General features: G+C 39.1%; 4 protein-coding genes across 5 annotated transcripts in view; 1 reads left to right on the forward strand and 3 right to left on the reverse strand.

Moving 5' to 3' along the window:
- Nucleotides 1–7,627: 7,627 nt before the first annotated feature.
- On the reverse strand, nucleotides 7,628–8,276 carry LOC134220545 (uncharacterized). The gene is made up of 2 exons (XM_062699629.1): nucleotides 7,987–8,276; nucleotides 7,628–7,918 (listed from the first exon to the last, which is right to left on the reverse strand). The coding sequence occupies exons 1-2, from the start codon at nucleotides 8,147–8,149 to the stop codon at nucleotides 7,650–7,652; spliced, it is 432 nt and encodes a 143-aa protein (XP_062555613.1). The 5' UTR covers nucleotides 8,150–8,276; the 3' UTR covers nucleotides 7,628–7,649.
- Nucleotides 8,277–14,323: 6,047 nt separating this feature from the next.
- On the reverse strand, nucleotides 14,324–33,779 carry LOC134221219 (uncharacterized). Its single transcript, XM_062700417.1, has 2 exons — nucleotides 33,364–33,779; nucleotides 14,324–14,505 (listed from the first exon to the last, which is right to left on the reverse strand). Exons 1-2 carry the CDS (start codon nucleotides 33,776–33,778, stop codon nucleotides 14,465–14,467), a joined length of 456 nt encoding a protein of 151 aa, XP_062556401.1. The 5' UTR covers nucleotide 33,779; the 3' UTR covers nucleotides 14,324–14,464.
- On the forward strand, nucleotides 21,945–87,473 carry LOC134221220 (dynein light chain 1, cytoplasmic). Of its 2 annotated transcripts, none has more exons than XM_062700419.1 (3): nucleotides 21,945–22,068; nucleotides 48,292–48,457; nucleotides 86,712–87,473. In XM_062700419.1, the coding sequence occupies exons 1-3, from the start codon at nucleotides 22,013–22,015 to the stop codon at nucleotides 86,871–86,873; spliced, it is 384 nt and encodes a 127-aa protein (XP_062556403.1). In that variant the 5' UTR covers nucleotides 21,945–22,012; the 3' UTR covers nucleotides 86,874–87,473. The 2 variants fall into 2 exon arrangements, with proteins under 2 accessions (XP_062556403.1, XP_062556404.1); XM_062700420.1 differs by lacking the exon at nucleotides 21,945–22,068 and adding an exon at nucleotides 36,731–37,055.
- Nucleotides 87,474–99,469: 11,996 nt separating this feature from the next.
- Nucleotides 99,470–144,179, reverse strand: part of LOC134226287 (putative metabolite transport protein HI_1104) — a 50,861-nt gene continuing 6,151 nt past the window's right edge. Inside the window, exons 2-4 of the mRNA XM_062706959.1 lie at nucleotides 102,924–103,184; nucleotides 100,314–101,215; nucleotides 99,470–100,235 (exon numbers count right to left, since the gene is read on the reverse strand). Coding sequence (XP_062562943.1) covers nucleotides 99,835–100,235; nucleotides 100,314–101,215; nucleotides 102,924–103,150 — 1,530 coding nt within the window. The 5' untranslated portion in view covers nucleotides 103,151–103,184 and the 3' untranslated portion in view covers nucleotides 99,470–99,834. The remainder of the gene's footprint in view (nucleotides 100,236–100,313; nucleotides 101,216–102,923; nucleotides 103,185–144,179) is intronic.

Below are 144,179 nucleotides of genomic sequence, written 5' to 3' on the forward strand. Positions count from 1 at the left end.
ACGTGATTAGCCTGCCTTGTTTTTGTATGCCGTGGAGTGTGACAAGGTATATGTTGGAGAATAAAATGAACAGTAGGCGTTCAGATCGAACGGTAATGTAAGCAATCATATACTTATGTCAATTGAATAAAATTTTCACTTCTGCTTCTACCACTGCAACAAGTAGTTCGTTTTACTGCCATTCCAATAGGTTATTGGCCCAGTAATAGAAAAAGATTGTAGAAGCAAAATGCCAAACGAAGCTGCTGAACAAAATGCGGTTCCACAGCAAATCCAGAACCTTTCAAGTCTCCCTTCAATCGAGCGGTTGAGTGGCCGTGAGAACTGGCCCACTTGGAAGTTCGCTGTGGAAACTTATCTTGAGCTGGAAGAGCTGTGGGAAGTTGTGAAGCCGACTCCAAATGCGGATGGAACTCTACCGGCGGTTGACGCGAAGAAGTGCAGAAGAGCACGAGCGAAGATTATTCTTCTTTTGGATCCGGTAAACTACGTACATGTTAAGGACGCGAAAACAGCCCGTGAGGTTTGGGCGAAGCTTGAAGCAGCATTTGAAGACTCCGGTCTGACTCGTCGGGTAGCGCTGCTCAGGAAGCACGTCCCTTTCGTTGTGTGGAAATATGGAAGCGTATGTGACGGAAATCATTTCCACCGCACAACATCTTCGAGGCGTTGGGTTCGAGATTTCGGAAGAGTGGATTGGATCTCTTTTGCTTGATGGCCTTCCGGAGGAGTATAAGCCGATGATCATGGCGTTGGAGAACTCCGGCACCCCTATCACCGGCGATAGCATCAAGACGAAGCTACTCCAGGAAGTACAGTTCTCCTCGGAAAAAACGGGCCATCTCAACGTTCGAAGTCTGAAACAATTGAAGAACGGTCTTGTCAGAGGAGTAAAGTTCAAGGAATCAGAAATCAGCAATTGTACGGTGTGTACTATGGGTGGGCAAACCCGTCTCCCATTTCCTAAAAACGGACATCGGGCTACTGGACCATTGGAGCTTGTTCACACGGATATATGCGGACCAATGGAAGAACCCTCATTGGGTGGAAGCCGGTATTATGTGTCGTTTGTCGACGATTGGACAAGGTGCAAAAAAATGCAAAATCTACAACAGAAGTTTTACACGCGTTCGACCAGTTCCGTGCCTTAGCTGAAAATCAGACCGGTTTCAAGCAAAAAGTACTTCGAAGTGACAACGGTAAGGAATACTGTAACCATTTATTTCAAAACCGTATGGCCGAAGCTGGAATAATCCATCAAAAATCAACCGAATATACTCCGGAGCAAAATGGATTGGCGGAGCGAGTCAACCGAACCGTCGTTGAACGAGCGAGATGTATGCTGTTTGAGGCGAAACTACCGAAATCTTTCTGGGCGGAAGCGGTAGCAGCTGCAACGTACGTAATCAATAGATCCCCTTGGAAAGGTCATGAATTGACACCACAAGAAGTCTGGTCTGGACGCAAGCCTGATCTATCACACATGCGAACGAATTTTTGGCACGAAGGCACTGGCACATATTCCCAAGCAAAAGTGGAGGAAGTGGGATGTAAAATCGAAGGAGTGTATTCTAGTTAGTTTTGATGACCAGAGCAAAGCCTATCGACTTTTTGATCCGTTGAAGAAGGACGTATTCAAAGCCGTGATGTAATTTTCGTAAGCGAGTCGTGTCGTAACAATACGTTGGTACATCCAGTAGCTGCGAGGAGTAATTCGAATCGAGTGAGAACGTTTGTGAGTTTGGATTTTGAAAACAATTTAGCCGAATCAAATAATCAAGATGTCCCAATTCAGCAAATTCGTGAAGACTATGAAGAATCTTTCGACGATGAGCTATCTGGATCAGATGAAGAATTCTTTTCGCAAGTATAAACAAGCGCAGGCGTAATTCCAATGGTGTCAATGGTGACGTGACAATTATGGCGCTCCCACCGCAACAATCTTCTAATGCACCGGAGTCCCAGGTGTTGAGGCGCAGTGGTCGGGAGCGCGCGATTCCAGGCAAGTACCATGATTTTGTATTTCCGAGCAAACACTTTTCGTATCCACATTCTCAACAGTCTGACCCGCGACAAGGGCTGAAGGCTAGCAAACGTTCAATGAGGAAATCCAGCGATCCCCAAACACGCAATGAAGCGTTGCGGAGTGTCAACGCCGTTCGATGGCAAACCGCCATGGATGAAGAGTATCAGACGCTGATGGCAAGCAACACGTGGGAATTGGTACAGCTTCCTATGGACAAGAAAGCCATTGGCTGTAAATGGCTCTTCAAAACCAAGCATGACGAGAAAGGCAACGTAGCTCGGTACAAAGCAAGAATTGTCGCACAAGGGTTTTCACAACGATACGGGACTGACTATGATGAGGTCTTTGCACCAGTAGCAAAGCAGGTGACGTTTCGTTCCTTACTGACCGTTGCCAGTCGAAGGAATTCCATCGTAAGACACGTCGACGTTAAAACTGCATATTTAAACGGTGTACTGGAAGAAGCCGTATATATGCGTCAGACAGAGGGTTATCATATCGGTGACGAGAGGACAGTCTGCCGATTGAGGAGGAGCCTGTACGGTCTGAAACAATCAGCGCGCGTATGGAATCGAAAAGTCGATACTGTTTTCAAAGCCATGGGGTTCCAGCCAACAGAATCGGATCCGTGTTTGTACGTACGACGTGAAAATGGTTCTGCTGCGTACATTTTAGTCTACGTCGACGACATGATCATTGTAACTCAGATAATGGAGGAATTCTAAACTATTCTGAAAACTTTTCAAGAACATTTCACGGTGGCGGATGATCTTGGAGATATTCGTCATTTCCTTGGTATGGAGATCGAGAATAGCCCATCCGGATACAAGCTAAATCAGGAAACGTACATTCGAAGGTTGACAGAACGTTTTGGTATGGAACTAGCGAAACCGGCAAAGATACCACTTGACCCCGGCTACCTACAGAAGGAGGAGGAGATGGATTAGCTACCTAACAACCATGACTGCATGAGCTTGATTGGAGGTCTCCTGTACGTAGCTGTACACACGCGACCAGATATCGCCGTCAGCACATCGATTTTGGAACAAAAATCAAGCTTCCCAAATTCGCATGACTGGACTGAAGCCAAGCGAGTATTACGATATTTGTACACCACCAGCAACAACAAGCTACAGTTAGGTACTTCAAATGAAGGATTGCAGATGTTCGTCGATGCAGATTGGGCTGGTGATTCTCACGACAGGAAGTCAAACTCTGGTGTACTCATTATGCTCGGAGGAGGATTAATTTCCTGGGGCTCACGAAAGCAATCATGCGTTGCACTCGACTGAAGCGGAGTTCAAGGCGCTCGCTGAAGGCTGCCAAGAGTTAGTTTGGACGAAACGATTAATTGATGAGATCGGTGACGGTGAAGTAACTGATGTTCCCATTCCAGTATTTGAAGATAATCAGAGCTGTATCAAGCTGGTTGGAGGAGATCGCATCGAACGACGCAGCAAACACATTGAAACAAAATTCTTCTTCGTTCGGGACCTAAAAGAAAAGCAGATCATCAGAATGCTGTATTGCCCGACCGAAACAATGTTGGCCGATTTGATGACGAAACCACTTCAACGAGGTCGTTTGGAAAAACTAAAGGAAGCAATAGGAATTCGTCCGGATCTGCCCGAGGAGAAGTGTTGGAGAATAAAATGAACAGTAGGCGTTCAGATCGAACGGTAATCTAAGCAATCATATACTTATGTCAATTGAATACAATTTTCACTTCTACTTCTACCACTGCAACAAGTATGTAGTTCGTTTTACTGCCATTCCAATAGTATATATACACGCTGGCGTATGTAGCAATTATTGGATGCATAACCTGCGCCAAGACCTGCGCTGCTACAACTTGCAGTGATATTTTTAGTTTTAAAAACTTGTAAGAAGTATTCTATGCACAGCGAGTTCGACTCCATTTTGCGAGACAGAATACGGACCGGGGAGAATGGTCCAATCATATTCTCCAAGGTGAAATTTTTGCAAAATATTTGTCCTGGACAAACGAGTTTCTTGTAGGGCTGATTGATGTTGATTGATTGATGTTTGTTCGCAAACAACTGAAGTTCATTGTACCGTTCCTGTACTCCGTTAACGTTCCATTGCAGGGCAACGAACGTGTTGTCTTCTTGTATTTGTCTTCTACCGTCGTTATTTTGTCTCGATGAGTGAGTTGGAGGAATTTCTGAAACGTGATGTGCATCAGTTCAATAAATATAATCCAATCGTACAGTCTTCGTTTATTATTCGTACGCTTCGTTTATCATGTTATTTATTACTAAATAATCTGATTGCCGGGGAGTTATGGATTTTCTCCCAAATTCAAGCCTGCACGGTGGGCCTGGCCGTTTTAATACTTGTGTCATATTTATGATATGCTGCAAATATTAATGCAGACAAGAAAATGCTCGGAAACACAACCGACATTTCCAGGATGCTTTTCAATACTGGCTGTGCATGTGCTAAGACAAGACAAGACAAGACATATAAACGATACAACATATTGACTTGCATTTTGTTTTTCTGCGATTGAAAACCACGATGATCAGCCAAGTTTATTTTGGAGTTTTCAAAGGAAATTATCGGTTTCTCAAAATCAACATGTTCATCTTCGTCTCGTGTAAATATACCATATTGCGAGCATTACCATTGCGCAATATTCCATTCTGCGTTTTGTATCATTCCGCAGTTGAAATTATTTTGCAGTGAATCGTTTTGCTGCCAATACACGAGCAAATAATTATTTTGCAGTGAATCGTTTTGCTGCCAAATACACGAGCAAATTCTAGTATTCAAAGAAGGCAAAATAACACATTTGGCCTTATACCGGGCAAATGCGAGCAGTTATAGAAGGCAAAATAACACATTTTGCCTTATAACAGGCAAACACGTGCATCACGAAACGGTACACCATATAATTGTTGATACAGTCAATCCTCCATGAGTCGATAATAAAGGGACCATCGGCTCAGGGAAATATCGAGAAGTGGGATATATAATCCTTGAAAAGCTTCCCGAGCAACAAAAGTCAGCCAAAAATGATGCAGCAACTTGTTTGTGACCAAATCTGGCCACAGATGAATTGCAGTAATCTATGTGAAACATGTGCTGCTAGGGTTTTTCAAGGGACCATCGCAGAAATCCATAACATATTTTATAATATGGCATAACTCGCTTCCATGACTCGATATCGAGTCATAGAACATCGTCTCTTGAAGGGTTCACTTTATATCCCGCTGAAGATTATTCACTTCAATACTTTATCATTTTCATTTCCTATAATTCACCCTTCTTTGAAACGCGAGCAGTTCTTTGTTTATTTCAATGGAATTTTTGAACTGACCATTTCTTGAAAGCCTTGATAGCAAAACTTTTATTCACTTTTTCTGTAATTTACCCTTCTTTTTGCATATGAATTGTTGCAAACGGCAATTAATTTGGAACCGTATATAAATTATGCCAAATGGCCTTTATGCCAAACGGCCCTCAATTTGACACCGCATACAAATTATGCCAAATGGTCCTTATGCCAAATGGCCTTCAATTTGACACCGCGTACATATTATGCCAAATGGTCATTATGCCAAACGGCCCTTATGCCAAATTAACATTATGCCAAACGGCATTATGCCATATGGCATTATGCCAAACGGGGTACCGCCTGTTTAGAACAATGTACCTTCGGTTAAAAATATAGGACCACTCAAGTGTGGGTTCTTAAAAAATTATAAAGTTAAAAAAGTTTCAGACAAATTAGTCAAATGACATGCAGATGACCTTTTACAACACTAGGCACAAGCAAACGAAGAAAAGAGGAATTTTGGATCGCGAAATGGCAGAAACGTTTTTAACCGAAAAAAATATCTAACCAACCAAGGTAGTAATTGAGCTATGACAAAGAACTAGGTTATAAAATGGTTGGAATAAGCAGCCTGGAGCACTGGGGGTCACTATGGACCAGAAGTGGATGCAATAGAAGGTCAGAAAGATGAAGAGCCTCTCTATCGCTCAACCGAGTGGACAGAGTTGATAATAACCAGCATGATGACGTGTGACTACCAGCATGCTTTAGCTCAATGCCGGCGTTCCCAGGTGCGAATTGCAATGCGTTTGATCCGGACAATAACGCCCTTGGAGAGCAATATAAAGTGTCGTTCCCCAAATTGGATAATCCGCGTTGTCAGGTCAACAGATGGTCTATCAATTAAAAATAAAACCGCGATTTTCAACATTTCAAGGAACAGCGATTTTCGCGACTGGAAGAGTACATCCGCGAAATTTGCGAAAAACGCTAAAATCGCAACTGTTGTAACAGCCCTGCAATTGTTACGGTAGTGTTAAAACAATTCTGGATAAAATAGCATCGAACCCAATTATAAAGTTTTACGATGAAGGTAAGATATGATTTAGATACTGTGTTGCTAATCGCAGGCCTGGTAGCGAGTCACTTTTCAGTGACTTGGTCACTATTTTGAGTCTAGTCTATTTTTCGTAAAATGGTCATTTTTGCATTGCCTATTGTATAAAAATTCATTTGTACCTACTATTATTATCAGCCAAATCACATGTATATCGGGTAGGGGAAGATCCATAAAGTACGTCACGCAAAAATTGGCGATTTTCGACCCCCCTCCCCCCTTTGTCACACTTTTTGTATTAAACCTCTAAATTGCTTGTATGAGTCGTCACGCTGCTTGTTAAACCCCCCCCCCCCTAGGAGCGTGAGGTACTTTATGGATGGCCCCTAGCAATATATTACATTTAGAAAATATGCACCAAAGAAGTTCCAAGTGTGTTGTGAAAATCGTGGCGTTATTTCCGATTCATGTCAACTATGATCTTTTTCTTCACGAATGGAATTTATTAAAATGCGAAAGGCTGACCTCGAACATAGAGTACAGAATTGAGGAGTATTGGAACCAGAACCACGTCTGTTGGTGAGCGTTTATACCCTCCGGTAACAAACATACTGAACACCCTTAGTTTCATCACATGACAATGAGGTTTGATGTTTCTCAACGTCACACTAAGGAGTATTTCAGTTCATCCACCGCTTCCATTCCCATTTTTTTGTCTTTATTATCGAGACTTTCAGCCCAAGGCTGGCTCGTCTCGTAGGCCATTCCCATTTAATTTCACCGCTTGAATTATAATTTTACAGATAGGTATTTCAACCACAACAGTAAGATCGTGTTCAGTGTTTCGTACTTGACTCTTTAGCTCATTTATCCCAGCGTCCCATTAATAGGGCAGCTCTTGAACGTTCAGCGGGCTTTGTTTAACCTCTGGGTTAATCACCAATTTTTTTTCTTGGGTCCTACTGTTAAGGCCCCCTGCAATACAGCGGAACGGCAGATTTGACAGTTAGCCCATATATTTTGTGTCAAATTTTCCATTTCCGTCACCGTTCCGCTGAATGGCGTTTGGGGCTTTAGTTTGCACAATAACAATATTTAACCAGGATGGAACTGTGACATTTTTTAGGCAGCCGACACTCTTCGGACTTTGGTTTCAAAAATCGTCAATTCTCGACTAACTTGTTTTATTTGATTGTTTCACATTCCATTCCTATTTCTCAATGCTGTCTGTCTTGTCAGACGGCTGGGACCAATTATGATCCTACTTACCTTTGAAACATCTTTTTCTGTAACCTTGTACATACTTTAAAATGCATAACCCCAAAGTACAAGATTTTTCGCATAGTTAGCTTGAATGCAGCAAGACGCTGTGCTTCCAGACGCCGTTTGGCAGCAATTAGCCTACGATTTTCTTCTCTCAGTTTGCGCAGTTTTGCCTTCAGGATCCGACATTTGGTACGCTCTATCGCCAGCAACCGTTTAAGGCGTTTCACTTCCCTCGCCAATCGAGCATACTTTGAACTAGTGCAACGGTCTGCAAAGTTGTAACATATTTTCTTAAAGACTAGAAATCAAGCATCAGTGTCCAATAATGGAGCTCACCTGTTGGCTTCCGGATAGGGAGTGGTGGTACGGGCTGCATCGGATCTGGTAGGTGTGGCCTGACATGCTCGTATTCTTCGATGAGGTATTCCACTTCGGTAAAATCCGTAATATTATCTGCGCTGGTGTTTGATTCGGTAACTTTGCAGTAATCGTGATCCATACTGAAGATTAAACGTGATTAAACTGGAGAGGAAAACAACACAAAAACAATAATAAAATTCCTTTTTTGCAAGGCTGGAGTCTCCATGCGACTGCAGTAGGCCTTTTCACGAGACGTTTGAAAACAGCTGATTTTACCGTCAATTGACAGTTCTTCTATGAAAGTGACAGCGTCGGATTTGAACGCACGCTCGTCTGGCTCAACTCAAATTTGGGTCAGTTTAACTCAAAATCGGAAAAACTGGCTCAAGACAAAATTGAGTTCATGGCCTTGAACTCAATTTTGAGTCATGGTGTCAGATATTTTATTTTGAGTTATATTGCGCTTTTTGCACTTTATAAGAGTTTTGCGAGATTTTTTTCTCACAGTTATCTTTTTCTCACACTCAATACACTCAAAAAAGTTTGATTTTCCGTGTATAATATTTTTGTGTGAGTGCTCAATCTGAAAACAAACAGACGTCAAATCATGGCGGGAATCGATTTAGTGTACACGCTTACATGTGACTAACGAGTAATGGGTTATTATTGGGTAAATTACAGTAACAAAAATCGATCAACCCGAAATGAGAGTGCGTGTGAGAAAAAGAAGCGGGCAAATCACAATCTACACATAACTCTTCAAATTGGTGAAATCGGCAATATCAACTTAATTTCATAAAATCGCATATTTCGGCACCAACATTTCAAAAGGGCGTAACTGATTTTGTAAACAAAAGCTTCTCACGTCGCTGGTGGGTTAATTTGAGCCCACCAACGCAATCTAATACCACTGATGGAAGCACCGAATCCTCTTCTTTCATTTAATGGTGCTGGATTGCGTGGGTGAGCACAAATTAGCCCACCAGAGACGTGAAAAGCTCTTGTTTACAAAAGCAGTTTCGCCCTTTTGAAATGTTGTTGCCGATTTGTGAAATTGTGTTTGTCAAACCAAAAAAGCCATTTTTATTATTTTATTAGAGAATAGAAAAATAAAAATGAAAAACGTTTCATTCACATGTTTATCACAGTTAATGCATACTACACTGAAATCAAATCTCCATTATGTTTTATGTGCGGTAATCATATAGACCGAGCCGGTGACAAGCGCGGTGTCATCATCATCAATAGACATAGACCGCTGTCATCATTGAAACGCAGTATGAAAAAAATATAGCCCGGGACATCCTGGCTACGATCTGGCGATGGGCTAAACAATAGGATGTCAATAGCCTGATATAGACACGATTCGGCTGGCATTAGCTCCATCTTATGTGCACCATTTGAATTTTATTGGTGAACATTGATATTTGCAAACTGAATTCATACAATATAATAGTAATTTATTTATACTTTACTTGATCTGACAATGAATTTTATGTGCAGTGACACATAGCTGATAAATATTATTACCGGCAGATAAAATATAAATGCGCACAATGAAAAGTTTATTTTGTCAGATATCAAAATGGCTGCCTGGAGCCGGCTCGAAAAAACGGTCGACCCGTGATTATAAATACAAGGTAAGCTGGATAGTTGCATCATTAATAATATCTTATCATGGCCTTTCGCCTTCATTTTTTATCATTGAATTTCTTCAACAGAAGTGTATCTACCTAGGTAATCTTCAAAACGTTGAATGCCATTCAGGACCAGCTAAACGATACACGAGAAAGCCTTATGAGCCAAACACAATTGATACGTTTGCGTGCGTTTTGACAGTTTTCCCATGAGAAAACTGTCAAAACGCACGCAAACGTATCAATTGTGTTTAACCCATTATTCAAATGGTTAACCAGGTGGCGAACATTTTCCCTTGCTTCGTATGCGCATCGGAGGCAGATCGGATTCCAATTTCATTGCTTTATCCGGCGGAGATCTGTTGCCGGGAACATCCTTCGGACTTGTCTGGGAATCGTCTTCCAGTTTCAACGCAATGTACAGATGCCCAAGGCAGCTCCTCACAGCAACAGTGCCACACCTTGAAGTGCATCAAAATGTTTCTCGGATCGGACAACTGCACCGTTCTGAAGGCCGTGCGTAAGTTTTGTTCAAGTTTAGCAAAGTTTATAGACGAATCCAAGTAAAAATAAGAAGAAGACACACGACGGTGTTAACTTTGACAGATTCTACAGCACAGCATAGGAAGATCATTTTAAAATGCTTATAATAAATTCTAGACAAAATGTAATTAAAATCTGATTGAAGTATGATACGGAAAAAAATCCGAACTGTATGATAGATTCGTTTTTGGAAAATATTCAAAAAATTGAGATAAGCTTCCGAATATGTAATCCAGAACTTTTTCCGTATCCTACATCAATCAGTTTTTAATTACAATTTGTCTAGAATTTATTATAAGCATTTTAAAATGATCTTCCTATGCTGTGCTGTAGGATCTGTCAAAGTTAACACCGTCGAGTGTCTTCTTCTTATTTTTACTTGGATTCGTCTATAAATACAATGGTTTTGTTAACCGCATTTCTATACACAATCGATGTTGCTGGCATCAAACCCTAGATTTTTTTTCGCATTCTTATTTTTTATCCAGAATTATGTTTAAACCATTAAATAAATGTAATATGAGTAATAGCAAATTTATGTTTTTTTTATTCGCGAAATAAAAATCAATAAACGAAATCCATCTAGATAATAAAAGGAAGGCATTTATATAATATCTGTAGCCGCACATAAAATATATTGGAAGGATCATTTATTTTATATGAATATTGCATATATAATTAAAAGGGTAAATAATTTCTAGTTTTATGTGCAGAACTAATAAATATCATTTGCAAAGCTTGATTGCAAAAATACATGTGCATTGCACATAAAATTTAGATGGATAATCAGCTCAGTGTAGAAATACTACATTAATTACAAATTATAATAATTTCGAATGAAATTCGTCAAGCAGCTTTCAGGGTTTTAAGGTTCCAGTCCTGCATTGTCACGCCCAGGAAACCATTAAGCACTTTAATAAGCCGTATTCATACCATATAACAGCTTTTCATATATGTTTTTAAAATGCTTATTGGCAGTATAAGCCTCAAGCAGCAGAAGAAGCCGTATATCGGTATAAAAAGCTTAGATGTAAAGCTAATCAGCTCTGTAGATATACAAGCCAAATAAGAGAACCTTCTACCATCCATGACGTTTGGGTGAAATCATAAACAATAACGCCCATAATTTTATAAGCTGTCTCTTTCACTCGCATTTGAAACAGATAGTTTTGAAAATCAGCTATGTACAATAACAATGTTATTGATAATGTTTATCATTTACGTATAGGAAATGCATGATTCTTGTTTCAGGAGCTTTGGATTTGTTTTATATTTAGCTTATATTAATCGCCACCTGAAAGGCTCGCTGAAGGGAACTTTCAAATAGGCTTTATTTGAAAAGTGTAGTGTGGTTCATTATATTCAATAGTAAATAAGTCGTACACGAATTGCACTTTTTTTTAACATTTCCCTCGCCATTGACATGGAAGCAGATAGAATCGTTGAGGCGAATAGAATCCTTAGGGCCGATGCCCACGTAGCGTTTTTTCAACGCTGCGTGCACGTGGCGTTGAAAAAACGCAGGTGTGCATCGGTGCGGCGACGCTGCGTTACCGCTTTTTCCCGATGCACACATGCGTCCTTTTAACGCCGTGTGCACGCAGCGTTGAAAAGACGCTACGTGGGCATCGGGCCTTATGTTGATTAACCCTTCCCAGCAATAGATCCACTCAGTTTGGAGATGGGTCAGATGGCACGGCTACAGTGACGTCGTCAGTGTCGTCAAGTGTCAGAATTGGAACAGAATCGTCTGTCAGTTCCATACATATGCGCGTTCCAAACAAGCAGGAGACCTGTCAAAAGTGGCACATGGCGTTACTCTTCTTATAGGACTCTAGGCACGGCGACCAACTAAAACTAAATCCATCGTCCAAACACAAGTTCAAGACCGGATTTTAATAACAAAATAACAAAAAGATCCATCGAGTCCACCCAACGGGAAGAAAAAGATAGAACGTATCAGAATGCAAATAAATATTTTTCGTTTCATTTTTTTTCGTTCAATTTCCAACTCGTCTAAATATTTTGACACTTACGCATAGGCATGGAAAATAGTAGGGGCAAGCACTATATTGGCTAAATAATTCGCCAAAAGCGGCTTTTGAGCAGCACTCAAGCTCAATTTAGATCTTATTAGCACTGTTACCATATCTTTAAGGTGACTATAGAACTGAATTAAAGCCTTTTTTACGGCTTAGTGGTTACTAGGGCGGTTTCGCGCCGAATATCTTGCAAGCCTGTACCAGTCTTGGTCGACGTCCTCCAGTAACACTGGATTTTTCCAATTAAGTCGTCCAGTCCAGAAACTTCCTTTAAATTTGTTTAATCGCCTGGTTCCGGAAAGTTCCGAAATAACTCTATACAAATCAGAATCAGAAAAAGTCCGTATTTTAACTTTATTAATGAATGAAACATGTCAGAAACTTACCCTGTAAGCAGAGATGACTGCTTCTAGCCATCATTCCAAATTAATAACTGTGGAAATGCTAATAGAACACAAAGTTGACATGCAGGCCAATTTCCAGTTGGAATGTAGAGCCATTGAAGAAGAAGCCTATATATTCTCAATCCAGTTGAAAACCGGAATTGGGGGATTTTTCTCACAATCGGTACGTTAAACCTAACTTCGGAAGTGGTGCGCTGTTTTCGTATCGGGAAGCGCTATTCAGCGCACCACTTCCGAAGTTAGGTTTAACGTACGGATTGTGAGAAAAATCCAACTTCGCTAGCACCCAATTTCGGGTTTCAACTGGATTGAGAATAGTTAATTGAACTGAAGCTGAACCTGCAGAAAATAATAATGAAAAATATGAAAAACATAAAAGACTGTGGCTAAACTTACGTACTTTCAATTACTATATTTTTCCACTAAAGATTTTCACCATTATGAAGCGTTTGGAATGCGAATTCGTCATTTTTTTCTTGGTGAACTCAGTTTTTCAATTTAGCCTTTTTATATTATTTTGAGTGACAGTTACTCAAATTCATAAATCTCAATCTCAAACGCTGAGTAGTTTGACGTCTCAGAAGAAGTTATGAATTTGAGTTAAATCGACCCAAATTTGAGTTCAGCCGGACGAGCGTGCGGTTTGCTCAGTGGTTGTAAACAACAGAGACGATGGTATTATATAGAGACACGCGGAGAGAATAAAAGCAATTCTGGCTTCACGGCCAGCAGACAAAAAATTGTGTGCCATCGGCAACATTAAAAAATGTGAGAACTTGAAGTGACTCTCAGTGTGAGCAGTTATTTCGTTTGCTCCAACTACATATTTTCTCTTGTTTAGCACCATTTCCTTATATTCAACAGTAAATATGATTAAATACCATATATAAATTTGCTATGAGAACTCTGAAAACATCTTCATTCACTGAACTTTTCAAACTTTTTTATAATTTCTATAATGTTGATTACAATACCTATCTTGCATTTAGTACCGATTGGTAATGTTTGTTTACTTTGCTCGTTTGGTACCGCGTTTGACGGTTCGTTTGGTACTTTCGGCTTCACTGTTTGCGGGTCTCTATCTAAAAATAACGTCTATGGTAAACAAGTGCAGCCCCGGCAGTGTCACATGAAAAAGCCTGTTGTCAGGTTCTCTCCACACGCGAAGTTCCCTCAATAAGCCTTTTCATGTGACTGCCGAGGCTGCACTTGTTTACAACCGCTGAACAGGCCTGCAAGTCCGAAGCTGTCACTTTCATAGAAGAACTGTCAGTTGACGATAAAATCAGCTGATTTTAAACGTCTCGTGAAAAGGCCTATTGACGAAGTTCGACAATAACGATGTGGCACCATGGGCCTTTTCACGAGACGTTTAAAAACAGCTGATTTTATCGTCAATTGACAGTTCTTCTATGAAAGTGACAGCTTCGGACTTGCAGGCCTGTTCAGCGGTTGTAAACAAGTGCAGTCTCGGCAGTGTCATATGAAAAGGCCTATTGGTGGCACACTCAACCAATTATGCACGTATATTTCACCTGAAACTTCAGGTAGACTTCCGAAATCTCTGAACAGATACTTGAGCACATCGGCGAGTATGCGTGTACTCCTGATGAAGTTGAGAGATTTGCAGTTCCACGAACCGAGTTTCCAATCGCCAGTCCCTTTTCGTCGCAGTGGTCTTCACCGATCGTTCCGGTCCGTACTCTTGTTGATTGTTCGTTGTTTATGTCTTTTTAAAGGCTGGCTTGCAGGGCCTGACATCAAACCCCCTGAATTTCCGGAGGACCATTCCTCCTTATTCCCGATGGACCATGGTGCACAGTTTCACTTAGAGTCCCTCGCTGGCACTCGGACGATGATCAGCCGCCCCTAGCATGGAGAACAGACGCTGTTGTGAGCCGATCCTGACATGGAGAACAGACGCTCAGTAAGATTTGCACCTCCGGAGAGGAGCAACCCCCCCCTCCCTGTTAGCATACGACTATAGTTCCCACCAGGGTTGGTTACCCGATCTTCCCTAAGGTTGCTCGTATCCCGTCCAGCACCATGGGTAGGTAGGGATAGGAGTAAAAGGCTAAGGACCGCGAGATGGGGTCTATTTAATTCCTTCGGGTACGCGAAGTACCAATGGTATGCTTTACCCAGCATTTGCCGTGCTCGGTCTCTTATACCAACGATTTAATTTGCCTCTTCTTTTCATGCATTCATTGTGATCACCATTTAATTGAAAGAGAAACTAGCAACTACGAAATGTACAATCATGGTTATTAAAAATGCAATATTTGTCCTGAAAATCGAAGAAAATTTAACAATATATGTGATGATCCTGTCCGGAAGGTCCAGATTTTTGGAAATGTGCATCGGTTTTTCAACATTATCATCGGCATTTCTCCTATTTGTCCTACCCACTACTTGGAACGTGGATGCGCCTCTGCAACCATCTATTAATGGATTTTAATAACTCAGCTGAATATTATTTGCCAATCTCTTGCCTATGTCTCATTTTTTTTACAGAATGAGCATTCTTTTTGCTAGACAATAGTCACTCAATATTACTCTCTTGTTTTTAAACGTTCTCAACTAAAGACAACTGCATGTTTTTGAGTATGCACTTTACTGTAAACCTAAGAGTGTGTTAGTGTTGTGGTTGTGCTTAAAAAGTACATTTGAATGTTCAGACGAGCATCGATATCATATCATATGATGATCTCGCAGTTTTGTATCCTTAATTTCTAATACCACTCGTCTAGTGGCAGTAAAATATTCTTAGACGTGAAGCTACCCGAAACATTGCATCATTAATCAATAGTAAGGATTTTTCGTTACAAGAAAATAATCGAGTGGAAGAAAGTGAGTTTCTCTGTTGAAATAAATTTATTAGGTTTTATCTGAGGACCTCACTGCATATAAACTGCAAAGACAAAGTGAATGAATGGATGTGTAATGAAAGTCATAAGATTGTTCCAGTAAATTTTAATCTGACAACCAAAAATACAATTTTGAAAATGGGTTGGTTGAAAAAATACGACGATTTTCGTGAACAGTTTCAGAAGGATGAAGTGTCACTGTACTGACAAAACACGTAGGGTATGCAACCGGGAAAAAGGGGACGTAATGAGAGTTTCATATAAATTTATTATGGAACCGACTACTGAGAGCCACGGTTGAAGAAATGTTCATTGCATGCAGTCTCGCATGCAGCCATCATGCAGCATCTATTGATGTGCGAGGAACACCATATGAAATTTACACTAACAGGAACCGTAAGGGAGGAGGTCTGACACGCGGTTTGTATCCATCTCCCAAGGAGCAATTTTATAGAAGAGAGTTTATTCTTGTTGCTCCTATGTTTTTATGTATATATAGGTATATATCTTTGACATTCAGAATACGTTATGTGTTTGTCGGTCGAATGTCCTTGCCAGACGGTAGTTTTGTGTTGCGGAATTTCGCGAGGAAACACATTCCGTAAGCGTGTGTTGTCATAACAAAAAATAATTTTGTTAGATCCGTTGCTCTCATTATTTACCTTTTTCTCTAGCTCTCATAAAATTCTCCCACTAGTAGTTGTTGACTTGATATGGAGGATATCGTCATGGATCTCACGTTGCTTCAATGAGGCTGTAAACTGTGCTATGATTTTTCGTATTTTTGAGATTTTTATTAAAACATTTTTATTAAATAGAGGCAATAAGCTCTATTTATTGACACAAAAAATAAGCAGAACAATTTCATGACTCAAAGATTTAAAATCTTCGAACTTTTAGTTTAAAGTTAAATTCTAATACTGAAACAGTGAGATCAGTTTTAATACAATAAGCTATGGAAAGGGGGCCCTCCTTAGCCGTGCGGTAAGACGCGCGGCTACAAAGCAAGACCATGCTGAGGGTGGCTGGAAATTGTCTCGACTTCCCTGGGCATAAAAGTATCATCGTGCTAGCCTCATGATATACAAATGCAAAAATGGTAACCTGGCTTAGAAACCTCGCATTTAATAACTGTGGAAGTGCTTAATGAACATTAAGCTGCGAGGCGGCTCTGTCCCAGTGTGGGGATGTAATGCCAATAAGAAGAAGAAGAAGCTATGGAAAGATGCATGAGTTGCACGTTTGGCAGATGTCTTGAAGTCAAAACATTTGTTCTCGAGGTATCTCGAGGCACTTGGTGATCGTTTATTGATTGACCACGTGTCAGGAGCCAAACTGTACATCGAACAAGATGTGCTGTGATGTGCGCAGATTTAAGAAGCCGGTGCTGAATCACCTTTTTTACGGCTTTAGATAACTATGAAAGAATGCTGACGATAGGATGATAGCTTTTTAGAGAGGAAATATCCCTCCCGAATGGGGTTGAATTTTGCTGACTTCCAGGGCGATGGAAAGTAGCTGAGGCGGAGATGCTCGAAGAACTACGCACTCATGTTCTTGATCCTAAGGTTCAATTTAGGAAACCATTGGTACTTCTGTTTTTGGTACCTGGTTTTTTGGTAGTATACCCGAATTCAGCGCTCGTTATGGGCGATTGGTTCATACGCAGTTAGTGCTAATAATCGGCAATTAACTTCTCCTGGCGAAAGCTTGCAATTAGTTAAGATACATCGAGCCTTTTGTGTGTGTATGGCTTCCTTATGTCGAAAAATAGCTTGTCGATATTTCCGAAGTTGTGTTATCATGAATAAAACGAAATAAAAACAAAAACATTGTACGCCATATTGAATGTATGGTGGGTAGGTGTATTAGCCTTTCTCTTCAGTCCCCTGATATATATCGTTGGTTTTTGTGAGAACTCTAAATCCTTCGACGGCCCTTCTTAGCCTAGCGGTAAGATGCGCGGCTATAAGACCATGCTGAGGATGGGTGGATTCCCGGTGCCGGTCTAGACAATTTTTGGTTTGGAGGTTGTCTCGAATTCTCTGGGCATATAGAGGTATCATCGTGTTAGCCTCATGATAAATATACGAATGTAAAAATGGTCTCTCAGCTTAGAAACCTCGCGATAAATAATTGTGGATGTGCTGAATAAACACTAAGCAACTTACGAACTTACGAAACTGAGCTTTGAGCTTTATTATTATTATTATTATTATAGAGTTTTGGCACTTCCTCAGCAAGCGTGCTGGGTATTTTCACCTACCCCGGGCAATCTGAATGCCAAAGGGGATTAGGCTCTGTGGATCTCATTCGCCGGTTGACTTAAAATCCTATAATAAACGTTTGCACCGGATGTATTAGTTATGGTGGTTCAGGAATCTTCTTACGATGCTGCAAGTTCCAAGAACCACTGTCTTTTGGATGCTATGGAGGTTATGAGATAGTTCCAGCTCTCCTAAGGATCTCAGAAGAGTTTCTGGACGATTCCGGTTGCTGAGATAACAATCGGAATTATACGCACGTCCTCCAGGTGCCACATCTGCTTCAACTCCTCCGCCAAGTCGTGGTACTTCGTTATCTTGTTGGAGAATGTTGTTTGGACATTATGGTCTAGTGGTACAGCAATGTCGATGAGGGTTACCCGCTTCATCCTTTTGTCGTAGACCACAATATCGGGCCGGTTGGCACGAATAAGGACATCCGTTATGATCTCGCGATCCCAGTACAGCTTCACGAAACTATTTTCCAGAACCGGGACAGGCACATATTTGTAGTAGGCGACAAACTGGTTAACCAAGTTGTGCTTTAAAGCAAGCTGTTGGTGCACAATCTTGGCTACTTCGTTATGACGACCGAGATAGGCTGAATCAGCTAAGGCTGAACACCCGGACACGATATGTTCGATCTTCTCTCCTACTGAATTGCACTTCCTGCAGCGGTCCTCCACGTTTTCGTGCAATATATAGTGCCGATAGTTCTTCGTCGCAATTACCCGGTCCTAGATGGCTACCATGAATCCTTCTGTTTCCGAGAAGAGCTCACCCCGCACTAGCCACGTATTCGACGCCGCTTTGTCGATATATTCCAGCTCCAGTTGATGGGGGTGCGTCCCATGTAACTCCTTCTGCTTCCACGATGCGATCATCTCGTCGACAGATTTGATGTCGCAATTCAGCTGATAGTCCTCCTGCGCCAGATGCAGGGCACTGAATCCGTGGTCAGCTTCACACACAGCGCGATAGATTTCGTGGCGGTTCTGGCTTTCCACGAAGTATCTTCGCAACTGCTGGATCTGGGAAACACATAGTGTTTGTATATCGGTGACGCCTCTTCCTCCTACTGTACGTGGCAGGGTGACTCTCTCAATGGACGATTTTGGATGGCGCATGCGATGCTTAGTGAACGCCACTCGCACTGCTCGTTCTAACGCCTCCAAGTCAGTCTTGGTCCACTTCACCACCCCGAAACTGTATGTCAACAAGGGCACAGCAAACGTGTTTATCGCCTTCACCTTGTTGCCGGCCGACAAGAGGCTCTTCAAAATACCGTTGACACGATGCAAGAACTTTTCCAGCAGCTCTTTCTTCTCTTTTTTATTATTATTATTATTATTATTATTCAGACTAAGGCCGAAGTGGCCTGTACGGTATATAAGAGTCTTCTCCATTCGGCTCGGTCCATGGCTACACGCCGCCAACCGAGGGTCCGCAAGACATCTTCCTCCTGATCGATCCACCTTGCCCGCTGCGCACCTCGCCTTCTTGTGCCCGTCGGATCGTGGTCGAGAACCATTTTCACCAGGTTACTGTCCGACATTCTGGTTTCATGCCCGGCCCACCGCAGTCGTCCGATTTTCGCGGTGTAAATGATGGATGGTTCTCCCAGCAGCTCATGCAACTCGTGGTTCATTCGCCGCCTCCATGTACCGTCCGCCATCTGCACCCCACCATAGATGGTACGCAGCACTTTCCTTTCGAAACTCCAAATGCGCGTTGGTTCTCCACGAGCATCGTCCAGGTCTCGTGTCCGTAGAGGACTACCGGTCTACCGGCAAAGTACGTACGATTTCCAGCCACTGTGCGTCTCCGAATTTCCCTGCTGGTATCATTTTCGGCAGTCACCAGTCAGCCCAAGTACACAAATTCTTCTACCACCTCGATTTCGTCACCACCGATGCAAACTCGCGGTGGGTGGCTCACATTGTCTTCTCTTGAGCCTCTTCCTATCATGTACTTCGTCTTCGACGTGTTGATGACTAGTCCGATCCGCTTAGCTTCCCACTTCAGTCTGATGTAGACTTCCTCCATCTTCTCAAAATTACGTGCCATAATATCTATGTCGTCGGCGAAGCCAAATAGCTGGACGGTCTTATTGAAAATTGTACCACTCGTGTTAATCTCTGCTCTTCGTATTACCTCTTCCAAAGCGATGTTGAATAGCAGACACGAAAGACCATCACCTTGCCGTAATCCTCTGCGGGTTTCGAAGGGACTCGAGAATGCCCCTGAAACTCGAACTACGCACATCACCCGATCCATCGTCGCTTTGATCAATCGTGTCAGTTTATCCGGAAATCCGTGTTCGTGCATTAGCTGCCATAGCTGGTCCCGATCGATTGTATCATATGCGGCTTTGAAGTCGATGAATAGATGATGTGTGGGCACGTTGCACGGAGCGTTCGCCCATAAAAACCGCCTGGTACTACCCCACGAACTGCCTTGCAATTGGTGCTAGTCGTCGGCATAAAATTTGGGAGAGTATCTTGGGAGGTGGCGTTCAGCAATGTGATTGCGCGGTAGTTGCTACAATCCAAATTATCGCCCTTTTGTAGACGGGACAGCGGCTTTCGTAGAAGGTAGCCGCTCGATGCCCGCTTTTCCACACTTTCTGTCCTGTTCAGCAAATCTCCTGCAACGCCACGACGTCGAAGTTGCGGAGATGTAATTCATCGTAGATCATCCTGTTATATTGTTCATAACACAGAGAAACAGACGTCTCACTCTACACATGTATCATCGTTCATCTTTTTAACGGTGAGTTCAATTTTTTGTAGGTGGTCGATCGGTCACCGATGGCGCTTCCATCGGTTTTGCTTGCACGGAGAAAAATATGTGGTAGAATCAACCTGATTCTGCTTCAAATCAACAATATTTTTGCATTGATTTATGAATAACAATATTTTTGGTTGATACAACCACAAATAGGGTTGAATCAACCATACGCGATAGTTGATTCAACTATCGGATATATTTGTTTCAACCATGCTTTTCAGCTGTCACTGTCAAATGTTACATCAGAAAACAACTATTTTTATGGTTGTTTTCACTTTCGAAAATGCTACGAAACTACTTTATCGACACTACGATGACATCAACAAAATAGGAAAATGTGACAGAAGCAGAATCGAACTAGTTACAAGGGGAGTAACAGTCATCCACCTTACCTCTGCTCCATACTTACTTCTTGTAGACAGAATGATTTATGTTGATCAGTTTCTACAGATTTTTCATATTACGAAATAGTTGCCAGAACAACGATATTATTATTGTTTCAATCATGCGATGCAGGATTGAAACAACAATAATGTTCAATTGAAAGAAGCAATGAATCATCGTTGAAACAACAATGTTGAAGATTGAAACAACAATATGCACGTAGTTTGGTGCAACAATCGAAATAGTTGTTTCAATCTTGCAAGATTCTTCTGCGTGTGTGTTTGACGTTTGCTCATTACCGCCACCTGGTTGCCGCTTGTCCACCTTCAGTGCTTTCAGCATTGGGGGGTAATGTTTTCGTGACGATGATTTTGATTGCATTTTGTTCTAAGTGAGACGTCTGTTTCTCTGTGTTCATAATTTATTGGTTTTCCAGGCGGCTTATTAAACCTCCTGTCTCGTCGGAGGGCCGTCGTGTCAGGGCTGTTTAGCGTCATACCTAACACCAGGACTTGGGCTTGTGCGCTTTCAGCGGCACACGGTCCCTTTGGTGGGGCTTACTTGCTGATACATGCAGCTTTTTATAGGAATTTAACAGGGCCCACTGTCAAACCCCACCACATCCTAGGCAAGCCTCACAACTCGCCGATGGCCTGGGAGGGATCGTCAAGCCCTTGGACATAGTCCCTGCTGCCCGCAAAGCTTTATCGCTTTATGGTACACGTTTAGAAATGGACTTTATGGTACACGGTTAGAAAAAAGTACATAATTTTAGGTACTTTTTTCTCTAGCATCTCCCTCCACTACGGATACACTTTTTAAACCACAGGGCCGCCATTACCGTGCGCGAACAGCTGGGTATAAACTATTTTTTGAAAAGTTTTGTTCAAGATTGTATTTTTGTCTGTTCCATGTGGTGTGAACCTCGTCATCAATGACAATGAAAGTAAAATTATTTATACATTATTTATATGATTTTTTTAATTTTTTTTTACACTTACAGTTAATGCAATTTAGCACTGCCATCATTATCCCATCAGTCACGACAGCGTCAGCCTAAAATATGAATTCATGAGCAACACTGTCAAAGCAACTTTTTCCGAGCACATCAAGATACGGATACGTTGGTAAGTAAACAGTTTATTAGATTAAGTGTTGAGAAAAACCTAAAATAAAATCTTTAAAATCATGGGTGATTCAAATCAAGTGTAAGTTGAAACACATATGCAAACATTTGTATTTTCACAGATACTCATTGAGCATTGAGTATAGCTTTAAATTTACATCAAAACATGTCTGGGAAAGTATTGTTTCATTACGCAAGGTGTGCCAAAAGAACTTCGCAAGGAACTTCGTAAATCTGTACTGGGTTCTGGGATACTTACATTGAAAGTAATTAAAAGGCAGTCAAGCTTGTAAAACAAGGTTCAGTTTATTGGCCCAGAACGTTTCTGCAGTATATCATACTCTACCACTAAAATTGGAATTGAAGTCCTGCGAAGCCCAAAGGTTGATGACCAACTACAGTGATCGTTCGCTAATTGGGGCACGACCTCACCCCAACTAGCGAATGCCGTTCGCTAATTGGGGCGCTTTGACAAGCGTCAATGTTGTTTACTTTTTGCATTGAACAAAGGAAAATTTTACGCGCCAGAAAATATCGATCCCGCCAAACACGGAAACAAAACGTCAACGCGTTTTTGACATCACATTCTGACGTTTAGCTGCTTTTTAATTGGGTTTCGCCCCAATTAGCGAACCCCCAACTAAAAAGCGCCCCAACTAGAAAAACCCCAATTAGCGAACGTTCACTGTAGTTATGTTCATAATGATTCGAAAAGCTCTTGGAGCTCAATAAGAGAGCTCTTCGCACCTTTATTTCTGATTTTCTCAAAATTGCACGCGATGAATGGTACTGGTACCGCCGCGCTTTCTGCAACCCGTTTACTTGATTCTTATGGGTGAACAGCATTGCGGTGTATCGTTTGGTGCGGCCGTACCTTTCGTTCGACAGTCATTCGCCGCGTGAAGTTTTGTGCAAGTACCCATTTGGGAACATTACAAACGCCGCGTAGTGTATCATATCCAGAAAATCTGACAATACTGGCCTAATAACCGGACACTGCCCGAGTAGATATTATTTGAAAAATGTTGGAGATGGGTGAATACTTTTCCAGACGATTTAGAAACGCTGTTAATTTCGTAAACAAGCGCTGCCAGCACTTGCCGTAGCATAAAATGTTGTAGCTTGTACATGAATTTGTAATTGATGACACTTTTTGATTATTTTGTCTATCCTTACTAAAATAAAAGTGCAGTACAAAAGTACAAAATACAATGCTTAGAGGTATTATCTATCCGGAACAAAGTTAGAACGCTTTTTATACCGACGTTGGATTTTTCTACGGATACACAGGCAACTTTCTAAAAGCAATTCAATTAAAAACGGTAAGCAGTATACGGGGTTGGACTTTTCTTATACTGTGTTTTAAGTGTAATATTACACAATAAAATTTTGAATAGAAATATTGTGTTTATTATATAATAGAAGAAAAGTCCAACCCCGTACTGCTTACCGTTTTTAATTAAATTGCTTTTAGAATTTTTGAGAAGAGTTTTAAAAACTTCTTCGTTGGTTTCCCATGGAGATTTTTTCGATTATCATCTTTCTGCTTCTTCTTCTTCTTCATGCAACATCAAAGCGCCAATCGGATGAGTGTCGCCCCCCTCGCCTGCCCAAGTAACCAAAAGTTCCGTTAGAGCTGGGTGCTACGGATAGAGCCGCTTTTCTGCTCTCAAGCGAGTAGCGGGATATTTTGAAATCAATCCTTTAAGCAGATTTATTTTGCAGTTCTCCGGCTGTCAAACATTTCCCGCTCTTCGAATTTCTCTTTCCATGCTTCATGAAGGCGCACGAGTGCGCGAGACTCTACATGACTTTACGATAGTTTACATACATTCCTGCTCCAATCAGCTGCTGAATCTCGTGAAATCTCGTAACGAGTGCTTTTTAGTTGCATTCCTACTAATTATCCACTCGAACAATAATGTGAATATATTTGTTACAAAGAATGCAAAACTCAAACTAAGTTTTTTTCCCCAAATAAAAACAATACTTCTCAATATAAGATCTAAAATGAACATAACCACAATCTTCAATGTTTGGCTCCGGCACAATAGAAAATTTTCGCTTCAGTTTGACAACCAAATCGATTTTATCCGCACCACCCAGCTTTAGAGTACGTTTTTCGCCTAAGAGCACCTCCACGGGAGTCCCCATCTGGGGCCCTATCGCTATTTCCGGGCCCTTTAGGCCCGATGCCCACGTAGCGTCTTTTAAACGCTGCGTGCACACGGCGTTAAAAGGACGCATGTGTGCATCGGGAAAAAGCAGTAACGCAGCGTCGCCGCACCGATGCACACCTGCGTTTTTTCAACGCCACGTGCACGCAGCGTTGAAAAAACGTTACGTGGGCATCGGCCCTTATAGGGACCCACTTTTACACCGGAGGTATCTAAACGGGAATGTAAAATAAGAACGCAACTCATAATTAGCCGTGAGTTTCTAAATTTAGCGCCCCATACTGGGTTGCTAAATTTCCATACAGGGTTGCTATTTTGTGAAACGTCACTTTGGTATTGATAAAAAATTGCAGAATTTTTTTTTCTTTTTCAGAACAATTTCGACGTAAATTAAATAAGCAAGGGAGCTATTATTTTTTTGGATTTAGTGCCCCAGTTCAACTTCGCGACGTAATTACAGTAATTAATCAACTATAATGAGAAGCGTTTCGCACCAGCGCCCGTTAGAGCCCGAAATATTCATAGACTTTTCGCGAATGAAAATTCTACTGTTTTAATATTTTGCAAGTTAATTCGAGGAGGTCTTCCAGGATTCCCTCAGAAAATTCCTTTTGAAATTATTCTGTATGTCCTTCAAGTAGAAGTAGCTCCTCCAGAAATCTCCAGAAAGTTTTTTGCTGTAGTTCGTTTAAAAATTGTTGTATTGGAAATTCATCTAGGATCCCTAGAAGATTTTTCCGGGAGTTCCCCAGCAATCTTTGTGTTCTTTCAAGAATCTTTAGCAGTTCTCCCAGAATAGTTTCAGGCTTTCTTCCAGATTCTTTCGGGATTTTTTTTGTATTGGAATTGCCCTATAATTTTTTTGTGATTCGTTTCAAAACATAGTTTTTTTCCGGATGCTGTTACAAATGTTTTCCTTCAAAAACTCTGGAAGAATACGCGCAGGATTTTGTCAAGAGATTCCTGTAGGAAAACTGGAAATTTCAGAAGGACTTTCTTCGACTGGAAGTATAAATTCCCGAAGGAAATTTCCAGGATGAAGGAAATCCAGAAGGAATAGTGGTGAAAAAAATTTACTATGACGGATCTCCAGTTAGCCTTGCGAGCAAAAGCGTAGAATTTCCCTCCGGAGATCTATTCTCGATTTGACCAAGGATGTTTTCGAAGGGGGCTACTTGGGCATAGTTGTTACACAAAATACATACTCAAACAATGGCGGGCACAGGAAAGCTTACAATTAATAACTGAGGAAATGCTAATAGAATACTTTCCCCAGCAGTGTTCTATAATAGAACTTCATGTTTCTCAAATTTTCAATTAAATTAAATCATCATGTTGGTGCCAAGAAAGGCGCCTTAATTGCAAAGTGGATTGATCCGTAGATAAAATGACGCATTCATAAACCAAAACAATTGGAAAATATTTGAATCTCGTGATTCAATCGTGAATCAAATCTGCAGAAAATAGAACGGAGCGTTATACCAGTTTTAATTTTTTGTCATTTGACTGGTATAAAAATGAATCTAGAACAGCTGCTGGAAAATTAATGTTTCAGATTCATATTCAAACTGACAGCCCCGTATTTGACGCCTCGCAATCAGCGCACTGTTTTTGAAATGTTTCGTAAAGATTATAATAAAACACGAATACAAATATTTACTAGATACCTCTTTCTTGTCCTGATAAGTTTAGCATCCCCTTCCGGCGTTAGTTGAGTCTTGCGTAAATTTCGGTTCTGTACTACTGTTCCGAGAACAAAAAGGCGGTTTTCTTCCGAAATCTTTTTAGCTGACGCAAACTCTCGATTGGTGCGAAATAGCTTAAAGCTGAAATTTATTGAATATCAAGTAAAGTAACAATGTGGAGAAAACATTCTACTTACAAATTTCGGTAACAGGTCGTACAATTAAATTCAAGTAGACTCTGCTTATCTTGCTACGATTATCTGTGATATTAGATTTAGGTTATGTTCAAGAAATTCTAGTCTAGTCATTTAAGGTAACTCACTGTGATACAAGTTGTGATAAATCTAGTTTTAAGTTGCACAATATTGCTCGCTACTGTAATTCAACTTTAGATCTATTTTAAATGGAAGGAGTAAGAATTATTTATTTTAAATAAAAAGAATTTTGCTCCTAAACCCACAATTCAACTCCATGCACATCTTTAGAACGGAAATAATGCCTACACGTAAAAAATTTAATGTTATATATTATTAAGATTTCTAATATTTTTTTTGCCAAAGCAGGCGCTTAATGATATGTATAAGAAAAAAATTATACATCGCATCAGTCACATACATTCCGAAACTTATACTTTTCATTAACTTATGAATGTTATTAACTTTTTGGATCATTCATTATAGGTGGCATAATGAAGAGTATAAGTATTTTCGAATGGTTTTTTGCCATAACATATAAGGTTATTTTTTTACGTGTATAATGCCGATGACATCCCACGTCATCGTTGAGGACGTCAACGTATGACGTTCCAGCCTGTTGGGCTGCGTTTACACAGTTAGGCCGGGCTCAACCGTGCTGGCAGCAACATCCTCCCCCCGTAACACTGGCCACCGGTCCCAGTTTTACTATCCGGCTCAACCTCCAACACGACTAACTTTGACACCGGTCTACGCCACAACCCCCTAGCAGTCTGTACAATAGCTTACCGAACTCGACCATCTTCTGCAGTCATGACCAAGAGGTCCGTGACTCGTCCGCGCAGCCAGCCGTTCCGTCGGGTGCCGTCAATTATTAAGACTAAATCGCCAACAATAAGGGGATTTGCTTCTCCGAAGCACTTCGTTCGCTTAGTGAGTATACACTGAACACAATCATCATCCTTATAGTAAATGATTTGTCACCCAGGCTGTCTTCAGAAAGCATCAGCTTGTTTCCATATAACGAAAATGACTATATGTTTCGCTTCCGTGTAACCGAAAGAAAATCATCTCATGAAGAGATGACTACTGTTTTGATTTGCAAAGTTTGTTCCTTTGTTTTTTGAATAGCACGTCAACCTTAAGAACATCATCTCAAGCGTGAATGAAAAATGATTCGAGCTTGCCCCACAACGATTACCATTTGCTTATTGTGTGATTTGTGAATGTCAATTGTATTGCTAGCGTGATAGTCGGTCGTCACCATTTTGGAAGTAATAGTGGAGCGGAGTGGACGCCGTGATTTTTTTTTGTCAATTTAGTGCGGCTGAATATTTGTAATGTTAGATCTATATTGTAGATCATACCGCTACTTGTACCGCAATGTTTGCGTATCGGATAACATGATTCTCAAGTTGTAAGTAAAACTACGGTCGAAGATTTTTCCATTGATTAATAAGATAAACGTTTTTTAGAACCGTGAAGATACGCAGTCAAGACCGCTTTTCTTGCGAGACATTTGTTCCGGTTGTTCCTTCAGCACCACCTAAGCCGCTGCAATTTGTTCCAGATAGCTCATGTACCACTCAGTGTTTGATAGTGGCTCTTGGATTCGGATCCTTCTCCTCGATGCTGGAACCAGAAACTGTAGGAGTTTGTCCTGGATCTTCTGAGTGTCATACTCTGGCGGCAGATCTGGTCGCCTTTGGATATTTGCTGCTGGCCTTACTTCGAAGCAAACACAAGAATCCGGAGCTGCAGCAGCTAGTGAAAAATGTGTACACGACCATGTTTCCCAAATATTATGGTGTTAGATATATTAAATGTTAATTTCTAAATAAAATGGCATGAAATCGTGAAGCAAGCGTTTTTCTGTATTTTTTAATCCCAGCAGGTATTTTTTTCAAGCAAACTTTCTTTCGAAACCTAAATATAATGCATTTATTTACCATATTTCCATCATCGTATTGTAGTCTTACGAATCATTCATATACCATTCAGCAAATCATTCAGCCATCGGATGATTTTCATTCAGATGAGTGTCATCCGATACCGCAAACAACCAAATGCAAATCTTCTGGAAATGGGATGACAATCGTTAAAGGGCAGTAGCAACACACTTGTCAGTCATTCTTGGGAGGAAGTTTTAGTTCAGTGTAGGGAGGTATTCCCGTACCCAACGTTTCCAAAACGTGTCCAGTTGATGTTGTACAGTAGACGTTCGATAACTGCAAGTCATTTAACTGCAATGCTTTTTAACTGCAATTCGATAGTTGCAACAGTTTTGCAGTTATCGGACCGCTAAATTTCAAACTGATGTCAAACTCAATGACAGCTGCATTGCGTGCATGCATGCACTTTTATTGCATCTGACGTCGATTGACAACCGTTTGACGTCAAGAATGCGTTGCAGTTATCGAACGGCATTCGTTAACTGAAAAGTAAACATTTTGCAGTTATCGAACGGCTACTGTATTTGATACCAGGAATTCTTCACCGCCAAAGCAGGATCAATGAACGTAACAGCCGGCTGACGAACTCCTGTAGAGCTACCAAGAAGGAAGTGATTCGGCGTAAGGGCTTCACTTTCAGCAGCATCAATGGGTAAGTATGTGAGTGGTCGGCTGTTGACAATACTCTCAGACTCGACAACTAATGTCTCCAATCCTTCATCATCCAATTTCCGATCGTTGTTATATGCAGCTTCCATAGCCGCTTTAATGGACCGCACCATCCTTTCCCATGCGCCACCCATGTGAGGTGCTGCTGGAGGAATGAAATTCCACCTTGTAGCTTCGTTGGTGAATGTCGCGGCCAGTTCGTTCTCCAGTTCTTCCTGTAACAAACGTTTCGCACCTTGAAAGTTGGTGCCGTTATCGGTATAGATTTCTGCCGGCGCTCCTCGGCGACAGACGAAACGGCGAATACACTTGATGCACGACGGTGTAGATAGACTATAAGCCACCTCCACATGGACGGCCCGAGTAGTGAGGCAAGTGAATAGGCAAATCCAGCGTTTAGCAGCACTCCTTCCCACTTTTACTAGCAGCGGCCCAAAGAAGTCTATGCCAGTGTAGGTAAACGGTCGACTAAATGATGACAATCGGGCCACAGGAAGCGGGGCCATTCGAGGAACTTTCGGATACGCTTTCGTGACTTTGCACCACTGACAAGCAGCCGAAACTTGCTTGACCACCGTCCTTAATCGGGGAATGTAGTATGATTGCCGAATTTCGTTCACCACCGTTTCTGAGTTTCCATGTCGACAAGCTCGATGGAAGTCGTGTACCACCAGTTTTGTTACTGGGTGCTTTCTTGGAAGAATCATCGGGAACTTGGTATCAAACGCTGCATGCGGTGCAGCTCCGATTCTCCCATCGATCCGCAGCACTCCGTGTTCATCTATCATCGGCGTTGACTGAAATTCCTGCCACTGCACTATCCGTATAATTGAGTTTTTCGCATTTCTCAGTTCGTCCTGACTAAGGAATAATAATTCTGGTTTCTCGCTGGTTCGTCTACGCCGACAATTGTCCACAAAACGATGTACGTACGCTACTGCTCCTAGGAGTCGCCTCCACTTTGAAAACCGGGTAAATTCCACAACGCCTTCCGGAGTGATCGCAGCTTAGATCACAAAGCAATTCCGCAGTTCTTCGGTAGGTTTTGTCAACGTTTTTACTTGCTCCGGCCAGTCCTTTTCTGGTAACCGCAGAAACTCAGGGCCTTTAAACCACTCGTCGGAGTCAGTAGGACAATGATTCTTTCCCCATTTTGTGGCAGCATCCGCTGGGTTTAATTTGCTAGGTACCCATCGCCAGTCAGCTGCGTCTGTGGTAGAAAGAAGTTCTCCTACTCGGCAGGCCACGTACTGCTTGTATCGACGATGATCCGACCTTAACCAGGCCAGCACTGTGGCGGAATCACTCCACAGGTATCGTTGCTTCACTTCAAGGTTGTGGTTCTCTTGTACGAAAGACATCAAGCGGCTACCCATCACCGCTGCTTGAAGCTCCAAGCGCGGAACTGAATGCGGTTTCAACTGGGCAACCTTTGTTCTTGCCGCGACTAAAGCGCATTCTGCTTTGCCTTCTACGTTGATCACACGGAAGTACGCTACTGCGGAAAATGCGGCTTCACTCGCATCGACAAAAATATGTAGTTGTAGTCGATCATACGTCTGCATATCTGCTTCCTTGAAGTAGCACCTTGGGATACGTAGGACTCTTATTTTCGGGAACAGAGCGGTCCATCTAACCCAAAGGTCAAATATATCTTCCGGTATCTTTTCGTCCCACTGAATTCCCGCTCGCCACACGTCGATACACGCTTAGAAGTCCCAGCGGATCAAATATACCCATTAAACATATCAATATTTGTCGTTTGGTTGGCCTCTCACCATCATCCAAAACACGTTGAATATCGTCCTTCACGTTCATCGAAAAGCGAAGCTCGTCATTGGTTGTTTGCCATAGGAGGCCAAGTACTCGGTCGCTGTTGTCTGTTGTGCTCAAGCAGAGATTTTACTACCCTCGAGAACTTCCTCGTTCAGCCCATGTAGGACTTCCGCACTGTTCGACAGCCAGTTTCTAAGGTGGAATCCTCCATTATGATGGATTGTTCTGACTTCGTGTGAGATCCTTTCGGCTTCTTCCCAACTTGAGAAGCTATCCAAGTAGTCGTCCACGTAGTGGTTTCTTAGGATTCCCTCCACCGCTCTTGGAAAGCGAGCGACAAACTCTTCTGCGTTTCTGTTTTTTACATACTGGGCTGACGCTGGTGAACACGTGGATCCAAAGGTCGCCACGTCCATGAGATAAATTCTGAGTGGCTCTGATGGATTGCTTCGGAATAGGAAACGTTGAGAATGACGATCCGGCTCGCGGATTAATAACTGGTGGTACATCTCTCGAATGTCCGCTGAAACTGCCACTTTGAACTGCCGAAAACGCAATAGAACTCCAGGAAGCGAAGATAACTGATCCGGGCCTTTGAGAAGCATGGAATTGAGGCATATTCCATTTACTCTGGCTGCTGCATCCCAAATAAGGCGAACTTTGCCGGGCTTCCGCGGATTCATAACCGCACCTAACGGTAAATACCACACGCATTTCGGATTAGCATGAGCGAGCTCCGTTTGTGTCGCTAGATGCGCATAACCTTTCAGCTGGTACTCCGTTATTTGGTTCTTCAGATTTGACGCTAAATCCGGATCCCGCACCATTCTACGTTCTAAACACTCAAAACTTTTTACCGCCATGTTGTAGCTATCTGGGAATTCAATATCGTCATACTTCCATAGTAGGCCGGTTTAGAACCTATTGCCTACTCGGACTGTCGTCTGCTCCAGGATTTCTTTCGCACGTGTATCTTCTACGGATTCTAGAACCACCGGAGACTTTACTCCAGCGTCTTTCATCGAAAAGTAATCCTTCACTGCGTCGTGCAACTCCTGGTAGCACATTCACAAGCGTGATAGTTTAGAGAGTGCGTGTTTCTTCTTTCGCCTCCTCCAAAGATGCACCAACCTAATCGAGTTTTCACGGCGATCGGCTCAGTTCTCTTGCCTTCTCTCACCTGCAGTGGAACAGTAAGGCTTGCGTTGCTAACGCCTATCAGTAGACGAGGAATCGCCTTCGCATAGCTGGCGACCGGCAAGCCATGTAGGTAGCTGTACTGGTGTGACACTTCAGCGAAATTGAGGTTTTGCTCTGGTAGTGTGAGCGCTTCCACGGTGCGGACATCGTTGAGCGTAAATTGTTTCTTACAGTTAACTCCTCTGATTGAAACTCGAACTTGTTTGGATTCTGATTCAATTCTGGTAACATTTCCTGTCCATTTTAGGCACAACGGTGACCTCCAACCATCAATTCCTAACAGCTTCACAAGACTGTTTTCGATCAGCGACAGATCTGAGCCATCGTCCAGAAATGCGTAGGTTTCAATGGTAGCGAGTGGCCCCGATAGTACGACAGGAATAATGCGGAAAAGAATGACCGGCTTGCTCTGCCGATGCGTATGGTTCTGTACTGTAGACAAACCTTGTACAGGTCGCCCGCTTGCGCTGGTTCGACTCGAATGCAGTAGCGGATGATGGCGGTATGGACAACCTTGGATTACGCATGGTTTCTCGTTTCTGCAGCTTCTTCTACCATGCGCGTTGAGACAGCTGCGACAAAGTCCTTCATCTTGCGCGAATTTCCAGCGGTTGTCTACGGTTATCTACGGCCGATCGAAATCCGCTTCGTCACTGTGCGTGTTCACCGTCCCTTTCATTCGTGGCCTTTGATGATCACCACTGCTTCCACCAACGCACATTGTCACCCTACTAATGGCTGTGATGACCTGAAGCATGAAGTCCCCAAATACCTTAAGGTTGGCTACCGGGTGTTGTTGCAAGTAATCTGCCCACTGCAACTTGGTGTGTACCGGCAATTTTCCCACCAGTTCCATTAACAACGTTGGATTGGACAGATGCTCCTGTTGTCCAGCGGCTTCTAGATGATCACAAAGGCTCCGAACCGCCATGCCGAAGTCGATGATCGTTTCTAATTTCTCCGCCTTCGGGGCCGGAACACTGGGCACCTTTTGCAATAAAGCACTCACTAATAACCCGGGCCGCCCATATAACAAGCGAAGTGTATCGATCACTTGAGGCACTGATTCGGGTAACAACAACCTACTTTTGACAGACGCATACGCGGACCCTTTCAAACAACGTTGGAGACGCGAAAGATTCTCGGCACTGTTGAAACCGCAAGCTAGGGTGCTGTTCATGAAACTGCTGATGAATATCGGCCAGTCAGCAGGGTCACCAGAAAAGTTAGGCAAATCCCGGGACATTATTTGGCGCGCGGCTAACTGCGAGGCGGAGGGGACGAATTGTTCAATATGACGTAGTACCGGTGGTGGGGGATGGTCCCTTGATGCGGTGCCGGATATATATGTGGCAAACGACCAACATTGTACAGCCCCGTATTCGCAGGTTCTGTCCCAGTCTGAAGTGGTAAAGGGCCAACATTCGACTGTTCCATAAGTTTGGGTACTAATCCAGGGTTAATTGGATTCATTAGTGGCTGATGGCCAACTTTCGCTCCCGTCATGGGAGGCATGGTCATTGAAGCGTTTGATGGTACCGTGGCGGAAGCTGCCAACGATCCAAATTGTCTTATAATTTGTTGGAGGGAGCTTTCTGTTTTGGATAGTAAGGGTACAGACATAACGGATTCAAGTGGCTTACCTTGAGGTGCTACGGGGGGCAATGAGGGTTTAATTTTACCTCTCGAGTCCTCCACGTGTTGCTTTCTGGACGTTTTTGGGATCGTGCCAGTATACCGCTGCTGATCCCGCACGACGACCGGGTTTGTAGAATTGAACGAATTTCCTATAGTAGTATTCGGATCGCCTGGTTTCAGAATCGGTAGAGCTGCTACACTGCCCGTCGATTTATCCATTTGCTTCGGACATATCGCGCTCGCACCCTGTTCCAGACATTGCTGTTGCCACTGTTTCACTCTGTCCATACTCGTCCTGCCGCTAACTCTACTCCGATTGCTAATGGCGTCTTCCTGATCTTCTATCACCTCCTCCATCAGCTTAAACTTCTCTTCCAGATGACGTTTCCCGAGTGCTTGCTGTTCCTTCATCTTCTGCATTTTCAACTGCAAACGTGCCGCTTTAGCAGTGGAGGTAGTGTAGCAAATGCTCAGCGGTAATCACGGCTTACACGTCCACGGCCGCTCGGCAACCGAAGGTGTCACATGAGCACATGACATATGCCACCAGGCATCACATTGGTCCAGCCCGGTGGCATCCCTATCTCACACAATAGGTTCGTTTTGCAGCCAACATTACGCGACCGTATCCCACTGACAGTTCTGTATCCTAATGAGAATCAAATGTGATGCTTGTAAACAAAACACATACTATCATGAGTTTTACACTGAGATGTTGGCTGCAAAAACATGACGTCGTGCCACCCACCTGCATTGGTCACACTGAACACAGTTGTCAGCCGATTCCGGACGGTGGCAGCAAACGCAATCCGCTGTCTTTTCCTTCTGTAATCTTTTTAGCTGACGCAAACTCTCGATTGGTGCGAAATAGCTTAAAGCTGAAATTTATTGAATATCAAGTAAAGTAACAATGTGGAGAAAACATTCTACTTACAAATTTCGGTAACAGGTCGTACAATTAAATTCAAGTAGACTCTGCTTATCTTGCTACGATTATCTGTGATATTAGATTTAGGTTATGTTTAAGAAATTCTAGTCTAGTCATTTAAGGTAACTCACTGTGATACAAGTTGTGATAAATCTAGTTTTAAGTTGTACACTGAGGATAATCCGCACATATTTATTGACGAAAATCCATAAATTTTTATTTTAAGATTTATATGTGCGCACATAACTATCCACTATCCCAGGACGAATTAGTGTAATGTATATCATGAACAGCTGCACATACATTTCATTAGCGCAAAACGATTTGTATTAGCCAAACAAATGAATCACAAGTGTGAAGATAGCTGATCATATTCTATTAGTGTACACATATGTATTACGTGCAGATTATTCTGAGTGTACAATATTGCTCGCTACTGTAATTCAACTTTAGATCTATTTTAAGGCTGTGAACCATTCCACCGATTCGTTTAACTTTTAGTTAAAATTTGACAGTTCGATGGTTATTTCGCCGTGGTTAAAAATAACCCTGCTCCGGAGCATGGTTAGATTTGACAGTTCGATAGTTAAACTTTGTTCGTGAGAAAATTGGCGCCAAATCCATTTCGTTCCGAATAACTATCAATCTGTCAAAACTCAAATGGGTCGGCTTCGGAGTAAAATTTTAACCACGATGGGAAAATAACCATCGAAGTGTCAAATTTTAACTAAAAGTTAAACGAATCGGTGGAATGGTTCACAGCCTAAATGGAAGGAGTAAGAATTATTTATTTTAAATGAAAAGAATTTTGCTCCTAAACCCACAATTCAACTCCATGCACATCTTTAGAACGGGAAATAATGCCTATAATGCCGATGACATCCCACGTCATCTTCGAAGACGTCAACGTATGACGTTCCAGCCTGTTGGGCTGCGTTTACACAGTTAGGCCGGGGTCACCCTGCTCAACCGTGCTGGCAGCAACAACTACATTATTCTCTGTTGTAGAGTCCTTGGTAGAGACTTCTTTGCTTCGTGCTGCATCTTCGGTCATTTGCACGTGCTTGAAATTGCTTCGATCAATGAACAATTTGAGTTGTTTTGTTGAACCGGGAGCGTCGACTTCCGTCCGCCGGCTGGGCTGGTTAATCGAATTCATATCCATAGACGCTAGAGGAGGCCGTAGTGGCAAGTTTTCCTTCATCTTTGTTTCGGATACGAGAAAGTCGCTGTTAGGGAATTGTCAAAACTTATCATATATACGGTATCTACCGAGGTATCTACACATGTCATGAATCACTTACTTTCTCAAACTTCAGCTTGCGAAAATCGAAGGAATTGCATTTTTTGTTAACCGTGTCCGAGAATTGATTTTATATAAATACTCTGATTTAAAGTGCCTAGAGCAAATTCTCAAAGCACTCCAATTTATAGCCTATATCAATCTTTGCTGCATTGGCTATTGGCGAACAAAAGTTGCATGAAGAAGAAGAAGCATAAAGATGATATTCGAAAAAAATTGCACGGGGAAGCATACGAAGCAAATTTTGAAACTCTTTTTAAAAATTCTAGAAGCAATTTAATTAAAAACGGTTAGTAGTGCGGGGTCGGAAATTTCTTCTACTGTTTATGAAGTGCAATATCACTAAATAAAATTTAAAATCGAAATGATGTGGTTATTATACAATATAAGAAATTTCCGACCCCCTACTGCTAACCGTTTTTAATTAAATTGCTTCTAGAATTTTTAAAAAGAGTTTCAAAAGTTTCTACCTATGCTTCCCCGTGCAATTTTTTTCGAACATCATCTTTTCTGCTTCTTCTTCTTCATGCAACATTAGACTGCCAATTGCTTGCAGCCACTTGATTCTCAGCATCGCATCTTTGGGAAACATATGCTGCGAAAGCTGCTCCTCGCTTGCTCCATTATTCTCCTTCATATAATGAAAATCAACATCACAAGACGGCACACAACACTTCATGGCGATAGATTTACTATATTTACACTAACTTTATGGTATTTAATCAAAACGAACTTGAAAACGAAAACCAAGAACTGACGGACAAATATGCTACTGGCATTATTGACACCGTGATGCGTTTTACAACATTATCACTCACTGCAGTGTTTATGTTCTATAGATTATACCGTAGTGTTAGTGCCTTCGCTCGATTGGTGGCAACAACAATTTGACAAACACCCGCCTGGACAGCCCCGAACGATTTGAATCACTGCTAATTTTACCAAGTTTTACCAAATTTTAGACTTTTTTCCCAAAACACGTCCCATTGTACAACCTGTTGCATAATAATCCGCCGGAACGTCGTGCAACATGTTTATGTCAAAAGACAAGGCGTTCGACCATCTCGCACGGAACCCTTCGATCCAGCTCGCGCTGTTTTGCGTGTTTTGCACGCGACATTCGACCGCTAGAAACCGCCTGAAAGAAACTGCCTCGCCGCTGACGAACGATCCGCAAACACAAGCGCCCCAGCAAGCCAGAGGAAAGGAAAATCAAAAGTGCCCGAGTTTTTAAGCGAAGTAGAAGCTATCCGCGTCGGTTCAAGATTTTCTCGGTGAAAATCCAATAATTTTCGCGACCAAAGTAAGCGGTGCCGTTCGTTTTTTGATTCGGGAGTGAGAAGTGTCAAATCCAGTGGAATTTCAGTGAATTTTCGAGCTACAGGCTGTAAAATTTCGGAAAGTTTTCCAGGGTCCGGTGCTAGCATCCAAAGTATAAAAGGATTAATACGTTAACAGTACTACAGGTAAGTTCGGATAACTCGGAAAGAAAAGCACTAAAATCATTTTCCTCTTGGAAACAACCGATTATTTGTTAGAGCAATTAAAATTTGAAATTTGGTTCGGAATCTAGAGGAAAAATCAAAATGTTGCTAACGTGCACTTTTGTTGGATTTCTCATAAATCGATTTCTGGTGCTCCCGGTGATGATTGTGGCTTTCGGACATGGAAAAATTGAAAACGACAAATGGAAGTGCTATTAAAAGGATGTTCCCGGTGCAGGGTTAGTACATTCAGCAGCGAGCCGTTTCCTATCCACCAACACATTCAAGGTCAATCCCGGCATAATTGGCGCTCTCTGTTTCGGGCTTTCTCGATTCGCGTTGCTGCCCGGTTCCAGCACGTTTTCATTTTTCTGCCTTCGATTGAAGAAGCGTAGCATGCTGGCTTTTGTATCCATGTGTGTATACTGTTCACTAACGAGGCTGGATACAACCAACATACCAGGGCAGGTAGCGAATTGTGTTTGTAATTTATATGCTCTCTTTCGATTTCTGGATTAGGCTGTTTCATTGAAGTTTCTCGTATTGAAAACTTGGAAGCAACACAGATTCAATAATTACCGAAAAACAATTTGTCGAGCGGGAAAACTGAAAAGAGAGTAATTCGACATTGATGTTTCATAATGCAACGTACACACCAGTCAAGCAGTTTGACGAACATTGACTCCGCCCCCAAGAAAACGCTTAAGTTGCTGCTTTGTTTGAACGTGTGTGAAGTTGTTCGAACAACCATTTGACAGTTGGCGGCTCGGTTGGAAAAAATTAAAATGGTTTGATTTTGGTTTGAGTTGTCGGGGGTGGAGTCAAGGTTCGCCGAACATGTTTGAGCATTTGTAGTGAAGTTGCACAAACCCCCATATATTTTTTGATGGTTGGTGCTCAAGTTGGCGCATCGGTCGTTCGTGTGTGATATTGTTGGTCGAATAAATTGATTGTTCGTGCCGCTGTTGATAAAACTTTATGGATGTTTGAATAAACGAGAGGTGGAGTCAATGTTGGTCGAACTGCTTGACCGTGTGTACGTTCCATAAGGGCCGAAGTCGCAAATGTAAACAAATCGAGTTTATGACATAGATCGAACCTCCTGGAAATGTACTATATGTAGCATCCCCGTAGAAAATTTGACAGCTGGAATCGACCGATTTCGTCGGGTACAATCGGCCGATTGTTGCAACCTACGCTTATGAGATTTTAACACAGGCGTGGGTCAATTAATCACCCTATTTAATATCATTCCGACGAAATAGCTTGTTTAATAGTGGAATTTCGTGCACACCAATTTAAACGAATGACGAATCAACCGATTTGATCGGTAAAAATCGGGACTACCGACTAAATATAGTGATTAATCGGCCAACACGCTAAAAATGAACTACTCAAAATTGAGTCGAATCCGACTTATTTTCATTAAAAACGGGACAACTCAAAATTTGAGTAAAAGATACTACTTCAATAAAATGATGATTGCACTTAAACTAGGAGTCTGTTTGTCGTAAAATGCACTTAGATAGATAGATAAACTTGATTCGCATCTGTCATATTAAAAATTGATGGAAGGCCAAGCTTAACTTTCGCGAAATTATCATTTTATTGAAGTAGTATCTTTTACTCAAATTTTGAGTTGTCCCGTTTTTAATGAAAATGAGTCGGATTCGACTCAATTTTGAGTAGTTCATTTTTAGCGTGAATGCCTGTGTTAAATTCCCATAAGCGACGATGCAACATTCGGCCGATTCGCACCCGATTTAGTCGGGTCAATTTTCTAAGGGGATATTAAAAATAGTACAAAATGTTGTTTTTTTGCTGTAAAAACAGAAAAATACAAAAGGGCGGTATTACATTTCCGTTGGATTTTTTTCTTGGTGTGATTGCGCCCCGTTCTCTCCATGGCAGCAAAGGGGCTAAACTGTGTTTCATTTTTGCATTACGACACTTCGTTCTTGCACCAAAAACACATGTGAGCAAAAGGGCTAAACGGTACTTTGAATACACAACGGGGCGATGCAAACAGGCGATATTGACAAATAGGTTGACAGTCGGGCGTGGAATTTGGGCGAAAAGGATGTTGTCAAAAACATTATGGCGCATTTCTGAAGGGCGCAAGCGTACACTGTTAGAAAAAAAGGACGACTATTATATTATATTTTCAAATCGAAATCAATCCAAAGTAAATTTTATTTATATGGGGCTTCAATTATTAGACGTGGATGTATTTCATGCAAACTATTAACATTTAAAATAACATCTAATTTTCGAATTACAATTGAAAACATGTCATGGAACATTGGAACCCATTTTTCTCCATTCGAGTTTATTCCCTGTCCATGGATAAGGGGCTTGACGTTGATATTTCAAGTGTCTTAAAAAGATTTTTATTTTATTTTTATTTTTGTTGTTTAATAGAGTGCTTTTTTCAAACAAAGGTTAAGTTCAACACTAAATTAAAAAAATTAAGATATTTTCCATTTTTTATATCTCCTTCACAAGAATATCGTTATTTTAATGGTAATGGTTTAAAATAAGCTCCGTAGAGAAACTTTTATCACATCTTACTTAAATAAGGTCAACAGTTATACCAAACACTTGAGGTACCATGCCTCCAAGTTAACTAATGGTTAGTGTCGCACGATCTAACAACAACTGCCTGTTGGTAAATTTGGAGGTGCCGGCAGGGCTCAGTAGGGGTCTAACTAACATAACTCTAATACTAACAAGACCCTGAAACAAACGCTTATCCAAATAGCATACATCTGTTTATACTTGTAGTAGTAGCTAACAATAATTCATTTTGTACCCGTATAGCTGAAGTAGAATTTTAGTAGTGAAAAGTAGAATTTGTAGATTTACTAATTTGGCATTGGAGATAGTGAATGTATCTATTATATCTCCTCGATAATCTTTTATTTTAGTCTCTCTAGCTGCATGGATCAACGCAAAAAACTGTTTCTCTTCCTTCTATTAGGTTAGGTAGAAAAATTAGCGGATATATAGGGGACATGACTTAGTGTTTCTCGTATTAGGACAAATTCGCTGACCTTTACCTTATAATAAAATAAATGACCGATAGTAAAATAAATGACTGAAATTTAATGATATCAAATAAATAATAAAAAACGAAAATAAATACATGACCATCGGTGGACAGAAAGACAAGAGACAGAGTTAGAATAGTTAATTGAGACCATTGCACTCACAAGATAGAGAATAACTAGTACCACTATTATTGCTACAAGACTAATAACTTGACCACTTACGGAAATGAGGATAGACCATATGATGCGTTCATCCACTATTATATTGAATATTGTATACCCTGAATCTGAATAACTGAATTTTAGACCTCATTATTTTAATAAATAATAAAGGTTTGAATATTAGAAAATGGAAAAGAACTTGACCAAAAAAAAGCAATTACGGAACAACTGGACAGAAACTTTGTATAATGATCACTATTAGACTACTGAAACTTTAACATATGACATTACTGTGACTGATAGGATACAATTAACTCGACGACGTATTGACAAACATCCGATACTCAACCGTGTTAAAATAAGGGAAGCTCTTCAATGTGTCCATTTATTACAATAGTACTTAAATTAATCTATTTTGAAACTACCCTACCAGAATGATATCATTACATCTTTATTCGAAATTGTTACTTGGAAATGGCAACAGTACCACCCGTTGTCAACATAGACTACTATTAGGTATTGAATGTCGGCTCCAAATAACTAATAATTAAATTTACATGTTAACTACTTATTCAGAAAACATCTATGTACATGTTGAGCTTCCATTATTTGTTCGGTTTATAATTGACAGACTGTAGATAGAAAGAATAATGTATCGGTATGATCACAATACAAACCCAGGCCGCAGTGACCTAGTGAGCAACATAGCTTGAGTCGTCTGCTAGTATTGTGTATCACATGGAGAGCCCAGCCGAGATACCAGTCTATTAAGACTACAACTGGTCAACTCTCGAAAAAAAAAAAAAAATTTTTTTTTCTCCATTCGAGTTTATTGCTACATTGGCCCTTATGAAACAACTGTGTCGAATTAGCCTTTTCAACCTCATAAGATTAAATAATGATTTCCCCATGTAAGATTTTTCCCATACAACTATTGTTTCGGAGGTATATGAATGAAGAATATGAGTTCCGATAGCAGCTTCAAAACTGCAATCTGATCAATATCAGTTAGTTTAGGTGTGTGTCTGTAAGAACAATATTTCACTCACATATTCGTTTTCTTCTCACTTTTTTCCTCTCCGAAACTAGTTCTTTTATGTTTTCTTCTTATGTGACCTATGTGTGGTAGTCCCATTAATGTTAAGTATTTATTCATTACCTTTAATTTCATTATGGCCCGTTTACATATGAGCTAGTTCTAGCGGACAATGCACTGTCCGACAATACTAGCGTGAAATTAGCATAATGTAAACACTATTAGCAGATGACAATTCCTGTTTACATTATGCTAATTTCGCGCTAGTATTGTCGGACAGTGCATTGTCCGCTAGAACTAGCCTATATGTAAACGGGCCATTATGATCAGCACTTACTTGTAGAAATTCAATAGCGTACTTTTTAAATTTAGCTTACGAATCACTCAACCGTACTATTGTTCTTAGGCACCTATACTGCCGTGAATCGCATAGTTGTCCCATATGAATAGGAAACCCAGCAAAGATGGGACAGATATGCGATTCACGGCAGTATAGCAAAGTTAGGGTTAAGTATTTAATAATTCAGGACAATTGCATGTGAGTTCATTTTACCTTTCTTTTCATTAACAATAAGCATAAACTAGGCCTAAGTTAAGTAGCAGATAAGTTTAGTTGTCGAATTCACTACGTTTTACTATTATATTGGAAAATATCTCGAATGCTCGTGACTATTGTTCCTTTGTTTTTCGTTCAGGTTCTGGTATCATTTCATCCTGTCAAAGTTCACCTGACGTTGACAGCTAGGGGCGGTACTGAACTCACTCACGTATATACCCACCATGACCATGACGCCCCACTCTATTACCCAATGGAACGTAAGAAAATGGTAGACCTCCCCCCTTCCCCCATAAGTGCTTACGTAATTAGTGTACGACCCCCAATTAGATAAAAGTTTCAGCGCTCTATATACGCAGTAGTGAGACTATGTAGACTTAAATAACTACTTGTGGCCAAAGTCCACCCCGTTACCGACATTCCATGCTTCGAACCCATGACCATTATCCATTTTGTAAAATTTATATAAAGCAGATGTCCACGCTGGGGGAGGGGGTATCTAAAACTAACCAAAACCTGTCCAGGTGGTATATGGACAGTAGACTGGCCCAGATTACTATGGGGAGAAAAAATGTTGTCGAATTCCACGGGGCACCCCCCAGAATTGTGTCTTTGGGTGAGAAAATCAATCTCTGAAAATTTCAGCTCAATCGCTTGTTGCATAAGCTGGCGCATTTGATTTGAAGTTTGTATGGGGATTTCAGCCAAAATGTATAGGAAAATACACCTCCGTCACTCATTCGATCTGGAAATTGGTTCTGATTGCTCGATTGACCTCAGAATTGCAAAAACGGCAGTTGGTATGCTACAGAACAATTTCACAGAACATTGCATGATAATTAAATGAACTTTTATATAATTTTCGGCTGGTTTATTAGGAGCTGATTTGTGTATTTTTGGGATTTTGATCGAATCGCATCAGCCGAAACCAATTTACAATAGTCCATCAAACATCACAATTTTGTAAATCTGGTCATTTGTGTGTAACATTGATATAAGCAATCTAGGAAAATATACGCCCGTTCCAAATGTTGGTCCACATTAATGTTAGATTATGCTAAATTGCTCCCTAAACAATTTTTTATACTTCCAAAATGTGTCGTTGGTTGATGATAGGCTGCTGAACCTATAATTGGCGCTGTAGGCATAAAGCACGCTGATAAATTTTCACACAATATTGACATGAAAAAAGTTTTTGTTAGAAAAACTTTTTTTCCTAAAATATGCCACAGGAACATTATTCCCAGAAAAGTTAGATAATTAAAATACCTATCTGCAGAAAAAATTTCATCAATTTCTGAGATGAGGTTTTTTTGTAATATTGATTTTAATTTTTAAAACTAATCAGAGTAGAAATCGGTATTTTATTTTTTGGATATTTTTCCAAAAAACTTCTGGGAATTTCACGACAGTCCGCCATACAACACTTTTTTGTAGGTCTTGTCATTTTAGAGTTACATCGATTTATAAAAAATCCATGAAAAAAATTAGGCCCTGATCAAATGTTACTCTTGACAATTTTTGAAAAACTAAGTATGCAGAGTGGCTTAGAAATACCATATCTTTATGCCCACCAAGTTTCAATCGATTCTGAGATGGTGCTGCCAAAAGATATTTTAGTTTACTAGATAAAGATTGTCGTTGTCGTCGCTGTCCGGAACATCTTTTGCTGGCGAGGATAGGGGAGATAAATGTCAAAGAAGGAAAATCCATACGATTTGACAGGTATGTACCACACATGTTTCGGACAGCAGAACAAAGGGAACCGAAGCGACCGCTGGTCGAGTTGGCGCGAAATTCGTCTATAAAGGACTTGAATGCAAATAGAAATCGTAAACTGTGAGTATCTATTCCTTTCCTTTCCACGACTTTTTGCCTTTCTCGTATACTAAGTATATACGTAAAGGCTATACGATCACTCCAAAACCAAACTTTTGATAGAAGGCTCGGAGATCCATAGTGTTATATACCATTCGACTTAGCTCGACGAATTGAGGTGATGTCTGTTTGTGTGTATGTATGTGTGTGTGTACAACCCTAGCCAAGGTCACGGGGGTTGACGGTACTGAAGATAATATTCATCTGTGTATCATATCACATTTGGAGCACTTCAGTGCGCCTCTAACGATTCACAGTGGATCGGCTGCTTTGCAGACTGAGCCCCTGATCGTATGTCCCGGCATACTTATCAGGTATAGCTCTTTACATGGAGGATCCGCTAGGGCTCATTAGCACTCTCCAAGGGGTCGGGAAATTAATCAATTTCTCGTCAACTGGAAGTAGCAAAGCCAACGCATGGCCTGGCCATAGGTAGGATAGGATAGGTTGTAATATAGATTGAAAATGAGAAGTCTACTTTGTATTTTAGAGACATTCAATTTTCAGAATGTTTTCAATTGGGAGTGGAGAACTATTTAGACTTATCAGGATTTACATCAGGTTGAAAAATTCAAAATAGTAATGTCATAGCAAACCAGAAATCAGCCAAGAAAAAACGTAGGATTAAAAAAAATAGATTGATCACAAAATGAAATAATAATATTGAACATTTTAGATTCAGTAATTAAACAGAATTTTATTTTTATTTTTGTTTCAGAAATGGTTTAGAGCAGCCAAGGTAGAAGTTTACTGTACTATTGGATAGAAAAATATTAAATTGAAAATCTGAGATAGAAGAGAGACAGAAGAAAAAAGTGGAGGTTGAGATTATAAGAGAGAAAAAGAGATTGATAAAAGGAGAAATCAGATATTGATAGATAGAAGAAGGACATAGGATTTGTAAGGCAATACTCAACAATTCTTTTGTAGTTTTATACATACTGTATCTAACAATGACTAAAACACTAATAAGACAAAGTTATAAAAGACCTTTATGTTGAAACATAACAGACAGAACACCGACAACAACACAATGACAATAACATATCTAAAATATAGAAGACAAGTAGTGTTTTACATTAATTATACAACTCACAATAATAGAAATCTCGCTTAACAATTGATTAGGGCCTACAATGAAAAGTAAACAAATTCAATTTTAACACCCTTCGATAGCATCCTCTAATAGCTACTAATAGTATAAAAATGTTCCGCATCTTCAATTAAATTACTTAGAAAAAACTAATTTTTAATTGGGCCTACATTGTGTTATTTTCAAAATATTTGTAGGTCCACCCTAAAAAACGGCCAAGCCACTCGTTTTTTTCTGTCTGGGATAAGCCTTCTCCAAACTTCGGGCCGATAACGAGATTTTTTTCCGAACCGTCATCGGCCCGACCTCGGAGAGAGAAAATTTCCCCTCCCGAAAAAAAACAAACAATAAACAAAGGGTCTATGAATGACAAGCAAATGCAGAATGACTTATCAAGAGGGCCTATCCCGGAGAAAAAAAATAAAATAGACTTAAACTTTTATTTTAACGATTTCGACACATTTTTGCATGTTTTCGATGCAATTAAGGTTATGGATGGATAAATAGTGCTGATTATGTGCTTTTAGGAGTTTATGCTGCTTAAAATATCATAAACCTGGGAAATAGGAATAGAAATTGTGATGCATTTTTTTCGAACGGCATTTTCTCAGTATTTACGTTTTGGCTGTAGGCCCTTTTCAAATGTTACGCGAGAAATGACTATCCAACGAGTAGTACATATTTTTAATGATGTTATTCATATAAATTAATGCTTCATAATCGTAAAATTCATTCATTTAGCTAGGAAATAGACGCAATGAAGCATTACCATACCATTGATAACTGAATCTTGGACCAGACTTTAAAGACTTGAATTTTAAAGAGCGGAATAGAACATGACCATTTGACTACTGAAATTTATGATATCAGAAAGTACTGTAAAGGATATGACGCCGTAATCTTGATCAACCGCCAAAATAATGGAAGCTCTCAGATTAATATGTCGATTTATTGCAATAGTACTTAAATTAATTTATTGTATATTTACGATACCATTTAAATTATTCCATGTTGAAACAAAGTCCACTAGTATGATCCCATCACATTACATCAAAGTGTTATGGCTCGGCTGCGGTGGTGGGCGCGGTGACGCGTTTTGACAGAGAATACAGAATTACTGTCAAGATGCGCCGTTGCATTAATCGCTGTAGAACGGCCTTTACTTGGAGATGGCATCAGTACCACCCGTTGTCAACATAGACTATTATTCGGTATTGAATGTCGGCTCCAAGAAAACATTAAATCAACTTTACATGTTAATTATTCGGAAAACATTCATGCGCGTGATGAGCTTTCATTATTATTATTATTTGTTTTTAAACTGACAGACTGCGGGAAGAGAATTGTATCGGTATGATCACAATACGAACCCAGACCGCAGTGACCTAGTGAGCAACATAGCTTGAGTCGTCTGCTAGTATTGTGTATTACATGGAGAGCCCAGCCGAGATACCAGTCTATTAAGACTACAACTGGTCAACTCTCGAAAAAAAAAAATGTATGTGTGTGTGTACAAAATTTTGTAGACGCACTTTTTGGTACTTAGCATTGCCCGAATTATTCGCAACAAGTTAGATTGGACTATGGGATCAGAAGTTATGGCCAAAATACTATTTTCTATGGGCAAAACAAACCACTTATATTTCATACAAAAAAACACTATAAAAAAACCACTTATATTTTATACACCGCTAGGTGGATCAATCTGTTTTTTTTTTCGAAGATTTAAATACGAAGGAATTACCTTTCACAATAGAATAGAACAAAGGTTATTTGACATAGCCAAAATTATTGAATCCGAGAGAGAAACGGGAAGTCGGGCGCAACTTGTCAAGATTAAATAGCGCATTATAGACCTAATTCGTCATAATTTTGAACGCGAGCATGGATCTTTCAGTGTATGTATAATTAGTCCTGCTAACCATATGCGTACCTCATTAAATAAACGCATGACAAAGACGATAAATCGATGATACGTCGAACGAGAGGAAAAGTGGAAACTACGTAGCACGAGCTCGTGCGACCACCGCCGCCAAAGCCAAAGGAAAAGTCTTGCTCGGCGTTTTCCCACCCACAACAGCATATAATGAACGAATTGACTTGGCAATAGCACTTTCGCTCTTTGCTTGCCTGTTGAGGAGTTGGAAAGTAACGAAGAAGTAAATTACTTTTGCATGTTCAACTTCAATTATGACGGTGATGTAGTGGTGGTGGGAACGGGGTGGGATTTTCCCCGGCGTACCTGGATTGCAAGTCTGTAAGTAAGATACGGAGGACTCAGGCCTTGGGAGAGAAACAATCGACGGTTTCTCAGTCTTCTGTTTGTTACAGTTCAGTAGGTGGTAGTTCAGCGCGAAATCGGATAGCAAACGACGAAGGAATTAGGTCATGGAAACGAGGGCGCCGGAAAAGGACAGGTCAAGGATGGAATATTCGGAACTAAAAGGTGAATGATTAAAACATTGCTGTGTTTTGAAACGATTACCCACTAACGGGTGAGGGGAATATTTGTCCTGAATCAGGTTTTATGGCCGGTATTGACTCAAGCGTGGAAATAATTTGAGCTATACAGTGTTGACCCGATTTCGTCTACACCCGATTTCATCACATTTTCGATCCGATTTTATCACGTCTCGATTTTGTCACGTTTTCAACCCGATTTTGTCACCCCCAAAAAAATTTGAAAATTTTAGTCTTTTTATTTTCGTAAATAATACCGCAAACAACAATAATTTTTATGAAATAACTCTCACCACCTGTGGTTTTTATTAATCATTTCCGAGTGCCTGTCAAGGATTTTGTGAGCCTTTTCGAAAGGAAATAACGGGTACCGTTCACGTATTTTGACTTTCCAAAACATAAAGTGGTTCATATTTGTGAAATGAGTTAAAATAATTATTTTTTATAGATTTTGTCACACTCCCTATTTTATCACCCCAAAATTTACCAGGGGGTGATAAAACCGGGATATTACTGTATTGCGGCTAACCGCAAGTCAGTATCATCTGTATATAATATGCATATACAGATGGGACTGACTAGCGGTTAACGGCAGTAAACTTCTTTAACCCTTAAATGATGCGCACTGTTGTTTTAAAACAACAAACCGAAAATGCGTTTATTGTTAATGAATTTAATGATTATTTACGTTAAAAATATTTTTGTCGACTTCTAAGAAAAATCGTCTTGCGCCTTTAAGGGTTGAATTATTGTTTAAAATATAGCTTGCTTTTATGTGCGTTTCAAGCAAATCTCACATCTGGTAACGTAAGGTATTGCAGGTTGGGGTTCCATTTCCACAGGTTAAAAAAATGGTTTGCTTAAAAAAGGCAAAAAAAAATCCTCTTTCACCATTAACAATGAAGCAATCTTAATTTGGCTGAATTATATGCCTATTGCGTAAAATACCTGTTATAACATAGTTTTTGTGTTTGTCATTTCAGGTCATCTTCTACCACTTCGTCTCCGAGTAGATCCAACAGCAAATCCCGCAACAGCAAAATGAGCGACCGTAAGGCAGTAATCAAAAATGCCGATATGGGCGAGGAGATGCAACAGGACGCCGTTGATTGTGCGACGCAGGCCCTGGAAAAGTACAACATCGAAAAGGTACGAGCACAATACTACACTTTACTAATATTAGGGGTTATATTTGTCTCGTTCAAAGCAGACGCATAATCGTGAAATTATGTAATTTTTGAATTTCATCAGTTTGTGATTTACCGCATGAATGTGAGTGGCCCATTTAAACGCGTGGTGAATTTTTGTCATTTCTCGCTTAACTTTTCAAAAGGACCTAAGTAACATTTTTTTCATGAATTAATTTGAATAGCACAATCAACAGAAAAACATGAAAGCTATTGATTGCAGAATTCAAATTAAATCATGAAAAAAATGTTACTTAGGTCCTTTTGAAAAGTTAAGCGAGATTTGCTGGGTGAATGTGTATATTTTACTGTGGTGAATTCCATATTCGTGACGCACTGGGTGATGTAAGTTCTGTTGATTACTTCTCTCCGGAACAACGTTTGCTGTTTTAACATGTGGCGCCATCTCTTTGCTTATTGCCACTTGGCAATCCGCAGCCATGTTTTTTACACAAGTTAGAGACTCGATGTTGAACGTCTGTCTGCGCCTCTCCCTTTTTGGGAATGTGAGATTGATTTCATTTCTTCTAGATCTAGATCTTTATTTAATAATATTTGAAACCTTGGAAACTCACATTATTCTGGCTCTCGGATAGTTCTTGCCTCGATCAAAGCAGATACAGAAAACGAGAAATTATCCCCGTGTTGAATCAACTGAATCTAAATGTTTATCATAGGCTCGAATCCCTCGCACAGTATTATATTCTTTTCAATCTACAAATAATATTTGAAACCTCAAAAACTCCCTGCTATATTTGAGGGGCTCTAGCTCTCGGTAAACAGATACAGCAATCGAGAAATTATCCCCGTGCTGAATCGACTGAATCCAAATGTTGATCACAGCCTCGAATCTCTCGCACAGTTATATAATCTTTATACAAGTTATTTTTAATCTACAAATAATATTCGGAACCACGGAAACTCACATTCTTCTGCTATATTTGAGGGGCTCTAGCTCTCGGATAGTTCTTGCCTCGATCAAAGCAGATACAGCAAACGAGAAATTATCCCCGTGCTGAATCGACTGAATCCAAATGTTGATCACAGCCTCGAATCTCTCGCACAGTTGTATATTCTTTATACAAGTTCTTTTCAATCTACAAATAATATTTGAAACCACGGAAACTCACATTCTTCTGCTATATTTGAGGGGCTCTAGCTCTCGGATAGTTCTTGCCTCGATCAAAGCAGATACAGCAAACGAGAAATTATCCCCGTGCTGAATCGACTGAATCCAAATGTTGATCACAGCCTCGAATCTCTCGCACAGTTGTATATTCTTTATACAAGTTCTTTTCAATCTACAAATAATATTTGAAACCACGGAAACTCACATTCTTCTGCTATATTTGAGGGGCTCTAGCTCTCGGATAGTTCTTGCCTCGATCAAAGCAGATACAGCAAACGAGAAATTATCCCCGTGCTGAATCGACTGAATCCAAATGTTGATCACAGCCTCGAATCTCTCGCACAGTTATATATTCTTTATACAAGTTCTTTTCAATCTACAAATAATATTTGGAACCACGGAAACTCACATTTTCTGCTATATTTGAGGGGCTCTAGCTCTCGGATAGTTTTTGCCTCGATCAAAGCAGATACAGCAAACGAGAAACTATCCCCGTGCTGAATCGACTGAATCCAAATGTTGATCACAGCCTCGAATCTCTCGCACAGTTGTATATTCTTTATACAAGTTCTTTTCAATCTACAAATAATATTTGAAACCACGGAAACTCACATTCTTCTGCTATATTTGAGGGGCTCTAGCTCTCGGATAGTTCTTGCCTCGATCAAAGCAGATACAGCAAACGAGAAATTATCCCCGTGCTGAATCGACTGAATCCAAATGTTGATCACAGCCTCGAATCTCTTGCACAGTTATATAATCTTTATACAAGTTATTTTTAATCTACCGTGCGCGTACCTTATTCTGCGCGGCTCCTAATTCTGCGCACTTTGATACTAAAACATTTTTTTAAATTTTCTTTACTGTTATTATTATATTTACTTACATGTCATCAAGAAGTTGGGAATTTATTGTTGTCATGAGCAGATAATAAAGCAATAAATAAGCGTTGATAACGGAAATATGAAGAAAAACAAAATCGGTAAAATCGAAAAATGTCGAAAAATGGCCTCCATTAGCAGCAGCGCTAAAACGCACGTAAACAAATTTTTCTCGAATTTGAGCAAAAAAAAAATTGGACTCATTTTTTTTAAAGCGAAGTGCAAAAGCAGATTATTTGTTGCTTCAATATGATGAAAATCGGCTTCCAGAGTGTAATCTCTATCTTATAGAAAGCATTTTATGTTGCGCAGAATATGGCACAAAATTTACTTCATGTTCCTAATTGTGCGCGCGGAATGGATAGGTATAATAAGCCTGGCTTGTCAACCCAAATTGCACGTATCAACTGTTTTGGCAAGGAAACATATTTCAAAATGCTGAAATAAAACAAGAGGAGCAAAAAAAATGCGAAGATAGGTTAGCCGGAAAGAGACAAGGGATATCTGCTACTTGGCTACAGCTCAGGTGAGCGTGTGGTAAACGTAGAGTTATCTACATAATCTAAATGTGTATATCACGTTACTAGCACGAATAATATTCACTGAAAAATCGACATAATTCTCCACTCGAAGATTTCCTAGGTCGGACTGGCATTCCTACATTTGAGAAAATAGCACTTTGGGCAACATTAGCATTTATGTAGGACTGGTCTTATTATTCGCGTTGGATTACATTTATTTCAATTCTATATAAATATCGGATTCGATCGGAATAAAAAATTGCCTTTTCATCAATGGCGAATTTAGTAAACAAGGCAAAACAGTGACTTGACCATTGACATGAATACAATAACCGATCTGCAAAGTTGTCAACGGAAAAAATGGATCGTGAAAGCAACTTGTGGTGATGGCGAGCAATCGGATAATGGACTTGAAAAATAAAATAAATAAAATCTTTGTACACATACATCATACACACATACACGCACACACAGGCATTATCTCAATTCATCACAGCCTATCACAGCTGAGTCGATTGGGTTTGGGTCTAATTCACCAGGTCTTATATAAAAGTTCGTTTTGGAGCGGACGTTTTTTCGTATACTTAGCGTACGAGAACGGTAAAACGTTGTTGTAAGATAGACTTTAGGAAACATACATGGTACTAAAAACGTGCAAAATAATGAAATATTTGTATAAATGTTCAAAACCATTTTATGAGAAAAAGTTACTCAAACTCAAACTCAAACTGAGTGTTTATTATTGTGCGCAGAATATGGGACATTTCAAAATATGTGCGCAGAATTAGGAACCATATGGCAATTCACAAATCGATTAATAATATATGTTTTTCGTCAATTTAATCAAAATTTTAATGATTCATAGTCTTCCGTGGATTATAGTTACACAACTACTACATAAAGGTATTCATAAATCATTATGGTTTCTCGATAACAACGATTTTGTTTTAAAATTTTCTTAAATGCGCAGAATATGGTACCTCCACGGTACAAATAATATTTGGAACCACGGAAACTCACATTCTTCTGCTATATTTGAGGGGCTCTAGCTCTCGGATAGTTTTTGCCTCGATCAAAGCAGATACAGTAAACGAGAAATTATCCCCGTGCTGAATCGACTGAATTTAAATGTTGATCACAGCCTCGAATCTCTCGCACAGTTATATATTCTTTATACAAGTTATTTTTAATCTACAAATAATATTTGGAACCACGGAAACTCACATTCTTCTGCTATATTTGAGGGGCTCTAGCTCTCGGATAGTTCTTGCCTCGATCAAAGCAGATACAGCAAACGAGAAATTATCCCCGTGCTGAATCGACTGAATCCAAATGTTGATCACAGCCTCGAATCTCTCGCACAGTTGTATATTCTTTATACAAGTTCTTTTCAATCTACAAATAATATTTGAAACCACGGAAACTCACATTCTTCTGCTATATTTGAGGGGCTCTAGCTCTCGGATAGTTCTTGCCTCGATCAAAGCAGATACAGCAAACGAGAAATTATCCCCGTGCTGAATCGACTGAATCCAAATGTTGATCACAGCCTCGAATCTCTCGCACAGTTATATATTCTTTATACAAGTTCTTTTCAATCTACAAATAATATTTGGAACCACGGAAACTCACATTTTCTGCTATATTTGAGGGGCTCTAGCTCTGGGATAGTTTTTGCCTCGATCAAAGCAGATACAGCAAACGAGAAATTATCCCCGTGCTGAATCGACTGAATCCAAATGTTGATCACAGCCTCGAATCTCTCGCACAGTTGTGTATATTCTTTATACAAGTTCTTTTCAATCTACAAATACCTAATATTTGAAACCACGGAAACTCACATTCTTCTGCTATATTTGAGGGGCTCTAGCTCTCGGATAGTTCTTGCCTCGATCAAAGCAGATACAGCAAACGAGAAATTATCCCCGTGCTGAATCGACTGAATCCAAATGTTGATCACAGCCTCGAATCTCTCACACAGTTATATAATCTTTAAACAAGTTATTTTTAATCTACAAATAATATTTGGAACCACGGAAAATTACATTCTTCTGCTATATTTGAGGGGCTCTAGCTTTCGGATAGTTTTTGCCTCGATCAAAGCAGATACAGTAAACGAGAAATTATCCCCGTGCTGAATCGACTGAATCCAAATGTTGATCACAGCCTCGAATCTCTCGCACAGTTATATATTCTTTATACAAGTTATTTTTCAATCTACAAAGCAAAGCATATTTGGAACCACGGAAACTCACATTTACTGCTATATTTGAGGCTCTAGCTCTCGGATAGTTCTTGCTTCGATCAAAGCAGATACAGCAAACGAGAAATTATCCCCGTGCTGAATCAACTGAATCTAAATGTTGATCACAGCCCCGAAAACAAATTGACCATAGGAAAAAAATCAAAATCACTTTTTTTTTAAACTGCTGGAATGCACTCAAATAGATGTGAATTGATGAAAATAATTAAATCTATCTCCCTAAAGTGCAATTTTGACAATTATGTCCTTTTATTGTTTCAATTTATAATACACGACAAAGGCACCAATCCATCACCGCTAGGTGGATTATTCTGTTTTTTTATATAAATATTAGAAAAATGAATAGAAAATAGTTTAATCTTCAATTCATGTTTCTCCATAACAATGAATATTTCTTACATAAACTTTGGTTCTGTTGATAAGTCTTAACATCATAGCAAAAGCAAACCAGAAATCAGCCAAGGACTAGAATTGATCATAAAATGAAACAATAATATTAAACATTTTAGATTGAGATAGGACTCAAAAGAGAAAAAAAATATTCAAAGTGCATTAAATTATCATACAGTGAAATACTATGCACTAAGAATAAATTTCTCGTTCCAATACAAAACTTTCAAATATCTCAGAAAGCAGAAAGCAGAAATACTTTAAGTGCTGACGTCAATTTTGTGTAAAATTTACCCGTAATGTTGGGTAGATACCTTTACGTGGTGTGTTACGGGGCAAGATCTACCACGGTTACATTGCCAGGTACAGGCAAATCCTGACCCAACTTATCCAACTCCGTGGTACTTATGAGGGTGCCGCTAAGTCGGTGGCCTCTCGTTAAGTAAGTACTGCATCAACACTTCCTTCCCCTCCCTAGTTACGGTGAAGATGGGCGTGGCCAGGAGTAGTAATCCTCATGCTTTTGTTGTTTTTGTTTAAGACTAGGATCAAGGACCACTCCCCTTCTTGACTTCTGATAGAATTCTAGATAAGGATCTCAAAAGTAAAACATGAGGAGTATCACTAGTGTCCAATCTACGAATTACACCGTAACAATGCTAATGCTATGACGTCAATTTTGTGTAAAATGACTCTTCTAACACCACGTAGTTTACCTAAATCCACGTAAAAACATACAGTCAAACCTCCATGAGTCGATATCGAAGGGACCATCGACTCATGGAAATATCGAGATGTGGAATAGAAAATCCTTGGAAAGCTGTTCGAAGGGACCATCACAGTAACCCAGAAAATATTTTTTAGTATGGCATAATTTGCGTCCATGAGTCGATATCGAGTCATAGAACATCGACTCATGGAGGTTTGACTGTATTACCCAAAGCAAGGTTTGATAACTTTAGTTTACCTAAAAATGGCTTTATTCAACTCAAATGTGAGTTGTTGTACTGAACAATCTCGGATGGGGCCATGCATCTTACCCTATTTTTGACAATCATGAAAAAAAAGGAAAAATTACTATTTTTTTAATAAAATTTGATGCGATATTATCATCAGTAAGTATTTTGAACTTAAATTTTGAAATGATTTATCTTTCAATCTCAATTATTGGACTAAAAACAAAATCCAAAACCGCATAAGTTTCGCAAAACATGTAAATTGAAACCCGAAAGTACAAATCGCAATAATTAAAACCTATGTCAATTCCAAAATCCGCATATAAAAACCACATAAAAAATCACTCCAATACCATGCCAATACCACGAAACCGGATTGAACCGCGGAATCAATAAATTTAAGAGAAAAGGATAATAAATTCGTTTTTCGTGTATACCTATCGCAGTAGGGTAAGGGAGGTATTTTGGACCACTTTAGGAGATGGCCGAATAATTTTTCGAATAAAAGTTAGATTTTGTAAAAATGCTTGATCAATTTCCCATGCAACACAAAAGTGGTGAATGCTAGGTAAGATTTGTAGGTAAAAATGTTGTAAATCCCACCGAAAGAACCAAACTATCAAAAATTCTGAAGATATGTTAGATTTAATTTTGGACCACCTGTTTTTATTTTGGACCACCTATTGAACATATTTTGGACCACTCGAATAATGTTGCATTGCTTGTAAAGTTATGTTACTATTAGATTAAATTAGTGATCTCCAGCATTTTCCGCGTTTTCATCTTCAAAGTCCTTGTTAAGCAAAACATATTTATAAGCACTCAAAAGCTTAGAACAATATCCACCAGCTAAGGGTATTGAAACTAATATCAATTTCAGTACCACTCGGTGCAGCATCATCAAAGCAAAACAAACGTGCGGCCCATGGCCGTGATGTATACACCTGGTCACTCCTACCCTACCATCTTTTTATGTAGTTTGCCAGATCTGTTCCATTTGCGTCATTGATAGTAGATTGGTTCTTGTCATGGAGATTACTTAACTATTTTCGTATGGAAATAATGAAAACAGTTACATGTTGGTTTATAGACATTTTTCTAGGTCTTACATCAATGAACGGTAATTTATAAATGCGGTATGAACAGTAATTTATGAATGGTTTGATGCGAGAGAAACAAATGGCTGGTGAAAACAAAAGTTTAAGAGATCTAGAACTTAAAAAGAAGGTATGTCGAAAATATGTTCAGTTCAATGAAAAATGAACCTATTTTGGACATGCCTCAGAATACTGTTTTTAAACTTACCGTGTTTTGTTCGAGATATTAAATTGCTTCAATTGAGTTTTGATAAGTCAACAACATCATTCACATGTTTTAAATCTATGTACAAATAAACTTACAGCTTTTGAAGGTTGACTTCAATTTTACAATGTCGTCTTGATTTTGGTCTAATCCAGACAGAATGGATAAATGAGTGAAAATATTCTTAATAATTGCAATATTTTGTAAGAAACAAATATAGGAGATACCTTATGGATAGTTTCTTTTTGCAATAAAATTTAAATGTTGCATGTTTTATTTAGTTTTGTGCGATATAAATGCAAAATTCAGCTAGGTGGTCCAAAATATGAGCCCGGTCCAAAATACAGCCCTTACCCTATTCTATGCACAAACTTGCAGTAAACCATAAACAAATCATTTATCGCCGCATTGACAGTGAACAGTCGGATGACTTTTGACAGCTAAATGAACCTGACAGACTATTGTCATTTTAACCTTACTAATAATACAAGTACTAATATTATTAGTTGGCGAATCACTTTTATGCAACACAAATTACAAGTACTTGTAATTTTTTTGACTTGTAACTTGTAGCTAATATTATTAGTCCGATTATGCTACAGGGCCCAGATCTTGACATTTCATGCATTTCTAAGACATTTGGCATAAAAAAAAATCGATTTCGAGATTTCCCGAATCAGGAATCGCAAAAAAATATTTTTTGAATACGAACTACAGTCAAACCTCCATGAGTCGATATTCTATGACTCGATATCGACTCATGGACGCAAATTATGCCATACTAAAAAATATTTTCTGGGTTACTGTGATGGTCCCTTCGAACAGCTTTCCAAGGATTTTCTATTCCACATCTCGATATTTCCATGAGTCGATGGTCCCTTCGATATCGACTCATGGAGGTTTGACTGTATGTCGTTCAGTATGTGCTGACCCATCTTGCCTCATTTGCAGGTTCATGTTAGAAAGACTAATTTTCGATCAAATTTATGTCAACATAGTCAATATGTACAACATTATCTACGTTACATTTGATACTTTCACCATAGTACCCAGGTAACCAATAAGCATTAAAGTAAGCACTATAGTAGCATTATACTGGCATTGCATATTCTCCATGCTGTAAATAGGCATTTCGAAAAACCTGGCTGTTCTAAATAAGCATTCTCAAAGCAATCATGAGAGGCATAGTCTTATAATAGCATTTTGAATGCACAATGTTGTTTTTCGTTAAGTGCAATGGAACAGCTACATTAGTGCCACTTTAAGGCCTGTAGTGTTCATACGTCAAACGTTTACCCGTAATGCTGGGTAGACACCTTTACGTGGTGTGTTACGGGGTAAGATCTACCACGGTTACATTGCCAGCTACAGGCAAATCCTGACCCAACGAATACCTTCCTCATTATCCAACTCCGTGGTACTTATGAGGGTGTCGCTAAGTCGGTGGCCTCTCGTTAAGTAAGTACTACATCAACACTTCCTTCCTCTCCCTAGTTACGGTGAAGATGGGCGTGGCCAGGAGTAGTAACCCTCATGCTTTTGTTATTTTTGTTTAAGACTGGAATCAAGGACCACTCCCCTTCTTGATTTCTGATAGCATTCTAGATAAGGATCTCAAAAGTAAAACATGAGTATCACTAGTGTCCAATCTACGAATTACACCGTAACAACGCTAATGCTAATGCTAATGCTAATGTAGTGTTCATACGTCAAACGTTTTCCAATATAGGAACATATAGTGGGGACTATTTGTCCAATGAACTTACATTTGAGAATAGAAATCGGTACGTGCAGAATGTTTTTTCCATTCCGACCATTGACAGGAGTACTTGTCGTTAACCTAACCCTATCACTAATTACATAGTTTAGCTACATTTTATTATTCCATTGCACTATTTTCGATGGATGCATTGTAGCAGCACTACTGTAGCTGTTTCATGGCAACTGGGTATGACGTTTGTGACGTTTGCATTCTGATTAGATTAAGCTTCAATGTTCCTAAAGGGGGCGTAGTGTTTATATTGGGCAAAATTATTCCCACTACCATCTGTCTCTTATGGGCCAGCTGGTAAGGGCGATGGCAACTACAGCGTCGGGTGGCAAGAGCGCGAATTCGAATCCCGCTCGAAGAAAGTAAAAAATTGTGTTCCATTTCAAATATGAAAATACAATAACGATATAATATGAAAAAAAAATTTTGTAAAAAAATAATTAGAAAAAAATGCCAATAAAAAAATCTTTTTTCTTTTCAGCAAAATATCTACTTTATCGATAGAGTAGGATTGAGCATTTAAGCAGCCATATATTGGTCCAAAACCTGCATTAAAATATCATTAAAGGCGACTATAGGGCTTATTGGCATTTAATGTTTTGCAGTAAAGGCACATATAATGCCACTTAAATGCTTTATATAATGCTTACTGGTTACCTGGGTACCTAACATGTTCAAATTTTACATTGTTCTACGAGATTAGGGATCGTACACTTATTACGTAAACAGTTTTTCTGAGATTTTCGACCCCCCCTCCCCCTATGTAAGATTTTTTCATAATGATTATATGGTGCATAAGAAAACGACAGACCCCCCTCCCCCCATAATTGCTTACGTAATATGTGTACGACACGTAATTGAGTATATTAAGTATGGTAGTAATTAGTACATATAGAGAAACAAATTATGTATGGTTTTCAAGATTCAAATCGAACCACCGAGTTACGAAACATCGAAAGTTTTTTTTTCCTAATTCGTTTATTTGATAGTCTCAGGCGTGTATAACACTTTACGGAGTAAGCTAAGAAAGTTCACAGCAATTATATTTTCTTGCCTCTATATGAGATATATGCTAACCTTTTAAATTTTGTGTTCAAACGTGGTCAATACCTTGCTCGATATGGCTTAATATTTATGAAGTGATCCGTTTGTAGTAAAACATTTTGATACAGAACTGGATTATGAAACCACAGCTGGGAAATCCGACAGTTAACTAGATCGTGCAATACGCAAGGTCGCCTTTCAGCTGACAGGCTCAAGCTGACAACATTGAATGCCGAGAGGGATGCGCTTATAATAAATTTAAATTATTTTTAGAACTTTCATTTCATTGCTTGCCGTAATGATGGCGCACGATGGTGGCGGTCGCAGCCCACAGCTGATGCTCAATATTGGGACCGTTGGTGATGCCATTCGTAATCGTATAGATGCATAGAGCTATATATAAATATATACTGTAGACATGGGGGCACGTACATGCATTTGGCGGTAAACAGACACCCGCACCATTTCATTTGAAAGCGGAGATTGTTGGTAGCAAAGGGGTGTGAAGAAATGCCATACTAATGTTGCTTTCTAAAAAAGGTAATACATATATTATTTACATTTCTATTTCATATTTATATTTTTATTCTATTCAGACGGAATAATGATCAAAGGATTGAAATCCTGTTTGTTATGCTTTTGATTAGTACTTCCTAATAACAAAACAACAATAGATACATATTATACTATATAATGCAATTGGGTTTTCATTGACTTTATCGGTACTATGAAAATTTGTAGGTATAGTGAAAGAATATACATTTTATTAACCGTCCAGCTGAATATAAATATACATCAACTGCGAGTAGTTGTATATGCTCGATTTGGCGAAATATACTGCTTAATGGTTACTTGGGAATATTCATTTAAATGCATTAAAATTGCTGTTTTATCTATTAATTCTTTAGAGTTCTGTTATTCCAACATGTACGAAGATTGAAGGTTATTACTGCCATGTTGTAGTGTATGTAATCGTTTTTTCGATCGTCGAACAACGGAAAGGGCGGTAGCAGGCCTGGCAACAAGTGCAGGAGATCGTGACGTTCGTTACGTTCGTCTCACTTAGATTTTGTCACAGTATCTAGTGAGTCAACCCGAATAAGGATTTGTGCACAGATGATATAGAATATAGAGTAAATAATTCTCCGCTTTCGTTCTCGTCAAGCTAAAGGATAACGATGTCTCTGCTTTTGTTAAGGCTGTATAACTTTATTTATAAACCATTGTTGGTTGGATTTTTTGACGAACCATAATATTATCGGTTGATAGTGCTAGAAATCTACTTGAACTCGACGCGAGGAGTAAAAGAGAGCGTATCCTAATTCAAGGAATAATGACAGATAGCAGCACAGAAAAGGATATTGTTTTTCCTCAGTGACGAGCACCTTCCTGTTGAGAATTATCTTCCATCAATCTTATTATAAAACCATGTTTTGTTCGAAATTTTAGAAATCTCGCTTAACATATGATTACGGGTTATAAACCAAAACCATGATTTTTGATTTTCTAGCATAAAAGATTGCTTTGTAAATGATTCTTCATGCTAGGTAAAACTCCGTTTTTGATATCTCTTAAGAAACACATTTATTGCTATTTTGAGTAAACGTCTCATGAAGTAAGTCTCATGAACATGGTTTTTAAGTCCTTTGTTTGGTGTCTTTAATTACCATGCGGAGTATTGATTTGGTATTTAACCCTTTATAAGGCAGTGGCAACTATATTGCCACCAACAAATTATATGTTTTTCTATTTATTAACAGGAGCTCTACTTATTATTTCCCATGTAGGGGCTTCATTTGCTTCCTAGTAATACCCCAGATGAATGTGAGCCATGAAAAAAATGAAATGTCAATTTGAGAACAGTTTTTTTACGAACAGATCGTAAGTTTCGAGTGGGAGAAGGATTTTCAGTTATAATTCGTTAAAAAAAACGACAAAGATATATTTTTCCCGTTGGTATTCATTATTTTGAATTTAGATTATTACGTGATTAGCGTGAAAAAAGCTTTGCCTTCCTGTATATTTGGTTTTTAGATTTTTGACGAAATTGTGTTTTTTTCCAAGGGCCCCTTGGGAACAAAAGCGCAAATTTTTTTTTTCACTTATAATGCGTTTTCCTACTAGGACTCTTCACCAAAATATAAAACGTGCCTTGATTTGACTGTTTTTACGTAAAACCTAATTTAAAAAAATCTTTTATTTATTTTTGTTGCCTGTTTTCCCGCTTGCCGGGCAGTGGCAAGTATATTGCCACCAATGTTTTCCCGCTTGCCGGGCAGTGGCAACTATATTGCCACCAATTTTTCAATGTTTCTGAACTGTTTAATGTATAACAAACATACATTTGAGTTTAATACCATGTCAACTTTGTGTCCTATTGTTGTTTTTGTTAATTTATTGCTTAGATTCGTCTGCCTTATAAAGGGTTAAGCCGTTCACTTTATATAGTTTAATTTAGAAAATCTAGCTTCAAGTTGTTTTAAAATGTATATTCTGACTAGGTTTTCAATATATAGCATAATAGAACTGCGCTGGCTAACATATCTAAACAAATCTGATGATATTACTATCTATGAGCAAACCAGACGTGTTACTAGTAATGCGAGTAAACGGCGCGATTTTTGTTTCAGTCGAAATTTTGTCAATTTCGAATGGGTTTTCAATTAATCTAAATTTACTGTTATAATATAACCATTTACGTATAGAATTGGCATATTTTTGTCAATGAAATGAGTTTCTACCTCAATCAATTAATTAAATTAGTCATAGAAACCTTGAACCTCATTTTCCTCGGTTCAGCATTGTTGGCTTTTCGGCCTTAATCATGTGTTGCTCTAGAAATGATCATATGACTACCGCTTTTGTTTCTTTCTACATGAAAGAGTTTTATAGCAACTCTTATAGAACAAGAGAAACATCATGTCTTTCTACATTATTCATAAGTTGGTAATCAACGCTAAAATTTGTTTTTGTAATTCCGGAACCAACAAATTAAATAATATTGGGGCGGTAAATTGCTTCTGCGAAGTCGTGTTTTGAAATTCACTGATTTTCTGGTTTTTTAATGTTCCTAGTTAGATTCTAGCTATATAGTTAGATTTTTCCACACAAATTTATTTTCTATTTCAGTGTAAGAAAATAAAATACCTCTTTTCCATGCCTTATTATTTATTTCAATCATGCAATGTAGTGTTTCTGATCAAGAATCCCCGGTTTTTTTTTGTGTTTTTAAATATGATATTTTTAACAGCGAATATATTTTCTTTAAACCAAATGATGGCACTCGTACTTCTGAGCAGCATATATTATATTTTATATAATAAGGAGCTTCTGTTGTTCAACTGGCCCGATCAATGAAAATTCCATCATTATTACTACTGCGTAGCGGCTTCTCTCATAACGAAACACGATGAAGATCAATTTGACAATTTCCTTAGTGTCACCGCCACATTTCGGTTACTCTGACGTCCGTGAAAAATCACTCGTTACAACGTGCCGCTTTCATAAAACTGTAAACGACACGAACGGAACGGACATGGACGGTCAACTTGGACGCACTCCATCAGGATCGTCGGCGTCCAACGTCCAGCTCATCATCACCGGCACAAAAACTGTGCGAACTATCAGCGAATGCTGCATAGTATCCGTGCTTCAAGTGCTGTGCGATGGTTCATATCTAAATGCCATGCTCCTAGTGCCGTGCCTCGCATTCATATATTTTAGGGTATGTACATTGTACGTACATATAGATCTATATCAACACGTGGCAGCAGTAGCGCTGCCGGCCCACAATAGTCGGAATTGCTGGATTTGACGACAAAAATCAATATGACCGGAGAAGTAATTAGCACAAAAGGATTTCATTAACCAGGAAGGGATAGTCTAATAGCCCATTAAGATAACGCCATTTATGATAATAAATATCATGATAAAGAGTAACTTGATGCCAATTCCTATACATTCAATTTTCTTTCTAATTTTTGACACGATAATTATCTCAAAAAATGACGTAATCTGAATAGGCTATAATAATGTTGGTAGTACAATCGGTGCTACAAAAATTAAATTCAATCTAACAGAACTATCGTTCTGTCAAATATAGAGGATTCGGGTTCCCGAGCTACTGATTTTTATCGAGAAATTCAGCGTTTCATACCGTTGTTCAGCTAGCACCATCAGCAGCCGCAGTTTTCTTGACCTTAATGGCAGACATAAATCCAACATCCGTTTTCCATTGCGCTCTTCCTTTCGTGTCGATTGGTTTTCCCGGTTTGTACAAGTGCCTGGATGAAATGGATAAGTGGTGGCAGGAAAAGCCAGAAAAAATATTTCAACTTTGATGTCATAGACTATAGTAGTGTCTGCATTCTGAATTAGGTGCTCTCATTGCCTGAATTTCTGGCTCGCTTCTTCAGTCTCTGCTCATTTATCGTTCTGGGAGTAGGTCATTCTTTAAACATGGCATATGCCTTTAAGCGTCCATTGGTGAAGGAGAATTGTTCATCAAGTTGATATAAAATGGCTTGATTCAGTTTCATTATGGTTAGCGTTTCTTTTCATTTGAGAGTCAAATTTGATTGCTAATTTAATTATTGTTTCAGTCTTTCACGTACTGCGATGTTGTATCAAAAGGATTTGGCGATACTTTGTCCTCAAACTTCTTTCTTCTCTTCTTCTTCAATGGCTCTACATTCCAACTGGAACTTGGCCTGCTTTTCAACTTAGTATTCTATTAGCATTTCCTCCTCAGTTATTGATGGAAAGCATTTCTATGCCCGCCATTGCATGAGTATGTATCTTGTACCTGAAAACATCCTAGACCGGACCGAGAATCGAACTCGTCATCTCCGGATTGGATTGGCAATCCTACGCCTTTGATCGCAAGGCTACTGGAGACCCTCAAACTACCTGTTCAAAAAAGTCAGTACGTTAAATTGATGCATGAAAACGATTTAAATAATTTCATTTTCAATAAAAACTGACAAAACACCGAAAATTTTATTTTTGTGTCGTTGCTTAAGTATGTTGAATAGAATGATCAATTTTCAGGTATAAAAGCAAAATATGTGGCTTTCATTGAGGCCATTGAATTATGGGGGGAGTCTTTCAGATTTATCTGTCTCAAATTTGGGACCGTGACCGATTGTCTGAAAATTCGACTTGCCAATAATTTTAGTGACAATTTTATTCATTGAACCATGATTTTTTTTTAAATATATTAAATATATCCCGGAAAACTATATTTGTCAACCAAGTTACTTCGTTCCACGACACTTAGTTATTAACAATCGCAATTTATTTTGACATTCATGATTATTGATTTACATTTGGTGCTTTGTGGTCGGTTGATATTCTTCCCATCTTATATTAGGCCATGCTTCTGTTTTTTGCATCGTGCGACGGCGACAGTGCGGATCATGGTGACATCGATGATACTCAACACGCATGACGAGTCGTCATTGGCGACCCTCTTCTGTTGATTGATATGCTGGTTAAATCGATTTTTAAACAGCCCTCGCAAGCCCAATGGCGGTGGACGGAGTCCTGGACAGTGGCAGTACAGGTAGAAGCTGGAATTCCAATAACACCGTTGTTGTTATCCTAACGGAACGATGAGTAGTGTAGTGGCGCTGTTCGTTTTGTCTTCTATTACTTCTATGAACTTTTTTTCTTCAAATAGGCGTTATTTTGTTCACCTGATTTTGATTTCAACAAGCGTTGTTTCGCAATTCAAGGCAAATGTCTTTCTTTTGATAAAACGAACAAGGCGAAAGTTGAAAGGAGTAAAGCAACAAGTGGGAGGCTATTGCACTGAAATAGACTCGTAATTCCTTCTGGAAATCTTCAGTATCGTGTGTCTCTTCTCTACGGCACAATCTTTTTACAGTACTATTGAGTTCGTTTTGAAAACAGAATCGAAAAATAGAATTTAAATTACATTTTTTTAATGTATTACAGTAATATCTTCTTCTTCTTCTTATTGGCATTACATCCCCACACTGGGACAGAGCCGCCTCGCAGCTTATTGTTCATTAAGCACTTCCACAGTTATTAACTGCGAGGTTTCTAAGCCAAGTTACCATTTTTGCATTCGTATATCATGAGGCTAACACGATGATACTTTTATGCCCAGGGAAGTCGAGACAATTTCCAATTCGAAAATTGCCTAGACCGGCACCGGGAATCGAACCCATCCACCCTCAGCATGGTCTTGCTTTGTAGCCGCGCGTCTTACCGCACGGCTAAGGAGGGCCCGCATTACAGTAATATCTTGATTTTATTATCCTCTGGCGAATTTTGGGGTGATAAAAAAGGAAATGTGACGATTGTATTGTATAGTCCATGTTTGCAGGTGCGACTGTATAACGGTTGAACATTAATAAATCATAGAAGTCATTCGGAAAAAAACCTGAGTTGAAATTTTATAAGAACTACGTAGTACCCTGGGTGTGGCATATTTTGGGTTTAATTAAGAGCAGTTAACTTTCCACTTAGCGCTTTGTTTCAGAAAGGAGTAAGTAGTGGAATTAAATGGAATAGTACAAACTCGTCTTATGACAAGTTTACATGGACGTTCAAAAGTGCTTTCAATGGAATACAAAGCTTGTAACGATCGATTGAAGATGGGATACAAGATTATTCATCAATAGTTTTTCTAGAACCTTGAAAAAAATTACCTACAGCATAATAGCTTAAAACTAATCGTTATAAATTGATGGATTCTGAATTTAACTCGCGTTCAATGATGATCTCTCATCTAGCACCCTTCGAACCAATGGCCGTCGTGAGAATATCACTTTAACATATCGTTAATTGCTGTTTTCTTTTATCTATTTTCATATACCTACAATTTTACTGAGGAAAAGTGGAAACCGGCCCATTGCAATTTAATGAATTTTCGCCGTCAACACCTATAATTCTTACGTGCGTTATAATAAGAATCGAAATAAGGGAGAGACAACTTAGGTTATAACATTCAATGACCTCAAGGTAAGAAAATTCTGTTGTTTTCGAAATTAGCATTAGCATTGAGCATTTCGCACAAATTCGTAGGTGGTACAAGCCAAGACTATTGTGCAACACACATTCATCCGTTACCACAGATATTGATTTGGGACTAATCGCTATCTCTTAGATGGAAGCAATGCACTCTCCAATAGTCGAGATATGTCCTGGCCACGTCCTTGCGAATGCTGAGGAAGGGGAAGGATGGTTAGTTGGACACCTACTTAAGAAAGATGCAGAGAACTCTACGACCTCTCATAGGTGCCACGGCAGGTTTTTGGATTGTTAGTGTTGAAGGTTTAACATTCGGAATCGTTCTGGTAGAACGTGAAACACAGAAAGAACTAAGATAGAAATACAAAGTAGGAAAGGGACTAGCCTGGAATTGAACCCACGACCTCCTGCTTTTAAGGCAGAAGCGGTAGCCACTAGACCACCGAGCTCGTCTAATTTTGTTCTGTTTTCGAAATCATGACATATTTGAAACTATGTGTTTGAACTCATCGATATCTTTAGACAAGCGACTTGGAATTACTAAGTAGAAGTTTTGTAAAAACTGGGGAAATGGCTTCAAACTCCTTATTATGCTTCACTTCCAACATTTTTTTTTCAAATTGATAGGAATCAGCGCCTGATGATATTGGCAGGTCAAGTATGATGAAACTTAAATCTGTTACCAAACAGTAACAATCAAAAATTCTTTATTACCCACAAATAAAATTTGGCAGCACATTGGACCTAGCATTGGACGACTTGAAATTTTGTATCAGGCATATAAAATGAACGCATTCACTTGTCATAAGACGAGTTGGTATAATCCCATTTAATTCCACCATTTACTTATCATAAGACGAGTTTGTACAATCCCATTGAATTCCACCACTTAATTGTATCTTGACATATACGTATTTCGACCTCAACAGTTAGGCCGTCTTCAGTGTCGCGTACTTGAGTCGACTTACCGAGACACTGAAGACGGCCTCACTGTTGAGGTCGAAATACGTATCTGTCAAGATACAATTAAGTGGTGGAATTCAATGGGATTGTACAAACTCGTCTTATGACAAGTGAAGACATTCCACTAAAAAGCTCAAAATTATTTTCTTAACAAAATGAACGCATTGTTTGATGGTATTGGGAATATGATTCAAACGCTACTAATAAGGAAACTATAAATTTAAAAAACTACTCCGGCACAAGACCTAACTACTGCACACAATGTTCAAGTGGCCATCATAGGCTAGTCCATTGTGGTTCTGTGTCCTAGTAGGGGGAACGTAGGGAAGGGTTCAGCCTTGCCAAACTAAGCTACCAGGTAGCTCCAACTGAACAAACTAAAAAAAAAAGAAATCTCGGGTACTTATTCAAAAGGACGTATGTGATTTTGTAAACAAAGATTCAAACGTCGATTTGTCCAATCTGATAGCACTCTCACGCAAACCATCACTACCGACAGGTATGGGAGGCCTTCTGCTAGCTGTTAGTGGTGTTGGTTTGCGTGGGAGTGCCATCAGATTGGACAAATCGACGTTTGAATCTTTGTTTACAAAATCACATACGTCCTTTTGAATAAGTACCCGAGAAATAATGTATCAATTTGTAGAATGTAGAGTAAGATGGGGCAAGATGATGGGTCACGGGGTAAGATGGATCAGTGCCATCTACATTTGAATGCAAAGATTATGCCGTTGTAAGAAGAATAATTTGATTTTACTTCATTGTCACTCGATTTGGGGATATAATTTCATTTTCATAAATAAATTTGATCAAAAATTGCACATTCTAACATGGACATGCAAATGGGCCAAGATGGGTCAGCAAATACTGAACAGATAGTTCATATTAAAAATATATATGTCCCATTGCTGATTCAATCATTTTTAAATGTTGTGAATTTGTAATTAAAAATGTATATTTCTGTCCTTTAGGAAGCAATACTCGGACGGCTTGGTATCATTAGAAATTGGAGACATTTTTTAAATGAAAGTCCAATTTTTCATCAAAAGCCTAAAAACAATATTAATTATAAAATTTAAAGGTGACCTATTTTTCCCCGCTTTCCCGAAAAAATACTTTAACTTTAATGACTGAAAATAAAATAAAAAGTAACACCCTGTATGTAAGGTTTATATTTTTCTGTTTGAAATTTTTGATGGCGTCTACGTCACTTTCTCTCAGATCACTCAGATCTCAGATAAGTTATTCTCAGATCTCAGAAGTATAGAAGCATTTCTAAAAAAAAAAATAGTTTGGCAATCTTTTTGACATTTCCAAACAACTGACATATTAATCATTTATCTTGTTTCTATCTTATTTTTGCAGGTATGCATCCAAAAAACATCTTCACAAAAGGACAGACATCATCGACAAATATAGTATGTATCCTTACACAATATGTGATCTTGATGATCTTTTTGCGGACAATTGCGTGAGATTGCAAATCCACAGATGGTGATAGATTTCATTCAATGCTCATAACAAATCGGTTGAAAATAACGTCAGAAATATTATCGCTTGATGCTGAGGAGACTCTACATTTGCCACATTAATTTTCTAAATGGACAGCTAAATTTAGTCGGTTTCGTCATTCTCCACCACACATAGTATCATCTACCATAGCATGTCAAGTGCGACTAGCCGTTCTGTAAAATGACTGGAAAATATTTTTTCTTCGCTTTCCCATGTCTGGATTTGGAACTATGTTATGTTGTGTAAATTGTCATCTGTTTTTATTTGTATGAATTATTTGGTTTAACGTGCGTTGTCCATCCCCTGTGGAGAAAAACTAGTGCAAAAAATGGAAGGATGCCCCGGAGGCAACTCAGTTTGTGGTTTACATCCAAATCGAAATATTTTTGTTAGTAGAAACACTATGGAATGGAACAAATAGAAGTAGTGGATGTGAATGTCTGTGTTTTGGAATATATGATTTTTACATACTTGATCAAAGAAATAATGTATTTAAAAATATCTTTTGTGCTAAATTTTAAAATGGTCACTTGTTAATTGATTTTAAATAGGGGAACGGTTCGGCACTTCATCCCAAAGCTCCTATTTCTATCCCATCGAAAACAATGTTTTTCATAAAGAACGTGTTTTGCAACTACTAGCGATCTAATCAATATTATTTTCATTATTATCTTATTTATTGAAAGAAGATGTATGATAATATGGGCATACCTGCACAAAGCAAGATATCAGGCCTTAATATGCGAACAAGTTCAAATTTCATTTGCCAAATACAAGAATATTATCATCTATATTAGATTCATGACGGAAAAATGAGAACACCACATTACTGCGATCGGAACAGAAAAAAATACCTTCGATCAATTGAAATGTGACTGTTCAAGCGGTGAAGAGTGGCAAACCGGTTCAGTCGGCTGTTGTGCGGTTTAATAATTTTATTTGGTATGGAATACTCAAAACTGTTGTAGGAATATCATATTCTTCCATATTACCCCACTTTACTCTCCCAAAAAATAGTTTTGGATGGGTGGCCCATAGTGCCCCAAATGGTGGCTCATATTGCCCCGTATAGTCGGGAACACATATCAAAATCAATACATTTTCAAAAGTACATTCCAACAATTTCCAAATGCATTTTTCATCATTCATCGACATAATATGAAAGGTAACACTCCCTAGTATAAGTTAACTACATTTGAACGATGATTTTTCGAGCTTTTTAGCGCTTTTCGGAATGATTTCCTTAGGTGGCCCATATTGCTCCGATCACCCCTAACAAAAAAAGGCCTGATTTAAACTGACTGCTTTTCAAAACCACGTGTAACAAACCGAATAGCATATATTGAATTCTTTAGCCACGGGCTGAACGGAAGGACGTCAAAATTGTTAAAATAACCATTAAGTAATTGTAGAATTTTGATAGATAAGGAAATGACCATGGTTTATATGATTTACTAAAACTTCAATATCTCAGTACTTGTATATGTACAGTACTGACCCGATTTTGTCACTCCCCGATTTTGTCTACCCCCGATTTTATCACGTTTTCGACCCGATTTTATCACGTCCCGATTTTGTCACGTTTTCGACCCGATTTTGTCAACCCAAAAAAATTTGTCATTCTTTTTATTTTCGTAAATAATACCAAAAACAACATTGATTTTCATGAACTAACTTTCACCGCCTGTAGTTTATTACGAACGACTTCTGAGTACCAGGGAAATATTCTGTAAGCAATTTCGACAAGAAATAACGGGTACCGTTCACGCATTTGGCCTTTCCAAAACATAAAATGATTCATATTTGTGGAATGAATAAAAAAAATGAAAATATTTTTTTTCCAATTTTGTCACATACCCTGTTTTATCACCCCAAAATTCGCCAGGGGGGTGACAAAATCGGGATATTACTGTAATAATTATGTTTTCGATCTATTTCCACGAAAACTTTCCTTATAAAAAATACTTTTTGGATAATGGTTGACAATGCACGAGAAAAAAAATTACTACGGACACGAGTTAATTTTCAGCGAAAAGTATCGAAAAAAATGAATTTTTGAGATATTCAAATGGTTCTAGAGGCCATATAATTGCATGATACCAACTGAATTACCATGCAGGTTTTCGTGAATTATGTAAGTAAATCATACTTTAGAAATTATTAAAATTCAATTTAAAGCAGCAATGTTACATAAAACTTCAGTCTGGATTTATATCATATTTGGAATCAAAAACGTTAAAATTGTTGAAATATGCTCCAAAATATTGTTGAATTTTAAAAGATAAGCAAAAAATCGTAGTTTCAAGGGTTTACTAAATCTTAATATCTCAGCCCCGTTATGATATTTTTTCGATCTGCTTTCACGAAAACTTTCCTTATAAAAATACTTTTTGAATAGTGGTTGACAATGTGCAAGAAAAACATATTTAACGGACACGAGGTAAATTTCTGCGAAAATTGTCGAAAAAAATGCATTTTTATGATATTGAATTGGTTCTAGAGGCCATATAATTGCATAATACCAACTGAATTACCATGTAGGATACACATTAAGGTCCACAAAAAATATTAAACGATTTAAAATTGAATAAAATGTGTCGAATATAGCCAATATATGACAATAAGTGCTAAAAAGAGCTTTTTTTTCCACAAAAATTGCTCTGTCGGAACCTCTAAATTATTTTTTAGAATTTTGGGTTGTTCTACAGAAATACTCCAGATGCGATTTTCTTTCATATAAGGCTTGAGCACCATGACTTTTCAAACATAATGTTTTTTTTGGGACACCCTATTGGATAGGTGAATAATGTAGTTAAATGAAATTAAATTATGTACATATCATAGTATAAATAGTGTAAGCTCCGATTGATTTCTTCAAGTCTAGTCAAGTACGAGTCACTAACGGCTTCACAGTTTAGGTCTAAATACGTATCTACAGAAAATACAAAACGTGGTGGAATTAAGTACTAAACTCGTCATATGACACTTTTCTGAAAATGTTTAAAATTCACATACCTAGTTCGACGAGATAGGAAGTATGTTTCGATCGCATAAGAAACATAGGTAAAACATATGTTACCTTGCCCCATGCTCTACCAAACTGAAAATTTTATTCTCAAATCAAGTAACAATGGCATAACCTCTGCATTAAAATGTATACTTTGCGCAAAAACTTCACTGACCCATCTTACTCCGTGTCAAATCTGGCATCACCTTACCCTGAAGAAAAAAATGCTCGGTTCAGTGTATGACTGACTCTACCGTTGCTTTTTGTACCATGTGTTAGTCATTATTATGTTGGAAAAACATTAAATAGATACTTTTATTAGTACTTTGAAGTATGTACAACATAGCTTGAAAAATCCATCCGAATGAACTCAACTTTGTGAAAACGATAACACTCAAAATCCGGGTCAGAATCATTGTCAAATCAAAGGTGTAGTTTTTATACTTTCCGATTGTATGGAACAAGTTCTGGATCTAGCAATGCTCCTCGCGCTTGTTAACAATCAGAAGCAGTTGCAATCATTTATTCAGTCAGCTTTCTGTACTCGGGATGTGTTAGTGTTTTGTGTCCTCTTCTATTATACGTTTGAAAGTTGGATTTCGATTGAACGATGCAGTACTGTCTCTCAATCTTATCCGATGCTTGATCAGTTGGCATTAATCAACCGTAAACCAGATGGGTCCTTGCGGCGCTTGATGGGTGCTACCAACCGCTACTGTTGAAAGCTTTCAGTAAAAATTGCTACCGGAGCTGTGGGGATTTCGCATGGTGAGCGTGTATTGATGGCCGTTGATTGAATTGGATGCGGTTTGTGGGTTACATTACAGAAGGATGCGATGGTTTACCCATAGTGGCACGAAGTCATCAATCATCGTTATTCCGGTGCGCGGTATGGCAGGGTTGTTTCTTATGATGTTTATGTCATGATGAATGTATCTGTCTGTATGTGATTTAATAAACGATGATTGGTAGTTTTTGGCGATGGTGTACCGTGAAGTACCCTAATTTCGCGCACTTGATCTGACAAAGTTAAAAGTTCATTAAAAAACATGTAGTGGCCATTTGGAAACATTTGCTACTGCATCACGTAGTAGAAGGATTCTAGGTTCTCAAAAAATGTTACTTGCAAATTTTGCTGCTATTTAAAAAAATTGGAGTATGAATCCGAGACCGTTGTATGCTCCTTATTTCGCGCAAGAAAATAGGATAGTTCCTAATTTCGCGCAGAAGTGTTCCTAACTTCGCTCATGTTTGGAATTGAATATCGTTATTGGTTTCATGAAATATAATCAATTAACCAATAGAAGCATGCATCCATTGTTCAAAATATGCAGATAACGGTATCAGACAGCCGTCAGTGACCCATTCTTTAGTCGAAATGGTATGTGCCTATATTTCGACCCTGGAGCTTTGCTTAGATTTTACTTTATGCATTTTAGTTGACACAAGTCATAGTTCCTAAAATATCGTTTGCTTCTGAAACATAAACCATATTTTAAGAAAAAAGGCATTGTATGAGCAATGTTTAGCTGGTGTATAAAAAAAGTTTAAATTTTCGAGACGTCATGAAAGAAAGTCTTAAATGCCGCTATCTCTTACATAGGACATCTTCAAATATGTGTTTTATTCAAGACATCTTCAATATTATATACCTACATTATCGAAAAAGCTGCTGTAGTTTTATCTTAAGTTTAGCATCATTTTACACATCGGATTTGGTAGCTATTGCAGGCACTGATCTATAAGATTTTTCAAGTCAACATTAGTCGATGTCGGTGGTTTTCCGCCTGAAAATTTGATAAAAAGCGTATGGGAATGAACTTTTCGGGTTCTATTCAGTGTAAAACTGACGAATAAACATATCCAACAGAGCATAATGGATACAAATATTTCCAAAAAGTAGCCAGTTTTGTACAGTAAAATCATTTGTTTACTTGGGTCATGTTCTTCGTCGCTGTGCTAAGGCGGTCGATGGGAGGATCAAATTGAAATACAGTCCCTTCCCGATTTTGGCAACACGACCGGATTTTAATGTTGCCAAAATGGGGATGTTGCCAAAAACGGGAAAACAATTTCATACGAAATTTCAATTTTTGTTTGTTTGCGTGATTGAAGCTAAATACTTAGAATATGTACTACAAAGTATGTGGAGTGTGTTTGAATGATGTACGTGCATCATAATTGACATGTTTGCTATATTATTCATAACTTGGAGATCGTAGTTCAAACAAAATTGAAACAAACTCAAGAATGGTAATTGAACGATATTGTAACTAAATAGCCAATTTCATAATACAATTTTAACAATAAATAATATTTAAAATTAACAATAGCGTTGGCCACGTCCTTACAAAAATTTGTGGTGATAAAAAACGTTTCTATTGTAGTCCATTAAAGTGCGGACTTCAATCGGACATCTCATATAAATTTTAGTCCACCAAAAATGCTTGTTCTTATCATAATTCACTATATAAATCAAATAGCGATCCGACGGATACAAGTCGGTGTGATTAAGAGTAAAGTTCTGTGCACAATTTTCGCTGACATTATGGAAAAAATGAACGCAAGGCATAAGACGTTCCATTTGTTTTAGAAAATGGTAACGGAAATCTGCATTCTGCATATTGATAGCGTATTCAATATAGTGTGAGTATGGGTTAACTACACTCGACTCACTAAAACCAAATTCCTTCGCACTAGTCGGTCTCCTAGCACTCAACCCAGGAATATTTCAGGCGGCAATGATTGATCCATGAGCACAATATATGGGAACTTCACAAGAGGTACTCCACTTCTAATATTTCGCCATCACAAACAAAACACTCGAGAGTAGGCATTGTGAGTGAGTATTGATCTATTGCAATCGTAGCATCCATAGCCAATGAGTGAACTGCTTCGCTCAGATGGATGCCAAACAACGAGTAGGAGCGATCGTTGCTGTGATAAATAATGAGCAACACCGTCTAACAAGCCAAGCCGTGGTGAGGTATTCATGTAAGCAACGACTTTCATTCAGTGTGCTAGAGTTCCAGACTCATAGAGGTCTTCATTAGTTTCTTTTATCAGTACACCGTAACGACGCTCATTGTTGTGTTACGAAGTGATTCGCTTCACTCAATAGGCTTTCATTGGTGAGCGTTGAAGATCATTGAACGGTAAATCATCGAACGTCCAATTTCAAAGATCTTAGGAAGCTCTTAACTTGCCCCGCGGAAGAGCATCAAGTTGGCTTAGATTAACCCGATTTTTTTCTCATGATCTGATTTTTTTCAATGCCTGGTTGAGAACCTTACGATTACATGGTACCAAACTCTCACCATTACTGTTGAACTGTTGGCGAACATGCTGGAATCAAAAGGCTCGTTTTGCAACTGGCACATCAGGAAACTGGAAAAGTGTTCTGATATTAATCGCTAGACAAATTTGCGTCAATTTTAAACAATAAGACTCTTTAAAAGAAAATGGTTATTATCTATACGGGAATGCAGCAAAAGACTGATAAAATGACAGTTTCTCGGCCGATCCCAGGTAAAGAGGCGCATAATGAGCAAAACGACTTGATGTCTATATAGCGCATTTAGAAAATCGAATGTGTTAATCACTAGCAATTAAACCTACTGAGGCTTGCTTGCTCCTGGATCACTCATGTAGTACCATTTACATTGTGATGGAAACAGTGAGCTTCGCTCAATAGGTGTTGTACTATATTCAACGGTGTGAGTCAGCTTGTCAAAGACAAAATCAGTGAGAATGCCAATGAATAGAATGAATGAATAGAATAACAATGATATTTTGTAATCCTCCAGATTTTTTAATTTTGACTGGTACCTAAAAATTAAAAAAAATAAATTATTTTATAATGCGCGAAGTTAGGGCGCGCGCGAAATTAGGGCACATCACGGTAACTTGTACTAAGAAGAGGTAGGGGAAAAGAAGGCTTGTAGACCAAATTTTATGAAATTTGGCCACAATATTCTTCGATATACAAAGAATGTTTATGCCAAATTTAAGCCTTATCAGTCATAAAAAAAACACCCTGACAATAATAGAACAAAACCTGCCAAAGCCGTCATTCCCCCTACTAACAAAAATTTGTTAGCTTAATATATTATCAATAATGATCGTCACATAGATGTTCAAACAATGCTGTACAAATCTAAACATAAGTTCCAAAATTTGAGAACCTCGTTTTACTTTAGAAGATTTGAATCCAAGGATGTTATCGATCATTTAGTAATCTGAGTTCGATCATTTAGTAGTTTGTCAATAACTCATTCCAGAGGCCTAATTTCAAAATGTATTGTATGGTGGACTTTTAGTGCGAAGGTTTTTCTACAACTCTCCTTAACAGATCGATGTTCGAATTCCACTATTAAAGGAGTTACGGTGCTAGTTGTTATACTTATACTAAATGATAACAAAATGTGCAATCATTTAGTCTAAGTTACTGCTACTAGCGCTATAGCTCCGTTATTAGTGAAATTTAAACAACGAACTGTTGGGCAGAGTTGTAGATAAACCTTTGCACTAGAAGTCCACCATACAACACATTTTGAAATTTAGGCTCTGGAATGAGTTATTAACAAACTACTAAATGATCGGAGGCAGATTACTAAATGATCGATAACATCCTTGTTTGAATCTATTATTTTAAGCTTTTACATGTGTAGTGGGTGTCCCAGTAAGTATAAGCACGATTTAAAAATAAAAACGACTTAGGTTTTTGCAAAAAAAAAAAATGTTTCGCTTTTATGTCCTTTACTATGTATTTCTACAGGAATTTTGATCAAAGGGTACTCATTAGCCTTTGTCAAAACCCAAAACATTTCAATTGGAATTTCCTGGGAATATTTTAGAGAATTCATCTCCTTGAGTATGAAAACCAGTTTATCGCAACCCGATATAAGTGCAAAAAAGAATCAGAAGCAGCGACAAGCTATGATCAAGTACTTAGTTTTCAAATACTTAGTAGTCGAGAACCATTTTCACCGGGTTATTGTCCGCCATCTGCATCCCACCATAGATGGTACGCAGCACTTTCCTTTCGAAAACTCCAAGTGCGCGTTGGTCCTCCACAAGCATCGTCCAGGTCTCGTGTCCGTAGAGAACTACCGGTCTAATGAGCTTTTTTTTAGATATTCAGTTTGGTACGGCGGCGAACTCTATTCGATCGGAGCGTCTTGCGGAGTCCAAAGTACGTACGATCCAGCCACTATGCATCTCCGAATTTCTCTGCTGGCATCATTTTCGGCAGTCACCAGTGAGCCCAAGACACAAATTCTTCTACTACCTCGATTTCATCACCACCGATGCAAACTCGAGGTGGGTGGCTCACATTGTCTTCTCTTGAACCCCTTCCTATCATGTACCTCATCTTCGACGTGTTTATGACTAGTCCGATCCGCTTAGCTTCCGTCCCTCTTCAGTCTGATGTAGGCTTCCTCCATCTTCTCAAAGTTACGTGCCATAATATCTATGTCGTCGGCGAAGCCAATAGCTGGACTGACTTATTGAAAATTGTACTATTCGTGTTAATCCCTGCTCTCCGTATTACTCCTTCCAAAGCGATGTTGAATAGCAGACACGAAAGACCATCACCTTGCCGTAACCCTCTGCGCGTTTCGAAGGGACTCGAGAATGCCCCTGAAACTCGAACTACGCACATCACCCGATCCATCGTCGCTTTGATCAACCGTATCAGTTTATCCGGAAATCCGTGTTCGTGCAAATTTATTATGAAGCACATTTCCCGAATTAGTTTATTATCGTTAGTTTGCAAAAAAATGACTCTCACAATATGCTACAGTAGTGAGTGATTTATTATTTCTCTCTGGATTCATTCCTTGTTGCTTATAAATATAAGATTGCGTAAATCTGGTTGAAAGTTTATTCTTAAGTAAAGATATCGGCACTTCTTCTTCTTCTTATTCATTCCACCTGGAACTTGGTCTGCTTTTCAACTTAGTATTCTATTAGCATTTTCTTAGTTATTAATTGAAAGCTTTTCTATGTCCACCATTGCATGAGTGGTCTTGTGTTGCAAGTACAATGGATGCCCAGGGTGTCGAGAAAGTTTCCCGAGAACATCCTAGACCGGACCGAGAATCGAACTTGCCATCTCTGGATTGGCAATCCTACGCCTTTTGCTTGCAAGGCTACTGGATATCCTATGGCTATATCGGCCCTTAGGAGTTTAAAATCTGAACATTTTTTCGAATGCACATACAGCACATTAAATAGTTATAATGTATGTTATATGGCTGTTTACATATTGCGTATTTCTCAATGTTCTCACTGTTGTTCTCTTTGCACATTCTGTACTTTGTGGAAATAAACATGAATCTCTTTAACTTCGTGCCTTGAACGTGACCTTAGATAAAATGTTAGGGCAAGCTCACACAATAATATTGATAAGTCCATGCCAGCGGCGGTGGATATACATACTCAATACCGCGATATGTTACAATTTCTCGTGTTCAGTAAGCTGTAAAAGCACTGGCGTCGCCGCTGGTGAATACACAAGCAACATCCAAGAATCGTCCTCTAGCAAAATACGACTGAATGGAAAGACAGGAAATGACAACGACCAGCACGGCAAACTGCCAGACCCGCACCCGGTAATGATGGGGGTGCAGTGGGGCAAAAAAAATACATAATGCAAAATAATGCCTGTTATGATGTGGTGTGGTGCACCAGTCAGCCTGGTACGTCAGAATGGAAGATGGGGTCAGGTCGCGGCATAGAACAAACATAACAACGAATATAGGTTTGTTTGGCTTCTATAAACAAATAAATTTAACGATTCTTCAAAGTACTGCTTGTTTGATGTATGGCGATGCAGGCTCGTGTTGAGCCAATATTGATTTCAAATATATATAATATCAATAATTCAAATGTATATAATGTCAATAATTCAAATTTTCGGAAAAGGTAATTTTTCGACTCATTTTTTGGTAATATGGTAAATTAATGTGCCATGGTTTTAATATAGTGAAGTTTCATCGATTTAAGTGAATACGAATCGTATAATCCATAATCACTGAATGCTTATGGTAAAACAGCAAGGTTCAGACATAATTTTTGTTCTTACATCAAATATTTACGCTTCATGGCTTCTGGTTAGTTGTCACATCAGTTGAACAACAAAAAGACAACTCGAACTTTTTGTCCATCATTTGTACCACAACTAGCCTGCAGCCGTAGAATATACAGGACAAAGTCACTATCGACTGACACTACTGACATAGCTAAAAGCTCTGGCGGGTGACCAACTAGCAGCGTAGTCCTCCCAGTCGTAATGTTGTATCTTACTAGGTACCCTATTCCAGTTCCAGTCGGATGGTTTGCCGACGGGATTTATTGCTAGACGATTTTCCATATCCATCCTAGTTTTCCACACGACAGAGCTCTCGAACACGCCGCATACATATGCATGGGCAGAGGAAACGGTCGGCATTGGCCCAACCGCTACTCGCTGCCGGCGGAAGTAGCATATTTCCTCGCAGTAGCTTAGTTGTGTGGGTTGTGCACATGTTATAATGCTACCCCGACAATAAGTCAGTCAAGGGCAGTCGAATCCTTAAAGGCACACGCCGTACAGTAACTTTGCAACAGGATCCATGCCACATCTTGGTATGAGCTAGCCGCTTTTTTCTCGAGTGTTGGCCATGTCGCTTTTCGTTTCAACACATTGTTGTCCATATAGAAAGGTAGGTACCTATAACAATGGAACGTTGTCAATGCATGGCGGTTTTTGACTGTGTATGATGAACCTTATCCGGTGCCATCCCATCGATCACGCGTCCTTTGGAGTGTGATGAGTGATGCGGCCAGTCACTGTACGGAGCCAATGTCATGTAAATATATGTCTGTTGTAAACATACATATGTGTGTGCACATGAAACTCTTGTCCCTTTTCTATGTAAATGAAGCATCATCAATTTTTACCGTCTCAAAGGAGGTTTTTGAATCAAAGTTGGAAGTGAGATCCTGCGGTAGGTGCTTCGTGGACACAATTGGAAAAGTGGGGTAATTGATGGAAGACGTTAAGTAGTTAGTGAAGACGCAAGTGTCGATTATCGCTAGATTTGTTCAACATTGTTCGAACTGGTGTAAAAATTAGTAGATATAATATCAATAATTTTTACTGTATGATCAAAATCCGGATTTGTTGAGAATTTGAAAGTTCTGGAATGTATAATATATGGTTATATGGTATAAAAAAACAGGCGGGCGGAATGCAATTTAATGCGATGAACACAAATCAAGTCAGCGAAAATAAGCATCGAAATTCGTGCTTTATTCCATTGATTTGAGATGAGATGAATTAGCTACAGTGAGGTGGAAAATAAAATCGCGTTCAAACGTAGCGGAAATCAACATAATTTTAACAGCCCAATCCTCGCCTATTATTGAACACCCAATAAGAATGCTGTAGTGTAGCCTGAGTTATTAGCCGATCATCATTAATGTGCTCTCTAAGGTATATTCATAATTGGTGTGCTTTTGTTTCGGTTGTATCAGGTGTAAAGCAGTGGCGTCGCGTAACCTCACTTTTTACCTGTGCACTGACCCAAAAAGTGAAAATTTTGATATTTTGACGGCCCAAATGGAAAAGAAAATTATCAGAGTCGTTTATACTAATCAAAATCTAGTTATTCTAGGCATTTCCGCAACCCAATTCCTTAAATTTAAACTCAGTGCACAGGTAGATTGAGGTTAGGGAAACGCCACTGGTGAAAAGCCATAAATTTCGTATCTTAAGCATAATACAGTAATATCACGATTTTATCACCCTGGCGAATATCGAGGTGACAAAATAGGAAATGTGATAAAATCGTAAAAAATGATTTTCGATTTTTTAATTAAATAATTTCACAAATATGAATCAGATTATGCCTTGGAAAGGCAAAATACGTGAACGGCTTCCGTTATTTCTTGCCTAAAAAGGCTTTAAAAATTCTTGGCAAGTACCTACACAGAAATGATTCAAAATAAACTAAATTGAAAAACTGTTAACAGGCGGAGAAAGTTATTTCATGAAAATCATTGTTTGCTGAAAGATTTACGAAAAAAAAGAAGGCTAAAAATTTCAAATTTTGTTTGTATTACAAAATTGTAAAAAACGTGATAAAATCAGGGATAGACAAAATCGGATCAACACTGTATAATGAATATAACAACATTGTACATGTATTTGAATGAAATAATTCTCTACCTACGTTACGATCTATAAATCTCAGATATGATAACCTCTTTAATATAGTATCTTGTATTTTTCCGTGTTCCTGTCAGTACGTTATCTTATCATTTCGTTCTGTAAAATATCCGCTTTAGCTCAGCTTAGATTTGTGAGTTGCATCTGGTCTGTTTGCGAAAGGTTGGAAATCATCGCTTTTAACATTGTTCGTTGACCTCACGAGTAGTGGGCAATATATTTTGTAGAATGCAAAACAACAGGAAATGTACACAAACGACACGTAAGATTTGCGTAACGTTATCCTATCCTTATCGTTTAGGCTTTTGGGGTATACACCCCAAGGTAACTGCGCGAGTTCATAATTTTACTTAAAAGAAGTCAAGGCTATCCTTTTCACGATTTGTTTATTGTAACGACACTAAGTAAGAAAATGACTGTTGTGCACGAGTTTTATGTTACACATGGCAAATTTAGACACTATAGATTTCATAGACGAGCGGAGACATGGTTGAGTCATTTCGGTTTTGTGTGTTTTTCCATTTTTTCACAGCGTATCACGCGAATTTGACGTCACATTCTCTGTTGCTTGGATTGCAATCGTGACGTAATGCTCGTTTGGCTACACTAAATGTCTGTTCATTTGGCTACTCCCGCCTTCGCGTTGGCTCGTCTATGGAGACTAGAATGTCTATATCAATGGTAAAGCCTCAGTAACTTAAACTAAAAAAACTAATTTATCCACCTAGCGGTGTTGGTGCATTTCTCGTGTCAAAAAAATATTAAGAAATATGAGTGAGTGTTTTTAGCGTGTTTTGCGCATGCAAATAGTGTTTTGGTCATAAATTCTGATCCCATCATCCGATCTGGCCAATTTTCAACAGCAAACAATAGGTCCCTTCCCAGGTGATAGCTATCAATGTTTATTCGCTGGGGTTGGTTTTCACTCGTTTTTCTACGCCGGTCGTTTTTACGCAACGAATTATTTCACAAATTTTGGAACATACGCGGGTTTTTACACAGATTTTCTTTAACTTTTTTCACGCGGTTTTTAAAATGATCAGGAGATAGTAAAAATTGGTTGAAGTCGTTTTTTGCGCGTTATTTGGAATTTACGCGGTATGTTTCTCCACGTAAAAACCGACTTCAGTATATCGATTTTTGGAAGTGGGCGTAAAATGCTTGACGAAACATTTGTTAACTGAATCGAATCACGAGAAGTAGCGGTGAATGGCAAATGTGAACATTCCTGCTCTGATAAGCCGTACATCCACGTAACAAAACAGCAGATTTCAAAAACCGCTGTCAAAATCACTTCAACTACAATCGATTCTGCGTAGTTTTCAGGTACCCCTGACTATAATATAAAACTGCGTAAAATAACTTCAAAAAATCGGCGTGAAATACCTCACAAAGATTCCAAAATCAAAATTGGTGCGTAAACAATAATTTCGTTAAAAAATGCGTAAATGTATTACATATACCAGAGCAAGCGTAATATCAGGGAAATGTGTCAAATTGCTGGAAAAGCTGACCATTGGGTTTAACTCCCAAACTCAAGGAATGCGATGGCAAATTCTTGGTTCCAGAATCAAAACTTCTCTCATGCTGGTCTTGTTTTACCCAATTTGAATTTGAACTTTCAATAAATATAGTAGGGAACAACAGCAACGTGAACAACAAAACATAAACAAATCAAATTTTGACAGATACTAATACTAACCTTTTATTTTCGAAAGTTTTATTTTTAAAGTATTTACTATGTTCGAAAAAGTTTATTATTTATACCAAAGCAACTTTACTATATGTGGGCCTTACTATAAAGTAGTAACTACATATTGTAGATTTTTATACTTTTTATTCATACGGGCCAATTAAACGTGCCAAACATCAACATTCGAAACCAATAATTGGTTCACCAACTTTGTAGTTATTCAACTAGTTTGATAATGAACTGCACGACTCAATTATTGTTTCATAAATTAGTTTTTTCATCGCCACAGTGCTAGTGCCCATTAAACGCCCGAAGAATAATAATATTATCATTAATAACATGAACTATCCTTCTTTCTTCATAATCCTATCACCTACCATTTATAAATCACGATGAAAAGGCAAATTGTAGCTGCCCCCTTTCATTGTAAGGTTTATCATATTAGCAAGTTACGAAGCACGTAATTGCCTGAGGGTTCTCCTGATGTGATGTCTGAGGTAAGCAAGCAGTGTTGATGGTGTTGAACTGTTGACACAATCGTGGATCCATGTCCTTTATAAAGCAAGAACAAAACTTGAAAGCGTGACTAATAAACCAATTATCAACCTACCAACCACTACTTTTCACAAGTTGAGGTGAGGAAAATCGCTTGTACTGTGCTCGCATTTATCTTCATCTACACTTGATACGATCCTGCTGTAAAGGGTGTTTTCATTGGAAAGTTTGATGAAATTAACTTGAAAAAATCATTAGGGGTATTCATGTAGGGTGGAATTTTTACCAAGGCGTATTTGCTAAATGTTTACCACTGCTTTCATGTGAATGCTCCACGCAGTGTACTCTGTATATTGATGTGTAAATGAACAAAATTATCTGTTCTATATTTTCTTATGTCAAAGTATAGCGAAAAGAGAGAATAATTGCATATTGTTCAAATGGTCTGGGGCGATTTGGTTGTAGCTTATTTGAGAATAATATGCTAATGAGAATAATATAATAATTTAAAATACTTCTAGATGCAAGGAGCGGACTGATGAATATGCAGGCATGCGACATATATTTCGACTACTATTTAGCGCTATCCGTAATTCTAAGTTTAGACAAGATATGTGAATTAAACAAGTCGCTTGAATTAAACGCGAATTGAACGTGTAAGCATCTTTATTTAATTCACCTGAACGAAATAAAGTTGAATATGTTCAACTTTTGGCAAGTCAATTGAACTCAACTAAGTTGTTTAATTCACTTCCCCTGTTAAAACGCAGCATATAAGAATGAGAAAAGCAGCCTCGTTCAAATGTCATGTACAGCCCAAACCGGTACGCACATAGGAACTTGTCGAACCTCGATTATTTAGAGCAAGATTCTACGTTTGTTATTTATTTTCTGAAAAATATCAAATCAATACCCTTGAACATGGTATTCTAAATCGGTGTAAACAAATACACATCAAAATCGAAGTGTATCGACATACAGTCGCGTAAGTCTGATTTCCTTTGTAAGAAATACCAGCTCGTAAATATTTGGCTAAATATACCACGTATACAAGGAATACACTGAATACCAAGCGCTACGTGAATACCCCTATTGTATTTTCAGAGAATTATCTTTCTTTGTCTGCGATGTGAGGGGCCCTCCTTTGCCGTGCGGTAAGATGCGCGGCTACAAAGCAAGACCATGCTGAGGGTGGCTGGGTTCGATTCCCGGTGCCGGTCTAGGCAATTTTCGGATTGGAAATTGTCTCGACTTCCCTGGGCATAAAAGTATCATCGTGTAAGCCTCATGATATACGAATGCAGAAATGGTAACTTGGCTTAGAAACCTCGCAGTTAATAACTGTGGAAGTGCTTAATGAACACTAAGCTGCTAGGCGGCAATGTCCCAGTGGGGGATGTAATGCCAATGAAGAGAGAGAGAGATGTGTGTTTTATTGATAATGTTTATAGGAGATGTGAAGTGTTTATTTTTATCTATGCCACGCTGTATAGTCGATTTCATACCTTTTTGCCTTTATCGTACAACAAAGTTGTACCGACTATTATTTCATTTCGAAAACGAACTTTTCATAGAAATCTCGGAGACCCATAATGTTATATACCAACTCGACTCAGCTCGACGAGCAGAACAAATGTCTGCCCGTGTCTATGGGTGTACGTATGCGCGTGTATATGTGTGTGCACAAAGGCTTAGAAAGACATTAGACAACTTTTCATATAGTAATCCTTAAATGATTTTCTCGTAACAAGTTGCATTCGACAGGGGGTAAAACCTCCCAGTTAGAGCCTAAATAGTAGATCACTGTTAAATTCGATAAAGATTGATCGTTGCGTTTAAAAGTTATTAGGAAAATGGTACATCCAACCATAATAGCGCCATATAAGGTTGGTGTCTTGCCTGAATGCGAGATATGCAGTATCTCTACTCGGTGAATCAAGTTGGGTTTTTCTGCAATGCATCCCATCCTCAATAGAGATGAGTGACGTTTAACCAGCCACCTGGCACGACGCCATGTTTTTGCAGCCAACATCTCAAAGCAAAATTTATGGTAGTATTTGTGTTGTTTACCAACATCTGATTTGATTCCCACTGGGATCCAGAAATGTCAGTGGGGACCAGTCTCGCAATGTTGGCTGCAAAACAAGCCCATTGTGCGAGATATGGATGACACCCACCTGCGTTTAACGCTCGCACACTGATGTGCAATTCGGCATGTGTAAATACATGTTTGTTTTCCTTCTGCTCATAACCTCAAAATTGATCGAGTCATCACAATGGTTGCGAAGGAGTCAAAAAATATATGGAAATATACTAATTTTTACCCAAACTTTGCTGAGTAGCACCATCTAGGAGTGTTTGTTTTCCTTTTATCGCCACTCACACATTCGGACGTGAGAATCTCAATGCTCCGTATACTGGATACCTGGGAGCTGCGGATAGAGTCAAAACGATTGTCAAAAAATCTCCAAAGCAAGTTGTCAAAAAGTATCCATTGCATCGAGAGAGTTTGTGAGCCTTCTGAGCGCAGCCGAGAGAGTACACGTGTAAATCAACTCATACTAATTGTAGTTTATTTCTAACAAAACTCAATTATTTGGTGTCATTTCAAACCTATCGAGGATTTTTTATACCTGAATAGTATGATTTAATTTTGCGATCGGCACAATAATTTATGCAATGCAGTAAATCAACGAAATCTTTGAAATTAATTTTTAAAAGATAAACATAATGATTATTCAATGTGAGGAAATCGTAGCGTGTACATTGAACACTGAGAGGAAATTTGCGGGTTTCAAGCAAAATATGTTGAAAATTAGAATCGATCGAGTCCGCAGCTCCCAGCTGGATACCATAGATTGAACATTGGTTTGCACTATTGTTCTGCCGTTCAAGTGGGAGGAAAAATTATTTTACGTTAAACTCTAATGCTAAATTTAGACAAGGCACGTGAATTGAACAAGTCGCTTGAATGCGAATAATAGCTGACATCCAACACACAATCAAGTTACTAGTCCTTCCCGAATTTGAATGTGCGACTGAATAGGACGGCATGTGCACGAACAGCAGCAAGCGTCGACTCTCGGTGTCAGCGTTGTGAATCTTCAGCTTGGCACTAGGGTGGTTCAAAAAACACGTTTTCAATTTTTTTTATGGGCCGCCCTCTTAAGGTCACTCCTTACGGAATCCAAGTTTCAAAGTGCTCGCGTTTTCGGGGCACACCACTCGATACGGAAGCAACTCACAGCTGTCATTTTAATTATTTCTTGCATGCTGCGACGCATCAAAGCTAAATCAACCAAAATGACACTTGTGCGCCACCTCCGTATCGTAAAATGATACATTCTGGTAAGTTGGGCGGAAATCAAAACAACTTTGAAATCGATCTAGGATGCCGCGGTACAACCAGCTTGTTGTCAAAATTAGAGCAAGACGCAAGCACCTCACCGGGGTGGTTCGGCCCGATAACTTAAATTTGGCTATATTCAATATTCTCAATTCGTTAATTAAACTCAGCTTTGGGTAAATTGTTTGCATGTGATTGAAGGCAAACTATAAACTTAAATTTGGGTTATTGGCCCAAGGTACGATTTTGAGTGAAAACAATCCAATTTTGGGTAGTTTTGGATTTTCTGTATAGGGGTTTGTACTCCGTCGAATGCAATTGTTGCGGGAAAATCGTTCAAGGACTGCTATAAGAAAAAGCGGCTAGTGTTTTTTTGTGTGCACACGCAAAGAAAGGCAAAAACGTTCAAATAATTTTCACTTAAAATGTCTTAAGCGGCGTTTTGTTGCTAAAACTCAGCAAATAATTGGGTAATTCGCCTTTTTTACCGGAATATCAGTTTTATAATTTGCTGCAGAAATAAAAATTGAGTGTGGACAATAATTTTGCGTAAGAGTTCAAAACCAGTACACTACCCTAGTAGAGTTAAGCCTTATTCAATGTAACATGTTTTTTTTTTCAGTGCTACATAATAGGCACATGCAACTTAGATGTCATAAAAAATGTCAAGTTCTGTTTCCTTGCGATTGCAATACTAATTATTGTGTTTTTCCCTCTTCTCTGCCAGGATATTGCCGCATATATCAAAAAAGAATTCGACAAAAGGTACAACCCCACTTGGCATTGCATCGTTGGCCGGAATTTCGGCTCCTACGTGACGCACGAAACGCGCCACTTCATCTACTTTTATCTGGGACAGGTGGCCATTCTTTTATTTAAGAGCGGTTAAGTTGTAGCAGCAAGTTGCCGGAGGCGCGCGAGTCGTGGAGTGTATACTGAAGGATGAGCAGCAGCAAACGCGGCGCAGCAGGAAACACATTCTATTTACTATTACTTCTACTATTAATAAATTACAATTATAACATTGCCCAACCAAACACAACAATTGCAACAAGAACCAGTCCGGACAGCAATGAATGCAGCTGAGTCCGAGAACGCGCTATTTTTTGTGATATCCGCGAGCTGTGTGAGAGCAAGCGCGTTCTCCAGAAAAAAATAAAACAAAACCTGGCAAACCACGAGACAGGAAGTCCTACTATAGTTTTGAAAAGAGAAGTTCGAATCTTATAGCTATTAAATCTCCGGGACATATATAGATGAAGAAACGCGAAAAAGAAAAATCAATTGTAGACGCTAACTTTTTTGTTCGAAGCTGAGCGTATTAGGACATTATGTAATAGAACAAAGAGATAGTAGATAATGGATAATTTGATTCCAAGCAAAATTTTGAATTGTAATTATTTGGATATATCTTGATTAGCGCAAATGAGTTGAAAATTGTTTTGTTTGTAACGATACCTACAAATTAAATTTGCTGCGTTGAATTGTATGCGTTGGTTTCTTTTGTGTATTATTCAAAAGGAATTTTAATGATCTTAAGTTTTCTTATGGAAAACAATGATATAATATAAATAAATTATGATAGATAAACATGAAAATCCCCAAATAGTTGGAGTTGTTGTTTCATTCACAGAAGCTCATAAAGTATCTCTGTAACAACGGATTTCGCATTCTTGGTGGAGTCCAGGTGTCCCGATGAAATTGATTCCATTATACTAACTCCTCTTCCTGCCTTCCTTTGTATTCAATCAGTCCATTCGCTGTTTGAGACCAATCTATTGTAGAACAAAACGCCTTCTTTTTTCAATAACATCATTATTGGTGTGATATGTGTTCTTGTTCTCGTCGAATCCTTAAGAACAAGCATCCTGTCATTTTCTCCGATGTATGTATGTGTGTTTCCCCGTTAGTATAGATAAATGAGAGAGAGAGAGAGAAAGAGATAAGGGAAAATGGATACCAACTGATGTGAAAATCAATTTTACTCTGATATACTCATGATAAATCACTGTCCAGATGCGACCTACTCGTTCGTCACTAGGTTTAGTAGTTTAGAACATACACTCGTTCATACAGGGCTGCAGAGTGCTAAACTAAACTTTGTAGAACTCACAAACACAGATTTCTTACAGCTGACAGATTTTTATTCAGAGAATTGTTTGGTAGAAACAGACTAGTGCTTTATGTTGCTCCCATCCACGTCCTTGGGACACTAAACAAGACGACATCACACCAGAAAAATCCACACCTGAATTCCCATAGAAAATTCTAATTTATTGAGCCCCCTACTGGGGAAAAAGATCGAAATGCACATTGCCGAAGTTCAAATAAAACGAGTACTTTAAAACACACGCCGACTCATAAGGAAAAGCGAAATCAACCAAAAACTCAAGATTAATTGCAAAAAACCGGGTCAAATCAATTTATGTACTTCTCATTATTAGCTATTATATGAATGGAATGGATATTACAGTATTTTTGTGTAAAATAAACAAAATCTTACAAACTGCAAAATGATGGAAACAAAAGTAAAACAAGCCGAACACTCATTGGAGGTAATAATAGAAGCTACTAAAATGCAAAACTGAATCGTATAAATAAAATGAGATTAAAAAAAACAGAAAAACACATTTCGAACCAAATGTAAAATCGATCCTTGGTAATGATTTTATTTTGAATCCGTTTTCCTTGCGATTTGTCTGCGATCTATTGACAACAACAGAGTTCCATCTGACAATTCTCGGGCCATTTTTTAAATCGGTGTATGTAACATTTTGAACAAGCTGAAAAAATTAGCTTGCCTTCAGAGTTTGTTTTTATTCCTATTTGGAAGCAAACAGTTTGATTGCAATTGAATGTAATTCAACGATAAGTAAAGAAAAGATTTTACATCGCTGACTATGAAATTTCCACTGCGTGTGAACATTGAGTTATTTTGATGAAAATTTATGTTAAAAAGTTCTGCATCAGATTCATATAAAACATATACGTCATTTTGATAAGTCAGTATGAGTGGGGTCGTGCTTCTTTCATCAACATGTTACGCTGCTCTGTACGCTTACATTGTTGATACGTCGAAATGTTATACGCAGGCATTGCAATATCATCAAAGATATTATCGCTAATCAAAGAGCACATAACGATATAACGGGTATTCACTTAACGGATTAGGCTGCTGCGTATCTGTTTATAGAAATGTTTCATATGCGTTTTGAAATACAGTCGCCACTCCACACCTCGATATTGAAAGGACCATCGAGATAAGGAGAGATCGAGGAATGGGTGAAAAATTGAAGTGGGTATTAGATTAAAAAAGCTCGTTACTATGAAAAACGACAACATAACAAATGTCATCCCTTATTTTTGATGTGTTTGTTATTGTTCAAAGATGTTCTAGTAGCCTACAGATTTGAAGATATCGACAGAATTCTAAGAGAGAGAATTCTGAACAAAATATGACCAGAACACATCGAAATAGGGAGGTTATCAAGATGTAGAAAGACCAAATGTATGTAGACCGAAGGAATCGAGAATACCATTGTCATAGGAAGAGATATCGAGACCGAGAGAGATATAGAACGTCGAGATGTAGAGAGTCGACTTTTACTCTCGCATAACAGTCCCATACCGTTTTCGCATACTGGGATAATAGCCATTGAAGTTCCCAATGCATCCTCCATGAGAAAACTTCAAAACAATCTAATAAATTGAAGTATCATCGGATCTTGTTGAAATTTTGCTGAGTTGTTCATTATTCGATAGATTACTGTAAATAAACGATTCAGTTTGATCGATACATTTTTTGGTTTTGTGCAATCAGGTCATGTAAGTTCTTAACGGGACTGTTATGCGGGTACTTTCAATATGGGACGCACATGACTTGGTATTTTTTCACTCATGGACAGGGTTCGCAGAAATCGCTCACAATAGATAACAAACAACGATAAAAAAGAGGCAAAAACTGTTCCGAATCATAACAACCCATGATAACAAATTTATCAAACTTGTATTACAAGTGGGAAAAAACAGAATCGGATAGGCAACTCCCACAGCAAAATGGTGATTCTCGCTTTGTTTTCGCTCTTCTCGTGTTGGTTACTGCACAGCTGTGTATAACAAGTTGTAATGCATCATCAGAGCCTTTGCCTTCCGGAATTGGAGCTTTCTAAATTTATCATGGGGTATAGCATCCCGATTCAGTTCTCTATCATGACAGCTTGCACGCTTAAAATCAATAACACAGAGATGTATTTGCTCCACACAAAACGGACCTAATGCAGAACAACACCTAGATAAGCGACAGTTACACAGGCACAACATGTAAACGTTTGTACAGATTCCTTGTTTCATGAGGAACCAAATACTGTTGAAAATATTGAAATCCAAGCTTAAATAAAACCACACGAGCTATTTTTGTGACTGTGTAACTGTCGCTCATCTAGGTGTTGTTCTGCATTTTGGCCCGTTTACATATTCGCTAGTTCTAGCGAACAATTCACTATCCGACAATACTAGCGCGATATTAGCATAATGTAAACAGGAATTATCATCCGCTAGTATAGTGTTTACATTAAGCTAATATCGCGCTAGTATTGTCTAAAACTAGCGAATATGTAAACGGGCCATTAGGTCCGTTTTGTGTGACGCAAACATATATCTGTGTTATTGATTTTAAGCGTGTGCGAAAAAGGTCTCGCGGTATGCTACATATCAGTGCTGTCCAATGAGAGCTTGAAGTAGCTCGAAGTTTCTCCCTGTCCTGCTCATGCCCATTTGTTGACAAAAAAGAACGAGCAGGACGGGAACAACTTCGAGCTACTTCGAGCTGCTCATTGGACAGCACTATCGTGTATGTACCGTGCTGTGCCCTTATTCCAATCAGCGCCTAATTCCGTTCACGCAAGACAAAATGATAAATAATGAAGAGTTTTTGTCTAAAAACAACACAAAAATATCCTTGTACTTTTCTATGGTTATGTATGCATGAAATGAAATGAAAACCAGCGTCATTTTTAGCTATTAATAGTGAAAATTTAAACAAAATTCGTTGGTCGTCACTACGAGCGCCATTTTGACTGTTTTCATTAGTCCACTTGCTAAGAACGTCTTTCATAATATTTAAGCATTTTTAAGTGGAAATTTGTCCTGGATTTCAAACACAGCAGCATAACAAGACAAAACAGGTAGGGTAACGGTACCAATAGTGGAGGTATTAGTAGATCCTCAAAAGAAAATATTTTTTTTAAATTGATAATTATGGGAAATTTACTGTTTTATTATCTTAGTCAATAGATAAACTAATAAATTTGCTAACAAAAATGAGATAGATGTCATTTAACATCAACAATTACCAAATATTGCTTGCACCACTATGGGTACACTGTTCCTTTAGTGGCGGTAAAAATTAATTTTGGTTCCTATAGTGGTGCTATCCATTGGTTTCTTATGAGACTCGCCACTATTGGTACAGTTGCACCACTATAGGTGCAAGGGAGTCAATTTTGTTAAGGAAAATCATTGTTTTCAATAGTTTTTCAAGCGAAATCTTAAGGTAAGTTGCATTTAACAGGATATTTAAAGCACGACGCATCAACTGAAACCATCGTAAAGCCTATAAATATAATAAATCTCATTAAAACCCCACTACCTCCACTATTGGTGCTACCTCCACTAAGGGTACGGTTACCCTAACATTATAGCGTATTACCAAATTGTTGCCTGTATTTTCCCGATAGAAAATGCTGAGAAGTGAAAAATATCTTGACCGGAATAAGGGTACATCTAAATCTACTTGTTCCTTATTCCGTTCATTGGGTTTAGAGGATGGATACCGAAAATTCCGTGTTTGAGAATATAATCTATGAGCAAGAAAAGGTACATCGTACATGAAGCCATATGAATGGTGAACATTTGAAATTCTATCCCGCAAGCAGGCAGACCGAAAGGAATTCCGTTAACGACTCTACTCGAGACCTTTTTCAACTCGTGTCGGGAAAATACAGTTTTTTCAGTTAATGATTTAATGATGATTTATAAAGTGAATGCTGGACAATGTTAAAAAAGGGTTTCCGGAGAATACGGACAGTTTTAAACAGCACAATCCATTGCGGCGTTCTTGTTTAAAAGCTTTATCCAGAAATTTCTTGGCGAATTTCTATTTTAAAAAACACTGCCCTCTTTGAGCTGCAACTATGTTTTACCGAAATCCGTGAATACTTCGTAGAAGTAGGGTTATCCGGTACTTTAAAAAACCGGAAGTTTAAAGAATATTCAAATTGAACGAAACAGTGGTACGAACAATTCCAAACAAACAAAGACATTGTTTTGGAAGGTTCAGGTCAGAATTAAAGGCCTAGTATCCAGGCTCTAGTCAAAACTACGTTGAGGATAAGGTGTATAACTCCCATAAGGTATTGTATCTGTCCTTTTCTGTGGTACCTAATGCAACTGGGCAGCTAGCATCAATGTTCATGTTGAATATATCTCGAATGGTAAGTGAAACAAACGAAAAAACAGTCAACTTGGCTATACTAAGGAAATATCATTCATTGTATTTTAAATTTGGAAGGAAATTACATTTTAAGCTTTTTATTTGCAATATTATAATAAATAAAAAGATGGATTTATGAGGAAAATGATGCCTGGTATTAGCATCTCCAAGAAATCAAATGTTTTTCGGGTGATTGGAATTAGGAACACAAATGAACAGAATTAGGAACAATGCCATTTCAGATGATTGGAATTAGGACCACATAATTCGTCAATTTTGTTTTCACTAGTGGAGCCTAGGTCTATGGATGCATCCCAACATATTTTATTTTCAATTGTATATAGAAAATGACACTATGTAGCGAAATTGCAGCTTCAAAATACTAAACGGCTATTTTTAAGAGCTTTTAGACATAGTGCATTGTCTTAGTTGAACGGAATAAGGGCACAGCACGGTATACGGAGATGATAAGTGAGAGACTTGTTCTTTCTCTTTAGGATTCAATCCCTGCTCATGGACATACGAAATCGCATTTTTTTTAATGATTTTCGGAAGTACGTTAGAAATGAACACTAATCATTGTGAACTCAAAATTGACGAAAAGTCAAATGGGACTGTTATGTGAGTGGGGGCAGTGTATGTCTCTTGTGATTGTGTATGAAACATCTAAACATTCAGATACTATGAGGATTTATTTATTTATTACCAGACTAAGGACGGGGTGGCCTGTGCAGTACACAAAAGTCTTCTCCATTCAGCTCGGTCCATGGCTGCACATCGCCAACCACGCAGTCTGTGGAGGGTCCGAAAATCGTCCTTCACCTAATCGTACCTTGCCCGCTGTGCATCTCGCCTTCTTGTTCTCGTCGGATCGTTGTCGAAAACCATTTTCACCGGATTACTGTCCAACATTCTGGCTATGTGCCTGGCCCACCGCAGTCTTCCGATTTTCGCGGTGTGAACGATGGATGGTTCTCCAAAAAGCTGATGCAACTCGTGGTTCATTCGCATCCACGTACCGTCCGCCATCTGCACCCCACCATAGGATGGAACGCAGCACTTTTCTTTCGAAAACTCCCAGTGCACGTAGGTTCTCCACAAGCATCGTCCAGGTCTCGTGTCCGTAGAGAACTACCGGTCTAATAAGCGTTTTGTAGATGGTCAGTTTGGTATGACGGCGAACTCTACACGATTTCCTGCCATGATGCGTCTCCAAATTTTTCTGCTGGTATCGTTATCGGAGGTCACCAGTGAGTCCAAGTGTATGAATTCTTCAACCACCTCGATTTCGTCACCACCAATACAAACTCGTGGTGGGTGGCTTACGTTGTTCTCTCTTGAGCCACTTCCTATCATGTACTTCGCCTTCGACGTGTTGATGACTAGTCCAATTTGTTTAGCTTCGCTTTACAGTCTGATGTAGGCTTTCTTCTTCCACTCAAAGTTACGTGCCAAAATATCAATGTCGAAACGGACTTCGTGAAAATCGTACTACATGTGTCGATCCCTAAAACGCTTATTAGACCGGTAGTTCTCTACGGACACGAGACCTGGACGATGCTCGTGGAGGACCAACGCGCACTGGGAGTTTTCGAAAGAAAAGTGTTGCGTACCATCTCTGGTGGGGTGCAGATGGCGGTCGGTACGTGGAGGAGGCGAATGAACCACAAGTTGCATCAGGTGTTGGGACAACCATGCATCGTTCATACCGCGAAAATCGATAGACTGCGGTGGGCCGGGCACGTAGCCAGAATGTCGGACAGTAATCCGATGAAAATGGTTCTCGACAACGATCCGACGGGAACAAGAATGCAAGGTGCGCAGCGGGCATGGTGGATCGATCAGGTGGAGGACGATTTGCGGACCCTTCGTAGACTGCGTGGTTGGCGAAGTACAGCCATGGACCGAGCTGAATGGAGAAGACTTTTATGTGCAGCACAGGCCACTCCGGCCTTAGTCTGGTAATAAATAAATAAATGTGTCGATCCCTGCCCTTCGTTGAATAGCAGACACGAAAGGCCATCACCTTGCCGTAACCCCCTGCGCGTTTCGAAGGGACTCGAGAATGCCCCTGAAACTCGAAATACGCCCATCACCTGATCCATCGTCAACCGTATCAGGTATCAGTTTATCCGGAAATCCATTTACGTGCATTAGCTGCCATAGCTGGTCCCGATCGATTGTATCATATGCGGCTTTGAAGTCGATAAATAGATGATATGTTGCCACGTTGTATTCGCGGCATTTCTGCAATAGCTGAAGTATGGCGAACACCTGATCTGTGGTAGAGCATTCACCCATGAATCCCGCCTGGTATTGCCCCACGAACTCTCTGGCAATGTTTATGTCCTTACACATATCGGGCTGTGGCACGTGGCCCTTACGTGAATGATTTAACTTCTGGAGCTTTCGTGCGTTATTAGCGCGATACGGGCCGATGTCCACGTAGCGTTTTTTCAAGCTGCGTTGACGCAGCGTTATTCGGCGTTGAATCAGGCTGGGAATGCACACGACAAGCGGTAATTTGCCGCAAAACTTCTAACGTCAAACCTATCTGTCACGCCAAATGTTTTTCATTCTTTTCCAATATGAATCGAGTTCTCGATTCACATATTGTCGGCGTAGCACCAACTTAGAATTCGGAAGTCGTGATGACAGACTAGTGAATGTAACTCAGTATTATTCCAAACTAAAAAGTTCAATTAATGCTTTTTAGTAGAGTAGAAAAATTAACTCACTGTAGATTTAAAAGTCACCCATTACTTCTAAAATGAAAAGTTTGAACTTTCGAAATTAATTGTAGAGCTGTGAAATTGAAATCGTGCCGCACAATTCGATTGGTTGAATAAACACGTTTTCAATACAGAGAGACAGATATTTGACATCGCTTTGCTTGATCCCAATATCTTTTCTACAATCATAATAAATGAATATTATTACGATTTCATAATGTTGATCATTCTTTATTTCCAACTTAAATTTATTACATACTTCATAGGAGGAGATTAATCTTGAATTATAGTGGATTCTGGCATTCAATTGTTCTTGTCTTGAATTGAGCATTTGTTGCGTTTGGGGTACGATTTTTACTAGTTCCATTTATCGGCGAATCATTTGATCCGGAATGAAAAGTGATTGAACATTTTGGTCAGATACTGCAGTCACCTTTCAAATATGGTGCTCAAAATCCTCCTCCGAAAGCATCACAAGCGATTGTGGTGTTTTGCTATGTTTGTCGTTGTTCTCCCAAAGAAGTTCTTCAAAGTTCAAAGTTGTTCTCCCAAACGAATGTGAAGTCGTTATTATCATTGCAATTTTCACTTGCAGTACACTAACCGATCGCAGTAGCGTTGCCCACAGCACTAGAAGAAACGCATTAGTCCCAGTGTCTTACTGTAGCTTGCCATCTCTTTATCTGATCTCGTTTCTTCTTGCAATTGCAATCCAACTTATTTGACGACATCCTTCCGTTGACATTCCTAAAAACATGAACATATATCAGCAATAGAAAAGCCAAGATATAGGAACCTCGGTATCGAACCTATATTTAATAATTCTGCCCATGGCGGACCTGGTATCGCCTTCCTTGGTGTATATACAGGGTCCCGCGGAATGCACTTTGTTGGTTGAATTTTGCCTGCTCTGTCACTCAACCCAAAACTGCCACATCACCGTCTGTTCGGAAATCAATTGATTCACAACACTATCCTGCACATACTTGCGTTGATTTTGACTCTATCCACCAGCATGGGATTGTTGCTTGTCAGTTCTTTCCAAAGGTGTTTTGACCGCGACTGCTACTAACGCAGGAACGAAAGAAACACTTACCGCTCCGAACTATTTACAATTGCTTTGCTATTATTCAAAGAAGCTAGATTTGAAAAGTGTTGCAATTTGCAAATTAATTTGCGAAACCAAAATGAACTGATTTGCGAAGTATTTTTGTTTGTTTTGATTTCGCTCTGACACATTATTTCACATCACAGATTTTCCCATTAGAAATCTTGTTGGAAAGAAACAGAATAGAGAAATGTCAAAAAAATACTCGCGTGCACGCTGCGTTCCTGTGGGGAATTGCGGTGACTTTGCGGTAACTCTCGCCGCAAATGAGACGCGTGTCGACGCCGCGTTAACGCAAGTGCGTGTGCATGATTCTATTTAATGTTGGGTACTTCCTACCGCAATTGCGTTGACGCTGCGTGCACGCAAATTCAAAACCGCTACGTGGACATCGGCCCTACAGTTGCATCGTCTCTTCACGGTCTCGTTCTTCCGCTGGCGCTTTTAATTCCGAAAAATCGAGTTTTGTCTGTTCCGCGCCCGTTTGTATCGTGCCTCGTTCGCCCTCGTGCGGTGTTGCTGTAATCACGCCCATGCTTCATTCTTCTCCTCAACTAACAGCTCACATTCGCCATCATACCAGTCGGGTAGTGCTTCGGACTACCATTCCGCGGGAGGCTGCAAAGTTTATGCATCGTTGGCCGTTGTCGTTCGACGCGGTACCCAACAATTTTGGTGCAAAAAGCTTCAACTTCTAGCCTTTGGCTGTATAATATTTGAATAAAAGCAGCCAATGCTGAATAAAAGAAAAGCCTCCGCAAATAATCCATTAAACTTCAACTCGACTATTACCCAAATATGTATCAGCTAGTCAGTTTGTACCGAATATATTTCATCTTTTATCGTTTATGCAGCTTTCATATATTCATTAAACAGCTCTATCTGAATTAGCAACAAAGCTCATCGGTTAAGAGCTCATGTATGTGATTGAGTTGCTTGCTTGTTGCCACTAACAATATAGCGTAATGGCGCTATAAATGAACTAACGAAGCTTTTAGGCAACTTCTGTATCTTTAAAGATTACAAAACGTTTAAGTAAACCTTTTACTGCTTCTTGTAATAGCTTATCAGTATGGAACGTCAAAACCGCAATGTTTACATTTGATTTTTGTTGCCGGAGCTGTGTATGAGCTATTGATTTCTGTAATGCAGCTACAAAGGTTTTCACCTGCTCTTATAGCAACTGACAAAGCGCTGTCATTAATGCTAGCAGATAGTGTAAGAAAACAAGCCATTTAGAAGCGATATTTCTGTTGACGGCTACTGTTAAACGATTATTAGCAGAGTAGCATCTATACAGATCGAGAAAATGTTGCCTAAAAACAATGTCAGCGATTGATGATGCATAAAAGTTAGCCAACAGAACATGCTGATAAATGTTTGAATAATGGTTGAAATAATGCTGAAAGCATTATTTTAAAGCTTATGTGCTAAAAGCAGCATGTAGGCCTCTTTCTAGCGTTTATACAGCATGAATCCGAAAATAGCGTTAGCAAAATAACCTATAGGGTATGCGAAGAAGCACATCCATAGTTTTCTTTGTTATTTACATATGTCAAAGTGACGGTGATGACAGAGCAGCGGCCATTGAATCAGGAGATCAAGAGTTTAAATAGTAACAAAACTGATATTGCAGTTTTCACAAAAAAAAACATTAAATCAACTCCGAAATTTACTCTCCTCTCAAATAATATTTAATCAAATTGAATTCAGTGGCTGTATAAAACTTATTTAACAGATTCAAAAAATCTGAATAAGTGCCATTGAAGCGAATTATATTACTAAATGGTTGAGTAAAGATTGAGAAAAAATTGTGTAACATGCTGTAAAGTAGTTGTGCCGGCACGTCAAAAACAGCTGAATAGATTCGCCAGATTTGCTGGTAAAGGAATTGAATAGAAATTCTTGATCATATGTATAGCACACATATTAAGCTTGAAGCCGTATAAACGAGTTGAATTGAAATAACATTTACATTGACATTAAATGGGTATGCAGACTATCCGGTCCGATGACCGGTCTATACATTTCCTCTCTTCCTACCTGAGTACCTGAGTTCATGTCCCCGATGATGATTTTGACGTCCCGCAGTGGGCATCCGTCGTATGTCTGCTCCAGCTGTGCCTAGAACGCTTTTTTCTCGTCGTCGAGTCTCCCTTCGTGTGGGCAGTGCATGTCGATGATGCTATAGTTCAAGAAACGGCCTTTTATCCTCAGCTTGCACATCCTTCCGTTGGTTGGCTGTCACCCAATCACGCGTTGGCGCATCTTACCCAGCACTATAGTGCTGTCATATATTAAGTCAATTCCCAGCTAGTTGGTGGTGCCACAGCTTTGGTAAAAGGTAGCCGCTCGATGCCCGCTTTTCAACACTTTCTGTCCTGTCCAGCAGATTTCCTGCAACGCTACGACGTCGAAGTTGCAGGGATGTAGTTCATCGTAGCTTATCACACACTTAATTTTTTTCGCCGAGATCTCAGCATTTTTTGTTTATTTTTCCGAGGTGGGCACCGCCGAGTTTCAGCAAACATGATTTTTGCCGAGATCTCAGTAAAAGTGACGTTTCAGGTGCTGAGATACGGTAAATATTTTGCCGAAAATCAGTAATAAACCAAATTTTATGCCGAAGTTCAGTTCTTAAATTTACTGAGCTACAGCGGTGCCCGATTTTGCCGAGCTCGAGAAAGAAAAAGTTAATGTGCATACCGCAACCTGCGAAGCCTAGCGATTTGCGATTTTTTTATATAGAAGTTTAACAGAGCCCACAGTCAATCCCCACCCCATTCTAGGCAGGCACCACAACACGCAAATGGCATGGGGAGGGGTTGTCAACGCCTTGGACATAGTCCCTTTTTCTCTTCGACATCACAAGTCTGAAACCTAAGAAAAAATGTCCCAATCACGCCCACGCCCATACTATCCGTTGGTTTGATCGCCTGTGTGCTGTCTTATCGAGCGTGCAACTCCGTTGGTTGCCCGACGAGAATAGGAGTATTGTCATGGCATGCTATTCATTATTCAATAGCAACCGAACCGTTATACGGATCATACGGATCTGGGAATACGGATGATATTTGCATATCTGTCATCAATGCACGCTGGAAGTGGATTGCTCAATATCTACATAATATATCTCACCCTCACATAAAACATCATGCATTTATACGTAATTGTGTATTTCGTTTTATCGTTTAAAACACGTTTTTGAAGAAATAAATTATTACTTCAATTTAAATACAAAGTCAACTACAGTGGTTACGCATTCAGAATTCTGTCATGGTACAGATCATCGGTTAACAAAAACCGTCGGAGGTACATGGTTTCAAAATGAGAACGACGGTTAAAAACAAACTGAAATATGAGATTCCTTTCCACAGCTAGGAGGAAAAGCTGCATCATATTACATCATAACGGTTGTGTGATTCCTGCTCGGTAGATTCATCGTGTCATTTTTTTGAATATTCTAGCTTAAAATTACTTGTTAAAACCCTAACTATCATTCACTCCATGTGAATTTGTCCTATAGGTTACTATTCTCGGTAGGCCTCACATGCACAATGTTGTGTCCATTAGTCTTGGGTCCACCGATGCCGTTGATGAAATCGTCTGGCTGGAAGGTGTTGTTCTCGTGACCCATCTCCACCTGATTCCGGTGCTCTTCGGTGACTGGTTCGGGCTTTGGTCCGTCCATGAAGAACATCGTAATGAAAAATAGCACGGTACTGATACCATAGAATCCGGCATAGAAGAACATTACTGAGCCTCGGTAACCGATCGCCTTGGCCAGTGGATCAACCAAAATTGGCAGATTACCTCCAATGTTGTTCATCACAAACAGGAACATGCCGATGGTCGTCGAACGGACCTGCAGTGGAACGATTTCTACCAGCACCGCGAACACAATTCCGAACCACATTTCAGCTGTAAGGAGAAGAAGGTGTTTGTAGTTAGTATGAATATTGTTAGATATTTACGAGAGCCTCATTAGAAAACACTTACCGAAGAAGTAGCTGATTCCTAGGGTGATCATCGCCCAAAGTGGCTCGAAATAGACGGATCCGAAGGCAAAGGGAGTCGCAATAAGTTGACTAATGGCCAGACATGCCACTCGAGACCGGATTCCCATCTTGGCTACGACCTTATCCGAAACGATTCCACCAATCACCACACCGACGCTTCCGATTCCGATCGTCACAGCAAATAACCACCAGCCGAGATCCACATCTGGGAAGTAGATATTGTAGTACAAATCGGCATTGTACGCGAAGGTCATTCCGCCGCAATGACGAATCGAAGCAGCAATCATCAACAGGATAACACGTGGTTGCATCAGAGCTTTGGTCAGTGAGACTTTTCCCTTGCCGTTCGCTTCTTCGCCAATGCTCTGCCGTTCTGGTTCCTTCAGGGTGGTTCCGGTCAGGACGGCCACGATAAGCGCAAGTACACCTGTTCCGTAGTAGCAGATGCGCCAGCCTTGACCCCAAATGTCCAACTTGGTAATGTACCGCCCAACGGGGAACGCAATTCCGTAACCACCGTAGATTCCCCAGTTGAAAATGGCCATCACCAGAGCACGTTTGCTTTCGGGGAAGATGTCGGACATGATACCGGTGGCTAGTGGGTTACAACCGGATTCACCAGCGGCCATAACCATACGCAGCAGAATTAACTGCCAGTATTCCTTAACGGTTCCCTGGAAAACGATGGCAACGGCAAAGACCAGTGTGCATACGGTGAGCAGTCGGACGCGGTTGTATCGATCCGCGGCAAAACCCAGTACAACGCCCATAACGGTGAAAACGGCAATGAAGCTGGGACCGGCCAGCAGTTGATACTCGAGACCCAGTCCGTTGTAGTTCCATTCGCAGTACACTGTTCCGTTCAGGTGTTGCCCGTGACATCTGGAAGGAAAGGGAGAATTCTCAGTTATCCGTGGAGTTTGAGGTGAACAGCAGTCTTAAGGACCATTTATGATTCCAGCTGAAAATCGAATTTTGAACTCGGGAAAACCGATTTTATTCGCGTTTAACTTATAGCGCATATTTGCGCAACTAGTATACATTGTTCGCAACCAGATGCTCTATGTAGCGCACCAGATGCGCAGTAAAAAAACTTGCGACTAATAAAGAGAAAAATTGATTTTCGTGAGTTCAAAAATTCGGTTTTGAGCTGCACAGATCATATAAGACGATGATGAGATATCTTTTAAATCGTTAGTACCAGATATAGATAGTCAAATGAAATCTATCTATGTATAGTGCCGACTACCTTTTCGATGTGAATTCGCGAAGTCGAAGCAAAATTCTTCACACAAACAATGACAGTTCTTTATGGGTTTTTACAGTAGAGCAACAGTAGAGTTTCACTCAAACTCTGACAGATAGCAATGGGATTTCCCATAGGAGGGAAGAGCAGAATTTGCTTCGACTTCGCGAATGCAAAAAGGTTTAAAAAAGAAATTTCCAAATATAATCCAGATTTATTTAAGGTGATTATAGAATGAAGCCCGTGGTGAATTTCAAATTCACCACACGTTTATCTACATACATTTCCAAAAGCCCAAATCTGGCGTAATAGTTTTCGTACAGTGCCGAAACTCAAATTATGATTGTTCAGCATAACTAAGCAAACGATCTACCATTATTTCAGCCCCATACGCGTTATTGTTCGTTCATCTCGCGCTCTCGAAAAAAATATTGGAAAAGCACGTGGTTTACAAAATGGCCGATTTCTGGCTTCATTCTATAATCACCTTAATCAAACAAAAGGTGTTATGCTAATACAAATTAATGCAATACTAGTTTGGACAATCCAGTCTTGTTGAATTCAAAAGGATTTTGAGAATCATAAAAACGGACTTATAAGATAGATACCATTCCAATCTCCTTCTATGTAAGTAGTGAGATCAAAATCGTGCAATCTTTCGTAGATTTTTTCAAAGACAGGACCACCGTTTTAGACTAGAGGTCACATAGATTGAATACTTAACACCCAGCATTAGACAACAGACAGGACATTTACAGAACGTTCAATTAAATAGTAGAGAGTTTTCCGCTACACGAAAAGTTCTTTTTTTTTTACTGTGCGGGGATCGAACCCACACTCCGACACAGCGCGCAAATGCGTCCAGACGACTGATGCCGCTAACCGCATGGCCGTGTCGGTTGTATGGAACGTACGCATTTCCAAAAAACGATTTTTGAGATTTATTGTTCACAACGTTTTAATATTTTTTTTCATTCTGACCATAGCGAATCAAGAAAGTGGATGAAAATATTGTGATTGTAAATATGTTTCAGATCATTTTTATGGACAGTGGAACTTCCGTCAGCACGACAAGTCGCCGTCGTCCTGTCTCTCCATTTTTATATTCTTTCCTTACCAAATTGTACATCATTAAACCTTTTCTAAAAACTGTGCAAAATTTGAACTTCACAAGGTAAAAGCCCGCCTTGTTCGTATGCAGTTTACGTGGGCGGCAAAACAACGCATGAAACGCTTCAAATCGTGATGCCATGCTGTCAAAAGCTTACTAAGCTTTGCATTCCATCACTCATCATTGCCAAAAACGCTTCGGTTCGTATAGATAAAAGCTCCGTCGAAACTTACTCATGTTCCAGTTCGATGTCGGCACACTGCTGTGGGAGCAGATGCCGATGAACTTCGGTATGGTTCTGCTGGCACGCGTGGTCACCGTAGTCCAGCTCGACAGCAGTGGCTTTGGACGTTACTCCAATCAGATAGTGGCCAAGTTCGCCCGCAATGTATCCAATGGTTAGCACAGCCAGGACGTACGGCTTGTAGAGAAATCTCAGCTTATCCACCAGGGACTGCATTTTTCTTGAGGTGTTGTTATAACCGTTGGTTTATCTGGAAAGAGTTATTTAAAACGAAACTTATTAGATCTAAAGAGAAGCAGACGTGATGCATTAGTGTTGCAAAATCGCACAATTTATAATATGGCTTTGAAAATTTTATCAATCATTTATCATTAATCCTTTTAGAACTTTTAATAGACGGTTTCGGAGTCGCATAGTCCCAATACTCCATTGCACAGTGACGTCACGCACGACTTTTGACAGGTACTGGTCCTGTTGTTTACAGACGACTTTATTTTAATTTTGAGATATTTTTATCATTCTTTGGATTTTCTGATCGATAATTACTTAAACTTATCGATAATTACCAATATTTGAATGCGGAATGTACAGAATGTCTTCAACATCGTGAAATACGCAGATTTAATTTGGATAAAACAAATTCTAAGTCCGAAACGTAAACAACAGGACCAGTACCTGTCAAAATAGTGAGGTTAGGTTTGCTGCGCGCAATGACCTATAGTCTCAGCTCGACGAAATGATTTTTTTTTCAGCATTTGTGGTTTATAAATTGACGAAGTGAGGTGTTGTCTGTATGTGTGTAATGTAAGTTTTATTTATTTGATGTGGAATTCGGTTCGGTTGGATTTGTTCACAAATCAATTTCCACCAAGGAAAAAAATACTTTTGAACAGTGACAGTGTATGTAAATCAATGCTAAAAATTGATGAAAATAAATGGGATCTATTCCTCTCAAAGCACTGTCTCGGCCTTTCTAATGCGATTTTTTTTTCAAAACATTTGTTGGGAAGATCCATAAAGTATGTCATGCAAAAATCGGCGATTTTCAACCCCCCCCCTCCCCCCTTCGTCACACTTTTTGTAATAAACCTCTAAAATTTTTGTATGGATCGTCACGCTGCTCTGAACCCCCCCTCCCCCCTAGAGGCGTGACGTACTTTGTGGACGGCCCCTGTTAAAGGATGAGAGAAAAAGCACGAGAAAGTCAGCATCAACGCTAGGTGGACCAATCAGGGTTTTTACTTCGTGGCTAGATGTTCACAAAGGAAGTTTTATCTCCGCAACGCTGGGTAGACACCTTTGGGTGGTGTGTTACGGTATAAGATCTACCATGGTCACATTGTCAGCTACAGGCAAATCCCCAATACCCAACTCCGTGGTACTTATGAGGGTGTTGCTGAGTCGGGGGCCTCTCGTTAAATAAGTGCTACATCAACACTTCCTTCCCCTCTCAAGTTACGATAAAGATGAGCGTCACCAGGAGTAGTAATCCTCATGCTTTTGTGATTTTTATCCTAGATTGAAATCAAGGACCACACCCACCTTGATTTCTGATAGCAATCTGAGTATCACTAGTGTCCAATCTACGAAGTACACCCAGGTTTTTTTTTACGCGGTTGGAATTCATTAATTTCTCGGTTAACCTGAACTTTTACAGCTTTTCAAATGCCCTCTGATTTTTCTTTGATTTTTTGTGAATTTTTTGGTGGGGTTAACACATTGCTTCATTGACCCTGAAGGTCTTAAACGACCAAAACCAAACCGTGTAAAAAAAACCTGGGTGTACACCGTAACTATCCTATGCTATGCTATGCTAGAAGTTCACAAAGGAAGTTTTATTGGCTTTCGTATTAGCATTTCTAGTTATTGAATAATAGTTCCTATGCCTACCATCGCAAAAAATACTGATAATGATGATTGGACATTGCGTTCCTTTCAATCCAAACTGCCATCTCTTGACGATAGTTCAGCTTCCCTAACAAATCAAATAATTCTATCAAATGGCTTAATTACACACCTCTATATAATCTTGCATGAACGATTATCTCATCAGTAGGTATAGATCGCGTCACCACTGTTAGTTTCATGCTCCGCTGGTTCGCGTGTCTGGTTAGGCGTTAAGGTTTAAGAATTTCATATATTTCGATTCAGCGCGTCTGCTGCTCAGACATTATATTAACCCTTCTATTCTTGTTCAAATTTTACCGGATAATTATTCTAAATTTAAGGTAAAGTGAGGCAATTAAATTAGATTGAACTCGTCATTTGATGAGAAAATAATCGGAATTAAGTCATCCGTGACATAAAACGCTGAAAATTTTCATGTCACTTAACAAACAAAGGTAGCTGTTGCCATGCAACCGAATTGTAGACATTTTCAATAATATTGATAACATTCATATTACAAGAAATTTTTTTAGGTTATGTTGTCGGTAAACTCATAGAAACTCGCACCTCGTTGAAAAAAGCCAACACGCCCCCGCTTTTGCTCGTTTTGGAATGGACATTCCATAAAAACGAGTGGAAGCGCGCTATACATTGTAAATTAATTGCGCAATCTAAATTTTCAGTTTTTCATACCTACTTCCTTGTACATTTTTTGTTCATCAAACCAACATCAGTGCATTTTTTTTCATATTTATCACAAAATATTTCACCTTTTTGTCAACTGAAAACTTTAAAATATAACTCAAATAAGTGTCTTCTGGATTATGAACCCGGAGGGTTAATACGGACATAAGTAGGTATAATCCAGCAAATGCGGGCGTTGGGTCAAGTTGTATAATACGTCGTGATCGATTAACTATATCATTGTTGGTATTTACGACACATTATATTCATTGTGCATGCATTCATCATTGCAACACTCGCATCGAAACCAGGAAAAAAGATAATCAATTGAGTTTGGAAGTGCAAATCAATGTACCTGCCGTGAAGTTTGTAAGTGTTATTAGAATTGATGGTAAAAATATTTACGACGTTTGATAATTATTAATTCTAGTCACAGATGACATATTGCATTGTTAAAGGCACACTCTCATAGCTATCCTGAATTCGTCATGTAGGCGGCAGACTATTCTCCTAAGTAAAACCCTAATAGCCTGTTCGAGCTTTATGACATAAGAAGGAGTATCTTGATGTCAAAGTGCACCCTTCTTATTTCCATTTTATGTGATATCACGTAAGGAACCTCGTAATCTGAACGCTATGAGGTAAGAGGAGTTTTGTAGAAAACAAAAATGACGATACTGAAGAGGGTGTTCAAATGGATCATGAGACAGCGGCTTTATAGTTCGAAAATTGGGAAGCATTTTTCTATGTCGGTACACGATGCAATTCTGGAAACAGGGTTCTAAAGATCAGTGAAGTGACTTCAGATGGTAAAAGTTTTTTTTCCGAACATATGAAATAAAGCCAATATTTCGTGATGCATTTGTTATATGTTAGAAAACATTCGATGTTTGTACGTAAATCTGTTATCATTTATTCATCACAATTCACAACACCACTTCGAATGCTGTAGGTTCAGATAATAGGGGTAATAAACTGTAGAGGAAGATTGTCGCTATTCTCACTATGGAAAACCATCTTTTGCTGGTGAGGATAGGGCGCTAAATGTCAACGAAGGAAAAATCAGCTCGTTTTGTCAGTTGTGTACTCAACAAGTTTGGGAACGAGAACAAAGGGAACCGCAGCGACAATCTTCCTCTATGGTTTATGTCAAACTGCACCTCCTCCGAACTTCAGAAAGATTTGTTGTAGAAACATCAGGAGAAATAACAGAAGGAACTCTAGGAATATTTGCTGGAGGACCTCTAGAAGGACGTGCAGTAGCTACCTTTATACTCCCAAAGAAATCTGCATTGGATTTCCGAAAAAATCCTCACTTGACTCCTGGATCCTCACCTTTAGACTCCTGGGAAAATCTCTATTGGATTGCCGAAGGAATCCTCATTTCACTCTCAAAAGAAATCACCATTGGACTAACAAAGAAATCACCACTGCACATCCAAAGGAATCACCATTGGACTCCCAAAAAAATCATTTTTGGATTCCCGAAGGAATCATCATAGGACTCACAAAGTAATTACCATTGGATTTACGAAAAACCCACTGGACTTCTGAAAGAATAACCATTGGACTCCCGAAAAAATCTATTTCACTCCCGGAGGAATCCCCTCTGCTCTTCTAAAGGAATAACTTTTGGACTCCCGAAAGTATCACCATTGGATCCTCGAAAAAAAACCCTATTGGATTTCCGAAGGAATTTTTACTGCACCCCCAAAGGACTCACCTATTGGACCCTGGAAAAATCCATATTGGATTTACGAAGGAATCCCCCGAAAGAAACACTTTTGGATTCTCAAGAAAATCCCTATTGGATTTCCGAAGGAATCCTTATTGCACTCCCAAAGGAATCATCTTTGGACTCCCGAAGAAATCTACATTGGATTCCCGAAGGGGATCCCCACTACAATCCCGAAAGAATCACAATTGGATTCTCGAAAAAAAATTGTAACACCGAAACTCCCAAAAGAATCCCCATTGGATTTCCGGATGAATTTCCATTAGATTTCTGAAGGTATCCCCATTAGATTCTTATTGTAATATTTTTTGGAATTCTCACGGTATTCCAGAAGGAATGGGCTGGGCTCCCGAAGGAATTCTAACTTGGTTCCCGAAGGAATCCCCACTAGATTTTTGAAAAATAATCGCCTAGGTAGGTTTGCCTTCCAGTAAGAGTCCCAGGTTTGTAGAGTTACACGAGATGCCACATATTGCTCGTTCTGGCAAGCAAACATTGTTCGCTAGTCTTTGAATTACATTACAAAATACAAGAAATCGAATATTAGAAACTACGTAGATGTAATTTTGTTGCTCACTTGCTTTGTCTTCCTGGCCGAATCAAAATAAAAACAAATATTGAATTTGAAACACCCAACATGGTCTATTGGCGGTCTATACTTTTGAAACATTAGAACAAAAAAAATAGACCAGCGGTGAAAACATCCTAACTGTGAAAATTTGAAACATTTTTTTCTGTTTGAAGCTAGGTATTGAAACACTTTTTTCTGTTTAAAGCTAGGTATAGCGTATGGATATGGGTGTAGCACAACAACAGATATGCAAAGCACAATATAAAAATCCAAGGATAGGAATATTAATCGATTCCATTCCGAAAAGGCGATCACAATGCAGCTAATTCTGTCTCAAAGACTATCACGGACATAGCGATATAAGCGTTCGTGATTGTGAGAGCAAACATGAGAAAATTCCTGCTGAAAAATAAACTTCCTGTGAAATCACGGTTATGTATTCAAAAAACCAACTTAATTCACCGAGTAGTGATACTGCCTTTTTCGCATTTAGCCAAGACACCAATCTTATATGGCGCTTATATGGTTCGACGAACCATTTTCTTAATAACTTTTAAACGCAATGGTCGATCGTTATCAAATTCAATAGTGATCAGCAAGACTTTGTTCCCTGTCGAATGCAACTTGTTGCGAGAAAATCGGTTAAGGATTACTATATGAAAAGTTGTCTAATGTTTTTCTTAGATTTTGTGCACACACATACACACACACATACGCACGGACAGACAGACATTTGCTCAGCTCGTTGGTATATAACACTATGGGTCTCAGAGGCCTCTATAAAAAGTACGTTTTCGGAGTAAAATGATAGCCTTTCGGAACAACTTTGTTGTACGAGAAAGGTAAAAATAGGATCAACTTATCTACCCATGCCTAATTTTTATAATTGAGCTGTTGACGTGGTTGAAGTGGTTGGACTGAAATGCAATTACATAGAATGAAAACTTTCTAGGATGGTTCTTTTAACTTTGGCTTGGTTTGGCGAAAAAAAATCTACAAAAATGGTGAATATTCATCGCAAGATAAAAATGCGTTTTTCTAAAAAAATCGAACAAAGTTAGATATCTTTAAGAATCAAGTATCTTCGATATCGTTCAATACCTTTATTAAATCAAATAGACTACTCTGATATGAAAAGTCAAACTCTACGAAGACTAACATGAGACAATTATATGTACAAGAACAGTGGATAGGTTAGGTGGATTTGGATTCATCGTCTTAATTAAGCCATGTCAGCAATTGTTCACCTCAGACATTCAAAAACTTAAAAAAAATCACGTTAGGCGCAACATTTGGGAGTAACCACCCCCTCACCCACCTTTTACTGTAACAAAGTGCAACGCAAATTGGACCTCCTGAACAGACCCTTATGAATTATGATGCCCGCCAGCTTTGAAGACACATTTTCGAGGTAATTGCATTTCGCTCGGAGTGCTTCGCGTTTCGGTCTGTAACTTCGGAACATAGTGTCTAATGAACCGATCAGAATTTTTTTCAATAAAGTAGACAAATAAAAAAATAAGGTAAAAAAAGTGGTATTAACGTTTAAATCTTAAATGCATTCGTGACGGTCACTAATTTTGAAATTTAGTGTGTTTTGGACTCATGATAATTCGTAGAATGCGAGTCGAACATACATATTAGAAGAGCGGTTTCAATCTCGTCAACTCATAAACCGGTCAAAACTAAACCTTTCAAAAATCCAGACAAAAATTATTGTAATACAGCGGTTCTCAACCTTTTCCTTCGGTGGTACCCCTTCAAACGTTTGCATAGCTAGAGGTACCCCCTGGATTTTTTTTGAAAATTTAGCTGGAGGCATGTTGAAGTAATAATTTCGTATTTGATTCTCACGTGCCTTCTATCAAACCGATTGAATTTTCAAAAAAATAATTTTGGGCTTCCGAAAAATTTACGTACTTCGACTTCGCTGTTTCAAACTTTTGTAACACTAATAATTGAGTTAACTTCAAATTGTTTAAGTTAAGGTTTCACTCTCCACATGTTCCATCGTTCATCTTTTTAACGGTGGATTCAATTGTGTTTGTCGTTTGCTCACTACCGCCACCAGGTTGCTGCTTGTCCTCATACAGTGCACTTAACATTGGGCGATAATGGATCCGTGACGATGATTTTGATTGCCTTTTGGTCTAAATGAGACGTCTGTTCCACTGTGCTGGTCTTTTGATGCAATACCATAGTGAAGAAGGCTGGGTTTGATTCCCGGTTCGGTCTTTATTTTTTATCCACTTACCTAGGCATATGAGTTCCATCGTGCTAGCATTCCAAAATAATAACTGGGCTTTGAAACATCGCAAATAATAATGTAATGCCGACGAAAATGAACAAATTATATTCTGGAAGGATATTTAAATTATGACCTCTCTATTAGTTCAAGATTTGAATTTTTCAGAATATTTTTAAAATTGTGGATTCTAAGTAAAACATTGCAATTCTGATCGGAATTCCAGGATATTGAAGGATATTACTAGGTGTCAGCTTCAGAGAAATTTGATTTCCTGTTCTCAGAAATGTGATGAGCTTTTGAGAATTGAGGATCCTGGAATTTAAATTGTGAAACAGAAATTATAATGCTGTGATGCCCATGCGAAGCCCAGCAGCCCATAGCTCACCAAAATTATACATTGCTACAAAGCAGATCATGCTGAAGTTGACTGGCTTCGAGACCAGACCCGATTTAGGCTAGAACTTTTGCCTAGAGAAGCCAAGTACCAATGTACAGGGGTTGGGCAAATAAGTTGAGATAGGCAAAAATTTGCCGAAACTCAATGTTTAAAATATTCCGAATTTGATAAAACCGAAATCATCGAATGTAGAAATTCTTCTATTGTTCCTATCCTTTACCTAAATCATCGATTTACGAGCATTGGAGATTTTCCGTATTTTTCGAGGGTATGTAAAAAATGCATTTTTTTTTGTTTATCATTGTGACGTGAACCTTCATAGTAATTTAGGATTTATCATGAATCTTGAACTAATTTTGCGGCTACTGGTAGCTTCAGGTCGAAAATCCACCCTCAAAAATGTTTCTGTAATCATCTCGCAACTTTGATACCCATATTCGGACTAGAGGAATTTCTGCGTTTGAGTATTCCAGCTTCATCAACATCGGATTATCAACCTTTTTGTCTCGTTCCTGTACATCGATTACTTATTGTTTTGCCTCCTCAAACCGATGTGGCTAGTAGAACTCGTAATTAGTGTGCAGCATCTGAGGAACTCTTGGGCTACTATGGACTTAAGCCGTCATCCATGAGGCCAAATGTGACGATGTTTCAATTTTAAATAAAACTCACGCTGCACTCCTCTCTAATAGTGTGTTGAAATCGACGCCCAGTTTGTCACAAGCAGAGCCGTAGCTAGATCCTTTTTGGTCATAAGGACGTGATGTATGTTATAGAATCCGCCTCAAACTCTACTGAGCGGAACTAGTTTTTGCCAATTATGAAGTAGATATTATGATTTAGTAAACATGCTTGTTACGTTTGGATACAAATTTTTGATACTTATATCAATTGATGGACCTTTTCCAAATGGGCGTAATAGATATTGACCATAGCCCAAACCCTAGGATTGTGCTCTTTATTCAGGACGGCAAATTTCCTCAGTAGAACAAAAATATTTCGTTCTATTTGGTATTTAGTTAAATAAACAAAATAGACTGAATAAATGAGTACTAGTCGTTTGAAATTTCGAGGTCCATCATGAAATTAGTTTTTTTTTCAATTATAATACAACATCCGCCATTACGCATCTTTGTCTCAGGTACCCCCAGAGACCAGCGAAGGTACCCCTAGGGGTACATGTACCCCAGGTTGAGAACCGCTGTTGTAATAGAAACAAACCTTAATCTCTGGATATATGTATTTCGTCTTTAACAGAATGATGATTAACGGCGATTGATGAGCATTTCCGGTAGACTGGTTCTTCACAGTCCCCTGCTTATTCTTAACTCAGATTTATCATCACCGGCCACGGTTGACTTTTTCAACCGGCTCTCATGAAGAGACTAGACGGAAGTCAATTAAGCATTAGATACGTCTGTTATAAACCTTTCAAGGTTGTTTTGCGTTTATTAGTTGTTGTCCATGCCCACCCAATATTGTATAAGACAGAGCTCGGCAAAATGAAGTGCGTGTGCGAGGCTAAATTAAAGAAATTGATTTGATGTTCACAATTTTGGAAGAATGTATCCGAATTATATTTTGCCAAGTTTGATGTTCCCGTACAAAAGCTAATCCTTAAATGTGGATAATCTTCCATCATTTATTTCTTCACACATTTTAGCGCCAACTCGCCATTTTTTTTTTGTTGGGGCGTAGAACCACTGCGTCCATTGAGTTGAACTTTTGTGGTATCGCCATAGTAAATCCGTACTGCTGCTTTAGCAGGTGGTATGTACACCAATGTCTTTTTATGCCATTACAAGGGGAACTATTCCGATCTCCATCTCACTGAACATATATTCATCCCATCGCGAAACAAAGAAATACGGCACCAATTTCGTTGCTTCTTTCTGTCAACATGTGTGCTCACTTCTGAAAAAAATCACAAAAATAAGAAACAAATTCAATACCTTTTCATCGTTTTGTTTTTTTATGGGATGAACATCGGAGCCATGAAATGAAATCCAGGAGCAGTTCCCCTGTATGGAAACGTGCAATGGCACTAAAAGCGTGAATAAAACTTATCTATCTATCCTTTTCCGCGCTATTAGTCAATACCAGCACTAGACATCTCTCTTGTTTGATCAGTTCTTACGCAATTTTCGCATCTACATATGTTCTAGATGTTTTTTTTGTGGTAAATAGATAAGATCTCACCAATTAACTCCATGATATCAAACTTATTTCACATAACCATATCCACTTAAAACGTTCATAACTACGGTACTGATACACACTTCTACCTTCCAGACCCGTAATTGCTCATCATTGAGAAAAAGGCTGATTTCTCATAGTCACTAATAATTAGAATATGCACAGCATAACTTTGTTCTATTAACACACTAATGTAGCTGTTGTGATGCCGTAAGTTCAATGATTCCCATCACCATCAGGTGCATGATCTGGAAAATAATAGATCTGTTGATCTGAGAATATCTGGCAGAGGGACTGCGTAGTTTGGTAGTATACATGTTTTTGGCACGTGGCTATCGAGGTACGTTCATTCGTCTATAAAATAAAATTTTAACGTCCATTCGCCATTTCTTGGACACTAAGGTCTACTGAAATACTAGAAGGTTTTTTTTTATAAACGGATTTGGGATATGAGCTTCGGAGATTTCCGCCAGCCGATTCCATATGTTCGTGTACAACATTGTGAGACATTTTTTAGTCCTACTTGGCATTACGCCGGTTGGGTAAAATGCGCCACCACCTTTTCTTGGTTTATAATCCAAATTTTGTCTCAACGACGAAAACGATTTTGTCAAACACAAAAAGCTCAGTTAAGAAATCTGTATTAAAAATTTTAAAAATAAAATAATATTTTGGCTCATTCCAACGCAATTTCGGCGTTTATGTTTTCAATGCTTTTCTTTAGAGATAAAAAATATTTTTTCCTTATTACTATCAGTATGAGACATTGATTAACTGAAATGATAGAGTTTACACTAATCTTATGCAGAAGGGTTTGAAAATTTCGGTGAAAAATATTGGAATATTTTGAATATCTTTTTTGGGTTGCGCATATTGCCCAGCATCGTTCATTTTGGATGGAAATTCTCAATTTTGGAATAAAATTCCGATATTGATGGCTTTACATGGAAATGTTTGGACCATATGATGACTGATATGTTAGATTATTGATAAACACTTCGAAAATACATGTTTTCGGAGGAAATCCCAATTAAATTAAGGGATTAGCTTAGGGGGCGCATATTGACCGCATCTCCCTTACCGGTTTGTAAACTTGAAAGAGGTCTGCAGCGACGGTTCTTTTTGATAATGATTGGGAGAGTTGGTCGAGTTTTGCATAATCAATCATTAAAGTCATTAAATTAGTTAAATTCTCGTAAAATATGATTAGGACACATTATCCTAGCGATTTCTCATACCAATAGTTTGGGCTTTAGCCTTCTTTAGTCCGAGTGTTTCTTTTTATTACTAATCACCGCAATTGGCATAAAAATGCTTATTTTTCTTTTTTCGTATAATTATGAAAATTTTAATTATTTATTGCATTTGGGGGCCATAACCACCTTGACAGTGCACAATTTTCCTCCTTATTTTCATGACATCTTAATGTTAGTTCCATGTTATAATAAATTCCAAAAGTACTTTTCTGAACAGACTAAGCCCTGGAAAGGAGAGTTAACGGTAAACTGCATATAGGGGAACGGTTCGGCACTTCATCTCATAGCTCCCATTTCCATCCCATCAAGAACAAAGCAATGAAAAGGAATGCGATGTGTTTTTTATTTTTGTGCATTTATTCAGCAGTAAGGTCGTATGTTAGCAGAAAGAAGCAACGAGATTGGTGATGTATTTCTTTGTTTTGCAATAAGATGATTCCCCTAATTGAAATGGCGTAACCTATATTTCAACTTAAAATTGTAAAGTAGTTCACATGCTCATCATTCCTCCGTAGTGATGTTGTGCAGGGCCATAATTTATTTCATATCATTTCATTTTTGCTATCAGAAATGCATATACATACACTGCACATCCTCCACTATCATCGCTGTCGCTGCGTTGTTCCAAGTTCCAACTGAAAGATTGATTACACAGGTAATGATTGTCAATTCAATCATCGCCCACCCAACACCTACTCCATTGGGAGCTGTTGGAATACGCCGGTTGGACGCATCTAATGGAATAGAAAGTATCACAATCACCAGGCTGTAAAATCATTCCGATAAGTTATATTTATACTTTACAGAAAATAGAGGGTTGGAGTTTCATAACGAATCGACTCAGTCCGGCGAATTGTAGTTATGGGTGCATGTGCAAGTAGACACATTAATTAAAAATTTACTTAATCAACTTGATCACAACAGATTGCATTCAATGTCGAGTCGATTTATGTTTTGTTATTGAAAATAGGATGAATTCAGCATTGTGTTCCAGAATTCTAGCCAGACCGCTATTTTGTACCGTTTGGTACCGAATAAACCCAATTTGAGCTTGATTCCTCTCCATAACTTGACCAAGCGGCTTTACTGATTGATATATTGGATTGAAGTCTATCTAGCGCTGTTAAATAAGAAAGTCTCTGAGTTAAATAAGAAACTTCTGTCAATAGAGAAAACGGAAATTCAAGAGGAATCATTGATATCATTTAATTGCGAATAAATAGGTATACATTAATTTCGAATTAGAGCAAGCAAGTGATTCACCGTTAATTTTCAAAACTAAGATGTTATCCCAGTACTCAATTGAGAACTACACAGCCTCAATTCACATTCGAGTAATAAATCTCAATTTAGATTGAGATTTCCCTACACTGCTTACATGGCAGTTTCCAGACATCTAAAGGAAAAATACTGCGGTTCGTCTTTGTACTTCAATTGCCTACGTCTCACCACTCGTTTTAAATATGTTCTAGTTCCATGGACGCAATTACTTGTAATTGTAACACTTTAATTGACTGCTCCACAGGCGACCAAATAGCTGTCATAGCCAACTCGATAGAACACAGACTTCCGAGAACTTGTTACTAAAATAAGCGGACAAATCGAATGTCTGGTCAAAACAAATATCGCGTCAATTTTGTCATCAGCAATAACAAGCAAGTGCCCCAATCAGTTCCGCGTGACGTTACAATCCGCTTGCTTGTGCCGAGCCGAGATCACCTCGTATGTGTGCGGTTGTTGCGGTGCCAGATTCCGGTCGATCTTGGGAACTTGTGGTGCCGTGGCGTGCATATTAGTGCCAGGTGGTGGCCACCCGCATGTCACTTTCTATAATTCACGTACGCGTCATCGATCGACCACACTGGGCACGATACAGGTAATGTGTAACCAGGTGTGGCACGTAGAATATCTCATTCCAGATTTACAGCGCGTGTGGGAGATACAGAACAAACAGCACTGTAGAGACCTAATCACTGATTGTTACACTTGACCACACAGCTGGATTGATCGGCTTGATCGTTCGCGACAGGTGAGGTTCTTCTAGATCGCGTGCTAGATCACGGCCGAGTTTAAGCGGATCAAAGCTTTACGCTGCGGGGCTGTCAGATGCATGTGTCATGTTTATTCAGCACTGGATCCAAATGGTCGGGTGCGGACGACAGGGAAATTATTAAACGCATGAATATTTACATTCGTAATCGCTTTTATATGGCGTGTGCTTATGTTCGTTGGCGTAATTGGTGCGAATATTGTAATTAAGGTGTCAATTTCAGAAGCTAGTTATTTCCGTCTAAGTTTGTTTATCGGTAGCGCGTATGCCACTGACATAAAATTATTGGAAAAGGAATAGGCGATATATGTTGATTTAGTGAGGTATTGAGTACGTAGTTTGATATAATTGTCACTTTGATCTGAAGTGCTTAATGAAACATAGCGAAGGGTAAGTTCGATAGCAAGGTGCACGGTAATGGCGGCTTCTGTAGGGTTTAAAATGTTTTAGTCCTTGTACTTCTTTGACATCTGGATTGGGTTCGACATTTTGATTGCCCTCTCCGCTTATCCTGGAACAGGAGGAAAACGGAGTATGCTAAGCCACTTCTTCAATTATGCCGATGATTTTAAAAAAAATAGAAGTTCAAGACCTTGAGATATAAGGAATTTTGAAGATACAATACGGTTAATATTGTATGAAAAATACATGAGTTCTCAGAGCAAGATGTATGCTCATCATGAATCGCCAATGGAACCTTTTGCAAAAGCATTATGAGAACGGTTTGCAAAACTAAATGTTTGAGTTTGAATTTTAATTTTCAACTCCAATTTTTGACCCCTCCGCTTCTAGAGGATCATTGACAAATTAAATAAGAGGGTTTTTAAAAATCATACTTAAAATTTATGTACATGGCCAAGCCAAAATTCACTTAAATTTAATTTGATTTCATGGTAGTAAGGAAAAAGTGTTCAAAATGTAACTGTAAGTGCTTCAAATCAAGATACGATTTTCAATCGATTCTAAATCGATGGCGAGTTTTTATTACATGATAATTTAAAAGTAAGATCGCTGGTGAGTTTGATCATCCTCGATTTTTTGAAAATTTGCTTTTTCCCAACCCTGCCTATCGCTATCGACACCTCGAGGCATGGCAGAGGTGAGTAGAGTGAGCATCCAAGTTAGACTCGCTTGGCATGTTAGAGGTGAGCACCCAAGTCAGACTCACATGGTATGTTAAGGGGATCCATCCATGGACGTTAGACTCGCATGGCATGTCAGAAGTGAGAACGTAAGTAAGTCCCACATGGTGTGTCAGAGCATGTTTTTTTTTTACAAGGGTTGAAGGCTATCAAAAATCTGCGCGACAGACACCTCGAGCATCCACACTATGCTCGAAGGCGAACAGGGATGGGCTCCTCCCGACCTGCTAAAAATGTGCCTCCTGGATAAACCGGGTCCCTTATCCTCCTTGCCTCGATCCCCCCGGGACCACGGGATGCTGCGACTACTTTGGGGGGGCTGTGCTCCTACACTTCTTCTAAAATTCCGGCCCCTAGCTTAGGCTAGATCGCCGACTGGCTGGCGAACCACTGCTCCACTGCAACGTAGTCTCTATCCCTCGACGGCCATGCACTGAACTTCCTGACTCGAATCATCCTGACTCCCCCCGGCGTCGAAGGTGGTCCACCAGTTCCGGTGAAGGAAACTTCCGCACTGGTGGTGCTCCGACTACCGGCGGCTATCGCAGGGGACGCTTTCACGCATTGCCTCGACATCGTCCTCGGGTGCCCTACGTACCCAAATCGCTTTCTTCTTCTTTCTTCTGCAGGTTGACTGTTCGAGTGCCGAGGTCGGTCCGACGATTCCGGTTGGCAGAAAACGTCCGGTTCACCGGCGCTGAATACTCCCCAGAATTGGCAGTTATTCGCTGATCTCACTTCCATCTACGCTGCAGCTCCGACAGTATTTGCGTCACGACTCTGCTTACCGAATTCCACGTGTCTTCCTCGTGACACATTCGCTCTGCGATATTATCCGCCCTTGGGACAGGCATTTCTCTACGAATTTCCGCAAACCGCGGACAATAGAACATCACATGCTCCGGCGTCTCTTCAACATTTTCACATTCTGGACATAGCGGGGAATTGGTGTGTCCGAACCGATGTAAATACTTCCGAAAGCATCCGTGGCCCGACAGGAACTGCGTCAGGTAGAAGTTTACTTCGCCATGCTTTCTGTTCATCCACGTCGACAGATTTGGAATGAGCCGGTGGGTCCACCTTTCTTTCTCAGTACTGTCCCACTTCTGCTGCCACATCGCCATCGAACGAATTTTCGCCACCTTTCTCATGTTTCCGGTTTCTCTCCACTGGTAGCACTCGATGTCTTCCGCCAGGGTGATGCAAATGGGTACCATCCCGGCGATAACGCATACTGCCTCCGACGATATTGTTCTATACGCACTTGCACTATACGCACTGGCCATCAGCCAGAACACACTTTTCAGCTTTTCCCGGTTCCGCTTGGTTTGCAGTGCTTTGCCCCAGATAGGAACCCCATACCGCAGTATCGATGACGAGACACTAGCTAGCAGACTCCTCGTGCTGCTTCATGGGGCGCCAACGTTTGGCATGATCCTCGCTATTGCGTTCATTGCCTTCGCCGACTTTTCACAGGCGTAGTCAACGTGGCTGTTGAAATTTAGCCGGTCGTCGATCATCACTCCCAGGTGCTTCAGTGATCGCTTCGAAGCAATCGCATGTCCTCCGACGACGATTTCCATCCGCTGGATAGCCTTGCAGTTGCTGACTAATAGCACCTCCGTTTTGTGGTGAGCTATTTGTAGCTTAACTCCATTCATCCAGCTCTCGATCGTGGCTATTGCCTCTGTCACAGACGCCTCCACTTCTTCGAGTGTCTCGCCCATCACTGTTAATGACACGTCGTCCGCAAAACCCACGATTTTCACTTTCCTGGGCAGCCGCAATGTCAGGACTCTATCATACATTTCGTTCCAGAGGGTTGGGCCGAGTATGGAGCCCTGAGGAACACCCGCTGGAACACGCATCGACTTTTTCCCTTCGTTCGTGTCGTACACAAGGACTCTGCTCTCAAAGTAGCTCTTCAGGATGTGGCAAAGATATTCATGGATTCTATGCAGCGCAGCGGCAATGGCTTCAAAGCTGGCACTGTTGAACGCGTTCTTTACGTCTATCGTAACCACTGCGCAGTATCGATCTCCTCTTTGCTTCTGTTTAGATGCTTTCTCAGCGCTCTCGAGCACAGTGCGAATCGCATCAACTGTCGATACTCCTTTGCGAAATCCAAACTGCATGTTTGACAGTCCACGCTCACCCTCCAGACACTTCGTCAGTCTGTTTAGGATGATCCTCTCCAGAAGTTTCCCAACTGTGTCTATCAGGCAAATAGGCCTGTACGAGGCCGTATGTCCCGGCGGCTTTCCTGGTTTTGGCAGTAATACCAGCTTCTGGGTTTTCCACATTTCTGGAAAGTTACCCTCGTCTAGGCACTTCTGGAGTACCGTTCTGAACATATCCGGATATGCCAAAATTGCAGCTTTCAGGGCCACGTTTGGTATTCCATCTGGACCGGGTGCTTTCTTCATTTTCAGGCGCTTCGCAGCATCTGCCAGCTCATCATTGGACACTTGCCGACCCTCGGAAATTGCTTCTTCTTCTCCGTACGGTATCGGTGGCCACGTAGTCGGATTGTGTTTCGGGAAGAGACCCTCCACGATTTTTTTCAGCATATATGGGCACGTTTCAGCTGGCGTCAACGGGCCTTTAATCTTCGCCATTACAACGCGGTACGCGTCGCCCCAGGGATTGGCGTCTGATTCTCGGCATAGCTCTTTGTAGCAATCTGACTTGCTAATCTTGATTGCTCGTTTCAATGCGGTTCCAGCTTCCCGGAATGCCGCCTTGCGCTCCTCTCTCTCTGGTTCCGTCCTCGCTCTCTGTGTCCGCCTCCTGGATCTAAGACAAGCAGTGCGTAGTGCACTAAGCCTCTCGTTCCACCAGTAGGCTGGACGTCGATTGCTCATAGGCTCCAGTTTTCACGGCATTGCGGCATCACAAGCCGCTACCATCCTTCTTATCAGTTCGGCCGCATCGTCGTTCTCGAAACTGTTGTCCGGTCGAAGTGCCTCTATAAAGAGGTCCTTGTCGAAGGCTTTCGTCTTCCACTTCTGCTCAGCGGTCACTCTTCTCTGTGTTGTCGCATGGTTTCGTTGCCCAATACAATAGCGAATCGCCTGGTGATCGCTATGGGTGTACTCTTCGCTAACTCTCCAGTTCATGTTCGCCATCAACGAAGGACTGCAGAACGTGACATCAATAATAGACTCCCTCCCGTCTCTCCGAAATGTGCTTACGGAGCCTTCATTGCACAGTCGTACATCTAGCTTCGCCAGAGCTTCCAGGAGAATATACCCTCTCGTATTGGTGACTCTGCTGCCCCACTCCACAGCCCAGGCATTGAAATCACCCTCCATAATTACCGGCCTTCGTCCGATCAGGTTGTCGGTTAACCGCTCTAGCATCTGGCTAAACTGCTCCACTGTCCATCTTGGAGGCGCATAGCAACTGCATACGTAAACGCCGCTGATTTTGACGATCACGAATCCCTCACATGAACTCTCTACCACTTCTTGGATAGGAAATCTGCCCATAACTTGTATTGCAGCCATTCCCGTTCTATCAGCCACCCAGTTTCCGTTATCAGGAGGTACTCGATACGGCTCTGCAATTATCGCTACGTCACACATCGTTTCTGTTGTTGACTGCCATAACAGTTGCTGTGCAGTATCGCAGTGATTCAGATTAATCTGAATTATGTCCACTACTGTGTCAGAGCATGTGTCAGGAGGAGTGGCAGGGTGGGCTAGAGTGAGCACCCAAATAAGACTCAGATTTGTGTACTAGAGCGTGAATCAGGTGGTTGGGTGAGCATCCAAGTTAGACTCACATGGTGCGTAAAGGGTGAGCACCCAAGTTAGACTCACATGGTATGTCAGTGGTGAGCATCCAAGTAAGGCTCATATGGTGCGTTAGAAAGAGTGTCAGGGTGTGTCTGAAGGTGTGTTAGAGAGAGCACCCAAGTAAGACTCATACGGGATGAGTACCTGTGTGAGCGTGAATGAGCGAGTACATTAAGTACTGCCCATCCCCCAGAAGTAATGCTGGGAGGCATTTCCTGGGGGAACCAGGGTAGTAGTAGAGAGGGTAACTCAAGTAACCTTCTGTTGCTTGTATGGGTTTAGTGGGTCCGGCGGGCTGGTCTTCTGCCTTCCGCGCCAACCCCACTCCCTGAGTGATAATTTCTGGTGTCTGCATGCAGATTTGCCTTCATCCCTTTATTTGATTCCATAGAACAAGTTACTAAATTGTTTGCTGAGTTCTTCAAAAATGTTTTCTCGTATTCCCCTCCTACTTACACCGTCAATGGGTAAGCGATATAGGCTGGTTGTTCGGAAAACGTGTCACGGGATTTGTTCCGGGTAAAGGACGTGGTCCAGACAGTTTGCCGCCGTTTGGAAGATCGCCTCAATTACTCATATTCACAGATCCGGTATATCCACAATGTAAAATACAATCGTGGGAATTCCATCCTCAGCTGCCTCCCGAAAACGTTCGAGAAGATGGTTCACGAAGTTGTGTATCAAGCGGTTCGCCCTACAATCTCCGAATATCAACACGACTTTGTCCGAAAACGGTAATGTTTAACGGTAAAGATTTTTATATAAGTTCTGTGGTCTATACATTAAGAATACAAACCCTAGTATAGAAGAGAAATATTTGTGCAACTATACCGCCGGAAATAAGTATAAAGACAAGCATGTTTTTCATACATTTTCATCATGTTTGAGAATCGAAATCTCGACTCGCAGCGATTCGATTTGGCTAAAATTTTACTAGGCACCTGTTTTCCACTATAACTTTCGATCTTTGAGTGGATTGTATACATCTCTAATGATTTTGACCTCCGAATCTGGAAATAATTATAAAGACACCACTTTTTTATATGGGGCTCCATACAACAGACCTGTCTTTATAATTATTTCCAGCAGAAACGCGTATAAGTAGAATATATGCATAAATGTAACTTTCATTCAACAAAAATTCAAGTTTTTTTAGGCCTGCTGGCAAAAAATCAGCCCAATCGAATCGCTAAGAATCGAGATATTGACCTCTCAACATGACCATTTTGTATGGAAACCGAGCTTGTCTTTATACTTTTTTCCACCAGTGTATTGGTTAGTGATTGTTATAAATAAATTGACAATGAATGATTTATTTATCGGCTTTATCGGTCAGTTCTACTCAAAGTATGAGGGAGTAGATAATGGCTGCCCAACGTACGGTCCGCGGACCGGATGCGCCCTTGGCTCCATTTTTTGTGTCCCGGGGCGTGTGAGAAAAAATACTTTATAACCGGCCCAAAAGCTCTTTCTTATTATTTATTAATAAATGATGCAGGTTACTACCAATTGAAAGAAATAAATCTGGGCGAGCACGAATAATCCAGCACGGGCCATTTTTGCTGTGAGATTTTGGAAATACGGATGAAACCTTTCCAGGACGGAGAACTTGTTAGGGAATGCATATCGGCTGTTGTTGATATGGTGTGCTCTAAAGAAAAAGCTTCCTTCAGTAGTATTAGTTTGTCGTAAAGCACGACGAAGAGTTAGAGCTCTCACAGAAGACTTGAAAATTACGTTACGTGGAAAAGCCACCTGCTTCTGAATTTAACTCAGGTCTGCCCGACCTTTTCACTGTCCATGATCGCATATTTGTAACATTTGAATCATTTGTTTGAGAAACTGCATAAGTCCATTTTGCACTATTTCGAGAAAACAACAAAAACTGTTTTTGAACAAACTTGTACCGAATCTTTCGATTTCTTCGATACAGATCAATAGTTTTTGGCAAAACTCAACACCGTGGGAGACTTTCAGTGCAAAAAATGTAAGCAGTACTCCACAATTGCTCTTCAAAGTACGTGGACATATGTAGTTTCTCAAACAAACGAAAAAAATTTCATACATTCCTGATTTTTTTCGTATTTTTTGCCAGAATACGTATTTTTGGACGAGGATTCAGAATATATAAAAATCTCATTTTGACCAAAAATGTTACATATGCAGTTTCTCAAACAAACGATTCATTTGCATTTTGGTTAATTTTGTAAATCATTTGTAAACCCACAATTGTTAACCCTCCCCACAAGTTCAATCATTTCCAGCTTATCACAGATTAGTAAGATGGCAAAGCCTATTTTAGTGCTGTGGGATTAGATGCAGTAAATTGAGATTTCTGAACGATTCACAGGCTTTTTACAAAATGAACAAAAATGCGAGTGTTACAAATATGCGATCATGGGCAGTTCAAGCCATGGGCCAATTTTCAAAAAGGCCACTTGCGGTGAGCCAGAAAATATTTGGTACATATTTTTTATACATTTAATATAACCAAAGTAAAATAATTGTTTTAAGAATGTAATTTAGTTTTACAGAATGGCTAAAGTTGTTTTAAAGAAAAACTAAACATGATTAAATTGAGTTTGAACAATTTTTTTGAGTGCCTATTTTCTATTTCTTTTTACGTAACATGACATGGGATTGTTGGCTTCTTTCCAATACTCGACGCATATTGATTTCGCAAACGGTGATTGAATTTCGCATGCAGATCCCAAGTAACATTTTAAGTTTTATAACATTCTTGAAGACCATAATTTACTCTACAAGAGTGTTATAAAACCAAAATGTTACTAGGGAATGAAGATCAACAATTACTTTTTACTGCTTTCATTATTGATAAGGATTATCATCACTGATATGTACTTCTGGGAAAAGAAAATATCTCACGAAAGATGTGTCTTTCTGAAATTTAGATTTGAACACGTTGCTGCATTGGAGGTCAATTATCTCCATTATATTATTCACATCAATAAACGGCCCTCCTTAGCCGTGCAGTAAGACGCGCGGCTACAAAGCAAGACCATGCTGAGGGTGGCTGGGTTTGATTCCCGGTGCCGGTCTAGGCAATTTTCGGATTGGAAATTGTCTCGACTTCCCTGGGCATAAAAGTATCATCGTGCTAGCCTCATGATATACGAATGCAAAAATGGTAACCTGGCTTAGAAACCTCGCAGTTAATAACTGTGGAAGTGCTTAATGAACACTAAGCTGCGAGGCGGCTCTGTCCCAGTGTGGGGATGTAATGCCAATAAGAAGAAGAAGAAACGGTATTGAGGAACTGTGTTTTCAAAAATTGACGAATAGGCTTGAATATTTCTGGCTTCGACTGTTTTGTACAGCTGCATGTTGGATAATAAAAGTTTGACGTCCCTGATTTACAGCTTTATGTTCAAGTCATTGAGATGTTTGGTGACATCTACTATAAAGGCCAAGCCACTCACCCATTCAGGCAGGATCATGTAACGTTGATTTGGCTTATAACGAGCGTCGCTACATCACGAATAATGATCGTTTTTGCACATAGTAACAAATGAAGTGTGCAGAGAAATATAACAAATTAACTTTTGTGCTGATTAACAATCGATTAACAGATAAACAAATTATTGCTTTGACTTTCTAGTGTCACAATGCCGGTATTCTTTCCCGTCATTGCCAGAGCTCCATCAGTTGTTAGCCCTTAAGTTTTCAAAAAAGATTTTAAGCTTTTTCATACAGGTCTTAACAGCTTTCCTCAAGCTTATACCCGTGGTAGTCGTCTCCTTCAGAGTGTATGTAATTAAGAGTGGCGACATGTGCCGCATTTGACAGGTCTCCTGCTCGTTTGGAACACGATTTTGTATGGGAATGACAGATAAATCTTGTTCCAATTCTGACAGTGTCGCCACTCTTAATTACAAACACTCTGGTCTCCTTCATTGAGATAATCATCAATTCCCCTTATGGAACGTACACACAGTCAAGCAGTTTGACTAACATTGACTCCACCTCTCGTTTATTCAAACATCCATCAAGTTTTACCAACAGCGGCATGAACAATCAATTTATTCGACCAACAATATCACACACGAACGACCGAAGCGCCAACTTGAGCACCAACCATCAAAAAATATATGGGGGTTTGTGCAACTTCACTACAAATGCTCAAACATGTTCGGCGAACCTTGACTCCACCCACGACAACTCAAACTAAAATCAAACCGTTTTATTTTTTTCCTTCCGAGCCCCCAACTGTCAAATGGTTTTTCGAACAACTTCACACACGTTCAAACAAAGCAGCAACCGAAGCGTTTTCTTGGGGACGGAGCCAATGTTCGTCAAACTGCTTGACTGGTGTGTACGTTGCATTATGAAGGTAGCTACCGGTGCCTTGTTTTTTACATTCAGTATTTTCAAAGATTGTAAGCAGTTAGATCAGGGCTGCCCAATGTACGGCCCGCGGGCCGGATGCGGCCCTTGGCTTTATTTTTTGTCTTTTCTCAATTCGAGTATTAAGGCTGCCCCAAACCTAACCGATTTTAACGTCGCGACTCTATCGCTGAGTCGCTGCATGCAATGTTTCATTTACGCCTTCATACCAACGGCGACAGAATTGCAGTCCCTACTCGACGGCGACAGTCGCGTGTGTTTGGGGGAACCTTAATTCGTACTTTTTCTTGTTGTCGTCATGCTCCTTTAAACACGGATCCATCCATTATTTAGTTCGAGTTTCGCTAATTGATGCGAAGTTATTTACCGCTCTCCGTAGTTTGATGAACGCTAATCTAAGACAGCTTTGATGAAGTAACAATTAAACTAATGTAGGCAAATCGTGTCATAATATTAGCTTTTGTACATCAATTTGCGTAAATTAGCTCTAGAATCAATAAATATCGATGACGCTGCGCCAGGTGGTGGCCCCTAATAGTTTAATTCTCCTGTTCTCACATTACATACTGAAACATCTGGAAGTCATCCGCAACACCGATCATTTTGAATTGGTAATTAATTCGTTCCGTTTGTCATAGCTTATAGACAATTTAGCAAATGATCACTTTTGTTTGTAATTATTTGCCATCACGTCCAGTGGAGCAATAATACTTTAGTGGGGCTATATAATTCACGGATCTATGCCGGAATTGCAATTTAAAATTCAAATATCATTCTCAACCGAGGCCGGTCGCATAAGGGTGCCTTGCCTTATGGCACCAACTTCAGCTTAACTACGATACACTTTATGAATTAAGGTTGACCACGGGATAAAATATCTCTGGTGCTGAAGCGGCACTCATTTGCAAGTGATTTCCTGCTTACTCGGTTGTCATCTGATGGGGGAGCTTGAATTGTCCCAGGTGTTACGTTTCGACTCGACAGGTAGGTGGAAGGTTTCACATCCAAACAGGATCAATCGAACAAACATTACTGAGTGGGGGTGCAGTTGTATGGCTGCGATTATCACTAACTACCTGTTGCTGGCGACAGGTGCTAAATACTTAAGCTCAGAACTAGTTCAACTAGAAACTAATTAATACTGAATATATTTATATTACATTCGCATTTATTGTCGCTTCTAGCTATCGAACCAGCGCCTTCAGCATTCCGTTTTGGCACAAGTTCGTTTGCTCTTAGACGTAGGTACTCGCTATCGCTCTTCCGGTTACCATCGGCGGGCTAAAGTCGAGTGAGGATGTTATAAAACTGATTGCAGTAGTTCCAGTCTTGTTTTTTGTTCTGTCGCCAGACTACTAGCCGCATATGGCTTGAGGGTGTATTAAAATTTGAAGCCTGAAGCACGCAAGAACTTAATTGAGACGGGAGACTAAGCACAATGTAAACCACGTCGTTCTATACAGAAAGTGAAAGGGTTCTACTCCCGCTGTGTTCCAGTCTATTTATTCAGGTTGGCGGCCTTGGCAAAACAGGAGTATCGGGTTTGGCTCGTAATGCATTGACCTTTTGCAAAAATTGGGTGTTAAACTGATTATCTAATTTAGGTAACTCAGACAGTTGCACATTTATTAAGCTTTGGAATGCGGAAGTTGTTAGATATTGAGACCGTTTTGACATGCCGTCTTCAATAAGTCAGGGGATTAGATTAGGCATTCGATACGTAATGGTTATGTATGTTTTAATTGGGTTAACTCACTGTGGAGTCCTTTAGTGGTGTTGCACATACATATTTTGAATGTTAAGTCAAGTGCGGTATCGACCTACGACAGGCTATGGAATACTAAACGACGTTATTAATATTTTTTCTATTCCGCTATTCCGCTTTTTCGTTAGTTGCTCCTGCATTCGGCTTTTTCGGTAATTTTTACAATGGGAAACACAAAAACTACTGTGGATGATTCTAACAGATTATTCAATTCATGCGTTATGAGTTTGGCGTATTTCAACTCACGATTTATCCATGAGTTTTGAGATTTGATGTCTCCAGGAGTTTACCGCAGGGTCTACTGTGACCCGTGGAACCCTGTTCTAATTACCACTATTAGTGCATTCATGTGGCGTCACTTCTTCATGCGTGAGTGAACGCATCTCCATCAGCTCACCTTGCTACACGATAGAATTGAACAAAGATGTCAATTAAGATTTATGTGACACATGATAAGTCGCGCGCTGCTGCAAACGTTAGATGCGATATGCATTCATATTGATATGAATCAGCACTTTTTCGCCGAGTTGTGTTGCACATATCGAAACTCTATACCGTTCGCCCTTGTGATACGGTGGGGGTGGAGATGCGGCAGCCGGGTGCTCTGCCATCTCTTGTATCAGTCAATTAAATTTTACAACTTTTCACGTGTGGAATTTATGCAATCCGTCGCCATCCGTCGCGTGTTACTCCCGTTTGTTGTCGCTGTTACAATAAAGTAGTAAGAACTTTGCTTCAGAAGGGTTCATGTTACCTTTTTTATTGAAGCAAGTCTAGCGTTTGTTGCAAATTACATCACCTGTTCGGTATTCAACACACCCAACAGATGTGCTATTTTGTGTAACTATCTTTAAGGAACTTTGGTATTTTAGAACTTCATCGGAGTTGCTAATATGCCATGCTGGATTTCAGGGTTCGATGCCCCTCACTCGCCATGCTAATACGCCTTAGTTAATCTCTATGCCATGATGAGGCGAAACGAGCGCTGCATACAAAATGGGAAGCAAATCAACAGCTGATTCTAGGCGCCTATCGGATTGTAATAGCGCCCATATAGATATGCACTTTATGCAACGATTTATATTTCGGTGTTGTTTAGCGGGGCGTTTTGTACCCGGGCATTGTGATTAGAGCGACATCCATACCCGCGGGGTTCTGCCAGTGTAGTAAGAGAGGTCAAGCGCTTGATATAGTTTTGCGCTTCGTTGTGCAATGGGGTTAATGAAGCGGCGAAATACCGTCCAGTCATGGCACTGGACAAGGTCGTCTCATAGTGCTGAATAATTGTAGCATTCGCGTACGAACGGCGTACGAATATTTCCGATAGTTGGTACAAGTGTGAGAAAATTTATGGCATTTGCACGTTTTGCCAAATTACAAGGCTTCTATCATGAGCGGGATTGTCGGAATTGTCGCCACGATTAGCGCGTCTGGCGCACTTGAGGAATGTCTAATGTATCGCTTCTCTTCCAATTTTATAGTGGTTAAAATGGTCCATAAACGGTGAAGGATGTGTAAAGTGCAAATTTATGGTGCTTAATTGCTAAATTATCAATGCAATATGTTTCTATTTGGTTGTTTTATTTCAATGATTTCATGAACATGCCTTCTAAAATATAAAAATTAGTAACGCTACTTGAAAACCCGCAATTAGGGTAAAAATAGACATAGACAAATAAACCTATAGATATCAAATTCGCAAAATCAGGAGCTTATAGCGACGAAGTTAATGAAAATTAACACAGGTCAACTATTTCCACAGGTTATGGTAATTAATACCAAACATGTTCCTGCGGTAAAATCCGACAAAGGCAGTGGTCAACTTTTTCGTGTCGATGTGTGCCTTTGTAAGAAATTGCGATACGTTCTTACGGGGCAAACCGAGGGACGACGGATTATACAATTCGGAACCGATCGGTTACCGCTCCCGATTGTTAACTCGGGTCTGACACTTAATAGGTATGTAGCGATACTGATCTAGAAAATTGGAAGGTCTGGTGATTACGGAGGTGTGATCAGTTGATTGCTTTTTTGCACGTGTTGTGGCTACCTTGTGAATCATTTCCAATACTTTCTGAATTTAGTTCAGTTATAGGATCAAGATACTTAGACCGCTAGGTATCGAAACAGTCACTGGACGCGGGGTCCCGGATAAAAATTTACAGTACCTTGTATGGTTTAATCCATTGGAATATCATAGATTGTGTGGTAAACAATACAATCCACTGTTCATTGAATGTAGATTATTTACGTTTGAAAATCATCTATATTGTACTTACCTCAAAGGAACAATACGCCCAAATGTCCAAAATACATTTTATAATATTTGTATTGTTCGCTAATGTTAATTAAAAACTTTACCAAATTTTGAAAATAAGTCCATTCCAGATCATATCAGATAATTTTGTACGGCGATCCCCATATTGGACTCGACCGTTCAGAATAGCCGTTCCTGAAATAGTCGTTCAAATCGTCGGTGAGTAAAATGACGTGACAATCTGTCAAATGGTTTATCGATGACAATCTACATGTCATAATCATCCAAGGAGCTAGACTTTACTAAGGTGGCGCAGATCAGCGCTGCGTGCCACTAGTTCTCTCTTTTACTCTCCCGCTGATCTTATGCAACGCAAATAGTGACGTCACTATTTGCGGTGCATAAGAACAACGGGAGAGAGATAGAGACAACTAGTGGCACGCTGCGCTGATCTGCGCCACCTTAGTAAAGTCTAGCTCATTGATAATCATCTGATCTCGGTTTGTTTATACTTTCTACAAATTTGATGTAAAATATTGTTGTTAAAACAAATACTTGAATTTTTGCAAGATGGAAAATCAAATTTTGAGAAATGTAGTGCATAAACACGCAAGTGTGAATACGAAGTACCATTGTCTGTACGGGTACTTCCTCGGTCTTTCACGTAGCCAACTGGCAGTTATTTACCATAAAGCTAAAAGCGACAATTACTTTATGGATCAGAGTTTATGAAAAGGATAATTCTTTATCAGCGATTCAACGTGCCAAAGTTGTCCGGAAATTCGACGAACATAAACGAAATTGGATTGTAGAATTGTACAAAAAGTACCCGATACTCTACTTGGATGAAACTCGACATAGATTTAGAAACCATTTTGGAGTATCAATCAGTGCCTCTTCAATTTGTAATATCCTGTATGCCTACGGAATGTCCTGGTAGGCATTAGAACGACGTGCGGTCCAAATTCGTGAAGATGATATTATCCGGTTTACCAACGAGCTTTCTTGTTTTCTGTGGGGATTCGAACAATTAGTTTTCCTTGATGAAGTTGCTTTCGCAAACCGCGAAATGTTACGTAGTCGAGGTTACGGTTTAAAAGGGAAAAGTTTAGTTTATCGGGAGAATTTAGGAGAAAACCTCGACTGTCTTGCCTTTGCTTTTTGGGAGAAATTGGAATAATAGACTCATTCGAGACTGAGGGAACATTTACAAGACAAAAGTTTTTTGACTGCTGTCGAAGCACAGTAAAAAGTTATCCAAGAAAACACTCAGTGTGGATTATGGACGGGGCTCGCATACACTGTGATATGAATATTGTTCAATATCTGAGGTCTTTGGGGATCATTCCAATATACTTGCCAGCGTATTGCCCCTTCAATAATCCAATCGAGATTGTATTTGGACTGATAAAACGTTACCTAAGGAGACATTATGTTGAACATGATAGAACGCCATTATCACTGATTGTTGGAACAGCTTTGACCAAGTTTACCAACTATAATTGCTCGAGTTTATTTAGAAAGTGTGGATATTCGCCAAATGGTCAATTTAATCCTTCTATTTCTTCTTGACGTTACTGTTACGTCTGCTTACGTTAACGCCTGTCCGAGAATTTTCTATAAACGTAATGTACACCAATAGAAACCTTTTAAAATTCGTGTACCTTTCTGACTAATAAATGAAATAAAATACTTTTATCTTTTTTTAAATTGCATAAACAATTTACTTCATCTTCATATATAATAACAAGAAAATCCCCGTACAAATAGGTACAATACCCATTCCAATTATTCCAGATGATCAACATCGAAAGCATCAGTAACTTGTGTGATTAAATGCTGGAGAAAGAAAAACTGATAGCTTTCGAGTTGGCTGGCTACACGCAAAAAAAAAGCGTTCCCGAATTCGTGAACCAGCAAAAATACACCGTGATTTAATTCATGGATTCGGGAACACCAGTCACGTTATCCAGAACGTTCCAGAAAACGTGACTGTATTCCCGAATCCGTGAGTGTTGTTCACGAAAAAATACACCGTGAACTCGTTAGTTCACGAATTCATGAACGTTTTCTTTTCGTGTAGCATGTCACTATGTGATGTCACGTTTACATGAACACGTACTTTATGAAAATTCAGGCGAAACTCACGTAACCAGTGAATTCCAGAACTTTTATGATTTTCACGTGAAATATGAATCTAAGAGAGTATCAGGTACATCCGGTTCTTTTTTTACACGGGTGGGTTTTAGTTGATTACGACCTTTAGCGTTGATGAAACTATGAGTTGATCCCATGAAAAAAATCACAAAATATCAAAGAAAATTCAGGTGGTATTTGAAAAGCTGTGAAAAATCAGATTAACCGGGAAATTAAAAAATACCAACCGTGTAAAAAAATATTGGGTGTATATTCTCTGTGAATTTCAGGTAAGGATTTGCATTTTTATGATGTGCAGCTTTTGTAGCCAATCTAGTAAGTTTCACTTAATTCCAGTCCAGAAGGATGTTAATTACCTGTTATAAATTACACAATAGAGTTAAACTCCCATTCGTAATTTATTATGTTACTAGACAAATCTGTCACAACCTCGCTCTGGGTTGTTTATTTTATTAACTGTCAATCGTTTAGTTGATTGCAGCAATTTAAATTCGTACTAGATGGTTTTCTTAACAACACACACACATGTATATACATACTGCTGAAACGATGAAGGAGAAAATCTTGCAAATCGGTCTTCCCGTACAGGAAGTATGTGGCTTCAGAATAATATTCAGAATATACTTCACACAAATTTTTAAAAAAATCCGTAAAATCCATCGATCATTGATGATGTTGGAAGTAAAATAACATACAGAGATATTGTAGAAAAAATCGGAGATCTAATTAGTGTTATGACACGTATGTACGCTGTATGCGGTAATTGGCAGGTGAAGTTCCTAATAAGTCCTGTGAGATAATAAAATACTTGAGAACTTGATATAGAACGCAAATGCCTTCTTGGACTTGGCCCACAGAGAGCTTCTTCAAGAAGTAGAAGCTTTCGTTCAGGAAGCCAACAATTAACAAAAGCCTAGAAAGTACATTTCCAAGCCAACATCGCGTTCAAACCGCTTGCAAATCGATTTCCAAGGAAATGATGGCAGGTCTGAAGAATCACATCGGTCATACGGAGAATGGAGAAACTTCCGAAGAATGTGCATCAATCATAGTAACCCATGAGTCAGCAGACAAAATTTGACAGCTCTATCAGTCGAAATATAAACAAAAACACTGAAGCAACTGCGTTCAGAACTGTGCGCGTTCAAAAAACGCCACCCTGCCGCGTCGAAAACGGACATCGTGCGGAACTTTGTGGACGCCGGACACGTCCGTTCAGGCATCTACAACATCTTGGCACTATTAGACAGTGATCAGAGCATCGAAAGAAAGCCCGGTTTCGGACGTCCGACGACCCTGAGCGACAAGAAGCTCCAAAGGAAGCTGGAGAGGAATACCGAGGGAAAAGTGGCTACATCGCCACGTGTGTATGGCCGGGAGATGCAATTGAAAGTGAAAGTGAAAAAGTATCTGGCGAAAATGGGCATATATTTTATCGATTTTGAGCTTCTTTTCAAAAATTCTCGAACATTCTACCACTTCATTAAGCTTTCATGGTGGTAATGTGATTATTACGATCCACAGTGTTTTATTTCGTCATTTTCACGATCGAAATTCAAAAACTCGAAAAGTGTTTATTTTGGATATAGGGTTTGTTCACAGAAGTTTCAAGATATTTAGGAGCGCATCTTTCGATAAAAAACAGTTTGATGATTAATCCCCCTAAAAGTGAGTTGAGAAAATAATTTTCCCACCAGAATGAGATAGACACGTAGTGGTATTGATTTTTCATAATTAACACCAAGTGCAATTTCTCTGCCTCACAGGAATCTTTCTCAGAAATGAGAAACAAGTCCATTTGTCCACTCATTTCATTATGATGGTGAATATGGGAGATAACTCTTTTGTCGTCAAACTTTTTCAGTAATTCATTATGCTATCAAGCTTTCCACTTTCACCATAATGGCGGCTGCTTTAAATAATTTTGACAGTAACTGCTTCCGGGCACTGAACTGAAATTTGACTCCAAGTAAACCATGATTCTGTGTAACTAGCGACTTGTTTATTATTTATAAACAAGAAAACTTTTGCAGACGTAGAAGGGCCTCAAATTATATTCCAAATTTCAATGATTAAAAACAATTATATCTTTACAGGCCAACATCTTTGGTGAAGATCATAAGTCTCAACTATTGACATTCAAACGAAATTACGATTTGTAAATCGTTAACACCTTTTTTCTCACGGAACGTGGAGGCGGAACTCTAAACCTCATAAAAGAGTATTGTAGTAACGGTCTGCCGTTGATGAGCTGCAACATGCAAAATTCCGAAAACGCCGGATGGCTCGCAATACATAATTTGCATTGTTGAAATCTAATGCAGATAGCATATTCACGTAATAATCTTTTTCTGCTGTGCGCTGTTTCCACAGCAAAAGAAAACATGAAATTCGAAGCATTTTGATGTCTTAATAAACGACTAGATTGTTTTTACCTGCTATATTCTAGACTTATGGAAAGGTTTTAATCAAACTGACGATTAATTGTTTATCTAATTTAAAATTTAAACTAAAATATTGGATGAACATTACGCCCTTTGTCTATAACTAGAAAATGTCTTGAAGATTACCACTGAAAGAAAAAGACTTGATATAACAAACTACAGAAATAGTTTTGAAATTAATGACGAAATACTTATTCATCGAACCAATATTTTATTAAGAATACTGTAAATAAAAGAGACAAAGAAGAATGTTGGAACATCTGTTCTAATATTCGTTCAATTGTTTCGTGAATAATGTGATTCAATGAACGGCATTCAAGACATGATGTTTGATTCTCCCTGGATGAGATGTTTCATGTTCAGATAATCTACGAGAGTCATTTATTCAATCGCTACTAAAACCTTGGAATCTGAAGAGTTAAAGACAGCCTGGACACACTTCAGAGGGCGGTTATGATGACTACGGTTTATATAAGGAATCGAGCAGTTGCGGGCAAAATTATCCTCAAAATGTTCTAAGCCTCACAGTATAAAAATGTTACAGCATATATGATGTAACAAAAAGGCTCCGTTTGATTCGACTCATTTTTACATCACTTTTTAAAATTACAGGCTGTCATTACTATGGGGCTTGTATTCAATATTGCGTACAAGAAAAAGTTGGATGTAAAATAAGAGGTTATTGAACACAAAAATATGAGTTCATATATTTCCATGGCATGTAATTTTCAGAATTTTTAACTGTGCTCCATATCTTCATAAACTTCGCTATTGCCTGTAAGAAAATAAGGGGTTTATCATTTAAAAATAAGATTTGCAATAAGTTTTGATTCTTTTGTACGTATGAAGTCAATCGAAGCTTTTCATGTTTATAAATAATAAACAAATGCCTAGATACATAAAATCATGGATTGCTGGGAGCTAAATTCCAGTTCAGTGTCTGGAAGCAGTTACTGTCAAAAATATTTATAGCAGCCGCCATTATGGTAGCGTGGAAAGCTGGATATGTTGAAAATTAATATCACTGCTAACTGACTTTTCAAATCATAAGGGGGCTATTTTTTCTAAGGAGAGCTAAGCCCCCCCCCCCTTTCGCAAACAGAGATAAGACAATATATTTGCATTTATCATGCATTTACTTAATGATTCGACGAATAATAATCGTTTGGTGTATTATCAAAAAAATATAATGAATAGTTTGACATTTTTCATCTTTATTGTAAAATCATAAAATCACTATGACTAGTCCTATATGTGTCCTATATGTGTCTTTTTTCTTAGTCCTATAATTATTATTCAATGAAGTACACCTGGAATTTGTGTACTTAAACACTTAAACACATGTAACATTTCAAGTTTTATTTCGCTCTAGGAATGGTTTTCAGCATTGAATTAGGGTAAAGTGCCCAATAGTGGACCCCCAACCAATAGTGGATCCTCCAGCTATTTTTTGCATTATTACAGCCAGTCTAAACATTTTGCTATGAAATTCCATCGGGAGAACCTACCTTACGAAACGGAACATGACAATCAAATGAAGTGTCGACTATTGAAAAGCAATTTCCTTTTATGGACCCCCAGGGAGTCTATTGTAGGGCGAATTCAGTCAAACTTTAAAACAATAATTTTCACAAATAACGTCGTGCATTTGAGTGTTTTATGTATGTATCGTGGAGAGGAGATGCAGAACTTGTTATTATAGATATCAAGCAGAATTAATATGTTGAAAATTTCTACTCTTTACAGGAAGAGCAAAATTCCGCTACTAGGGGTCCACTATTGAGCATTTCACCCTATAAGAACTAACAGTAAGACCAGAGCGTTAATGAATAAAGCTTTCAATGAATGATTAAATTTGTTATGATTAAATCATTCAGCTCTATGATTAAAGATTATGATTAATGATTTATTCATTTTTGACAGTGATTAATGATTATGATTAACGATTAAATTAATTTTTGGCAATGATTAACGATTATGATTAATGAATAAAACGTTTGAAGTATGATTAACGATTACCGATCGTGATTGAATTTTGACACAATATGTGTATGATTAATGATTAACGATCGATATGATTAATGATTAATGATTATGAATAATCAAATTATATGATTTGCATATTGATCAACAATCAAGTAACCTTTCTATCAAATTGTGTTATTAAAAGGTATAAAAATTGTATGATTATGATTAAAGATTAATGAATAAAAGCGATGTATGCAATGATTAAAATTGATGATTAATGAATAAACCAGAAAAAGTCATGAATATGATTAGTGATTAATGATTAAATGTAAAAATCTATGATTAACGATTAGTGATTAATGATTGAATAGTATTTTTTGTATGATTATGATTAACGAATAATGATTAAATTACCCATTATTCATTAATCATGATTAAATCTATGATTAATCACTAATGCTCTGAGTAAGACCCACTACTATAGGATAACCTTCTCAAGACCACTATAAGAGTAAGATATGGCCAAATGGCCCTCTCTAGATTACCGCTTTAAACCTATTATAGAATGATTATAACAGCAATATTGTACATTTTCACTGAATCTATTGATATTCCAACCAAATGTACAAATAGATTCTCCTTTTCAATATGGCCATAATAAATTTCGATCAGAAATGTATTGATTTTATTTTTTGTTATAAACTCTTTGAAACGTAAATATTCTCGCTGGGGTTATTCATTTGACTGGCTTTGATCGAGTTTTGAAAATAGGACTTATAACGCTCTTCGTCAAAACCGTAAAAGCTCATAAAGATCAATCGACAAGTTGCCAATAAAACTGAGCAACTAGCCATTGTGACTGCTATCATAAATCCGCTGTAAGAATTGAATTAATCCTTCAATAAGGTGGCTTTTTCAAATATTTTTATAGGTCGCCTTCTTATTCGGTGCCTGATGGTATGGACCTGATGCTCTGGACAAAATTTCAGCTTAAACGGTCAACATTTGGGCGGTGCTTGGAAGTTTATATAGAAAAATGTATGCAGAAATATCAAAAAACAGTTTTTTGCTGTTAAATAGCACAATGTACGATGAAGAATCATGATATACTTTTAAAATTAAATACAGAATGTTATGCTGAAAACCGCGAGAAGATTAGAGCTTATCAGGCGAAGTTATTGGGATTTTACTGGAGTGTTGTATGGGCGGTTTTATTACATTTCTAGGGCAATGGAAACGAAATTTACTCAAACTACACTTCAGAGAAATGCTAATAACCTCGCCGGGGATACACTAATCTTCTCGTGGTTTCAGCAAAACATTATGTATTGAGTTCCACAAGAACCGAATGAATATCATAGTTCTTCATCGTAAATTGTGCCGTCTAACTGCAAATCACTGCCTTTCGATGTTCTTGCATACATTTTTTCATATAAACTTCCAATGAGTTTGGCACCGGCCAAACGCTGATCGATTTAGCTGAAATTTTGTCCAGAGCATCAGGACATCAAATAGAACCGAATAAGAGGGTGGCTCTTCAAAAAATTTAAAAGCATTAGACGATAAAGTTTCCATGACAATGATTTTGATTGTGGTTTGTTCTAAGTGAGATATCTGTTTCTCTGTGATTGTACCTTCTTTAATGCATGGACAGTTTGGTATTCTTGTCTTCTGCAATTGCTAAGCGGGTTCAGAAATCCATTTAGACATGAATCCAAATAGGCTGAAAACTGACAGTTACGATCTTTTTTTCACAAGCTACTTTTGGATGGTCAAAACTCAACCTTCAGGGGTTGACCTCTAAACTTAGATATTTTGACCTCAGGGTGGTTTCAGGGTGTAAAAGTGTTTTGAGTATTATTTTTTTTAGTAAAGGAATTTGAGTAAAGTCAGCAATTCATAATCGATTTTCTTACAGCATATTTCTACATTCGACAGAAAACAAATACATGTCGATAAATAATGAATATGATCGTCAGCGGCCATCGAATTTAAAGGTTTTGAAGCAAAAAGAAATTAGTTGAGCTAATAACGGAAAACTAGACTCCGTAAACTAATCATAGAAATGTGTAATGCAATCACCAATAAAATTGAATGCTCCAACAATTTTGACCAACTAGATTACTAAAATACCCCTTTATGCAGCGAGTCGGCAGCAACATTAGCCGGATGCTTATATACTCGGGGAGGAAGTTCGAAGTTATGATAGAACACTTTTATGACAGATAGCTTAATGTTGCCAATGGAGATTAGCCAGCAGACTGCAGATCTTTTATGCACAAAGTGGCTGGCACGGAAGAAGATATCACGCACGAGAAAAACAGTAAAGTGCAAAATCTCATGCCTTCACAACTAAGTATATGTGCTTGGTGCATATGCCAGCGCCAATTCATTTTCTTACTCATTTGGAGGGGGTCTCTTTGGGAAAAACCAGCTACATGATACCGCATCTAATATGCCGGTGTAGTGAATTAATAAGCATGTTCTTATCGGCATTTTTCAAGTTCATATTCATGATTAATTCTCGTTGCTGGTATACATTAAATTACATGTATTTAACTGCATTAAAGCATAAAAATGAACCGATGCGGCGTCGTAAATTAGCTTAGAAGGTCCATCACGACTTCATAACTTCCTAATTTCACCTTAAAGAATGAATATGAGTCTTACGTTCGCCAGCAAATCATTGTTGTTTACGATCAAACCGATTTGCGACAATGTCACGATCCACTTGTTGCTGTTTCTCCCACCATCCACCAGCACCCGAAGAACAATGCGGATGTATAAAAGTGCTTGGATCCTAGCCCAAACAGCACCCACAAGTGCGTACAGTTTTGGGAAATCTAGCATCGGTTATTGGTGCTCATTAAGCGGAATGATTAATAGTACCCGGCTGCTCGACGAAGGGGTGCGAATTGCGATCTGTCAAGCCAAAGGAACGCCATCAACGTTCCTCGCACTATTTTTTTTACCGCAAATTAAATCAAGATCCCATCACGATGGTGTGATCACCAAGGAAGGGGATCATTGCTCTTTCGGTTGAGTGATTGTTCTTTACTAATGGGTGGGCTTAGAATAGAACTGGTTCTATCTTCTGGTCTTGAAATAATTTCCAGTTTCAAGGCTGTCGGAAGGTTTAGTTTATGATCTGCCCAGTATATTTTATTTTTCCTAGTTGGAATTGATCTGCTGATAGGGGGCAATGGTAGCTTCAGCAGGCAATGAATCAGTAATATTATGTTACTCTTATTCTGGACCATAAAATTCGAATTCTTGATATAAAGGTCACTAGACCAGTTAAATGTATTCAACAAAGTGATTTTCATCTTAATATTGAAAAAAAAAAGAACAATGTTTGCCGATGCATTATTTTCAAAGAAGTGTATATTATACAAATTTAGATAGGGGGAATGACGGCTTTGGCAGGTTTTGTTCTATTATTGTCAGGGGGGTTTTTTATGACTGATAATGCTCAAATTTGGCATAAACATTCTTTGCATATCAAAGAATACAATATCAAAGCCACAATGGCCAAATTTCATAAAATTCGGTCGACAAAAACCCCCCTGCCAATAATAGAACAAAACCTGCCAAAGCCGTCTTTTCTCCTATTATAAAAAATAGGCAAATACAATGGATACATTTATACACCTAGGTAGTTGAGTATGTTTCCCAATAGAAAACATCTTAGACCATAACCGAGAATCCAACTCTCCAAGTGACCACGACCGAACTACGTGGTTTTTATTATTCTAATATATTTAAAAAAAAAATTATTTAGTGAATGGGTAGAAATGATATTATGTATCATTTAATTATTAAACAAAAAAAGAATCTCGGGAGTCTTATGAAAATTTTGGTATTAGGTGTAGAGCCAGTACGAAAACCATCAGCGGCCATGTCATATTTTTGCTCTGCGGAAACAGCGTTTTAGGATCAGCGTGAATCGGAGTGACGATTTGTTTCCTTGCGCTTACTTGGAAAAATATTCGGAGCATTGTAAAAAAAAAATTAGGATGTCCCTGAGATGTTTTTCCGAATTTCTTCGAAAAATATTATGACATTCCCGAAAAATTACATATTGAAACAATTACATTAAAAATAATTAATTATATAACGCGAAAATAAGCCCCCTCTCCCTTGTCACACTTTTTGTATGAAAGATCTAACAATTTATATGGATCGTCACTCTTTACTTACTTTTCAAGTGAAATTTCCAAGTTCCAAGGAAATTTGTCAGTTTTTTACAGAAATTCTTTTAAATTTCTGTGAAATTCTACTGAATTTGCAAGGGAAATTCTTCGTAAGTTTCAATGCAAGTTCTTTTGAATCTGCAGCAAAAGTACTCTGAATTTTCAATAAGATTTTTTGAATATTCAAGGAAAAATTTTCTGCATTTGCAGATAATCTTATGAGTTTCCTTCCAAATTTTTTTTGAATATATCCAAAAATTACTTCTGAATCTTCCCCGGGAAACTCTATAGAACTTACAAAGAAAATTCATTTGTAAAAATATATTCGCCGAATATTTTACAATAAAAATAAAAAATTTAATGTAATTTCAGCAATCGTACACTATTTCAAAACTTTTTAATGACAACTATTAACCTTCGCTTGTTTTCTTTGGATAAAAATTCTTCTTCTTCTTATTGGCATTACATCCCCACACTGGGACAGAGCCGCCTCGCAGCTTAGTGTTCATTAAGCACTTCCACTGTTATTAACTGCGAGGTTTCTAAGCCAGGTTACCATTTTTGCATTCGTATATCATGAGGCTAGCACGATGATACTTTTATGCCCAGGGAAGTCGAGACAATTTCCAATCCGAAAATTGCCTAGACGGGCACCGGGAATCGAACCCAGCCACCCTTAGCATGGTCTTGCTTTGTAGCCGCGCGTCTTACCGCACGGCTAAGGAGGACCCCGTTGGATAAAACTTAGACTGTTAGAAAACTCCGAAAGCAGTGGCGTAGCCAGAAAATTGGTCTGGGGGGGGGTTTTCTGGACATTTTTTCTTCCCTAAAAAATTTTTTCTTCTAAAAATTTCGTCTCTGGGGGGGGGGGGGGGTTTATGCCCAAAACAGTTTTATGGCACTGTCCGAAAGTAATGTGAACAATGTTGGCAGCGCCGTAGCGTGCGGTTTCTATAGGGGGTGCCAACATCCAGAAATACGCTATGCGAAGTAGAACACTGTTATTAGTTAAAAGCGCAACTAATACCAAAATTACTACAAAGTCCAAACAAAGTATTGAAGAAATGCTTTTAGTAATCTAGGATTCTAGAGCAAACACAATATTTCTTCATTTCCACTTCAACACGGCATGTTTCTGTTCTAAGGTTTGATCGCTAGGTTTTTTGGAAATCATAAAGTTAGATACCCGGATTGGAATAGTTCCATCACGTTCAATTTTTGGCCACTGTTATGGTCATCGAGAAAATTCCAGATCCTTAAGGCTTAACATCAGTAAGGACAAATAACTCTCAAATTATTTGGTTTGAAAAGCTTAAACCTGTTATCTAAGTTCCTTAGAGCCCTCATGCTCTAAAGATTGATTCCGAGAAGTAGTAGTATGGATGTTGTGTAGATTTGTGATAAATTTGCCTGTTTTATTCAGAGATACTCCATGTGGTCCGATTCCAACAAACTAGAAGCATTTACAAGTAATTGTGACTGTTTTCCACTAAGGCCTACAAGGCCTTAAGGACACTCCTCACGGAATCCAAATTTCAAAGTACTCGCGTTTTCAAAGACACACCACTCGATACGGAAGTAACGCACTTTTATCATTTTTATTATTTCACGCATGCTGCGACGCAGCAAAGCTGAAAATGTTAAAAATGACAATTCTCGGATACTTATTCAAAAGGACGTATGTTATTTTGTAAACAAAGATTCGAACGTCGATTTGTCCAATCTGATAGCACTCCCACGCAAACCATCACAACAGACAGGTAGGGGAAGTCTTCGGCTACCTGTTGGTGGTATTGGTTTGCGTGGGAGGGCCATCAGATTGGACAAATCGACGTTTGAATCTTTGTTTACAAAATCACATACGTCCTTTTAAATAAGTACCCGGGAATTGTGCGTTGCTTCCGTATTAAGTGGTGCGCCCTTGAAAAAACGAGTATTTTGAAATTTAGATTCCGTGAGGAGTGTCTTTCGAACGAGGATGCATATTCAAAATGTTGGTACCCATTTGACGTTTTTGTTGAATAGAAATTAATCTAAGGATTTTAGCAACTAAATGTCCTTAATTACTATCTATGTTGTCCAGAGTTGTTTTTTTACTCTTTTGCTTTGGCGATTCAGACCATCGACCAACTCACTTCTGAGTTGGACTTCATCACTCCAACTATGTCCGGAAGTGTCTGAAACGACCACCATAGTTGGACTGTTCTCGATCAACAACAATTTCGGCCACCAATCAAACCACTCCAGAATTGCGGTTTTCTTGATCCAACTAGGGTCTAAGGCGATCCCTATCATTGTGGTATCCATTGTTACCACTCACTCCAGAGTTGATTTTGTTGTTCCTTCAAATCACAGACCAAGTGACATCAGATTTGGATTGTTCATTATTTTTTGACTAGGTGTGATAGGGAAAAAACCACTTAAAACTGGGTTTCAGTAAGTCTCCAAATCACCGACAGTCGAACTCCAGAGATGGATTTCTCTTGATCCGAAAATATCCTATGGCGATTTCAACCATCCACCGAACACCGAACTACTTCAGACATAGGTTTCATCGACCAAAAAAAATTTTTTCCAAATTAACAAGACTTTATTGAATTGACTAGAAATTCTTTGCAAACTATTTTTTTTATTCTAGGTAAATTTACCTAAATCATGCTTGAAAATATGTCAAAAAGGCTTACACTTGGGCTTACAGGAGTCACAGGAACCAAAAAATAGTGTTGTCTCGCAAAAAGTGGTAATTTTTACCGTTATAGATGGCCTAAAGAACTTTCAGCATTTTTTTAAACTTGTCCGGCACTAAAAGGGTCCTTGACTTCTTATAAATTCTGCAAATAATCAAATATTATTAAAAACTTAAAAAATACCAAGAGGCATTTTATGCCGTCCACTCCATATAGACTTTCAGGTTCCAGGTTTATGTACAGTGTACACCGTTCAATATTGACTCATGCCTTTATTTGAAACTTCTTGAAGCCACTAAGCCCTTTAATCTTGGACATCTTGTAAGATTCAAATTGCTCTCTAACTGTAAAATATTGCAAATATAAATTTTCTAAGTAAGAATGGCGCCCAATAAAGTTTCGCCAATGGCGCTGGAAGACCACGCTACGGCTCTGAATATTGGTATATTGCAAAGACCTCAGCTCAGGGTTGAAATATGTCAAAGTCAATGCAGTGAAAAACATGTATCTCAGCATAATCTCCAGTCAATCTCATCGCCGCCGTCGTGAGTGCGACTGCAAGGCAGCCAAAAAATCATTCCAGCACCAACCATTCAATTTAGATTTTAACCCAACACAAGTCACTCTGACAGGCTGCTCAGTTCGTGCGTTACCGCATAAATGTGAGTGGCCTATTTAAACGCGTGGTAATTTTTTGTCATTTGCTGGGTGAATTTCATATTCGTGGCGCACTGAGTGATGTGAGTTCTGTTGTTTTCTCCTCTTCCTCTTCGGGAATGTGAAATCGATTTCAAGGAAAAAAATAAAAAAATATCACCTTCATCCAGTGCTGCCGAATATTTACAACCCTGCCTCAGCTAATAATAATATTATGATTTTGCATAGCATTTTGAAAAGTAATCATAGATTACGAAATTATAGCTAATAGAATCATGAATTGTCAAATAACTGTGAGAGACAAATGCTCTGGAAATTGTTGTGACTTTAGCTCACAATAATACTTTAAAACATTTACAATTCTGTGATTTTGCAGAAAATCCTCAGATTTAAAAATACCACAATAAAAATTCTGAGATTATTATTTGATTGATAGACTATTGAGATAACTTCAAGCCGTTGGTTGACAAACATAAGTCAATAATCAAATAACTTTCAATACTCTTTCATTCATGAATCCGTGGATATTTGTGGAGACCAAACTAAAATTGATTTACAGGTGAAATCTAATCCGAATAGAGTAAAGTATCCAAATTTGTAACCAGCCGCGCCTTTTTGTAGCAAATTTTGAATTTTGTTATAAATTGTATCCCATTGGTAGCTGAATTGACAGAACACACCAAAATAATGAAACAATATAAATCACGAATCTATTCGTCTTTATTTCTGTGAATTTTGAAAAGAACTCAGTAGTTCTTCACTTGATCAGCTGTGTTCATAAATACT

The sequence above is a fragment of the Armigeres subalbatus genome, chromosome 3 (assembly GCF_024139115.2).
Source record: "Armigeres subalbatus isolate Guangzhou_Male chromosome 3, GZ_Asu_2, whole genome shotgun sequence".
Taxonomy (NCBI): domain Eukaryota; kingdom Metazoa; phylum Arthropoda; class Insecta; order Diptera; family Culicidae; genus Armigeres; species Armigeres subalbatus.

What these genes read in the sequence shown, in the direction of transcription:
- LOC134220545 (XM_062699629.1), bottom strand. Translation starts at nt 8,149, where the DNA reads ATGGATCACGATTACTGCAAAGTTACCGAATCAAACACCAGCGCAGAT. An exon ending in CCCTATCCGGAAGCCAACAG is followed by an intron (nt 7,919 to 7,986) that starts GTGAGCTCCATT and finishes ACAACTTTGCAG; the next exon opens with ACCGTTGCACTAGTTCAAAG.
- LOC134221220 (XM_062700419.1), top strand. Translation starts at nt 22,013, where the DNA reads ATGAGCAACACTGTCAAAGCAACTTTTTCCGAGCACATCAAGATACGG. An exon ending in ATCAAGATACGGATACGTTG is followed by an intron (nt 22,069 to 48,291) that starts GTAAGTAAACAG and finishes TTGTCATTTCAG; the next exon opens with GTCATCTTCTACCACTTCGT. An exon ending in AAAAGTACAACATCGAAAAG is followed by an intron (nt 48,458 to 86,711) that starts GTACGAGCACAA and finishes CTTCTCTGCCAG; the next exon opens with GATATTGCCGCATATATCAA.
- LOC134221219 (XM_062700417.1), bottom strand. Translation starts at nt 33,778, where the DNA reads ATGCAGAAGATGAAGGAACAGCAAGCACTCGGGAAACGTCATCTGGAA. An exon ending in GCCCCCCGTAGCACCTCAAG is followed by an intron (nt 14,506 to 33,363) that starts GTAAGCCACTTG and finishes TCTCCATGCTAG; the next exon opens with GGGCGGCTGATCATCGTCCG.